Below are 109,387 nucleotides of genomic sequence, written 5' to 3'. Positions count from 1 at the left end.
AAACCGGAGCACCCGGAGGAAACCCACGCAGACACGGGGAGAATGTGCAAACTCCACACAATCAAGTCGCCTGAGGCAGGAATTGAACCCAGGTCTCTGGCGCTGTGAGGCAGCAGTGCTAACCACTGTGCCACCGTGCCGCCCACAAGAACTGTTGCTCAACCAGTTCTTTATCCACCGAGCTAGAACACCCTGCACACCATATGATTTCACTTTCTCTATTAATTTACCATGGGGAACCTTATCAAATGCCTTACTAAAGTCCATGTATATGACATCAACAGCCCTTCCTTCATCTATCAACTTGGTCACTTCCTCAAAGAACTCTATTAAGTTGGTAAAGCATGATCTCCCCTGCACAAAACCATGTTGCCTATCACTGATAAGCCCATTCTATTCTAAATATAAATGGATCCTATCCCTCAGTACCTTTTCCAGTAACTTTCCCACCACTGACGTCAGACTCACTGGTCTAAAGTTACCCGGAATATCCCTGCTACCCTTCTTGTACAGGGGTTCAATATGAGCAACCTTCCAGTCCTTCAGCACCTCACCTGTTTTTAAGGATGCCACAAAGATATCTGTCAGGGCCCCAGCTATTTCCTCTCTCGCCTCCCTCAGCAACCTGGGATAGATCCCATCCGGTGCTGGGAATTGTCCACCCTAATAACCTCTAGCATACCCAATACTTCTTCCCTACTTATGTCAATGTGATCCAGACTAATCAAACTTCTATCTCTAATTTCAACATTCATCATGTTCCTCTCCTCAGTGAACACTGATGCAAAGTAATCATTCAGAATCTCACCCATTCTCTCAGGCTTGACACACAGCCTTCCTTTATTATTCTTTAGTGGACCAATCCTATCTCTAGTTACCCACTTGCTTCTTATATAAGAATAAAATGCTTTGGGATTCTCCTTAATTCTACTCGCTAAAGCTATTTCATGACCCCTTTTCGAAAAGATTTACAAGAATGTTGCCAGGGTTGGAGGGTTTGAGCTACCTGTGGTGTCTGAATAGACTTGTGCATCAGAGACTGAGGAGTAACATTATAGAGGTTTATAAAATCATGAGGGGAAGTCATGTACATCATTCTAACTCAGAAGTATAGCTCCTGAATGATTTGGCCTGTGGGGAGAAATTTGGATGAATTGTATCAGAATTCCAGAAAGACCTTTCTCAATGTCAGGAGCAACATTTTTCTAAAACAATTCCACAGTTCAAGACAAGATCCTTGCTTGTGAGATTACTATTAATAGGGATTATTGCTCATCATCACCCTCAATATTATCTAATATCACAATATTAATACAAAGGATTATTCTCCCAGATGTCAAATAGAAACTAGACACCAAGAATTCCCAAGATATAAACAAAAGCAGGTGCTTGGCATTTCCAGCTCACCATTTGCTCTTCCAGATTTCTGGCACCAATGAATTCAGGCACACGACACGGGCAGTGGCCGTACACCCATGTTGTCAACTCCTTTGATCTTCAGGAAAGCCTTAGACACAGTGGAATGAGGGAACTAGTGATGGTTATATTAATCCAGGGTTAATTGAATATGAATTGATTGATTACTAGCTTCCCATAATGATACAATGTGTTTGAGCTTTATGGAGTATGGCTAACTGAAGTAAAGCTCTCACTAAAAGTATGGATTTGGACTCAGTTGACATGTGATTATCTCCTACTATATAACACATGTCCATGGACGTGGTATCCAATATCTACAGCTTCTCTGCAATACCATAGTACATCCCTGATCCACTTACAATGTGCTTCTATATTGCCACGCTGCATTTTGGGAGTGCATTGGTAACAATCATTGGAATGCGGGTGCAGGAACACTATCTACGCTTAGAAAGACACTCAGCTCACAGATTGGACCAGGCTGCATCTTAGCACTGATCATTTGCTATCTTAGTGACCACTCAATAAGTGCTCACAGCATCACTGCCTTGCTTTTTTGCCACCTTGACCAGAGCTAAGAGGCACATAGAATTTATGCCTTAAATGTGCTTTTCTCAAGAAGTTATTATGGCAGGAAGCTTGCCATGGCTGTCAACAGTCATTCATCAAGATGTTGGGAAATGTTGCTATAAGGCACCATGTTATGTCTATGTCACACTGCAAACACACGGCATGTGTTTCAAGCAAAAGCCATGCCCAAAGTATAAGGGGAGTAGTCTTTGTTTGAGTCAAAGGAGATACCAATCAGTTAGGGGATCCCAGCATAGTAGTACGTATCGCCTCCATTATCAGGCAAGAGGCTTGGTCATTGTCATTTGGCTGCATGGGGTAGTCAGAGTCAGGATACCCTCCTTTTAGGGAGTTACAAGTTGAATGTCAGGCACCCTCCTCACTCCAAACCACCTGTCTCAGCTATCTCGATCATATTGTGGTCTGTTTTCTCCTGGAATGGGAGAAAGGGATAGATCAACTGAGATCAAAGTGAGTGGCAGTTGTTAGTGCTAGTGTAAGTGGCAAATAGCTGGTGAGATGTCCAGAAAGAGAAAGTAGGCAGTGCACAGGCCGTGGAGTCTTAGAGATGGAACTCCCTCCCTAAGAGAACTGTGGGTGTACTCACACTGTCATAATAACAGCAGCTCAAGAAGATAGCTCACCACCACCTTCTCAAGGATAGTTAGAGATGGAAAATAAATGCTAGCCTAACTAGTGATGTCCAATTCCTATGGACAAATAAAAAGAACTGAGATACAGATGCCATTTAGTAAGCTTGGCTAGCATCTTAATTTTCCACTCCATTGTACCTTTTCAGTCATCATATGATGTTTCTCACCTCTCCACGTTTTGTTATGATCCCAGTTGATGGCAATACAGAGCAGGTCAGATCCCAGAGTGACACTCAGCTTGACAGACTGCAAGTTTTATTTTTGTAATTTGTTTACCATGGTGATTTCTCACAGAACATAATCAAAGAGACTGTCAATGTGCTTTTAACAAATGAATATTAAATTTTATTACACACAAAAGGGAAAAGAATCACAACTTATTTTGTATTGCATAAGAATTATTTGAAATTGCCTTGTTGCAAATATCAAAAAGAAAGATTCAACACTTTCACCCTCAACAGCAACCTGACAGATACACAAATTTCATGAAGGGTTCCACTTTAAAGTTCCTTTGGCATGATGTACTTAGTTTCTTTCTGGTAAAGTACTGCATTCATTTGATGCCATCTTACAGGGGTAGAGAGTTGTACATTACAGAAACAATCCCTTCAATCCAACTTGTCCATGCCAAGCAGATATCCTAAGCAATCTAGTCCCATTTGCCAGCATTTGGCCTATATCCCTCTAAACCTTTTCTATTCAAGTACCCATCTAGATGCCTTTTAAATATTGTAATTGTACCCAACTCCTCTGGCAGCTCATTCTACTAAACTGCACTGTTGATTTCACAGGCCTATTCTCTCTGAATGACCTGCTTCACTCTGAAAGAGACCTGTCTACTCACTGACCTTATGGATGGTTCTGTCTTAAAATATCTTACTGTTAGGCAACAGCCTTAATGATTCCCATTTTGATTCTTTGAATTCTATAACACAAAACTATTCAATTCAGCAGTTATGTTTAAAGCCTAATTTAAATGCATGAAAACCATTTCCAGACAACCTACCACTCACGTAACTCAACTAGGAAACTAAATCTATGTTCTTCCTTTCTTAACACACACAATATTGAAAGACAATCAAACTTAAGACTTGGTCTCTCTGTTTTAGAACCTAAGTTTCCAAATATTCATGATATGTCATGAACCTTCGTTACTGCTGCCCCACCCAGTGCATATTAAGTGCATACTCTGGAATATTTTTGATAGTGCTGGTGCTGACAAACCTTAGTGATGGGCATAGAGTACAATTTATGTTGTCCTAGCTACTGGAAATGATGACAGACTTTCCTTTTAACATCAGCAACAACAAACTGCACTGTACAGCATCCCAAACGGAACAAAACATCTCTTAATGCTTAACTGAAATGCAAGGAGATGATAATGAATATTGGACATCAGGGCTTTGAAGATAGCTAACTAAAGACTTCAAAAGTAGCTTTTAATGGGGATCTTGAAAGAGGAGGGGTACAAAGGGAATTCCAGACCATGAGGTCAAGGTGACTGAAGCCACATCATTCAGAGAAGTGAGAAAATATTAGAATCCGACAGCAGTGATTTTGTGTTAAACCAAGCATGCATGAGTGAGTACTCCATGCACTGTTTGCGTTGTTGCAGGTTTGCGTTGTGAAAATGAGAAAAGAAATAAAATCTTTCAGCAGATACTACTAGTCCTGTGCTTGGGAGCTCCATATGCCTGCATCCTGGGATGGCTAGAGTAACCTCATCTGCAAAAAACAATGAGGTCGCAATCCCTGGACCTTTTCCCTGCCGTTCAGGCCTATTGTTAAATGTTAGCATTATAGTCATAATCTTAAAAAAACTGGCTGAAGGAACAAATTCATGATGACAGATTTGTCCGACCTACAGACTGTCTGATGTTTCAGTTTTCTGTTGTACCTTTTGTGGTATGGGTATGCATAAGCTATACTGAAGATTGTCAGATGCCTTGGTTACTGGAGAACAGGGTGACAGGCTAAACTTTATTGCATGTAATCGGGGAGTGTTCAACAGCTCATAGCACAGCTGAGTGATCCGACTCTTCCAGACTTCTGAATTGTGCCTACCCCATCTGCATCTACAGAGAATGTATAGAATGGTAAAACTGCCAGCCACACTTGCCTGAAAATGTGTAGTAGTATGATGCACATCAATGTTCCTTGCACCTATCTTGAGTAGCAGCATGTTCATTTCACAAGCTATCAGCAACATCAACAGAAACAATTTGAATTTATATAGCACCTTCAACACAGTAAAATATTCCAGAGGACTTCACAGAAAAATTAGCAAACAAACGAAGTATTATGACATTTAGGATCAAAGGTTTGGTTAAAGATCTATATTTTAAGGAGCACTGTAAAAGAAAGAGGCTAAGAGGTGCACAGCTTTGGGTGGCAATTCCAGATCCTGGATTTAGTCAGTCAAAGATTAGGTAAACAATTCCTAAGGAATTGAGAAAGAAGATCACAAATAAGCAAGAAACCAGAAATGGGTGAGCAAGGAGATCTTGGAAGATTACAGGTTACAGAAAGACAAATTTAACCTAATCTTCTGTTTTCTCTTCCCTATTACTTGGAGAAAGTGAGAACTGCAGATGCTGGAGAGTCACAGTCACCCCATTCCAGATCCAACCCTCCAACTTGGCACCACCCTCTGACCTGTCCTACCTGTCCATTCTCCTTCTCACCTATCCACTCCACCCTCCCCACCGACCTATCACAATAACTCTCCACCTGCATCCACCTATCATCTTCCCAGCTATCATGCCCCCAGCCCCACACCCACCCTCCTATTTATCCCTCAGACCCCTTCCTCCTCCACATGAAGGGCTTATGCCTGAAACGTCGACTCTCCTGCTCCTCGGATGCTGCCTGACCTGATGTGTTTTTCCAGTGCCACACGTTTCGACTCTTCCCTATAACTTGTCTACTGACTGTTTTAAGACTCTGCACTGTATTTGTCTTTCCTTCCATTCTCCTAGTTACTGACATAAGCTCTTTGTTAAAAAAGAGGTCTCAGAATTAACACCCTTTGTAAAGGCTGGTAGAATGTTACCCCAAATGTAGCTACTTATTTTTGATTGGCTACATCTCTTTCCAGAATTTCTCCGTACCCCTTCAGCAAACTCCTGACAGCAAAGCACATTTTGAGGAGGCTTTTCTCGTGAAAGGTGCAAACTGTGGATGTCATGCTAATAACATGCTTATTTGGATACCTGGTTTTAACAAAATTTTGGTTCTAATTGCTGACTGATTTTACATTTGCCTGGAGTTATAAAACATTCACCTGCAGGGTTAGCACTAAGTGCTGTTCAGAAGCAAGATTTGCATGGTGATCAATGTAACTTCCACACACCCAGTTGCATTGATGTCTGCATGCCACTTGTCACACATGGAAACACTTCAGGATGGCTCAGAGACTGAGGGGAGAAGGCACCATGGCCTTCAAGCATGGAGCTCCTCATGAAGAAGGTCCTTAGGAGGAGGGATGTCCTGTGCCCCTAGTGGGAGCAGCAGATCAGTTCATCCCTCTATGCTGCAACACCTCATGTCTTCCTCCAGATCAAGGTAAAGTTCTACTTGTCTAAGCACTCTCTTTCTCCTAGGCAGAAGTGGGTACTGCAGATACTGGAGAATAGAGTCAAGATTATAGTGGTGCTGGAAAAGCACAGCAGGTCAGGCAGCATGTAAGGAGCAGGAAAATCGACGTTTTGGCCAAAAGCCCCGACTAAGGGCTTTTGCCTGAAATGTCGATTTTCTTGCTCCTCGGATGCTGCCTGACCTGCTGTGCTTTTCCAGCACCACTATAATCTTGACCCTCTTTCCCCTGCTGACGTATACCACGTCTCCAAGAAGATAGAGTAGCTACAGAACACACTCTCCTTAGGGGAAGTACTCAGAGAATGTACAGGAAAATTGTTGGTAGAAAATGGAGTTTAGACAAAGAAAGCCTCCCAAAGTGTTTAAATGTCCTCTTCAAGCTCTGCTGACAACAGAAGGTGAACAGTGGAAGCTGGGAATGCCTTTATGTAGCACTGAACCGTCAGCAATGGCTTGTTAACTGCTGCTCAGCAGGTTGCTATTAGGAAAGGTCATTAAATGAAACATCAATCACCACAATGACTTCTTCAATGTGTGCTAGCAGGCAATGTGTTTGCAATCAAAGCACTTGTGATCTTCAGGATAGCGATTCTGAGCACAAACTTCATTCTATTACCATTACCAAGGTGGTAGCCTGCACTGAAGGCAGACTCTATGGACCTTGCTGCTCAAGACCCTTTTGTCGACCAACTTAAATGCTCAGGTACCTAGATGCGTGAAGTCTCACGAGGCCACCATGCCAAAACAAAGGTCTGAGCTCATCTTGGATTGAAAAGATCAAATTTATGTGGAGCAACAAAGCTGAAAGTTTCCCTAAGCTTTCGCTAAGGGGAAATGTGTCCAGGCAATTTTGCACCATGAAAAACAGATTTGGAGTTAAAAGTTTCTGGTTCAGAAACAGAAAACAGCAGAATTGAATTGAATTGAATTAGCTTTATAGTCACATGCAACCAAATGTGTGCCATGAAAGGTTTACAATGTCACCATTTATGGCACCATCTTAGGAACAAGGTACCTCAGTACAGATACTTAAGTATGTGGTATAAAATAGAAAAAAAAGTTCAGCATAAGCATAAAAAAGGAAAAAAAAGAAGTGCTCAATTTATAGACCTTCCAAGTCCCAAGTCACCAGACTTGAAAATGTTTGGGAGTTTAGAATCATGTTAGGTAAATCAAGTGTATGTTTAAAGGACTGTGTAATCTATACCTTTGAATTGTGATGTTTCAGGAGGGCTAAAAACAAAAAGAGATATTCTATTCCAAAGTTTAAGGTATAGGTTGCTTACGAAGATGGTATTTGTTTAGTCAAGCATGCAGTCTTTTGCTGCAAGATCAGATTGTTATTCTTTCAACTCTTAGCTGAAAATTCAAACTTCTTTTTAAAAGTTATCAGTCTATACAGGGATTGCAATAAAATAAGATGTCTCATAGGTATTTATTGATCACTAACTATTTTGTGAACTGTCAGTCTGTAATAATGTTTGCAGGATGGCCCTGGCATTGTCAAGTCTTCCTGGCTTCACCATCACTCATTCATCCATTCTCCACATTAAAAAGTTTAGATCAAAACTGTATTGTCCATTATCTCAATAACTAAGCAATGGTGTTGACTGTTCATTAGAAAATGAATGGAATAATTTCACGTGGGCTGATGAATAATGTATCACAGATTTTGCAAAGGGTTTCATTGTTACAGCAAGCTTTGGCCCACATAAAATTTCACCCACTTTTCCCCATTTCTAATCCCACTTAATGGAATTAAGAAGATTTTATTTGCTTCTTCTTTTTGACAAAGCCTGGTACAAAACAAAACTTCACATCAGAGCTGAGTTAATTGGTGATACTTACAATTATATGATTCAATTTTAGACTTTCGATTTTTAAAACTGAGGTGTTGCATTGCATCGATTCAGTCAAAGCTTGAACTGTAGGCTTAAGGAGATAGATGGCTCAATAAATGTCAAGCCATCACATGGTGATAGGCACAGAGAATGACCTCGCACATCGAACTATTGCTCACGTAAACAACCGAAATTGGATTTTTATTGGATAACTCTTCTGTATAAACAAAACCTCTTCGCCAGTACTGTGTACATTTCATAGGCACTGCTCATCTTCAAGTATTTTGTACAATAGTAGTTTTACTGTGAACCTGAACAGTAAGTTTTGGCAAACAATTTAGTCATAAACGCCAAATAGCTGAACCCAATCTCATTCTTCCTGGGTATCCACACAATTCACTATGAGAACTCGTGAGATCAGGACCTCGGACTGAATTTCTGTCCTCTTTCCTAATCGGGGATGTGTGGACCATGTTCAGAATTTCCAACTCCTCCCCAACTCAGTCAGCATGGCCAGGGTTTATACCCAGAACTGTGTAACATAATTCCCACCAGATTTATCAACCAAGCCATCAAGAGGTTACATTGATGTAGTTGTAAATCCTGAATGGAAGCTTGCACCCATGTGCCCCCTGCAACCTCTCCCACTTCCCTCCATGCACCCACACACCCCCAAGAATCACGATAGAATCACCTTTGTCTTTAGTTTACACTCCACCAGCCATTACATTCAATATTGTTCTCCTTCAATTCTCTCATCTCTAGTAGTATCCTCTTCAAAGCACGTCTACCTTCCCCTTCCCATTCAGCATTCCAAAGAGGCCATTCTCCCTGCTATACCCTGGTCTGCCCCTCAGTAATTCTCAGCATACCTCCCTTCCCAGCATATAAAATGTCCTTGCAAGTCCCATGATGGAACATTTGTCCCTTTACCCCTTATCTTTACCATTCTTTCCAAACACTCCAAGTGAAATAGAGATGTATTTGTGTTTTTGCTAATTTAATATATTGTCTTCATAGCCCATAATGTAGTCTCCTCGAGATTAAGGTAATGAAATGCTTTTGGTGCATTATTTTGCAGACCACCTCTGTTGAGTTGACAAGCTTGATTTCTTCTAGTTGTCTATCACTTTAATTCTCCACTGTAGTCCCATCTGATCTCTTTGTCCTACTATACTGTTCCAATGAATCTCAATGTAAGCTTAAGGAACAACCTCACAGCTTTCATTTGGACACTTTACGGCCTTCTGCAGCAACTTTGAGTTGAACATTTCAGATCATGATTTCTAGCCTCTATTTCATTCAGATGACAATTCTTGTTGTTCATTCACTTCCCCCCCATTAATGCATCCTCTAGATTCTTTAATTCTCCTATTACCAAGTACTTTAGTGCTGTACCAGCATGCCTTTTAGCATTTAATCTCATCACAAATATTCCATTTTATTTTCTGCTCACTACCCCCTACATTGTCCCTTCCCAAAAAATCCCACTTTTGAATTTGTTTAAAACATGTCACAATTCTAGCCTTTCCAGTTCTGAAGAGACATTGACCTGAAATGTTAACTCGATTGCTTCTCCCCAGATGCTGCTTATCATGCTTTCCGGTATTTTCTGTTTTTAGGCATAATCTTTGTTAAAATTTTGAATAAAAAGACAGAAATTCATTGTGTAGAAATCAGAACAAAGTTCTTCAGGTGTCACTCTCCTATGTTTATCCTTTCCAATGTAAACATGGTCATAATTCTGCCTGTGTGTGCATGAAGATAAGTATCTCAACTCTTGAACTTCAGCTTTGAAATCCAACAAATCTAATTATGCAGTCTCATCCACCTCTGAACATACTTACAGTATCACACTGCTAGGAGGTTCAATGAAACTTATTCAAATATTTAGTGACATATAAGGGACAATGTTCCCACAACTAAATGTATTTTCCCATCAATAAATCTGACATACCATATGCTGCTAGTAATAAAAAGCATATGGAAGCATTAAATCAAATGCCAAACGTATTTATTAAACAAGCAATGACTTCAGAACCACACATCTTGGATTGTTCAGATCACAATTAGATATTCTGAATGCTGGCCCTTTATTCATCTTGCCACACATCTGTTCCAGATTTTTGATGCAGAACTATTTTATTGGGCCAGGTACCTCTGAGAGCTATTGTGTGAATCACTGCCCACCTTTGTTTGATGTCCTCACAAAGTGTCCCACTCTCAACTGCATCCAAATCTTTCATACATCTCTAATGATGTTTCTATGTAATTATAGTTATCATTCCTCTGTACTCTCTCAGTATACCATTTCACATGCCCCTCTTGTGTCCTGCTTTCTTACTTTGTTGAATATCAATATATTTTAAATCGGCTAATAATTATTCAGACAATTACAAGCAGTTCTAAAGTGGTGTGTAAACATATGCATTCTTATGACAGTGCCACAAAATACAAGCATTTGTGCACTTGACATGTCAAGAGAAATTCCTCTCTCCATTGTGGTTGTGGAGCCTTCGCCACACTCCAAATAATTGGCTTACAGCTACACTAAATAATGGAGTGAGAAATTTCAGATAAATGTATTAAGTATGTGTATGCTGATATATTATCTCACTGGGTAATTTCAGGGCCAAGGGGCTAACAGGCTGCTCTACCACAGTTACAATCATAATTCCCCAATTGTCCTCAGTGGCTAATTAAGTAAGGTGACATATCTCTGATATTTTCCATTGTGGTGACTCTTTCCATATCCAGTTCCTGTCAGTGTTGTATTATGGCATAGATTCCAGATCATACAACTACGTGCCAAGTTACACAAATGTTCTGGGATAAAAGTACCCAATTTTCCTTCAGTTGAGTAATGGAGTCAGTGTAATCAGTTATTGATTTGCATAATGTAAAGTAAAATAAGCAAGTGTAGAACCCAGATTATGTTTGTAGATCTATAACACAGCTTTGTAAATGTTGTAGATATATAAATACATTTCAAGATATCTGACTCAGTAGAATCTGAATATCTGTAGTATATGGTATGTAGGCTGAGATATGTAGAGTAAACCACAAATGGCATCATGGTGGCAGTAAGAGGCATGGAAAACTAGTTGTGACTGCTAGTTGGTGGCAATAAGTGAACACAAAAGACTGAAAAGATGAACACAGCATGGCAGCTATGAAAACTCTTTGTCCAGTCGACATCTATCAATCTTTTGAATTCAAAGTTGAAGTTATAACTATAACCAAAATTAAAGTACTGGGATCAAAACTAAAGTGTACAAACTTGTGCTTAAGTGTATGTTGAAGCACAGTGAGTACTCAACTTCTCTCTCACAAGAAAGAAAAATGATAGATTACAAAAAGAGTTTTCATTGGTCCTGAATGAAGTCACCAAACTGTCCCTGAAAAAAAAGCTCAGAATTGCTGGAAAAAAACTTTCTAAAATAAAGAGGCCTTACTTGTGTCCAGATGTTAATTGATTCCACCATTTCTGTTTTCTAATCAGCACAAAAGTAAAAACTGATGTGTAACATCACCACTCCTTTTTGGTGCAAATGCAACCTACAGGCAAAAACCTGCTACTATAAGCCTGCAATTTTTAAAGAGGCAGCAATATACAATTTTTAACAAAACTGCAAAGGCAGCAAGAGCACAGAAAAGCACCACACTGCAATATAGATTCTTACATTTACATTTAAAGGAGTAACAATGATGGAAAGCAAATATATGACCATGGATTTGCATTCCATTTCTTCAGGACTACAGTTATTTTAAGTAAAGCCTCAATGTTTATTTTATGCTGACAAAGAACAATAGGCAATCAAATGTATTCTCATTTTGGACACTGAGCTGAAAATTTGTTGCTGGAAAAGCGCAGCAGGTCAGGCAGCATCCAAGGAGCAGGAGAATCGACGTTTCGAGCATGAGCCCTTCTTTTCGACACTGACAATTATGTATATATGTCCTTGTCAGTAAAGTGTTCCCATTGTTTAAAGGGGAAAAGGCAGCAGGTCACATAAGCAGCAAACATATAAGATAGTTCAATGACTTCATGACATGTGATTTCCAAGTATAAAGATATCCATATCACCTTCAGTTACACACTACGCAGAGTGAAATAAGTGTACATAGAACATAGAATATTACATCGCAATAGAGGCCCTTCGGCCCTGGATGTTGTGCCAATCTGTGGAACCAATCTGAAGCCTATCTAACCTACACTATTCATTTTCATCCATATGTTTATCCAATGACCATTTAAATGCCCTTAAAGTTGGTGAGTCTACTACTGTTGCAGGCAGGCTGTTCCATGCCCATTCTACTCTCTGAGTAAAGAATCTACTTCTGACATTTGTCCTATATCTATCACCACTCAATTTAAAGCTATGTCCCCTTATGCTCTACACTATTCATTTTCATCCATATGTTTATCCAATGACCATTTAAATGCCCTTAAAGTTGGTGAGTCTACTACTGTTGCAGGCAGGCTGTTCCATGCCCCTTCTACTCTCTGAGTAAAGAATCTACTTCTGACATTTGTCCTATATCTATCACACTCAATTTAAAGCTATGTCCCCTTATGCTAGCCATCACCATCTGAGGAAAAAGGCTCTCACTATCCACCCTACTGAACCCTCTGATTATCTTATATGTCTCAATTAAGTAACCTCTCAACCTTCTTCTCTCTGATGAAAACAGCCTGAAGTCCCTCAGCCTTTCCTCATAAGACCTTCTCTCCATACCAGACAACATCCTAGTGAATTGCCTCAGAGCCCTTTCCAATGCTTCCACATCCTTTCTATAATGTGGTGACCAGAACTGTATTCAATACTTCAAATGCAGCTGCACCAGAGCTATGTACAGCTACAACACGGCCTGGTGGTTCCGAAACTCAATCCCTCTACCAATAAAAGCTAACACACAGTGTTCCTTCTTAACAACCCTATAGGTGACAATGTTCAGGAATCTATGTACATGGATACCAAGATCTCTCTGCTTATCTACATTGCCAAGAATCTTACCATTAGCCCAGTAGTCTGCATTCCTGTTGTTCCTTCCAAAGCGAATCATCTCACACCTATCCACATTAAATTCCATTTGCCATCTCTCAGCCCAGCTCTGCAGCTTATCTGTGTCCCTCTGTAACCTGCAACATTCTTCTGCACTATCCACAACTCCGCTAACCCTAGTATCATCTGCAAATTTACTAACCCATCCTTCTACTCCCTCATCCAGGTCATTTATAAAAATGACAAACAGCTGTGGACCCAACACAGATCCTTGTGGTACACCACTGGTAACTGAACTCCAGGATGAACATTTCCCATCAACCACCATCCTCATCTTCTTCCAGCTAGCCAATTTCTGATCCAAACTGCTAAATCACCTTCAATCCCATGCCTCTGTATTTTGTGCAATAGCCTAAGTGGGGAATCTTATCAAACGCTTTACTGAAATCCATATACACCACATCAACTGCTTTGCCCTCATCCACCTTTTTGGTCACCTTCTCAAAGAACTCAATAAGGTTTGTGAGGCACAACCTACCCTTCACAAAACCATGTTGACTATCTCTAATCAACTTATTCCTTTCTAAATGATTACAAATCCTATCTCTTATAACTATATCTTATCTCTTAAGTGTAGTTGATGCCTGTGTAATTCACAGTAGCTTCAGAAAGCACAGAGCCCAGTCTCCATGTATAAATGTGACATTGTAGCCTTGTAAATAGTTAGTGTTGTAAACAAATTTTAAGATATTTAACTCAACAGTTCAGTCATATATGTTATATGGGCTAACACATGCAGTAAAACACAAACAGCATCAACCAGTCCTTGGTTAGAATTGGTGGCATGACATGTGATTTAGTGGACGATCATTTATTCCAAGACTCGACAGAACTAATTTCTGATCTCAGACAACCTGAAGATAAAGAAATCTAATCCACCTTGCCAGTCAGACCACATGAAAATAATGAAAGAAGACCAATTAATGCTCATGAAACAAAAACAAAAATTACTGTGAATCTCAGCAGGTCTGGCAGCATCTTCAGAGAGAAGGCAGAATTAACATTTCATATCTAATGACCCTTCTTCAGAACTGGACCTGAAATGTTGACTGTTTTCTCTCCACAGATTCTGCTGAGGTTCTTCAGAAATGTCTATTTATGTATAAAATTTCCAACACCTGCAGCTCTTTGCGTGTTTTTCTGATCATTGCTCAATCAGTGCAACCCCATTCACCCAATCATGAATAACACCAACTCCTGGGCAAATCATACTAACAGAAGGCTGTGGCCAATTTCAGGAAAATTCTGACAATTTCAGCTCATTGGAGACATACTCAGGGCAAGTTTAGGAAGCCAACTGAGATTTTTGGTTGGCTTCCAGTTTCCCAGTGCGTCAGATATGGGTGGACAGCAGGGGCAGAAAAACAACCTGGTGGTAGGCCAGTGTGTTCGTGCTACAGACCAGAACACTTTGCCTTCCTGGGTTAAGGTACAGCGAATGACAATAGACGGCTGCTCTCCATCCATTTCTCACCTATCACCCAAGCACCACCAACACAAGGAGCCTGCCTGTTTCTTCAGGACATTATTCTCAGAAAGGTCTTAGGGAAAGCTGTCTTTATGCTGAGGTTACCTTCCAGTTACTTACCTTTTATGGCAGCCAGGTTCTTCTTTGAAGCTGGATGGCCTCAGATGTTCCTGCTAACTTGACAAGCCCGCCATTACCTCTAGCTGGACAGGAAACTTGATTCTGTGCTAAAAATAAGCTCACCCTCTACAAAATTATAACTGATTAATTCTCCGTCAGAGGAGAGTTTCTAACCTGAAAACAAACCCTGGTCTGATTTCTTCCAACCTGTATGGTGAAAGTTCAACCCCATGATTACTCATCAATCTAGATACTTAAACAAAAACAGAAATTGCTGGCAAAGCTCTTGAGGCGGGTCACTGGCCTGGTCCTTTGGCAGGACACAGGGCGGGTCACTGGGTGGGTCACGGGGTAGGTCATGGGGCGGGTCACTGGGTGAGTCACAGGGTAAGTCACAGGGTGGGTCATGGGGCGGGTCATGGGGCTGGTCCTTTGGCAGGTCACAGGGCGGGTCACTGGGTGGGTCACTGGGTGGGTCACAGGGTGGGTCACAAGGTGGGTCACTGAGTGGGTCACAGGGTGGGTCATGGGGCGAGACACTGGGTGGATCACAGGGCGGGTCACTGGGCAGGTCACGGGGTGGGTCACAGGGTGGGTCACTGGGCGGGTCACGGGGTGGGTCACTAGGTGGGTCATTGGGCGAGTCACTGGGCAAGTCACTGGGCGGGTCACAGGGCGGGTCACAGGGCAGGTCACAGGGCAGGTCACTGGGTAGGTCACTGGGCAAGTCGCAGGGCAGGTCACCAGACTTAACATAGAATATAGAACATCACAGCACCGTACAGGCCCTTCGGCCCTTGATGTTGTGCCAACCTGTGGAACCAATCTGAAGCCTATCTATCCTACACTATTCCATTTTTATCCACATGTTTATCCAATGACCATTTAAATACCCTTAAAGTTGGGGAGTCTACTACTGTTGCAGGCAGTGCATTCCATGCCCCTACTACTCTCTGAGTAAAGGAATTACCTCTGACATCTGTCCTATATCTATCATCCTCAACTTAAAGCTATGTCCCCTTGTGCTGGCCATCACCATCCAAGGAAAAAGGCTCTCACTGTCCACCTTATCTAACCCACTTCCAACATTACTTCTGCTTTCTCTCCACAGATGCTACCACATCTGCTGAGATTCTTAAGTAATTTCTGTTTTCCTTCAGATTTCCAGTATCTTTATTTTATTTCAAAATAGATACTTAACTAATTAATCATTTCTAATCTCCAACATGAGCCAGTAAGGAACACAGCACACCCCTACCTCGAGGTGGAATTTATCCAGCGTTTCAGAAAATTTCACTCAAAGACCTTTTTGGTACACAGTAGTGTACGATAAAAAGACTAAAGGAGGCAAGAAAATAATTAGCAAAATGGAAGGGCAAAATTAAAATAAAATAAAAATGTTAACTTCAATAACAACATTTATAAATCATCACAAGTGTTTAATCGGTCAAAGTGCTCAGTTTCCAATCTTAATAATCCTGAGAGCAGACAAGTAAATATATATTCCCTAGTGATGGGAGGACTGATAAATTGCTGGAACAGTTGATGAATAATAATGTCTGAAACTGAAAGAACAAGAATCCTATCTGGAGCTGCTCCCAATAGAATCTGACCTGACATCACAGGACAATTTTACATTTTAAAGAAATGCCTGTGCTCTTTTTGCCTCCCTGAAGCTGTGTGATTTATATTTAGAGCCTTTTCCCTCTGATTGTGAAGTTGGTTCAAAGTGTGAGCTAGAAGCTTCTGCCTCACATATCATACCTCATAGTGCATCCTAATTGGAAAAAGCAGGAAAAATGTGAATATTTCAAACATTTGTATGGAATGTAAGGCCTGCAAAACTGTCTGCACAGCCAAAGTACAATGCAGCTCAAATCCCTTTATCTCATTTTTCAGTGGTGAACGTTTGAGAATAACCGTTGGGAATTATTATTTGTTGGTTATTTTCAGTGAATGAACTATGCCAACTACCAAATTTCCATTTTCTTCCAGACAGTATTCCACACTCTCAAACCTATGAATTGATACCTCTTTTACGTTTGATTGCTTTAATTGGATCTACAGGTCGTGAATTGATTTTCCATCGCGCACTTCTTCCTGTGGAGTTTGCTTTGCCTTCACTTGGTTAAACCTCAATAAGATACTATTGATAATCAGAAGCTCACCAAGCTGAGAGCTGCAGGTATTGATTCAATTTGATGTTCCTTGGGATAGTTCCTTGCATCATTCCTGAGAATGGTCCTTGAACTGAACATGATTAGAATTATGGCTCTTGATTAACTAAATATCTATTTCTTGTCAACATGAAGGTACAGTTATATATTTTATTTCCACTGAACTTCCACAAACAGAAGTAGAAATCAGTCAGCGTAAATGTGTATAATATTGACATGGTCTTGTCACATGTCTCAGGATCAAGCAACCCATACTCCTGTAGGGGGAACAACAGTTTAGGGCTATAACGGTATAGAATGAGCATTTACAAATGTTCCCTTCCCTTCAGAAATGTCAATATTTTATCTCAGGTTGGGCATGTAAAATTAGACACACTCCCAAAACAATCAGCACTTTGTGAGGTTTCAAGTGAATTGCCACTCGCACTAGAGTTATGATCGTTGTGTTCAGAGACTAAGTTGAAGACTGCTGTTGTGTATATTTTTGTTTTAAATTTTAATAAAGTTATTCAGTTAACGTCGCCGAGAAAGAGTGGAGGTGCCGAAGGAGGAAAGAAAAAAGTAAAAATAAATCTCATGCTTCTATATGGCAAAGACTGTTCTTGAAATTAATCTGAAATTGAACATTGTCAGTTTCATTCTATTAATCTAACAGTTCGCTGAATTGAATTGAATTTATTTTCACTGAGGCACAGTGAAAAGCTTTGTCTTGCAAGCAATACAGGCAGATCACATATAGTTAAATAGCATGGATAGTAAATAATAGGTAAACAGCGGCAAAAATAAAAACATAAATGCAGGTAAATGTTAAGAGTTTGTGAGTCCATTCAGTATTCTAACAACAGTAGGGTAGAAACTGTTTTGAAACTAACTGGTGCGTGTGTTCAGGCTTCTGTACCTTCTCCCCGATGGTAGAGGTTGTAGAAAAACATTGCCAGGGTGGGATGGATATTTGAGAATGCTGGTGGCCTTTCCTTGACAGCAGGCCTGATAGATGGATTATATAGATGGGAGGTTGGCCTTTGTGATTGTTCAGGTCAAGTTCACCACTCTCTGTAACCGTCTCTGATCTTGAATGGTCCAGTTGCCACACCAGGTAGTGATACATCCAGACAGAATGCTTTCGAAGGCACACCTATAAAAGTTGGCAAGAGTATTCACCATCTTTCCAAATTTCCTCAGCTGCCTGAGGAAGAAGAGACGTTGTTGGACCTTTGTAACCAGTGCGTCCACATGAGGAGTTCAAGAAAGCTTGTTGTGGATTACCACTCCCAGGAACTTGACACTCTCCACTCATTCCATCTCTGTGCTGTTAATGTGTAGGGGGGGCATGAGTACCCGCTGAAAGTCAATAACGACTTCCTTGGTTTTGCCGGCATTGAGAGCTAGGTTGTTCTCAGTGCACCACTTTTCCAGTTCTTCCACCTCCCGTCTGTAGTCTGTTTCGTCACCATCTGAAATTCGACAGACTATGGTGGTGTCAACAGACAACTTGTAAATGGCATTAGTCTGGTATTTGTCAACGCAGTCATGGATACACAGTGAGTACAGAAGAGGGCTGAATATGCACCCCTGGGGTGCTCCAGTGTTGAGTGTTAGTGAGGATGAAATATTGTCCCCAGTCTTCACTAATTGTGGCTGGTGGGTCAGGAAACTGAGGATCCAGTTGCAGAGATTGGAGCTTAGTCTGAGATCACTAAGTTTAGTAATCAGTCTCGAGGGGATAATACTGTTGAAGGCTGAACTGTAGTTGATGAGAAGGATTCTTACGTAGCTGTTCTTGGCATCAAGATGTTCTAGGGAGGAGTGAAGAGCAAGTGATATGGCATCTGACATGGATCTGTTAGTCTGATAGGCAAATTGGATGGGTCAAGAGTAGTGGGGAGGCTGTAGTCGATTAATGCCATGACCAGCCTTTCGAAGCACTTCTTGACCACCGAAGTTAGGGCCACTGGGCGGTAGTCATTGAGACATGCTGCATGAGCCTCCTTAGACACAGGGATGATGTTGGCCCTCTTGGAACAGGCAGGGACAGTGGTCTGCTGCAGGGAGAGGTTGAAGATGTCCGAGAAGACCTCTGTCAGTTGATCTGCCCGTGCTCTGAGTGCACGGCCTGATACTCCATCTAGTCCCATCACTTTCCTTGGATTCACATGAAGGAAAACTGATCTGACCTCTGATGCAGTGACTCTTGGGATAGGTTCGTCAGGACTTGTTGGAATAGGTGTTACCTCTCTGCCAAGATTCCGCTAAAAGTGAGCACAAAAGTCATTGAGATGATCTGGGAGGGATATGTCATTGCCTGTTATCTTGCACTGTCTCTTTTTAGAACCTGTGATGTCATTCAGTCTTTGCCATCGTCGCCGGGTGTCTGTCTGGGTCTCTGGTTTGAATCAGTATTGGTCCTTGGCTGTCTTAATGGCTCTGTGAAGGTCATACTTGGATTCCTTATATTTGAGTGGGTCTCCTGATCTGAAGGTCTCACGCCTGGTGTTTAGGCAGGTTCTATATGTCCTGATCCATCCAGGGTTTCCTGTTGGGGAACACCTGGATTGACTTCCTCAGTATGCAGTCCTCCACACACTTGCTGATAAAGTCTGTGACGGTGGTGGCGTACCCGTCCAAGGTACCTGTGGACTGTTTGAACACGGCCCAATCAGCCAATTCCAGACAGCACCAGAGTTGATCCTCTGCCCCCTCCGACCAGCACTGGACCTGTAACTACGAGGGGGTCTCCCTTTTGAGCTTTTGCCTGTAAGCCGAGCAAAGAAACACGGCATTGTGGTCGGAGTTCCCGAAATGAGGATGGGGAATGGAGTGGTAGGCACTGCATTACTGTTCATTTGATTCCTGTTGCAACAATGATAGTAACACAAAGACAGATCATCTAGTCCAATAGCTTATTAGTAAGTCTTTTCAGGATCCACTTAAAACAAACTTACAACGTGTTATTTCACTGTTCTCTCTGTACAGGCACACACTAATATACGTTGGATAATTCACTTTTACCTGCAGTGCCCTAGAATGATATCAGCCTCTCAATACTGGAAAATAAAACAGGCACTTCTGTCTAACGTGTAATATCCTGCATCTGTCATTCCCCAATTCTGACTGTTTGCAGCTATGTGATAGAAGAGCCTAGTGCTTGTAGAACAGATGCAACTCAATTTCTCTGCAATACTTTTGAGAATTGAATCCAATTTGAAACTTAATTCTCATGAGCAATGACCAGAACTATGATTTTTGTCTTTACAAAATGAATGCAATTTGATGTAAAAACTTTTCGCACCACTCTATAACATGTACAATGGTTGGAAGTTATTAAGCCTTTGTCGAACTTGGAACAAAAAGGAATTGAACAACTCCTACCCTAATAAATGAGAGAACATGGAGATAAACAGACTACTGTGACAGGTCACTTTGATTTCTTTCTCTTGAAAAGGAACAATTATGTGAGTTGGACAGAAAACAGGAAAGTATAGTAAACCTCTAACAGAAGTCACTTTTTTTTTGAATTCCTATCTTCTGGTGGTGAAGGATATAATTGAAGCCTTTATAAACTTACATGCTTTCATTTAAAGATATACACTGAGTATCATGCAGCTCTAAACTAACAACAGTTTATAATTCTATATTCATTTTAAATTAACCTGTTCAGACAAATTATGGCACACGTGGAGCAAGTGGGAGTTGAACCTGGATCTCCTGGCTCAGAGATAGGGACACAACATCACAAGAGCCCCTTGCCTATTCCGAGACCTACTCCTTTTTTCTTTTTTGACATAATCCTTTTAAGCAAATGAAACTAATTAAACTAAATTAAGAGGTGACAGCCCTTAAAGGGACAATGTAACAAAAATCAAATCTTCTGAGATCCCAATCAATGCCCACTGTCTGAATACAGTTAAACACCCAATTAATATGCAATTAACATTGCTGACCCACAATCAGAATGTCCTACATTATGTGTCATATGACAAGATTTGTGATTCCTATCATTCGGCTTAGCAAAAAAGTGGCTTGTGATAATGTATTCCTGATAATGTATTCATTCTTGACAGAGGGACAATTACTGATTATCCTTCACAGAATAGGTACACAGAACAGCAATACTGACAAGAGCATGTTTCAGTCAAAAGCACAGGACCAATACTTTCCAAGGTCTGGAACAGTGGCATTAACAATGTCACAATCTAAATTGCGATGAATAATCATGTTATTAGCTACAAGTACTGTGTTGCTTATTCTTGTTTGGATGAAGGGTGAAGGCTCAAGGATCATGTGAGGGAATTGTGAGGGTCGTTAAGGTCATTCTTGAATTAGTGCCATTTAAAAAGCATTTAGACACTAGAAGGGGAAGATTTAAGAATTCCACAGTGTTTAGGTTCCGGGAAATAATGAGCTAAACTTGGGCATGATGTGAGAAGTCTTGATTTTGACACAGTGAGAATGCAGAGATAAAGTAAAGCATGTAAACGAGCTAATTTCAGGAACAAGTCAGGAGGAACATTTTACCGTGCAAAAATTCATTAAAATGGCATTGTGTCTTGGAACAATATCCTAGGAAAGAGAAGAGATATGAGAGTGGGACTTCTACTTAAACAATTAGGACTTGATGTGGAAATTAAGGTGAAAGATATACTGGTTCCAAATTATTTCTATTTGTGAACTTACTCTCTATTATTCTGTTATCACCATCTATGTCTGTCATTGAGTGATTTTTGAGATATGGTTGATACAAACTGCAGGAGACCCAATTATTTGTAAACATTGTCTTTTATTGAATACTGTCTTCTAACTATGTATTGCACCAGCCATCTCACAAAGCTTTTAGATAGAACCATCTCCCAGTAGGTCTGGAAGTCATGTGATCTTATATGATTGATGATGCAGACGATCTTATTTAGTTATTAACTTTAACTTTACATCATCCCCTGAATCCCTGACTCTATGTTATACATGCCCTGGTTGGTTTGTTCTTCTTAGCCATCCCAAAAAAATGCATGGATTGGCCACTCAGAGATTCCATGGAGAAGGCTAATTAGGGAGCATGGGAATGAACTGGAGGCCAGTGAGGGAAAATAAGAGTGAATAAGAGTCTAGTGAGCGAGAGTCGGGGCAAGCTGGAGGTTAGTGACGGAGAGTGGAAGTGAACCAGAGGCTAGTGAAGGAGACCACCTGCCGGTGTACACAAAACAAAGTAACTCACCCACTAATAGAAAGACTGCAAATGATTTCAAACACCATCTCTCATTGGTGCAATGAATATATATGTACAAAGAGCACAAGGAGTCCTGGGTTTGTGTCCCAGATATTTCAGAAGTACCTGAACAGGTTGATTAAAAGTATCTAGACTCACAACCTCCATCAGGTTCCACTTTCACCCTACAGTATGTCTTAAAAAATAGCGTAAGGAGGATGCCAATGACATTCAGAGGCAAAAAAAAATATATTGATTGTAATAAATATTCCAAACATAATGGGAAACCGACAATAATTATTGCTGCTAGGATTTGTTTGCCAAGTTTTATTTTTCAGTAGCATCCGGGAAATTAATTCCTGAAAAAATGTGGAAGATTAATAAACCTAAATGTTAGCAAAAAAAGCAGCAGAGCAGTGGGTATTTACAAAGGCTGTGCAGTGAGATATTGATTTAAATGGTCAGCAAAGATGAAAACTTGTGGCGAAACCAAGTGACGAAAGGGAATAAAATAAACAGCACAAGGGCCCAACCAGCACTTCCACATGGACTGATCAACATGAGGAGCTGGGAACATGACAGGAAGTGGTCGCAGCAAAACAGGGGAATGGTTATCGCTTCTAAAAAGAAATGATTGTGAAATAAAGGTGGGCAGTCTGCACATGCAATGGCATGGACTTTGCTCAGCCCAGAACGTTGTGATATCATAGATACATGCATGGATGCATCCTAAAGCAGATCGTGGCCAGCCGACTTCATTGGTCTGATCTATACTTACGCAGGGCCCAGCAGACATTTTGGTGTTTGGAGTAATTAGTCATGAATAAATGGAGGGTCAGCTCAGCAGCACTTTAAAAAGGAGGGTCATATCATCAATGGTAGCACCAACAACATGGTGCTTAGGACTGGTCTCACTCAACTGAACAAAGTGGCTCAATGAGAAGTTCATCAAATTCAACAGTTGACCACTATTTGACCAAATTAGCCAGAAGCAATTTATTTTACCAATTTGATACACACAACAGATATTGATGTAGACTCCGATACTAACATGATCTGGAGGTGCCGTTGTTGGACTGGGGTGTGCAAAGTTAAAAATAAATCACGCAACACCAGGTTATAGTCCAACAGGTTTATTTGAAAGGGCAAAAGTGAGTACTGCAGATGCTGAAGATTAAGAGTCGAGAGTGTGTTGCTGGAAAAGCTCAGCAGGTCTGGCAGCATCTGAGGAGCAGGAAAATCGACGTTTCGGGCAAAAGCCCTTCATCAGGAATTAGGCTGGAAGCCTCCGGGGTGGAGAGATAAATGGGAGAGGGGTGGGGCTGGGGGGAAGGTAGCTGAGAGTGCAATAGGTGGATGGAAGTGGTGATGAAGGTGATAGGTTGGAGGGGATAGGTGGGACAGTGGATGGACAGATAGGAGAGGTCATGAGGGTGGTGCTGAGCTGGAAGATTGGAACTGCGGTAAGGTGGGGGAGGGGAAATAAGGAAACTGGTGAAATCCACATTGATGCCATGGAGTTGGAGAGTCCCGAGGCGGAAGATGAGGCATTCTTCCTCCAGGCATTGGGAGTGGTGATGGAGGAGGCCCAGGACCTGCATGTCCTCAGCAGAGTGGGAGGGGAAGTTGAAGTGTTAAAATATTGAGACACCAATTGCGAAGTGGTGCGCTGAATGCATACTTTTAAAAAGCGTTCTGGGCTTAGCAAAATCCATGTTACTTATTTCATACTCATTACTTTTTAAAAACGACAACCATCCCCCCTTTTTGCTGCTCCTTCATCATGTGGCCAGTGCTGCGGAAGCTAGTGCTTTCAAACAAACCTGTTGGACTATAACCGGGTGTTGTGTGATTTTTAACCTAAGAGTCAGGTTTGTGAATTGCATTCAGCACACCACTTCACTATTGGTGTCTCGACCTTTTACCTTTCGGACTGACCGGAAAGCTTTTTGAAAAGCAATGCCAAGGATTCTTGAAGGCAAATAAGACACCACTTGTCACATGGGTGATATCCTAGTACACAGACGAAAAAGTCATAGAATTTTAAGAACCGTATGAAGTGCAGACATTATAATCAATGCAAAATGCCAATTTCCAAAGCCACTTTTTGGCACACGGAACACAAGAGCAAGGTATCATGGTCAATCAAAGAAAAAATAAAAGCTATAAGTGAACTTCCACAAGCAAAATGTGTACATACCGTACTTTGCTTCTTAGGAACAGTGAACCTAGTAGAAAGCATTCATTCCTAAACCAGCCAGTCTTACTCAACATGTAAAAGCACTTTTGAAGAATGGTGCTCTCATCCTCCAGATTACAACTCTTCAGAAGATTAAGGAGAAGATACTCTCCTTATATCTCCTCACAACTGTCAAGATTTATTTATCGTAGGTGCCCTGGGTTCATTGCCCACAGTACTAGATGCAGTTTTCATTTAGGTCCAGAATGATGGAAAACAGGATGCCTGTATGTTTTACATCACGAACACTGACAGAAACTGAACAGGGATATGTACAATTGAAACATTGGCTATTAAATGGGATATAAAAGGTTTGCAGATTATCTCAAGGGATTGAGATTCTAGGTTGAAACAGATCATATGCCATTACCCACACTACTTGTAACAAAGGAATTTGCAAAAATGCCATGTGAATGCAAAGATTCAAGCTCAGGCTCATGAAAATAATTACATTTTGTCTGTGTCCCAGGCAAGACACAGATAATACTGATACACTATCTAGGCCAATGGTGGATCAGGCTGGCAAAGAAACCTTTCTCCTCATCAAAGAAGTAAAATCATATTCTTCTGTGTTACCAGTACACTCCTAATCACCGAGGAGAAGCTCAGAGGAATCTGTGTTGCTTAAAAAGAAGATTTGGAGTGCACAGAGGTCAGATAAGGTGAGAAGAGCAGTCTAGATACGATCCAGCAGATCAGGTTTTTAAGAGGTATCAAAATCAGAAACAATGTTTAATAGTGTAGAAGACCAATTAGTACACGATCACAGGTCAGTTATACAGAAATTCCTGAGGCAAAAATCCTAAAAATGACTGAATAGCAGACAATTGGGATTCACAAAATGTAGAGCTGGAGCTTACCAGTCAGTATAGCAAAAGTAAAATACTGCAGATGCTGGAAATCTGAAACTAAAAAAAATTAAGTGTAGGAGATCTCAACAAGTCTGGCAGCACCTCTGGAGATAGAGAAACCATTTTAATATCTTGGGTCTGATATGAGTTTTCTTCAGAACAGTCAGTATGGTGACCTGGCATTTCAGTGGGAATAGAAAATTTTATCTTGTTGCGTCACACATGTACCATCAACAATCAGGTGTTGACAGAGCCATTAATGCCTTCAAAATTTCCAGAAAAGCCATGGGAAGAGGCTAGCAATAAATGTATTCAACTTCAAAAGGAAGACATATTTAGTCTAAATAGATTTGTCTTCAATAAAAATCAAATTTTCAAAAGTGCATATGACCACAGTGAAGTCAATGATCAGAGTGCTGATGTGAGTTTTTCAAACATGTGGTTTACCAAAAGAAATAATTTAAGAAAACAGACTTCAGTTTCTGAATGCAGAATTCAGGAAGTTCACAACAGAGATAAATATGAACCAGACAAGTTCTCCACTACATCTTCAGTCAAATAGTGAAGCAGAGAGGACTATTAAAACCATAGAGCTATTCATGTCTGAGAATGCAGACTGAGAATTTCCATCATTCAGCTACAGATCAACACCATTTGGGTATTTATCAGCAGAATCGCACATTAGAAAAAGATTAAAAACAGAAACGGACTTGAGGTGCAATCCCAGGCTGAACATCATTTCTGAGGACCATGAAAAGACCAAGTAGATAGAAAAACATCACAGAAGAAAACAGCAGAAGTGGTATGACTTGAGACACAAGGCCAAAACATTATCGACTTTGACACCAAGTCAAAAAGTCTGGATAAGGGAGAGACAAGCAGAGAAAACAGCTCTGGAGGAACTGATCAACTGAGATTATAGACAGAAGTATATCTGAAGGAATATTCAGGAGAAAAAGAAGAGATAGAGATTATGATTGTTATAGAATGTGGTGCAACTGTACATACTACATAAGCAGAATAATCCCTAGGTATGGTGAAAGTTAACAATAATAATAACAATGCAAATAACTAAATACAAATTGCTAGAATTACGAAAAAGAGGAAATTGCAAGGAGGTATGGTATAATAGAATATAGAAATAATGATGATGTAACTGATGATGTATCTCTGACATCAACAAGAGCAGAGAAAAAGAGGAGATCAGACCAGAGAGAAGCATGTCATACAGGGAGCTAGACACAACATTAGAAAGCTGTACTTAGTAAAGTGTAAATATATCAGCAAAGAGTGTTATAGCGGTGAAGAGAATGAAAGAGCAAGTCTAGAGTCAGAACTAACTAGAGATACTAAAGGCCAAGAAAAGTAGCAAACAAGCAAAATACATGCAGCCTCAAAGAGTATATGTATAGATACCTAAGCTTTAGAGATACAAGGTAGCACATATCAAATTAGGTATGACTTCAAACAGTGGAGCGCTCTCCCCCTGATTCTCACTGACTTCAATTTTTCTGGGGTTCTTTAATGTCTCACTTGGTCAAATACCACTTTGATATCAAGGCCAGTCACTCTCACCTCACCAACTTGAGTTAGGTCAAAACTGCCAAAAGACTGAGTCAGCGATGCGATTTGGGTTTGCAATGTAAGGAGGATTGGCTTGGTCTGGCTGCCAGTGATTCAAGTTGGGTTGGTGTGACAGTCAAAATCATATCCATTATTAAGGTTTTTAAAATTAGGTCATACAGGCAGTGAAACACACATACCATAATTGGCCAGCCAACCCATTTCTATTGTGTAATTCTGTACAATACTAGCAGGAGCTGGATTGAGACAAATTTGCCAGTTGGAGTTAGGTAAGTAAGGCATTTCCAACTACTAAGTTTGTCACTGAATATCTTTCAACAACAAACCCCAGATACCTTAAAGTTTTCATTTGAATGACCAATTCTTGAACTATCTCCAAACTCATCCTCTGTTTCACATCCATCTGTACATGATTTTACAAATAACAACCATAATAAATTGTCATAATCATTAACAAGGTATTGAAAATGGTCCTTTTGGTGCAGTAGTAGTGTACTTACTCTGAGCCAGAAGTCCTGGGTTCACATTCTACCTTCTCCAGAGGAGTATCATAACATCTCTGAGCAGGTTGAATGAAGAAAAGGAGAGCAAGGAGGGTTAATTCCAACCTGCACCAGGGATTATAATATCATCTCCAAGTAGACCAATTAGGAAAATATTTCTTAAATAGCCAGTCTTACTGTTTATTTTTCTAATTGCTTTTCAGCCAGTTTACAGTAGGGGACATACATTTTGGTCAAGTTTCACTTTTATCCCCCAGACTTGTCCACCTTTTTCTACTCATGTCCATTTTTTGGTGATGGTATACAGCCAGATGGTATATGTCTCATTCTTTGATGCTTACATAAATTGTTCAAAGAACCTTGGATCATTTATTTGCCCGTACAACTGAAATATTCGAGACAAAAAAAAATCTTTTCAATGTGGAAATCATTCAACAAACAACCAGGCTACATAAGTGATGAGGATCCAAATGGGTTGTGACAGTTGGGTCACGGTTTGAATACTTTTAATGTTTATTGAGTAAGTTGTTTATGTCACAAAAGTGGCAGTGGATGTCAACAGTGGTGTTCACTTTCAAACATCTTCAAGTTTTACGTGTATTATTTTTAAAAGTAGTGGGATTTGAGCTCCCTTGATGGCTTAATAGATAAATGCATTGGATTGTGTAGTGTTAAGATACACAAAGCAGAAAAGCTCTGGTTCTTTCCCTGGTTTATTCTGATCTCAGCCAGTCCATTACAATTGGACCCTGTATCTTGCAGAGAAAATTTGGTCAGGATTTCTATTACAGGTTGCTGCCCACCTGGAGTCAATTTTGGACAAGCCAGAAGAGTATTTTATAAGTAGCCTTATTATTGACTTATAGGTGGAGATGAAACAGTACGTTATTAGCTCCATTCCAGAAGAACAAAGAAAATCACCTCCATCGGGGGCCTTTTTGACATGGCTGGATTTGAACTCAGTTGACAGTTAAAGACACGGTTGAAGGTACTAACCTGACAGGGTCACCAAATAAGGGAAAGATGTCAAACTGTGATTTTTTGAAAATAACATGGAATGAAATTTGATCTATACCAATTGAATGAACATTTAACATACTTGGGAAATATTCACCTGTACACTACTTTAAAAGTGGTTATAAAATTCCTACAGTGTAGAAGCAAGCCATTCAACCCTTCAGGTCCACACCAACTCTCTGAAGAGTATCCCAACCAGACCCATCCCATCCCATCCCTGTAACCCTGCATTTCCCATGGGCTTCTCCACCTAGACGACACATCCTTGGACACTGTGGGCAATTTAGCATGACCAATCTGCCTAACCTAGACATCTTTGGACTGTAGCAGGAAACCAGAGCAGCTGGAGGAAACCCACGCAGACACAGGGAGAATGTGCAAATTCCACACAAACAGTCACCCGAGGCTGGAATTGAATTCAGGTCCCTGGTACTGTGAGGCAGCACATTTTTAAACATTGAGCCACCATAATGGCGTTATTCCATTTCTTCAAAATGTGCTAACATCTGCGATAAAGCAAGAGAGTGACAAAAAAGCATTAAATGTTAATGATCTAACATCACCATGAATATTGTTTACATTTGTTTTCTCCACAACTGACTCAAACAGTTGATCTGACTCAAACATAAGTTAAGTTCAACATAAACCAGTAACTCCAGCTACAGTATTGACAATTAGTCCTTACCCAAAAAAGGTGTAAAGATTGACAGAAATTAATGAATGTTACTATTAAATTATAAACCTGTGTAATTATCTGATTTTTGAAAGCAAGATCCCATTGTATTTAAATTGCTTTAAATCCCTTGCAGTTGTGTTTCAAGTTGAGTAACGGAATATTGTCTGGTATTCTTGAGTTCTGTATTATTCAACAGGTAGTGTTCCATGGTTCCCGGAGCTTCTGTCTACCCTCTTACCACAGATAGCCGTTCCCTGGCAGCTTAGTTGATTTTACTTTGAGCCTTTGACATTGCCACCCAATGAATTTCCGAAGGAAGGTTAAGAACGTCTTTAGAGATAGGGATGGTATTGGTTAATTTTGAAATACTAGGTGTATAGAAAGTAGAATATGTTTAAATTCTTACTTATTTAAAAAAAGAAGGGAAATAAGAAAGGGAATTGTCAAATGCTATTTACTTTCCTGCATAAAATGTTGCCTAGAGCCCAGAGGAATGTCAGGACATTTCAGTTCTGTCAACCCACACGCTCATTACAGTGAAACCTAAGGTTGTAGGCCCTTTGAGAACTGGTCATGAGGGAACAAAAATACAGGTTCCTATGACGACAACTTGGTGGATTATGTTGCTGCCCTGGGCTGTGCTTTTGGAACTCAAAGATCAAACGGTAAGGGCAAGTGCTGCTGCAAACAGAGGCAGCTGTTAAGACGTCTTTTTTTAATGAGGTGAATTTGTATGATCAGGGTGGTGAACTGAAGCAACAGCAAGGGAAACGGAAAGGATGAATTTCAGCCCTGTCAGCTCCAAACAACACCATGTGTCTGTGCAAACAGATGGCACCCCAGAGCCCTGACTCGCACTTTAGCCAAGAAAATATTAATCATAAAAAGATATTTGTGTCCAAGTTCTAAGAAAGGTGTTTGATTAAGTTGTTTGTAACAAGGAGCACATCTTGTCAAATGTCTTCTTCTACAGAAGCGGCCTATGAGATAACTTATTTTAGTTTCATTTTGCTGCCGAATAGTTGAATATCATGTTTTGAATATGTTGGGGCCACAGGCAATTTCAGCAGGATACCATTTTATAGACATAGGAAGAACTCTGTCAATCATCAATATCATATGATAGGATAGAAACAGAAAATATGAGTATAAATAGGCCATTTAACCCTTTAAGCCTGCTCTGCAATTCAAAGTGATCATGGTTGATCATCCAACTCAGTAATCTCTTCATGCTTTCTCTTTGATGTCTTTTGTTCTAAGAACTGTATCTAACTCCTTCTTGAAAACAATCAATGTTTTGTCCTCAAGCACTTTCTGTGGCAGAGAATTTCGCAGGCTCACCACTCATCTCAGCCCGAAGTCATAGAATCCATTGAATCCCTACAGTGTGGAAACACACCATTCAGCCCTTTGAGTCTGCACCAGCCTTCCAAAGTGCATCCCACCCAGACCCACACCCATACTCTTGCCCTGTAGCTCTCCATTTCCCATGGCTAATCCATCTAGCCTGCACATCCCTGGATGCAATGGACAATTCAGCATGGCCAACATCCTTAAACTGTAACCCCTGTTTCTGGACTCCCCATTCATTGGAAACATCCTTCCTGCATTTACATGGTCTGAATCTGTTAGAACTTTATAGGTTTTAATGAGATTCCTTCTCATTATTCCAAACTTCAGTGAATATAATCATAACCGATCCAATGTCCTCACCCATCAATGCTGCCATCCCAGCGATTAGTCTGGTAAATCTTTGTTGCAGTCCCTTCATAGACAGAACATCCTTCCACAGATAAGGAGACCAGAAATGCACATAATATTCCAGGTGTTGTCTCACGAAGACCCTGTACAATTGCAGTAAGACATCCCAGTTTTGGCACTCTAACCCTCCCACTATGAAGCTTATAATACCACTTACATGCTGCTACTGTAAAAAAAAGCACCACATGAATTTCTTAATTTTGTAATAATCACTCAAACTGTTACCCAAACACCTAGTCTCTCAAGGCAACCCACGTTGTGATGAAAATATAAACATGTGACCTACTCGCAGGTGTTTTCAACACTTTTATAAATGGTTGCCAATAGGCTGTGTGACAGAAGCCTCAAGACCTTCTTGTCTTTGATTCTTTTCTGTTTCATGCACAATGGCCAGTACTTTTTTCTCTTTTAATAGCTGCGAAGATCGAAAGTACATCCCCCTGTATGGAGGTGGACTGAGGCATCTCACACGATTATATTTGTCACAGGTAATCACTTCCACAGACACAGGTAAAACTCTTGATCTTATGGACAGAAAACTGAAGTCCCCTGTAGGACCTTCCAGCCTCCAACATCAGGGCATCATATCTAAAAGCCATCGGACAGGCCTTCACTCTCTTTAACCCAGGAGCTTCATTCAACGTCTGCTTATCACCCCACCAAACCCTGGAGATGTCAGAGACCTCAGCAAACAATGTCAGTGACACCTCCAGAGGTGTTGTCTTGAAGGCTGTTCAGGAGAGATGGATTATCTTTGTTCAGGATAGCAACAGGATGCTATCCCGGCTGACAAGGGCATCTTGCACAGAGGTGGCTGCAGGACTCAATGTTGACAGTCAATTCAACAGAATCTGGCTCCAGTGAAGTAAGCGGATGAATGACCTTCTGCATTCTGCCAGAGTATATACTACTCAATGCTTCACACCCCTCATTGTGAGATAGCGTTATAAGGTTGCATCTGCAAAGAGATGTCACGCAGGAGATTGGGTGCCACGTATCTCTGTCAGAAACCTCACATGCAATCATAGAGTCATAGAGATGTACAGCATGGAAACAGACCCTTCAGTCCAACCCATCCATGCATTGTCATTTCTTTGCAGCTACACTGTGTGTATTGGCACCACAGTGGTACTGCTTCTGACACATCTGCCAGGGTTCACATTTAAAACAGAAACACGTGCTATAAGACTCTGCAGCTCACACACCGTCAGCTCAGTAACCTGTCTTCACAACTTATAGCTCTTCATCAAATGTTTGCATAGGACAAGAACACAGCCACAAAAGATAGCTTCAGAATGAATACTTCACAAGTATCTCAAGCACACACATTCATATCATGCTTTTTCATTGTGCATCAACTGTAGCTCTTTGACCAACTGAGTCAACTTTTATTGAGAAATGTTTAACACCTGACTTCCCAACATTATATTCTTCTTAATAGTAAAACAAGAAGGCAATCACAGCTCTGGAGGTTGACAAAGTGCTCATAAGCACTTGTTAATGTGGCTTAATGCTTCTCTCCTTCTACAGGACAAGAATATTCACAACAAGCACAGATCTGGCCAGATGACTGGGGGGGGGGGTTGCACGAGGTGATGTTGGGTGAGGGATGATGCCTGACATGAGACTCCAGAACCCCTTTGAGTAGAAGGCTTGAAGGAAAGCAAAAGGGAGATCGCATATCTATAACCATAAACTCAGAGATTCACACAGCACGGAAAGACATCCTTCGGTCAAACTGGTCCACACTGAACATGTTCCCAAATTAAACCATCTGCCTGTACTTGGCTTATATCGCTCCAAACCTTTTCTATTCATGTACTTACCGAATATCTTTTAAACATTGTAACTGTACTTGCATCCTCCCTTTCTTCTGGTTCACACACTAACCGTTCTCTGTAAAAAAAGAGTTGCCCTTCATGCCGTTTTTACATCTTTCTCCATTTTATGAGACAGGCTCCAATCTGCTATTCCCACCATCCCAATAAACAGCAACATCTGAATGAAACCTTGCATAAAGGAGCATGTTCATGGTGACTCAGTGGTTAGCACGGTTGTCTGATAGTGCCAGGGGCCCAGGTTCAATTCTAGTCTTCGACAGTTGTCTGTGTGGAGTTTGTATATTGTCCCTCTGTCTGCATGGACTTCCTTTATGCTCTGGTTTCCTCCCTCAGTCCAAAGTTGTGCACGTTAGATGAATTGGCCATGCTAAATTGTCCAGGGATATGCAGGCTAGCTGGATTAACCATGGGAAATGTATGGGTGGGATGCTTTTTGGAGGGTTCGTGTGGACTCAATAGGCCAAATGGCCTGTTTTCATACTGTGGGGATTCTAGGGCACTAACAAATCCTGATATTTTTCCACGAAGCCTCCAGATCCCACACTGCAGACAGGACCAAATGAAGAAGAGTCCCAGACTCCAGGCCCATTTCCCACCAGCATATCACATTGTGATTGTCAGATGAAACACATTCAAGGCCTTCCTCCCCACCTTCCAGCAACACAGAAACATTCACCTCAGTGGATATCGAGAGTTGGCTCAGGGCCATATTCTGGTGAGCACAGAATTGGCACAGACCCAGAGCTAGAGTAGGAATGTTGGAGAACATTGAGCCCAGTACAAGTAATGAGTCTTTGGACTTCAGCTGACAGAAATTGATTGATTGTTGTCACATGTACTGAGTTACAGCGGAAAGTGTTGTTTTGTGTGCTATACAGGCAGATCGAGCAAAGTGCATCAGGGTAACAGAATAGTATGCGGATTACAATGTTGCAGTCGCAGAGAAGGTGCAGAGAGAGAGAAACCTGAATTAACATTTAAGAGGTCCGTTCCAAAATCTGATAACAGCGGGGAAGAAGCTGTTCATGAGTGTATTCAAGCTTTCATATTGACTGTCCAATGGAAGAGGGTAGAAAAAAGTATAACTGGGGGTGGTGGTGGGGGACGAAGGGGCCTTCGATTATGGTGGTTGCTTTCCTGAGGCAGTAGGAAGTATAGATGGGGTCAGTGATGGGTGGCTGTTTTGCGTGGTGGACTAAGCTGTGCTTATGTAATTTCTCGCAGTTGCCGTACCATGTTGTGATGCATCCAGATAGGATGCTTTCTGTGGTGCATCTATTAAAGTTGGTAAGAGTCCTTGTGAACATGCTGAATTTCATTAGCCTCCTGAGGAAGTAGAGATGTTGTTGTGCTTTCTTGATCATCACATCGACATGAGTGGACCAGGACACGTTGTTGGTGATCATCATTCCCAGAAACTTGACACTGTCAAATATCTCCACTTCAGCATCATTGATGTAGAGAGGAGCATGTCCTCCACTCTGCTTCCTGAAGTCAATGATCAGGTCCTTCAGTTTGCTAACGTTGATGGAGAAATTGGTGTCTTTACATCATTTTGCTAAGCACTCTATCTCTTTCCTGTATTCTGTCTTGCCATTGTTTGACATCAGCCAATTAAGGTGGTGTCGTCAGAAACTTGTCATTGGAGTTGAGGTGGAATTTGGTCATACATTTGTGAGTGGCAGATAAGCAGGGCAACATCTGGCAGAGGTCATGACCAGACTAGAGCAAAGGGCAGAGGAGTCTGCCCAAGTTCTGGCTAATTGCAGTTCTGGCATGTGAATAAATGGTTGCTTCCATGAACTGGATGGTGACCGCCTGACAACTACAAGCAAGACCCATTATGAGTAAGACTTCCTATTAAGTGGTGATATAGGCAAGTTTATTTTGTGTCTCACAGCTAGAATGCTGGAATACATCTTATAATATGAACACCTAATCATAATATGTGACCTGAGGGTATAAAGGTCTCAGACTTCATCTTAACTCAGCTCACTTGAAGCATGAACTGTGATAACTCTTTGTAACTGAATTACCTAATATTTGGCCAGACACTCGTGTGTCAATGAATCTAATTATGTAATGTTTGTACATACTAGTGAAATATAACAAAGGTTCTGTCAGATTCTTTAATACAATGTCATCCACATAAGGTTTTTAGTGTTCTGAGGGAAAACAGAAGCTTTGCCACATTAGGTAAAGATGCTGTGCTGACGTTGTAAGTGTCTACACAAAGAAACTGCTTGATAATGAAGGAGTCAAGTTACTAAAGAAGTCTGTATGAATTTGTGGTTGGAGGAAGAAATCTACCATGACAGGAACAGACCTCAGATTTATGGTTGGCTCTGTGGACAAATATGTTTGTTGTTTTTATCTAACCAGAGTACTCCCATTAACAAAATTCCAGTGGACTGGATTGTTAATAAGTATCCATGGTATATGAATGAATGGAAAATAGGTGAAATGTTCTGAGGGTTTGATAGCAAAACCTTAACCCAACATCAGGAAACTGAATTTTTTGTCTCATGTAAAGTTAACTTCCCTTGAGAATGTAACTTTTAAAGAAGTTTTGCGATTTACATATGAAAGAACTGAAACCAACATGTTCATTCTAAAAGACGACAGACTTAACAAACAATTCTTTTTCAATTGATAATTCCAGTTACATCACACTGTAAACTTTTGCTATAAATTCTGTGTCTTACGATCTTATACTCCACAACCACCTGATGAAGGAGCAGCGCTCTGAAAGCTAGTGCTTCCAAATAAACCTGTTGGACTATAACCTGGTGTTGTGTGATTTTTAACTTTATACACCCCAGTCCAACACCTGCGTGTCCAAATCATCCCTTTCCCACCCTTCTGAAGTTCCAGCATGGGCCTGACAGATTTCACCCAATCCTATCTGTAAATCACAGCATGATGAAAATCTCAGCTGTCAGCTTGTTGGATGAGGAATACACCCAGTGACCTTTGAGACTCAGCAAGCGAGTTGCTCTATCAAGGAGCAGAGGAAATGAAAAATAAATTGATAGTGAAGAACAAAGAAAAAGTGAACATGGAGGATGAAAAGGGGAAAAAGAAACAAGTGCATGTAATGTCCTCCTTGGGGCTGGGAAACAGAAGCCATGTGGCTTTCTGGATCCCAAACCCACCCTTTGGGTGGGGAAGGAAGAAACAGGCAGTGACCTGAGATTTTGTGTAATGTGGGCCATGGCAAGACTTATGGCAGAATCAGACAAGAAGCCATATTTTATGCTTTCGACAGTGAGTGTGACAAGTTTCTTGCTAGGCAGCAGCATGTTGCCAATTAATGGAGATTATTGCTTGTTAAAAGGCTTGTTGATGACCCAAATCATACCATTAATATTCAGCTTCCTACCTTATCAAATGTAGCAAACAAGCCAGATATCACGAAATATCATCAACCAAACCACAGCGAGTACCTGGTGAAGTCAGAGTGCACCAGCAACTAGAATTGAGAGGCTGCAGTAGGAATGAACAGACACCCAGCTCAAATATTGGACCACAGAGCTGCGTGCTTGGTCTCTTAGCATTTGCACACATTGTGAGGTGCAACTCTGTGACATCATCACAAGGTTACTCCAGTGTCCTAAAGCCCTTACACAACACACAGGAGTATTCTTCAGAGTAAAAATGCATCAAGCAATATGTACAGAACTTCTGTCAGATATGCCAAGCATTTTCTTCATTTGTTCACAATCACATGCCTGCAGAGGTTACTTCTTGCCCCAACTGGTCTACTTAGAAAGCAGCAAAACAACATGCAGAACAAGATATTTGTGAATCAGTCCCCTTTATAGACAATGGGTATAATCTGCTTTATTGTTTTATGTTTTACAGGTAGAAGTATTTTTAATTAAGCCCCAATCCCTCTATGAACACCTAGGCTGAGCATGTTCTTCTGTACAGTGCTGGAGCCTTGCACTGTCAGAGAGACTATCAATTTCAGGATATCCCAGTGAGATTTCCAAGTGTAGCAAATAGTGGAATAGGGTTAGAACCAGAAAGGAAGAGTGCCATAGGGCTGGGGCAGGTTGTTACTGAGTCAAGTTTTGTAAGATGTGGTGAGAAATTTCTCTTGGGCTTATTAAGAGAAACTTTCCATGAAACTCAGTAAATCTGACATTTAGCCAAAAACACATAAGATTCAACCCACGCTGTTTCTTTTTCCCAGCTGAATCTCTGGAGCTGCAAGGCCTCTGATCTTAGTCCAGGAACCTGTCCATCACTCTGAACTGAATAGGGCATCTGCTTCCATGACAAAGGTTTGACCCCATTAGAATCCCAATGAATGATTGCTTCGTCACCAGGTTGAGTTCAGGGACTGGAAACAGTCTCGGTTTCCAAATCCTGTGCTCCCAAAACTAAAATTCAGCCCACCTTCTTTCTGATAAGGCACTAAATTAGTAAATGATTTTCTTACATTTCCAAGATCCCATGGTATTATTCAGAGAAGAGCAAGTACTGTGTCCTGAATTAACACCACCAGAGTCTGGTTAATCGGTCATTTATCTAATTTGCAATGTGTAATATTATAAATGCACCTACGTAATAACAAACAGTTTACACTTGCAGATTCAAGATAAAATGCTTATGGATAGTGGGAACATAAGGAGGTGCTCCCTAAATGTAAGTTACTTCAAATATTTCCTCAAGTCCATTCATCTAATATCCTGATGGAAACCTCTGAATAAATAATCCCTGTTCCCCAAAGATATTTTACCATAAATCTTGCAATTTTTAATAAATTTAAATATCGCAAAAATCAAATAGTTTTCTTCTTATAAATTAAATTACCAATAAGCTTATTATGTAAACAGGTATCTAAGTATTAAAACTGTCAGATACCACTTTCAACAAATGAGCAATAAGTTAGATTCTGAGTTGAGCTTCTTATATTTGTTCTCTGTATATTAAAAGCTCAGTGCAGAGCATGAGGCAGGGGATAGGGTAATAAGAAGCCTGACACTGCACATAATTCCTTTCCTCTTAATTTTATTGTCCCAAGTGTCTTTATGCCTTGTATTAGCTAATGCCATTGAGAATGCTGAATGATGCAGTGATACACTATATGGCAGTCTTCCTTTGTGCCGCTGATATTTCCCTCTTCACCTTGCCCCAAATGTTTCAATTATCGTAAGGAAACCTCGAGGTCAGCTCCTTGTGTTTGGTGTTTTGTGAATGTTGCTCAGGGAATCATTCTCCAGGAGAGATGGACACAATGCACAGAAGTGCCAACTCATCTCACACATGTCACCGCAATGCTGACTCGTTACTTAAACCCTCACACACTTGTCAGAAATATTCTAGTCCACCTGGCCAGCTCCTGTTGTTCTTCCAAAACTCTAAAATTGTATGGACAATGCATCCATTGTTAAATCCCCAATTTTAAATCCTCAGCTTTTGTGTCGTCAAACACAATTACAAATTAATAATATGAATTGAAGATTTGTCCCGAAGCCACTAGGTTTATTCCGTCGACACCAGTTACTCTCCAGAACATAAAACACCAGGTGGCATGGTGGCTCAGTGGTTAGCACTGCTACCTCACAGTGCCAGAGACCTGGGTTCAATTCCAGCCTTGGGTGACTGTCTGTGTGGAGTTTGTACATTCTCCCTGTGTCTGTGTGGGTTTCCTCCCACAGTCCAAAGATGTGCATTTTAGACGAATTGGACATGTTAAATTACCCATAGAGTTAGGTGTATTAATCAGGGGGAATGGGTCTGGGTGGGTTGCTCTTCAGAGGATTGGTGTGGACTGGTTGGGCCAAATGGCCTGTTTCCACGCTGTAGGGAATCTGATCTCAAAATAGACCATCCTTGATGTGAGTCTATTTTGGCACATTGTTAACCTCCAATCAAATCTTGCTCTCACGTGGTGACCCTCCTTAGTTTAGTGGTTATGAAACTAACTGCTTGTCAAGATTAATACCAGCAACAACTAAAGCACCAATAACATAGGAAGAAACATTCTGAACCAATTGATAGAGGCATGAGGAGAATGAATGGGGGACAACAGGAGAAATTGTGAGGGGTATTCCAAGGTTGGCTGAAGAGATGTGTTGTAAGGAGAAGAGCTACTGAGATGTAGAGATGAAAGGGTTAGGGAGAGAATTCTAGGTTTGGAACATAGTCAGGCAAATGTAATGAGGGGGATGCACGGATGTTTAGGATGAGACAAAGTGAATTGCACAAGTCAGCTCACCAAACACTACAAAATGAGTCTCAGGTTTTCCTGATCTGAGATTTAGTATCAGATGGAACATGTTATGATGATGAATCACAGACCTGAAGTAATTTTAATTCCAAAATGTGTTGTTTTTTAAAAGGAGGACTGCTACAGAAAATTTGTGGATCTCACTTCAGTAAATGTCTGACAAAGTTCTGTGTCAAGCCAATGGAATATTGCATTTTAAGTTATTGAGGGAATTTCAAACAAGGGCAGACTTAACAAGAGGGTATAACCGGATGCTGGAGTTGGGGTGGTTACCATCTTTCCCCTTCCTGCAGAAAACCATCTGCTGCAGACATGTCTGTTTTATCCTGCAGGAATACATAAGACTAAGAATTTAAAATTCTATTTTTATCTCTACTGGAGTGGGCTAATGGGACTGAATGCTCTCATATGTACCAGCCTAGGTTAGAGCATTACCATATTGTGACAATCACTGTCACAGGAACATCCCTTAGTTTTCCATACGTTGGAGATAATGACCCTAGTTAACTCGGTGTGCTGCAAACCAGTTAAAGGGGCAACAAGACAACAAAGGGCTCTCACCCTGAATGCTGGTATTCAAACAGATTAGACGAACAGACCTGGGACTCGTCAAACCATTGGCAGCATCTCAATTTCAGAATGTTGTCTGCTGAGCATTGCAAGCTTCTGCTGTGGATCTTTGTATGACCGACCAGGTCGATTCCGGAGCAGGTGAACCTTGAACACTTTCAGCAGAATGTCCCGCAAGGCAGTGGGATGGGGAGAGGAATCACTTCCTTTTCTTCCCTATCACGCCCTGCTGCACCAGGAAGGCTTTTGGACTCAAACCACAACGCATCTTGATAGGCCAGTTGCTGTCATTGTGAACGATTGGTGACAAACTGCTCCCAATTCACTCATGCCAGTACTACCCGACTTCAAGGAAAACTTCCAAATTGTCTTTGACCCATTTTCATTGTCCTTATCTGGAATGGTGGATGTTTAAGAGTCGAGACAACACACCCTGGTGAGGGAAATGGTCTTTTGGCTGTCAGTCACAGTGTCCAGTTGATCACAGTTGATTTTGTGGGTGCTTTGCTTGAGTGGCTGTGGAATTGGCTTCAAGAAGGATATTTGCATTTGTTCAGACGTCTTCCCACTTTAATTCGGAGGTTCCAGACGTTAACTATGTCGCTGATGCTTAGTCCAGGTCTCACTGCTTTACAGGACAATGGTGATAATGACTGCTTTGTACTTTAGGAGTTTTAGTTGTGTTGGTTGTCAAACACTTGCTGCTATAATCTATAGAAGGATTGAGTGGGCATAGCAGATCAGCAAGTGTTTGACAACCAACACAACAAAAACTCCTAAAGTACAAAGCAGTCATTATCACCATTGGTCTTCCTCATCAGAGGTGTAGCAGTAGTTCAACATCTTCCAGATTCTCTCTTTACACGATGTAGAGGCTGGAATATTGGCCTGTTGGTGGATACAAGTTTCTCTTGGCAATATTCAAGCACAGAATTGCTACAACCTGAGCCAAGCTTGGGAGAGCTTGCAGATCCCATTATAGATTTTTAAGGATTTTAATGCAGCATTCACAGTTTTTCTGGAGGAAATAATTAGATTAGATTAGATTACCTACAGTGTGGAAACAGGCCCTTCGGCCCAACAAGTCCACACCGACCACCAAAGCACAACCCACCCAGACCCATTTACCCCTTTACCTAACACTATGGGCAACTCACCTAACCTGCACAATTTTTGACTGTGGGAGGAAACCGGAGCACCCGAAGGAAACCCACGCAGACACGAGGAGAATGTGCAAAATGAGATCTTTTAAGTTTAGCCAATAGGGCAAAGAGGCACTGTTTAATTGTCAAATCAGAAATAAAACTCTTCTAACTATGTAGCATTCTCAGTTTGAAAACACATCTACTGCAGAGAAGTGCTATCCACAGAACTACATCAAACACATAAAGTTTATATTTTTAAATTATCTTAAACATGAAGCATGAAGTGTATTGAGACAAAATCCAGCTCTCTATTTATCTGTTTGCTTCTACAGCTCGATTGAAATTGAACGGCAAATATATTGGTTTTGAGAGCACTGGATGCAAAAGCAGGTGCTGTTTCACAGCACTGTCAGTCTCACACCTGCTCCATGTGCCAGCAGCTTACGTGGCAAACACACTGCATGTGTAGCAAGCAACAAGCCATCTCTCCAAGTCATTAGGGCATAGTTCTCCCTAGATCACGGAGGCACCCGGCAATTGAGGGTCCTGGCAGTAAGTCCAGGGAATTGACCACAATCGGGATTCAGAGTGCTCTCTGTCAGGGAGTACCTCCCTCTGTAGTCCAGTGAATGGGACATGGTCAGTCCTATAACTCCATAGCGACCAGACTAAGATAACGTGGTCTGGAAGATGTACAGCCATCAGTCAGGGGACTGGACGCTTCTCATCTGAGGCTGTCGATTAAATCACACAATGAGGTAGATGATGGTCAATCCATCAGGTCCATCCAGAGAAATGACCAAGAAAGGGAGTGAGGTGGGATTGTGGGGTGGGATCGTGGGGTGTGCGTTGTGTGGTTCTTGCTGCAGGAGGAATATTGAGGCTGAGGTGAAGGAGAGATGAACTGTATTTGTAAGGGGAAATATATTTGTGGGGCAATGTGTGAGGGGAGCTCTTCATCTACAGTCAGGAGCAGCCAGGTATGAATGCAGGGGATGGGAAGGAGAGCTGGGTGGGTGCAGATTCATCCGAGAAGGGCAGGAGAGGGTGGGGGAGGGTGTAGGGAGTTGGGGAGGTGAGAAGCTTGTGGAGCTTATGGAAGGATTATCAGGCCTCATCAAAACGGTACGAGAAAGCAGCTCTCCAGCATGTTCTCAAGGGTAACTAGTGATGGACAATAAATACTGGGGTAGCCAGTGACACCCACTCCCGTGAATACATTAAAAGAAACAATGCCACAGGAAAGGGCAGTTACATTACACACAGACCTAATCCCTGGCAAACTAAACCCGTTGACTCCTTTTGTGCTGTGCCCCTTTCTGTCCCAGACATTGCTAACCACTTCATGAACACCATCACTTTTGCACACAGAGACCAAGAAACAATGGGGATGTTCGACCAACAGTAGCAATGGTGTCAGCAGAACCCATTGCCCTGTACACTCCTTGTTCGCCTTGCTTCCATATGCTGCAGCAGACTCTCAACATAGTCATCGATCCATGGTATATCCTGAATGGACAAGAACATGACATCATGCTAGCAAGTTACAATCAGAGCTAAACAGAGACCAAAGAAAACAGATGTAGTGTACAATCAGTTACGTTTTTGAGAACATGTTCATGTCTTTATGTACAGTGTACTGTCACTCTAAAGTGCTGTCAAGAAGTTTATTTTATTTTTCCCTCCCCTTATGTCTCACTGTTGCCCCAGGTTGCAGCTGCGGTGGAAGGAGCCAGTCGGCAATCAAGCCTGTTGACCCTGAAGGTGTGGTTGGATGAACTTGGACTGTCCTGATACGCTGCATAAAATAAACAGATAATATTACCAAGAAGGTAACCAAATCTTTCAATTAAATGTAATAACTTGCAATGATGAAAACTGACAGCAGCAACTACAGTTCTCCTGAATCAGGTCATTTTAAATTGAGCAGCTAACTTAGGCCAAATGATGTTACTCATTCCCATCTCTCGTGACGCCATGAATTGACACACTATACAAGTTATGCATGATTCTGAACAATGCACAATAGAAAGCTTCAGGGTAACTACACTCACTGACAATGCAGGATGCAATATACTAATGATGGAAATGCTTATGGGAATCTTCTGTTGGGGGTAGAACATTCGGAAAGCATGTTGTCTGAACCTGCTATGGTTGAGACTGAGCAGAGTAATATATCACTACGTGGGAAAGGGAGGTTTCAAATGTAAATATTGGAGCTCAGACCCATACTATGCACCATGGCCTCTGATAATGGCTTTTACAGTCTTTTGCTGTCACTTGTCAAGTCTGAAAGGTTATTCTTAAGATGATGCAGAGCCCAGATGGGGTCCAGTTTTCTGCAAACGTTTTATTTGTTACTGGCATTCAGACTGTAAATTACACTGAGAAAAACGTGAACCATGGCCAGCTGCAATGTAACTGTAAATTTTAAAATTTCACTAGAGTAAAATCCTCATCAGAAACATAATTCCAAATGCTGGAGGTCTGAAACAGTAAAAGGAAAAGATTTGAATTTGCAAAGCAGGTTCAATAGTATCTGAATATGAAAGAAAAACTGGAACTAGTTTTTTGGTCATTTTCAGTTTTTACATGGTATTACACTGTGTTCGTTTCCAGCAATGTTTACATCCAATGCAAAATCTCAAATGAAGGAACTCATTCCCCTGAAGAAAGTTCATCCAGGGATGATTTGCCTTTATATGGGAATTAGCTCAGTTGGCTGGACAGCTGGTCTGTAATACAGAGTGATAACAACAGAATAGGTTCAATTTCTACACCAGCTGGTATTACCACAAAGGATTATCCTTCTCAACATTTTCTTTCACTTGAGGCATGGTGACCCTCAGTTAAACTACTGCAAATTGTCTCTCTCTAATGAGAGAATAGACTATGATGACTACTTTTGTCCATACATGTGTGAACACTGAGCAATGGCAGGTGGGATATCATCCAAAATACCCATCTTATTAACATTGGTATACCATATTAATACTGACCGACCAGAATCAAACACCATGAAAGAGAAGAAAGAAAAACTTTGCATTTGTATAGCACCATTCACAACCTCTAGCCATCCCAAAGCACATAGTTATTAAAGTTCTTTTTTGGAGTCTAGTCACTTCTATAATGGAGGGAACATCACAGCCAATCTGTATATGCCAAGCTCCAGCATTCATCAAGGTAACTAAATTAGATAATTTCTTTTAGACTCAATTGGAAAGAATATGCCAATAATCAAGCCCCACTCCGGCACAAACCTTTCCAAATGTATAACTACTCGATTAAATCACCAAGATGATAATTTTTCTGACTGACTGCTACTCAGGTTCAAAGTAACTCCCGCCAAGTTTTGTCATTAACAAGAAAATAATACTGTTTATTGTGAACAAACCTACTCTCTAACAAATGGCAAACAAACTTTGATTATGCATCATTAATAAACTCTACTTCTTTAAAGCTCCAAAAACACACACATTCATTCACAGACAAAAACAGATGGTTCGACACAAAAATTATCATAGGAACATGTGTTTTTTAGTGATGGTGACACAAGATTGTCTGGAGAGCAGTGGTCAATCTTCAATTCAATAACTTTTCAGTTAACTTGGTCTTTTCTTGTATTAGAATGTTTTATTTAAAGTCTCACGGATTGTTACATTTTCACTTACAGAAAGAAATGGCATGAGATGTTCTGCATGTCTCAGGGTGCATTGCAGTTACTTTAACCATCTGACTGCATCCTTTATGACACACTTCGAGGACAGATGAGACTTGAACCCTGTTCTTCTAGCTCAGAGGTAGGGACTCTTCCACTCGAGCCCAAAATACACTATACCAACAGGTTTGTGATCAACTGCAGCCGGATCAATCTGAAGCCTGTCATTAAGTAGTTTTTCCTTAACACAAAAATCCAGGCACCATGCTCATAAAAACCTACCTCACTGTTCTGAAAGTAACAGGGGTGAAATCTTATCAGACTCTGAGCAGCGTGGCGATGGCAAGATGAATCGTAGAATTGAAGGATGAGGCCGATAGCAATGTTAAGACCATCTCACCCTATCTTGTTCACTTTTCTCAAGTAGTGTGGCAAGATTCTCACTAGGCAATGATGAGGTCCCAAACTGGCCTAGGAGGGCAGATTGGCAACCACCAACATACAGCTGCACTAGGTATAGGTCCAACACAGAAGGGCTGTGTTCCTGAAGAAAGGCTTATGCCCGAAACATCGATTCTCCTGCTCCTTTGATGCTGCCTGACCTGCGTTTTTCCAGCAACACATTTTTAAGCTCATAGGTCCAACACAGGCCAAGGAACTCATTGCATGGCATGGTCCAGGCTGCCTACTGGGTTGTGGCCTTTCTCTCTCAGACACATTCACCAGGCATGCCCACAATATACCTGTCTTGCCTTGCTCTCTCATGCCTTGCACTGGCAATTAGTGCTGTCAAAAAACCAGTTAGATGGCTATGCTGTGCAGCTGATTCAGTCAAGGATGTACATATCTTGCCTTACATCACTACAAGCCACGTGGCCTCTGGTCACATCAAACACATGGTATCTGCAGTGAGCAGTACAATGTATCTGAAAGTCTAAGGGAAACAATCCACAACAATGTCCATGGGGACACCGATCAGTTGTGAAGGGGTTCCCAGCATAGTTGGCCACGGGCAGCCTTCTATGCCAGTCTGGGCTTCAGCCATAGTTAGGTTGGGGTGGCTTTGCACAGGGGACCATGCCCCGTGCTCCAGTCAGTGCCATGATTACTTCTTTACCTTCAGAGGGGTCAGTCCCAGTGGGAGGACTGTCGCAATTCAGAACATGCATAGAAACCAGCCAGGGGTCTGGGCAGAAGAGAATTGGCACTGGCAGGTCAGGGTGCTCCAGGAGTAGAGATTGTGGAGAAGCCTGTGTGAGGTTTCTCCTTTGACTGGGTACCTCCTGGCAATGCCTTGTCTCCCTGTGAGGGGGTGAGTGCTCATGGACTGAAGTAAAAGTTCCCAATGCCACTCTCATTCTGCATTCAGCCCTGAGGGTCAATGCCTGAAGCAATGAACTGCAAGCATTATTAACTCCCCAGCAACCCCTGTCCATCCAAACAGATGAATGGATGCAAGACTGGCTGCACTGCTGCAGAGTCAGGTGATAACAGGTAGTGTGTTGATGAACTGGCTGTATTTCTCTGCTATGCGAGCCAGTGCCTCCTGTACATTTGTCTCCAACTACTGTTCCTCTCTGTGCAGCTGTACAATGTCCCTCATCATCAAGGCCAGAGTGTTATCTCCGGACAAGCACTCAGCAGGTGCCTGTCTTCTCCCACTGGGGTAGGAATCCTTTCCTCAGAGAGGGTGAGGACATAGATGTCCAACATCCCCATCCAGCATTCGGCACATGGCTGTTACAGTCAAAACAATTAGGGAAAGGTGTAGAGGTGCTCCAAGGGAGCGAAGAGGAAAAGTGTAGGCATGTGTTATTTATGGGGGTTAATGAGAGTGAATGAGGGAAGCTGTTGCATGGTTTTTAGAACAAGCATTGGTGGGAGGTGGGTGTGGTGACACAGATAAGTGTGAGATAGCAGAGTATCACACTTAGACTGGCATAGCAGAGAGAAATATTGATCTTTTCCTGAACTGCTGTCCACCTCTGCAATCTTCGATCATGGCATGATGGACTGGCATCCTCTGCCAATCCTCCTGGAAGAGGAGTCCTCCTCTCCACCACCCCATCCTTGAGGACCTCCAGGTCCCTCTCAAAGAAATCTGTTTCCAATTTCTCTTTCTCTGCCATCTTTCCTCACTCCTTCCATAGCCGAGCAGCACTGATGGCAGCTCTCCACAACTGCAGGGGATGCTGATCTTAGGGAGGACCTCCACTGAGAGGGGAGTTGCTCCAGGAACGGCAGAAGTCAGATGTGATTCTTGCTGCAAACGCTCAAATGTCAATCCTTGCTGTGAATTTGATAAGATATAAAGAGAACGTGTGCAGCCTTGCAGTGAGAACCACTCCACACAACACACTATGACTCACACTTTGCCAAAAAGCCATAAGATTCATCCCATGGTCTTATATATCCAAAGTGTATCCCACTTTATCTTCATGTTGCTGGAAAGGAAGTCTCCTTATGCTTTAGCTACATAGCCATGTCCAACTTTCATTTTCCAGTTTATAGTCGAAAAGGAAAAATGAATGGTCCCTTACATGAGTGATACTCATTGGCAAGTATGTTGTGAATAAATCAGAAAATAAAAATTACTATTCTTCAAAATGAAGGGCAGCTGATATCTGGATCTGTACCTCCAGATGGGGAGGGAAGAAAATGAAATAAAAAAGTGGAAATTTTGTCTGATATTTGAATTATATTTTACAATATTCCCTCAACCATGTTAAGCTTTATACATGAAGACCATATATCAGGAGCCTAGAGTGTACATTGGTGAATGGGATTTGAAGGGAATGAAAAGAGATAAAATCCACCCTATTCTGTACAAGCAATAATAAAAGAGTGTTTCAGCCATTATAAGACACTGTACCCTTCACAACACATTGTGAGCAATGCTAGATAACTATCACCAGTTGCTGTTAAAATTTCCACAGCAACTGACTGAGAAAAATATCCTTTCTGGATTTTTTTATAAGGGAAATTGAGGCTATTTAATAAGGACTGGAGAGTCAATAGGATCGACTGCTTGAAAAAAATCAATGGCCAAGTGAAATACACGTTTCAAATTTGTCAGTTGCTCTATATAAAAATCCATTAAACTAACCGAGAGTGACAGATGGATGAGCCACATAGGCTTCATCAACAGACTGGGATAAACCATAGTAGATATATTGGTGATATGTCATTAAGCCAGAAAATGGTAAAGAAAGGTTTCTAAATATAAGCGTAACAGAAATAGCAAGGTGTTCCCAAAGTGAATGGAAATTTGCTCAGAAGATAAGGATAACAGCCAGACATTTGAATGTACTCTTCTTTCCTAGTAAACTCATAATTTTAACCACTTTGTGCTTTTATAATAAGCTTGTTCTGTCAATACTCATTTAACCTATTAAAGATGTGGATTCTCTGCTGGGACAAGGTTCCAAGAACACAGTTTGCAGTAGGGTATGTTCCCTCGGTTCTCATGTGAGCCAAGTAAAACCTACAGATTATATGATCATGGAGAGAGGAAGATAACAGAAAATAGTGAAATAATACTTTTTTTTCCTCTTACATGCTGCATTCTCCTCCAATAAAGAGGGAAATGTGAAAGTGAGTCTTATTCAATATGTTTGAGTCATTTGGCTGTCATCTGAATGTACAAAGTAAGGTGCAGGAACAGATTGTTTGACCGCTGTGGCCTGCTCTGTCGTTCAGTTAGATCATATATTGCTGCCATATTGGGCAAGCTGTGATATATGAACATGAGGCTTGCCACATTGTTACATTTGTGAGTGTGTAATACGCCACATAAATTAAAACAAAGGACTGTGGATTCTGGAAATCTGAAACAAAAACAGAAATTCCAGAAAAAACTCAGCAGGTCTGGTAGTATCTGTGGAGAGAAAGCAATGTTAACATTTAAGAACAGGGTCTTCTAAAAACTCAATGTTAACTCTGCTTTCTCTCCACTCCTCATAAATTGTTGGGCCGAGTACAGATTATTAGAAATTTCTGAAAGTGATGATGATTTAGTGAATTAAGCAATGACAAGTCTAGAGGTATAGTTGGTTGGAATTTCCATTGGAAGATTAAGTTCGCTCATTTGACAGCTTGTATCAGATAATTAAACTTCTTCCTGCATTGCATCTATGTTGCAGGCACTACTCTTCTGCCAATGATTTTTATCTCCCTCACAGTATCTCCTGAGCAAACGTCTTTGTGTTCCCCTGATGCAGATGCATAATATGTCTCCTCACTGTCTTGTATCCCGAACCTCAGTACATTATTGTAAAGTCTTGGGTGCCCACACTCTCATAAGTACAACCCTCTTTCAATCTTACATTGCACAAGTTCAATTTACAAAGAAAACCCACTAATATTTCTAGCTACAAAGTACCTCCCCTTTAAGGGTTGCAGGCTTGCCTGAAATACCATGAGCCATCTGCAACATTGAGCCTGTTAGTGCATTCAAGCAATGAATAGCATGGGCAATACTATCTGCACAGAGGAATCACGTAAGACAGCAGACAGCACCAACTTATGCTGTATACTGTGTGCAACACTTATTTATATATCTTGATCCCTACATGAATCAGAGATATGATGTGGAAGTGCTGGTGTTGGACTGGGTGGACAAGGTCAGAAATCACACGACACCAGATTATTCTTCCTCTGGACTCATGGCAAAGAGTCACTGATTACACAACGATATCAATAGATTTCATCCCACTATCTGACTTACCAATGGACTACGCTTCAGAATTTCATTCTTGGATACACGCATCTCCAACAATGATGGATACCTCAGTACCCCACTCTACCACAAGCCCACAAATAACCTCATAATGCTCTACTTCTCCAGCTTCTCCCCAAAATATGTTAAAGAAGCCATCCCCTACGGAGAAGCCCTGCATATATACAGGTTCTGCTGGGAGGAAGAGAAACGCAATGGACACCTAAAGATGCTGAAAGATACCCTCATAAGATCAGATACAATGCTGAACTCATTGATCTCCAGTTCCAAAGTGCCACAGCAAACAAAACCACAACAACCTTCTCAGAAGACAGGATAAGACCGATAGAATACCCTTCATTGTCCAGTACTTTCTGGAGCAGAGAAACTATGCCATGATCATTGCAACCTTCAACATGTCATTGATGATGATGAACATCTCATCAAGATCATCGCTATACCCCCACTTCTCACCTTCAAACAACTGCCAAACAGACCATCATTCACAGCAAACTGCCCAGCCTTCAGGACAACATCAACCACAACACCACACAATCCTGCCATGGCAACCTGTGCAACACATGTCAGATCATCACACATGGGAACACTGCCCACTACATACACGGACATGGCAGATACTCATGTGATTTGGCCAATATTGTCTACCTCAGATGCTGCAGGTGAGGATGCCCTGAGGCATTGTGTATTGGTGAGACCATGCAGATGCTATGGCAACAGATGTTGGACATCTCAAGCTTTCTGGTTAAACCAGGCAAACCTAGCAGATGTAATCTATCTATACTTCCAAAAGGCCTTTGATAAGGTGCCTCACAGAGGCTGCTGAGTATGGTGAGGGCCCATGGTGTTCGAGATGAGCTACTGGCATGGATTGAGAATTGGCTGTCTGACAGAAGGTAGAGAGTTGGGATAAAAGGTTATTTTTTGGAATAGCAGCTGATGACAAGTTGTGTTCCGCAGGGTTCAGTGTTGGGGCCACAGCTGTTCACTTTAAATATTAATGATCTGGATGAAAGGACTGGGGACATTCTGGTGAAGTTCGCCAATGATATGAAGTTAGGTAGACAGGCAGGTAGTTCTGAGCAGGTGGGGAGGCTGTAGAAAGATTTAAACAGTTCAGGAGAGTAGTCCAAGAAATGGCTGATGAAATCCAACATGAGAAAATGTGAGGTCTTGCATTTTGGAAAAAAGAATACAGGCATGGACTATTTTTTTAAATGGTGAGAAAATTCATAAAGCCAAAGTACAAAGTGATTTGGGAGTGCTAGTACAGGATTCTCTAAAGGTTGACTTGCAGGTTGCGTCTGTGGTTAAGAAAGCAAATGTAATGTTCATTTATCTCAAGAGGGTTGGAATATAAAAGCAGCGGTGTGCTACTGAGACTATATAAAGCTCTAGTTAGGCCCCATTAAGAATAATGTGTCCAGTTTTGGGCCCCACACCTCAGGGAAGGACATACTGGCACTGTAGCATGTCCAGCAGAAATTCACATGGATGATCCCTGGAATAGTAGGGCTAACATATGATGAACAGCTGAGGATCCTGGGATTGCATTCATTAGAGAGGAGATCTAACTTACAGGATAATGCATGGCTTAGAAAGGGTGGACGCTGGGAATTTGTTTCCATTAGATGGGGAGACTAGGACCCATGAGCACAGCCTTAGAATTAGAGGGGCTCAATTTAGAACAGAAATAAGGAGACATTTCTTCAGTCAGAGAGAGGTGGGCCTGTGGAATTCATTGCCACGGAGCGCAGTGGAGGCTGGGACGCTAAATGTCTTCAAGGGAGAGGTTGATAAATTCTTGATCTCGCCAATCAGCCATGATTGAATGGTGGAGTGGCATCAATGGGCCAAATGGCCTTACTTCCACTCCTATGTCTTATGATCATATGATCTTATAGAGGACCATGTTGCTGATTAAAACAGCACTACATGGAAAGGTGCCAAGAGAGACAGGTTTCATTATCAGGTCCCATCTAAGTGACCAGCTCAAAAGCAATGCTGTCAGATCCTGAGAGAAGGCTGCTGTACCCCACCAATAGCTGCCTCCCCAGGAAAATCAACAGACAGAAACAATGCAGGAGATTTCAGAACACAGTTTAAAACACATGTAGATTTCCTCTGTGCAGTGGGATGTTGAGAATTTATCTAGCTATTTCTTTATGAACGTGTTTAAGATCTGTCAAGTTTTTTCATAGCTCCCTTCCCCTATTATGAACATGTTGTGCTTAAATTCATTGACCATGAGTGAATTCAAGTAGGGAGATGATTGCATTGTCGAAGGGGAAGAAATTATCTTTTTGAGAAGTTCATTAATTATATTTAAGTAGATTGATTTTATTTTTTGTGATTGCTTTTCCATTTATTCTCTTCTTTCTGTAATTTGTCCTTCTTCTAAACTTCTATTGTATAATTATGATATTAAAATTTCATTGCTCCTTCTATGCAAATACATAAACACATTTATGAAGATTTCCACTGTTGGGAAGTTTATGTGAAATCCTAAATGCATTAATTGAGGTATAACCTGGTAGCCTGATGTCTGCAGCTTATATTAGGAGACAGAACAGGTACAAGACTCTCTCATTCGGAAAATAAAGTGTAGAAATACCGCTTGTTGTGTTTAAAATAAAGGCCCCTCAGCTTGCATTGAATCACAATAGTTCCAAATGCTCAAACCTCATATTTAGTTCTCTCAGTGAGAGAATTGACACTGTCCAGATCTCCCACTTGAAATGCACCTCCCAACTAGTGAATAGGAAAGCCCATAGATCAGTCCACTGCCTGGGTCTTTTGGCTGGTCAATGTAATGTAATGCATGTGCAATCTATAGAGGCAGGGCACTGGGAGAAAATATAAGTTTTAGACAAAGAAATGCTGTTGAATATAATAGTAGATGCATAAATAAATCAAAATGGCATATAAATTGTCTTTGCTTGCTCAAGTATCCACATTAATATAGGATAACAGTCAAAATTACCATAGAGTCATACTTCACAGAAACTGTTCCAACATCTCTGCACCGACCAGACATCCCAATCTGACCTATTCCCATTTGCCAGCATCTGGTCTATTTCCCTCTAAATTCTTCCTGTTCATACACTCATCCAGACACCTTTTAAATGTTATAATTGTACCAGCCTCTACCACCCACCCTGGCAGCTCGTTCTATACCCGCTTCAGCCTCTGCGTGAGAAAGTTATCCCATAGGTCTTTTTTACATCTTTCCCCTCTCTTCTTAAACCTACGGCCTCTGGTGTTGGATCCCCTACCCCAGGAAAAAGGCCTTGTCCATTCACCTTATTTATGCCCCTCATGATTTTATAAACCTCTATGAGGTCACCCCTCAGCCTCTGACACTCCAGGGAAAAAAGCCTGAACCTATTCTTCATCTTCCTTGTAAATCGTTTTTAAGTCCTCTCAAGTTTAACAGCATCCTTCCTATAGAACGATGAACAGAAATTATGCAGCATTCTAAAAGTGGCCCCATTAACCTCCTGTACAGTTGCAACATGATGTCCCAACTCCTATACTTGCCAAATGCTTTCTTCACCTCCCTGTTTACCTGTGATTCTGATTCTACCACAATTTAGAAGAGATGCACACAGTTTACTTAGATTTAACTACTTTACAAGTAAGGTGCTAAATGCATGGAACAGAATCCCCAAGGAGGGAGCTTTTACACAAATCTTGAAATGAAACACGATAAATGCCTGAGGGAAATTGAAGAATAATCATTTTTGTGACAAATTCAGTTTACTGAAGTTTTTTAGTTGGTCATCTATTTTTCAAAGTTAAATGTAGGTAGTTTTTGGACAACCCATTGGTTGAAACCCATTTGCATCCATTGACACCAATTTCAATTAACTCATCATTTTGAACAAAAGCAGAGTTCCATATATGGTCTTATGAAGATCAGGCCACCAAAATGACTCTTGGCCAAAATTATTGTTAGAGTCTCTAGCAAGAACTAAATTCCCATTCTGGCAACATTTATAACTGATGTAAAAATCAGACAACACCAGGTTATAGTCCAACAGGTTTAATTGGAAGCATTAGCTTTCAGAGCGTCGCTCCTTCATCAGGTGGTTGACTGATGCTGATGTAGTTACCAGTAAATCACACTATGAGCTATAACTTAGTTATTGAAATCATTCTTGCTTTCACACTTGTGTTTTGTGCAATTTTCAGAAGTAACATTGCATCAACATATTTTCCCGTTGTTTTCTTACATTTCATGCTAACAGAAACAACAAACATTGAAAGGGATAAAGAAAACTTAGAACCAAAGGGAAGGCATATGTGGAATCACTCCAGGGTAAATGGATATTAAATATGTCAATTTTGACATTTACTCATAAAGTTGTATAGCTTAGAAACAGACCCTTCAGTCCAACTTGTCCATGCCAACCAGATATCCTCAATTAATCTAGTCCCTTTTGCCAGCATTTAGCCCATATCTCTCTTTTCTATTTTCCTATTCATGTACTCATGCAGATGCCTTTTGAATGTTGTAATTGTATAAGCCTCCACTACTTCCTCTGGCAGCTCATTCCATACACACAGCTCCCTCGATGTGAAAAGGCTCCCCCTTGGGCCCCTTCTATATCTTTGCCCTCTACCTTAAAACCATGCTGTCTAGTTTTGAATTCTCCTACCCTGATAGATAGACCTTGATTATTCACCCTATCCATGTCCCTCATGACTTTATAAACCCATTCAAGGTCGACCCTCAGCCTGCGACGCTCTCAGGGAAAATAACTCCAGCCTACTCTACCGCTCCCCATTGATCAGCTGCTCCAAACCAGGCAACATGCTTGCAAGTTGTTGCTGCACCATTTCAAGCTTCACAACATCTTTCTAATAGCAGAAAGACCAGAACTGAATGCAGTATTCCAGAAGTGGCCTAACCAAGCATAGTTTGATTGGAGATAATCAGCATGTCTTTGTGGAGGGCAGGTCATACCTCACAAGCCTTATTGATTTCTTTGTGGATGTGACAAAACATGTCAATGGAAATTTAAGGACCCAAGTCCCAGGTTTGATTTCTGATCTGTGCCCAGTTTGCTGACCATTAGTCAGGGAATATTAGTTGGGAGTTCTACAGTTAAGTATGCCAGTCAAAGAAAAAAATCGATCACTGTATAAGATCCCTTAATGAGTACCCTAAGTGTGGACCTTGTCCTGTCATGACAACGGATCAGAACCCTGAAATAAGATGGGTGTTTTTAATTTGTCATTCAGATCTTTTAAAAAAGGGAGGAGAAAATTCCTGCAGATGCTGGAATCTGTACTGAAAACAAAAAGTGCTGGCAATCACAGCAGGTCAAGCAGCATCCATGGAGAGAGAGCAACCTAATGTTTCTAGTCTAGATACTCTTCATTAGAGCTGACACGAACTGTGAAGGAGGCAGCATTTATACAATAGTGTTGGGAGGGGTCAGTGGTGGGGGGTGGAGAGAGTGGAGTGCTGGGGGAGAAAGGATGTTGGTAGTTCAGATTAAGTAATGGGAATGTGAGAATGGCAGAACAATGGTGTGTCTAACTGCCAGACTGGAAAGAACAGACAGTCCCACTGGGGTGGGGTGGAGGGACAGAGGACATGGTGACAGAGAATGGAACAAGTAAAGCTAAAAGAAAGGGGAGGATTCGAGATTCCAGCATCTGCAGTACTTAGCTCCTCCATTATGCCATGGAGGTTGCAGTCAAAGAACTCACCCCTAGATCCCATACACTGCAGGCAGTAGGGATTCCTCTCACTGAGTGCTAGACGCAGCCATCTAGCAAGCCATACAATATGGAGCAAGGCAACAGAAGGACTCTCTCACACCTTGAATGCTGGAATTCCATCATGGTTGAAAGAAATTGGAACAACAGAATCTCAATTACCCTGCAAAATAAAGAACTTTGAAATCATCTGTTTTAACTATCAGTGTCAACACAACTGGTAACCTCCACTTTGACAGACATAACATTATCCATTGCGTTATACTTAGAGACTGAGCAATCTGTCTTATCCTTTTTGACTTACGTCTTGTTTCTAAATTATGTGTAAGCCTACTTGCATTCAGTAATTGATAACTCACTCTTTGTTATCTCACAAAAGACTGGTTAAATTGGTTCCTTTTAAAAATGTAAGTTAATTTGATCTGGGAGAAAGGTATTCACAAGGGAAGGGATCCTTTTAATCAGCTGAGTGGGGAAGGTGAAAAGAGGGGAGCAAATTAATCGCTCCTCAGCCAGGAGCTTCACAATTTTGGGATATCTCGCTTGGAAATGTAATAAATTGGGGAACCTCGCCTGGGGTCTAGACATCACCCACCCCTCCTATCCCCCACCAAACTATCACTGAAATTAAATGGCTACCTGTCATTTATAATCTGGGCTCATTATTGATAGATGAACACTTAGATTAGGTTTTGTAAGACTGACCGTTCTTGCTGAATAAAAAAAAGCAAACTTCCACAACTTTGAGATAAGCAAGAGTAACAGAAGAAAACAAACATAACCAATACATTATGACACATTTCAAATCTATGGTATCAGCAAAGATCAACCTTAAAGACTGCCCTGATTCACAAAATCCACTTTTCATTTGAATCCCACACACTTCTAAACAAGGAAGGATTTCAATTCCTAAAGCAGGAGCCAGTGGCTGAATTCTTAAACCTCCACTTTCTATGGTCACCTGTGCAATAATATTTCTTTCCTGTTCAGTCTGGTTATGCATTGAAGCGTGTTATGTTGATTACCTGTGTAGCAAATAGATAGGAAGCAATGATTCCAGAACATTCCTAAAACAGCATTACTAACATTCTGGGCATGACAAGCACAGCTGTGTTATTATTAAAAATACAGTTGAGAGGGAACAGCTGAAATATCGAGTTGTTCAGAATTCTATTTGTATCAAACAGTGAATGGTACTTGTGAATGGAAGGGATGGTTTGAAATGTTCAGCCAGACTGAAATTTGCTGCACTATGCATTGGATTTTATTTTGTCAATAAACCAGGGTTCATATTGCTTGTCTGTCAATTTAAATACAATTTCCTTTCTTTTTTTGTTGCCAATTTCATCCAAGCTGAAACTTTGCAGATTTAGATATGCAAAATAAAAATGGAGAATTATGCCAACCCAAAGTAAAATAACAAAGCTGGAAATATGTTTTGGGGCAATCAGCAGCTGAGGGAGTGGGTGATATTTGATACAAACGTTTTTCAGGATTGCAATTTAATTTGGAAAAGCCTCTACATAGGTTATATCAAAAGTATGGGAAAACAAAGAGGGAAAAATGGTAGAGGTCAAATTTGAACAGACAGATTGCTAATAGTTGTGTTACATTCACCTACTAAGTTATTCAGAATTATAATATTTGTCAACATGTTCTGCTGTGGTTAGGATTGTCAATTGTGACTGGTATGTTCAAAGAACAAAGAACAGTCCAGCACAGGAACAGGCCTTTCAGCCCACCAAGGCTGTGCTGACACATGATGCCTTTCTAAAATAAAAACCTTTTGCCTCCACTCGGTACATATCCCTCTATTCTCTGCTTAATCGTACTTCCACGCAGTACATATCACCTCCACTCTCTACCTGTCAAGACTAATTGTTTTACCACCTAACCGCTACGATTTTTTGCTCCAGCCAAACAGCTGCTCCTGACACTTCCTTTCATATTTTATATATTCATATAAAATGATGAGTTTTGGTGGGTGTGCTAGCATTTATTGCCCATCCCCAGTTCCCCTACCATAGGGGAGAAGGTACAGAGGCCTGAGCACACCCACCAGCTGGTTTCGAAACAGTTTCTGTTATTAGAATACTGAATGGACTCACAAACTCTTAACATTCGCCTGTTCCTGTGTTTTTGTTTTTGCCACTGTTTACTTATTATTTACTTATCTATGCTATTTAGTTATGTAATATGCCTGTATTGCTCACAAGACAAAGCTTCTCACTCTGCCTTGGTACATGTGACAATAAATTCAATTCTATTCAATTGAAAAGGTGGTGGTGAGTTGCCTTCTTGAACTTCACCAGTTCATTTGGTATAGGTACATCCACAATGATATAGGGAGGAGTTCCAGGATTTTGATCTAATACCTCCTTGTTACTCCAAACACCCCCAAGATCCTGCCTTTCATTGCTCAACACCCTCACCGCATCCCATCTTCCTGTAGCCAATCGTAGATCAAATGTTCTTTTCATTACTATACAGGATGACTATCAACGATCAGTCAAACTTCTTGTTTCCCTATTTCCAGCTTGTTTTTTGTAACTAAGAAATAAGAATGCAAAAGAAAATTAACATGCATTTTTAATAAATTCCCCAATGGCTGTTAGCAATGGAGTCCTGGATATGTATTTTCAATTCCAGGTGTCTCCAAGACAATCTGAATAGTTAACAACCCCACCAATGTCCCTTGTTAACCAGTGTAAAGGAGAGTGCAGAAAATAGCAAAAGAATATCCTTGAACAAAGGAAACCTGCCATTCTTACCCAGTCTGGCTGAGATGTGACTCCGGAACATCAGCAATGCAGTCAACCCTTAGCTGCCCTCTGGGCAATTAGGGGTGGAGATAAATGCTGACCCAGCCAGCAACACCCACATCCTGCAAAGGAATAAACAAATAAAGGTCAAAAGACAAGGCCTTGTTCAATTGTAGCACAAATATAATCAGTTGAAAAACACTGGTAATGGCTCTAATTCATCTTGCAATGGGCACTAAGTAGGCAGAGAGTTCTAGTGAGCCCATCTGCTCATAACATCTTAAAAACCAAAGGCAGTGGGAAGGTTGAATTATAAATTATGATGTGTGCCACTTCTGGAGAAGAGTTTGGTAAAGTTTGGTAGATGAGGAAACATTCAAAACGTTTTGTGAAGGAAGAGAGGTGACAGGTTGTAGTTTCTAACTTTCATCACTCTTACCAATCATAACTAATTGGACTCAGTTGTATCTCCCTTCCCATGTTTGAAGCATTGTCCTGAAGGAGTTTTGCTTCACACTTTTGTTTGTTATTTATTTCAATAATTTGCATGGGAATATAGGAGGCATGGTTAGTAAGTTTGCAGATGACACTAAAACTGTGGTATAGTGGACAGTGAAGAAGGTTATCTAAGATTACAAAGAGATCTTGATGAATTGGATTAATGGACTAAGCAGTGACAAACAGAGTTTAGTTTGGATAAAGGTGAGGCATTGCATTTTTGTAATACAAACAAGGACAGGACATATACAATTAATCAGGACATATACAATTAATTGTAGGACCCTAGGTAGTTAGATTAGATTACTTACAGTGTGGAAACAGGCCCAACAAGTCCACACCAACCCTCCGAAGAGCAACCCAACCAGACCCATTCCCCCACATTTACCCCTGTGAGATATAGATGAATTAATGTTATTTCTGCAACTATAAATTCTGATACAGAACAAGAATGAGGAAATATATATATTCAGCTAAAAAAATGATATGTTAGCATGAGACATGATTATAGAACAATGGTAGATGTATGGGCAAACAGGAAAAACATCTGTTTCCCACTTGTACAGAGACACAGGAACAAACCCCAATTAAAAGGGCTTAGTGATAAGATGCTGTGAGGGGCAGCGCAGATGGAGGGAGTAGATAATGGTAAGCAAAGGATGGGATGACGTCAAACAACCTTGTGGGGGGCCAGAGATAGGCATTTGTCATGGACAAGGCCGGATAAACAGAAGTTGTGGGATCAGTCTTAAGGAAATGAGTGATGTAAGTGGAGGATGACAGCAAACAATGAAATAAGAAAAAAAATATGGGGATTCAAACTGTATAAATTTCTAGAGTTTGTTGGATTTGATGTGTATTTGTCATTGCCTTACCTGGCATTAGACATTGCACCCACTTGCAAGTGTACAAATAAACGACACTGTTTCAGATTTTTGGTCTCGGACTGAAATTATTGAAGTGGGTGAGCTTTTGTTTCTCACACCCCTTCACCTAACACATGGCCAATTCACCTAATCCACACATTTTTGGACTGTGGGAGGAAACCAGACGAAACCCATGCAGACACAGGGTGAATGTGCAAACTCCACACAGTCGCCTGAGGTGGGAATTGAACCCGGGTCGCTGGTGCTGTGAGGCAGCAGTGCTAACCACTGTGCCACCGTGCCACCCATAGTGTCGTAAAACAGAGAGACCTAGTGGTTCAGGTACATAATTCTTTGAAATTTGAATCACAGGTAGTCAGAATGGTTGAGCATTTAGCATGCTTGTCTTCATTGCTCAGACCTTTAAGTGTAAGAGTTGGCACATCATGTTAAGATTGTACAGAATGGTGGTGAGGCCTCTTCTGGAGTATTGTGTGCAGTTCTGGTCGCCCTGTTATAAGAATGATACTATTAATGTAGAGAGAGTTCAGAAAAAATTTAGCAATCTTGATGGAATGGAGGGTTTTAGATATAAAAACAGGCTGAAAAAAGTAGGACTTTTTCACAGGAGCATAGGAGGTTGAGGGATGGCCTTATTGAGGTTTATAAAATCATGAGGGTCATAGATAAGGTGAATGACCTAGGTGAATGTCTTTTCCCTAGAATGGGCAAGTTCAAAACCAGAGGACATATTTTTAAAGTGAGAGGAAAAAGATTTAAAAAAAAGATGAGGGGCAACTTTGCTTACGCAGAGAGTGTTTCAGGTGGGGAATGTACAATGCGAGGAAGTGATGGATGCAGCTACAGTTACAACATTTACAAAACATTTAGATAAGGTCATGAATAGGAAAGGTTTGGAGGGATATGGACCAAGTACAGGCAGATGGAACTAGTTTAGTTTGGGAACATGGTCGATGTGGACTAGTTGGACTAAAAGACCTGTTTCCATGCTGTGTAACTATAACTCTATAACTCTCAGCTGGGAGATATACATAGCACAGATGTGGGTCTTTGCAATGGGAAATCTTCTTGGTATATTTATGATGTTCCTAACTCAGAAAGACCTGACAAAATCCTCCTCTAGGATTCAAAGACCTAAAATTTTAAAATATGAAACTAATTTCTGACTACTAAATGGAGACTAGCAAAAGAAATCCTACTAAAATGGGAAGTAATGTCTTGTTTTATGAGCAACACATCTGCCATCCAGAGCTTGACTGGTCTCATAATGCAAAGGATCTTGCACCTAAAAGATACCTCGTCAGAAAAAAAGGAATAGATTTATTTTTTAGCACAGCGTCATGCACCCCAAACATCACAAAATGCGTCACAAATTTAGTCAAATGCACATGTAGATGTGTAGATGTACATTATGAGCAATTAACCAGAGTTAGTTAGTTGATTGGTGCATGTTGATAAGGACACTGGGATGGTTCTGTTTCGCTTCATGTTTTTGCCACAGGATTTGTTTTAGACCTACCTGACAGGCAAACCTCAATTTAAAGACCACCCTTCCAAAAATGCAGCACCTCTTTAATTCTGGACTGAAGTGGGCAATCTAAGTGAAATACTCAAATCCCGGCTTTTATCAATTCTTGATTATAGTCCAAATGTGCAATGTGACATTTATAGTTTGAACAAAGTTAAATTAGAATTAAGAGTTGTAAACCTGTTCTTTCTCTTTAAAGGCTTCTTCAAAGAAAGAATTGGATTTATATCACACCTTTCATGGTTACCAGAATTCTTAAAGCACTTTACCCCCCGCACCCCCCAATGAAGTACTTTAGAACAGTGATCACTATTACAGACCACGTGTTCCAGGACAAAGAAACCAGGAGTGCCTCAGTTTTGATCACCACTGCAGTAGCTCTTTCTCATCCCAGGAATTACAGGACACCACAATTTGCTACTGCCCTCCCAGGTTTGTAAGACGGGAATTGGGGACGTGTGGTACTTGAGTGTTGGAGAAACAATGGGGATTGGTCTACCTGATTGATCACCAACCAACTGTCCCGGGAATTATGTTTATATAGAGTAGAAGACTGGGTCTATACATGTTGCCTCCCATTGTTGCACACATTAAAGCTTATCATCAAGGGTCACACAAAGAAAGTTGTGACTTAAATGTTTGACAGAGGGCCTCTTGTATTCTTGAAAATAGCATGACTTAGTGACATCAGGACAGATGGAGGCTGTTCTTAAAATTTTCAAATCATGAAATATATTACAAAGTTCTGGTCAAATGAATCATGGTTGCTTTCTGCCATATTAGCTTGATCTGAGCATAGGTTATATTTGACAATAACCCAAGTTCCAAACAAAACCCTGTCCTACATTACCGTTTACCACAAGCGATAGTTGTACTTAGTGTGGTTTTCCATTCAGAAATTGCAGTGCCATAAATGTGAATACAACTTTCAGAAAATTGTGTTTTTTATTTCATAACTGTGTTATAGTTTTGATTTATCTATTTTACACAACGCTGTTGAAATAATAGAACAAACTGACTAAAGAAGACATTGAAGTGATATCATCAGCCAACTCAGTAAGTAGATATTTCACAAAAAAAAACAATTGAAAAGAATGGAACAGCATCTAGAGAATATTGCTTTGAACAACTCTGGAAATTATTTGAGGAGCATCAAGAGAGATTGGAACCTGGGAGATAGGAAAAGAAAGGAGCCTGATAAAGAGAAGAGGTTAACGTAAAATATTTCTTCAAGTTAAACACACAATAGGATAATGTGGGGAAATAAAGCTTAAATTAATAATGAACAAGCATTTATAATGAACCCTTCAGTATGTCCCAAAGCTTTTCACATCCAGGGCATTTTTTGAGTTGCAGTCACTGTTGGAAAATGTGTCAGACAATTTCACATGGAGTAACATCCCATAAACAGCAACTGAGGAAATTACCAGTTAATCCATTTTGGTAATGTTGGTTGAATAGTACTTCTTGGTCAGGACACCTGAAGTGCCAAATAATGCCATGGAATCTTTCATTTGAAGGAAGTTAAAAATCACACAACACCAAATTATAGTCCAACAGTTAAAAATCACACAACACCAGGTTATAGTCCAACAGGTTTAATTGGAAGCACACTAGCTTTTAGAGCAGTGCTTCTTCATCAGGGTCAACCACCTGATGAAGGAGCAGCATTCCAAAAGCTCGGGCTTCCAAATAAACCTGTTGGACTATAACCTGGTGTTGTGTGATTTTTAACTTTGTACACCTCAGTCCAAGACCGGCACTTCCAAGTCATCTGAAGGAAAGCAGCTCCAGTAATACAGCACTCTGTCAGGACTGTATTGAAGTGTCAGCCTAGTTTTAGAACAGATGGAATACTAACAGAGAACAACAAAGACTTGCACTTTGGTTAGATGACTTATGGTAATGAAAATAGCCTTCCTCATCTAAAACCTCTTGTAGCTCAATTGAACTTGCTCACAATCGTGAGAATTTTCTCAGTCATGTTAGCTGTTAGTTAACAGCTTCAACATTTGGCATTTCCTGTTGTTTAGTTTGAACCTGAGATGTTTTTCTTAAAATTTGTTTTAAGAACACAGCACTGAATGACAATAGCAAGCAGCCCAAATACCAATTCAAGAAAGAGAAAAAGAAAACAAAACGAGGGATGAAAATTCTTTTTGTCGTTATTCACAGAATAACTCATTATCCTTGCAACAACATTCTTTTCTCTGTGTTTCAAAAGCCTCTGTGTACATCTGTTGACAGGACAGGCAGTTTGTCCACCTTTCATGAAAGGTGGAATACTAAGCAGCTCAGTGCTGCCAGTCTGAGAGACAATGTGGTGTCAACCAGTATGAAGAAGGTGTGAAAGGCATCCACGCGCACAAAAATACAACTCAGAGATCACTTCTCCCCTGAGGCAAGCTTGGTAAGATTGAGTGGCTAAGCTTGTCTACCATTGGGCTGTTTCCTGCTGTAACCACAGGACTATAAATTGCTTTTTGAGAATTTGGTTGCATTATTTCACTGACAAATAGACATGCTGTATCTATTCAAGATGACTTGTCAGAAAAGCCTGAGGGTTCATTATTGAAAATGTCATGACTGAACTGGGAAAAGTGAGCCAATAATTGTGCCCCACTGTTCCACAAAGTGTCACTGAATACATAAATGTACAAAATCACAGTGAGACCACCAAAATCATCAAGTTGCCTGACTGGACTGGACTCAAGACAAAAGCAATTAACTCCAGGTTTCCTTAGTAACAGTAAAAAGGATCTCTATTTATTGTAGCACATTTAACTTTAACAACTTCAGTGAAAAGAAAGGATTTCTCATTTACGAAACTTATGCTACACACATTCGAAACCCCAAATATCATGGAAGGTTCACTAAGCTGATGTCAGGGATAGAGAGAATGAAAACAGGAATTGCTGGAAAAACTCAGCAGGTCTGGCAGCAGCCATTAATTCTGATTTCTCTCCCCAGATGCTGCCAGACCTGCTGAACTTTTACAGCAATTTCTGTTTTTGTTTCTAATTTCCAGCATCCATAGTTCTTTCAGTTTTTATTAGGTATGAAGTGACTGTTTTATGAGGAGAGGTTGAGTATGTTGGGCCTGTACATTTCTTATTGGAATTTAGAAAAATGAGAGGCAACCTTATTAAGACAGACAAGATTCTTAGGGGACTTGACAGGGTCGATGCAGACAGGTTATTTGTCAGTGAGTCGAGGAGCTGGAGACATAATCTCAAAATAAAGGGTCACAGATTTAAGACAGAGATGAGGACAAATTACTTCCCTCAGAGCAAACCTGTGGAATTTTTACTGCTGAGTTGTTAAGGCTGTTTGGGTAATCATATTCAAGACAGAGATTAACAAATGTTTAATTGGTAAGAGAATCGACGGTTAAAGGGAAAAGGCAGGAAAGTGGAGGAACAAAATAAGGTCAGAAGTCCAAACTATAATGTGAAAATTATTTTTCTCCCATTCCTTTTGATTTTGAAATGTGATCAGCCATTGTCTGCACAGTGGGTCATCCTATGATTCAATAGCTTGGTTAGGCCACTGTTGGAATATTGTGTGCAATTCTGGTCTCTTTCCTATCGGAAAGATGTTGTGAAACTTGAAAGGGTCCAGAAAAACTTACAAGAATGTTGCCAGGGTTGGAGGATTTGAGCTATGGGAGAGGCTGAACAGGCTGGGGTTGTTTTCCCTGGAGTGTCGGAGGCTATGGGGTGACCTTATAGAGATTTACAAAATTATGAGGATCATGGATAGGGTAAATAGGCAAAGTCTTTTCCCTGGGGTCGGGGAGTCCAGAACTAGAGAGCATAGGTTTAGGGTGAGAGGGGAAAGATATAAAAGGGAACTGAGGGGCAACGTTTTGACGCAGAGGGTTGTACGTTTATGGAATGAGCTGCCAGAGGAAGTGGTGGAGGCTGGTACAATTGCAACATTTAAAAGGCACTTGGATGGGTATATGAATAAGAAGGATTTGGAGGGATATGGGCTGGGTGCTGGCAGGTGGGACTAGTTTGGGTTGGGCTATCTGGCTGGCATGGACGGGTTGGACTGAAGGGTCTGTTTCCATGCTGTACGTCTCTATGACTCTATGTGAACCGAGGTGTTTTCTGACATGAATGCTTTATTTCAAGCTTTCTTCACTTTCCTGCCATTTCCCTGCACACAGAGGTAGAGATGGATGCCTTCTGTCTACAGGCTGTGGATGTTTCTTCCACTCTGTTGCTCTTAGTATTTGCAGCTTTTTAAATGCACCGCAGTTCAACCAATCAGAGAGCTGTTTTTGGGCAGAATTTCCTTAACTTGAAAGATTTTTGGTGCCCATCACTTTCAAATTCTTCTTCTTCCAAAAAACATCATTGTATTGCACAGCTCAACAATATGCAACACTTCATTTTCAGACTGCAAGAATGTTTTTCCTGTTATAGGAATCCAACTCCCATTTCAGTTTATATTTCCAAACAAAATATAAAATATGCGACCTTGGACTAAAATAAGCTTAAGGTTTCACACAAGCAGTGACATATCTATACATCAGAAAGGATTGATGATCTAACAAGATACTTCCCTAGTGATTCAAATGAATGGATACACTGCCCAGTTCAAAACTAAGGCATGCAGGTCAGCAGGATCGCAGTTCCCAGATTCAATTCATGGTTTGTACTGAACTGATGTCACATGTGAGACAAGCTACAGCACTTGGCAACATATAATATTCACAGCACAAAAATCTATGATTCATCCAACCCAACTCTGATAATTCACGGATGCAAACAGCTCCAATCCCTCTAATTATTTGCACTATTCCCTTTTCCACCTCCAACAACCGTCTTTCTTCAGTTTGAAGAAGCTTGAATTGTCATTCCTAAGAACTGTCCAATGGCTCCAAAGGGCAGGTGTATAAACATGTCAACATCAGGAGGGAGCAGGATCAAGTGCAATTGTGATGCTCCCAGTTGTATTTAGTTGTTCCGTGTTTGATTATGTGAGTCTTGTAACTGGTCTCTGTTTAATGTGTGTGATTTGTTAAATCTGTGCGTTGACTCAGAGCAAAGTAAACAAAGCTGCACAATGGCCTCTTTCCACACTTTAGGGATTCTATGATTTTATTCTAAATTTATAGAGATTAAGTGATCAGTGAGAAGGATGGTATTGAGATCACACAGAAAATGGGTAAAAGTCTAAGATAAGGACAGTTGCAAACAGTTAATGATTTTGTTATTGGATAGAATAGAACATTTTTAAGCTCAGTTCACATTTGAAAGCTTGCCAAGATTTTACATTGTCTAAACAAATGGTGAGGAAGAGGAATGGAATTATTAAAAATGGAGTGGAAATAGCTGTGAGCCTGAAAATATAGCATCAATCTTCCAAGTGCCCAATTGGAGATGATATTTTATTGAGATATTAGACGTCTCACCCAGATTACCTTTATGGCGAAGGCCGACAGCATCTAACTCTCAGACAGTAAAGTGACCAGCAGCATGCTTTCCACAGGATTAAGGATTCTGGAAATGAAATCTACCACAGTCTGCCCTTGAACCATCAACTGATCAGCAGCTGGCAGCCATCAGTTGTCACCAGGAAAGCAATGCAACCACCAGTGACCCCAGAACAGTGAGAGATCCAGGCCACAGGTGAGTGAAGCCAGAATAGGGAAGTTACAGAGTGAAGGTCACATGAAAGGGGTAGTGAGATTGAGAGCAAGATCAGTGGGAGGCTATTAGCGACTATCTCTTCCCTATGCCAGCTCCTGTGCCTTTGAACTTTCCCTGTGAGTGCACAAACCCAGCCCCTACAGTGTATGCTCCACAGCTTTCCCTTGTGGTGACTGTCTCACCTGCCATCAGTTGAATACCAGCAACATCAGAATGAAACCCCAAAGGCATTCATTACCCACTTAAGTGTTTCAGTTGCAATCAGAGTGGAAAGACTCAATGAGGGCCAACCAGGACTGTGATTGGTCCCCACCTGATTAAATGCACATCAGCCTCCAAATTCATCTCAGTGCAAAGCATTAAATTGTGGTGATTCTGGTAGGTTTGAGAAAAGCTATGGTGAGGTCTCAAAGGCCTGTCATGTCATGATTAGTCTCATCAAGAAGAAGTAAACTATCCAACGCATCTTTCAACAGCAAAGAATGACTTCACTTGAAGTAAAAGTCCAGAAATGATTGATGACAAGGGGACCCATTCTAAACTACTATTGTTTTTACTTTGTAATTCAATTTGATACCCCCTCTCAACCACCAACCTATCACCTCAAACATAAGGAGCCACATTTCACAAGGAAATCAAACTCTTTCACCGTTGAGTAGGCCAATGCTTGTGTTGGACCCAAAACAGTCAAACGAAATTTGGGATTGGCTCAGGTTTCTGGCTCCAAATTCGACTTATTTAGCCTGTATAAACTATCTGTCCCTACTATTGTAAACTTGCAACCCTTTCATTTTTCAAATAAAAGAACAATAAACTGATTTATGATCAGATTAACAAGGGTTGTGAATTGGCTCAGAAAGCAATGTGCTGTTTGTTTATAGAGGTCCTGTGTGCATATGCTTAAGGCTGTAATTTGCTTGGTACTTATTGGTTACATGGAACGGTGCTCTCAGAAAGGCGATATTTGATCCTTTACATCATTTCATAATTACACTTTTCCTTTTACATACTCTGAATGTTTGCTTCATTGCATCTATTCAAACCAGCAAATTAACAGCATGGAACCTTTATTTATTTCTTGTGGAAATAATTAAGTTGAGAGCTAACATTATTAAGATGTGACTTTGGAATTTTGCTACAGGAGAACAAAAAAAACCCAAATTGTTTATTTGAATTGCAACCAGGAGCCAATCTAAGCAACAAAATAAATATTTAACAGGCTCTCTTTTTCAGTAATAAATGTGAAGTATTAATTTTCCATTCATTTTACAACAATTTAATGAACATATGTTCAGATATAGTTAATTCACATTTTTGGAGCTGAGTTACAGATGGAAATAATAACTACAGGGCAATCTAGATTAAAGAGTAGGTATTACTTTAAAAAAAAGCAAGAATGATTTTGATTATCTCAGCATAAGCTTGTAAAAGTAAATGAATGACACAGCCTGTACTTTATTTGTAAATATTATTGTCTTTTTTGATCTACTGTGTTCCATCTTTAATTCTCTCTTATCCCTATCTTAGATTCCATGTGCAGTGCATAGCCTACCATACTTCACTCAGATGCATGCATGTGCTTCAACGCTGAGCGCTGGCTAGCTGTTAGCTGCACTTGGACATAACCTCAACGACAATTTATATGTGAGTCCTTTCAATGTCGGAACTTCAGTGGTCCAGAATTGGAACAATGGCTGTTTTATCTTCTCTACCCACTGTGGCACGCTTAGAACCATGGAAATAATATAGTGCATTTGGCCCATCTTGGTCATGTCAACCTAAAACACCAAGGTGTCCTTTCAAATCCCATCTTCTTGCACACGGCCCATAACCTTACAGCTTACAACACTTATGTACTTTTTAAAAGAGAAGGGCTTATGCCCCAAATTTCAACTCTCCTGCCCCTTCGATGTTGCCTGACCTGCTGTGCTTTTCCAGCTCCACATTTTCGACTCTGATTTCTCCAGCATCTGCAGTCCTCACTTTCTCCAACATCTCCATCACCAGTTCAGGCAGCGAATTCCAAACACCCACCATCCTTTGTATGAAAAGGTTTTCCTCATGTCCCTTTAAACTGTCTGCCACTTATCTTGAATCTATGACCCTGGGTGATGAGCTGGTGAGGTCATCACCGTCCCCATGACCTGTCCTAACTGCCTATCTTCCATTCCACCTATCCACTCCACCCGTCTCTCTGACCTATCACCTTCATCCCCACCCCCATTCACCCATTTTACTCTTTGCTACCTTCTCCCACACTCCCCCCTGACCTATCACCTCCATCCCCATTCCCATTCATGTATTGTACTCTATGCTACTTTCTCCCCACCCCACTCTCCTCTCATTTATCTCTCCACTCTGCAGGCACTCTGCCTCTATTCCTGATGAAGGGCTTTTGCCCGAAACGTCGATTCTCCTGCTCCTTGGATGCTGCCTGACCTGCTGTGCTTTTCCAGCAACACATTTTCAGCTCTGATCTCCAGCATCTGCAGTCCTCACTTTCTCCTACTGAAGTAAGTTAACCTGTCCTTCAAAGATGTCTCACCCCTCTCCTTTAACCATCAACCTCAGTAGTAGTGACTGCTTGCAATGGCATTCTAAAAGCAGCTGAGAAGCTATTCCTCTGTTTTGGGTCTGTTGTTCACTGCTCTGTTCCATATAATCATAACCCTACAGTATGGAATGAGGCTATTCGGCCCATTAAGTCTGCACCCACCCTCCGAACAGCATCCCACCTATACCCAGACCCCACCCTAATCCCATAACCCCACATTTCCCATGGTTAATCCAATTAGCATGCACATCCCTGGATACCGCAGCATAATTTGCTGTGGCCAATCCACCTAACCTGCACATCTTTGGATTGTAAGCGGGACTGGATTACCCAGCAGAAACCCACACAGACACAGGGAGAATTTGCAAACTCCACACCCAAGACTGAAATCAATCACAGGTCCCTGGTGCTGTGAGGCAGCAGTGCTAACCACAGAGCCACAGCGTCACCTCAGTATTCCTGTAAAGTGTTTATGTCTTTACATATTTATACAATTATTTTTCAATAGTCACACTTGAATCTACCTTCAGTCCAGATTACAAAACTCACAACATAAAACAGATATCCTCACATTGCCCCTATGTCTTACTCCAAGCCCCTTAAATCCATGTTCTTTACTGACTGACCCATGTGGCACTGGAACCAGTGTCTCTTTCCTTGCGCTATCAAAACCTTTCATGATTTTGAACACCTCTACAATCTCCTCTTTGCCTTCCCTGTTTGAAGAAGAACAAACTCAGCTTCCCCAGTATCTGATATATCTGGAGTTCATAGAACATAGACCATCAAAAAGTATAGCACAGAACAGGCCCTTAGGCCCACCACAATGTTGTGCTGAGACTTAGTCCTAATGTAAAATACAGTAACAACCTACACACCCCTCAACTTACTGCTATCCATGTGCATATCCAGCAGTCACTTAAATGTCCCCAATGACTTTGCTTCCACCACCACAGCTGGCAACGTAATCCATGCATTCATCATCCTTGATGTTATTCCAGGAAATCATTTCTACACGTTCACCAAACTTGATAGATATTTTGTAATCAGCCTGTTCAGAGATGTTATGACACTTTTCAGGGACAGGAGGGACTTGAACTTGGACATCACCACTGCCACTAGCACCCTCTCCAACCTTACTATCTTTCCTGATGTGTAGTTCCCATAACTGGGTACAATATTTTCAATTTATCTGAACTAGTGACTTTTCAATATTTAGTAGAACTTCCTTGCTTTTGTACTTTACATCTCTACTTACAAAGCCAAGGATTTGATTTTTTTAATACTGTATGATGAGACAATATATTGATGTAAGTTATTTTCTTCCTTAATATTAACATCAGCTGCAGTGTACAGCTTTTAATGTAGCTCTGGACAAGCTGTTCAATAAAGGAATGGAACTTGTTTATTGTTCAGAAATAAAAGAGAGAAAAAGGAAAGGTGTTTAATTAAAGCTTGGGAGTGTTTATTAGTGAAGAAACACCACAGTAACACAGGTTATTACTGTTACCCTACAGGGAAGTTAAAAATATAACATTGGTTGAGCCAAAAATTATGAGTTGACTTGTTAGAGCATTGTCTGTTGTCTAGGTTCTGGAGCACTATCATGTTATTTGTCTGATTAACTGGGCTGTCCCTTTCAGATAACTAGGAGAAAGTGAGGACTGTAGATGCTGGAGATCAGAGCTGAAAATGTGTTGCTGGAAAAGCGCAGCAGGTCAGGCAGCGTCCAAGGAGCAGGAGAATCGATGTTTCGGGCATGAGCCCTTCTTCAGGATTCCTGAAGAAGGGCTCATGCCCGAAACGTCGACTCTCCTGCTCCTTGGATGCTTTCAGATAACTAGCCAAGTACTTCCTGTGGAATTCAGGACACCACTGCTGCTGGTGAGTCCATTAGGCAAAGTGCCACTGGGTGGCACAGTGGCTCAGTGGATAGCACTGCTACCTCACAGTACCAGGGTCCCAGGTTCAATTCCAGCCTCTGGCAACTGTCTGTGTGGAGTTTGCATATTCTCCCCATGTCTGTGTGGGTTTGCTCTGGTTTCCTCTCACAGACCAAAGATGTGCAGGTTAGGTGAATTGGCTATGCTAAATTGTCCATAGTGTGAGGTTCATTAGTCAGAGGTGGGTTTCTCTTCGGAGGGTGTGTGTGGACTGGTTGGACTGAAGGGCCTGTTTCCACACTGTAGGGAATCTCATCAAAGTAGTTAGCAGCAACGTACTGTTAATTTCAGAATCCAGATTGCAAGTACCCATGACAAAATGTTTTGTGTTCTAAATTTTCAAAATACTATTTTGCATTTGCAGTACACTCTGTATCATTAGTACAAGAAGCAATGGGCAAGAAGACAGTGCTAAAATGTCACCAGAAAATGGGGTTTGTAAGTACAATGATGTCTCCCTCAGCCCCAACTATATGAGGTCAAATAAAATTTCAAGATTGATCGATAAGAGCATGAAGGGATAGGGATCAAAGGAGAGTAAATGATTTTGAGATATAAAGCAGCATGATTTAATTGAATAAGGAAGTAGGTTGGAGAGATTAAATGTTCTGCATTTTTGTTCTTGTGAATTTATTAGTACTGGGCATTCCCCCTTTGCTAGCTGGTATATTCCAGGCCTGCCCTGGCAGTACCTAAAGACTGGTTGGAAAATCCTTAGTATAACACTTAAAGGTGGGATTAAATCAAAGTACTGCAGACAGCAGAAATGCATCTGTGGAGAGAGAAACAGAGTTAAGATTTGATATGAATTTTCTTGGCTGCATATCAAGCTACTTCCTGCCCACCATAGGTTAATACCAACGATGACAGGATGAGACCCTTGAGAATACATTAAGGGTTTTAAACGGTTATGAATGGGAATGGATCCATGGGTCTATCCTCTACAACTTAGCTGCCTTGGAGGGAGGAAGGTGGAGGGGCAGAGTCCTTATTTAAACACCTCCATCACTAAACTCACCGTGGCAGGTACCATGGCAGAATGTATGTTTCCATTCATAGGCAGAATAGGGATTTACAAGTAGAAACAAAAAATTGTGTTACCTTCAAAAGAAAATATTACCGAGCTTATTGTAGGAATCAAATCTAGTAAAGGGCTACAAGTTTCTAATAACAGTCCTGATCAATTAATGCATGGTTGCTGAGTGGACCCAGTCTTTACTAATATGACTTAGATTGTCACACTAGAATGTAGATTTCTGAAATTACTGATGTCAACCCAAAGAGTTATCAACTGCAATTCCATTGCTCTTGGTACTGCCATAGCCATGAAGAAGGAACAAAAATCAGCCAAGGTTTTGCTTCCAGATTGAAAAGCAGTGTCTCTCACTGAAGAGTGTGCATGCAGACATCAGGTGAAAAGATGTGGCAATGATGTTCTGCACAGTTCTGGCCATGCTGTGGGGCTGATAAACCATACTTTAACCTACCTGGAGAACTATGAATTTGGTTAGGACCCACACCAAGGGAGTCCTGGCCTTTCCCAGCAGATGATGTACTGCCTTATTTGGAGTACAGTCCCCCTCTGTACAACATGGATTCTGTGTCAAAGGATATGCTGTATATTGCACTGAGGAAAATTCACCATGTGGATTCAGTGTGAGTAGCTATTACCGAATTAACTTGATTCAAACCACCCTAACAGGGAGGGAAACAGCAAGGGAAATGAAACAACTAGCTCAAATCTTGCAATGTACTGCATTGGATTGCCAGGCCAGTTCCTTAGCCATTTCTGGTTTGGCATGGATTGCGTACCATAATGATTGTAGATGAACCAGTCAACAGGCCAACGTAAGCAATACCCATATGAGACCCAGACCTAAGGGGAGGGAACCCACTCCGTCTCCACAGAACGGCATCTTGCAGCACTCATTACAGCCTCCCCTTATTGATATGGAAACAATATATTCCCCGATTGACTCTGCATGACTTTGCAAACTTTGGCAAGGTTAATACCAGAGCACACTAATGGCACATCACACCATTTGGCTCCTTGGTGGACAGATCACAGGGTTTCAGGCCCTTGCTGTCTAGGCCCAGGAATGAAGAATGCCAGTTCGAGTGGCATGCTCCAGAATGAACAAGTATATAACAAGTATTCACCTGAGAAGGGAAAAGAGTGGTATGCATCTGCATTGAAAGAGACTAATATGTTCTTCAGTTTTACACAATAAAGCCCCTCAGACATTTTTGTAAGGAATTCCTGGTAGAGAAGTTTTTCGCAAAGTGTCTGCTCACAACAGCGTTCTGAATTTTGCAGCAGTTATTTTAGGCAGAGTCTTCTCTCACTAACAGAAGGTATATTCTCTTCAACTTTCTCTCCTTCTCACCAGAAGGTGCTAGTTAAGGTCGGTTTCACAGACCTTCACTGTTGTGTTATTGCTGTAAGAGTTCTGTTGTTTTAAGAGATTGATGTGCTAATGATCCAAGAACCAAGACATAAACCACATAACTAACTGCCATGTGCAGTCCAGAAAACGGCATGTTCATAGGAATTTGCATGTATAATTATGTGTAACATCACATAGTAATTTGACCTATTAATAAACCGTTTTGAGCTTTTCAAGAAAACTCAATGAGCCCTACTCAATGTGTGTTGGTTACCAGTAACACAAGAAAACACAATATTAACAATCTTCTGCTAAGGCATGCAAGAGTTCCTGAGCCTTGGAAGGATGTCAGATAAGGATAGATTGGAAATGAGACACAATTTATCCATTCCCCTCCCCCTGCAGCCATCATAGCTAAATAACCAATTGCACCATTTAGGTTGTCACTTCTGGCTACTAGAAGACAGATAGTAGTATAAATCTAATGATCAACGATAGAGATGGGAGACTTGTATTTATATAGCACCTTATCGCTTCCTTTAGATATGCCAAAGCACATTCTAACCAATGGATTACTTTGAAATACAGTCACTTTAAAAAAACAGCCAATTTACACACTACAAAGTCCCACAAACAACAAATAAATTCTTGTTTCTCTTTCAGCAGTTGATTGTTGGATTGGAGTTGGTCAGAATTTGTGAATTTCTGGCTGTTCATCAGATCTTTTATGTTCCCCTTGAGCAACTAAGGCCTTGGTTTAATATCACCCATAAGGTAACCTCCAGCAAGGCGGTGTTCCGCAGTCCATCACTGAAATTATGATGTGGGCATTGAATCCTCAACAATCTGAATTAGAGGCAGAAATGTTCCCAACTGAATAAAAATATCAAATTTTGCTTTAAAGGTGATGTATGGTAGAAAACAAACACTCATAATTGGAAAGATTACCAATACACAATAGGTATCAGCTAATCATTTGGTTAACACTGGGCTGTTCTGACTCCAAGTTCAGAGGCTTAGCTGTTACTTTACACTCCACTGTCAGGAAGGACCGAATTATAAAACAGCCCAGATTTGCTAACAAATTCCAAGGTTGTTATCTTGTCAATTTCTTGGTTACAATAATGAAGGAGTTGTGGGAGGCTCAATATTTTAAAACACATTCATGCTTTATAGTGTTGGGTAAAAAAATTGGCAAGAACTGATGAGACATTTGAACTTATTAGATGTGTCCCCTATGACCTCATTAGTTTAATTATATGCATTTTTGAGTTGATCAGACTCTTGCTTACTGAGAAAGTACTGGTATAAAGAAAATTTGGATTAGCCAGGTATCGCTGTGGGTTTTGTCAAAGTGTTTGCTATTAACTTGTTAAGGACTAACTCAAAGCACTGATTTAGCAGAGGCTCTTTTTTAAAAAAAAACTCAAAGCTTTAAAATAAGTGGATTTTGAATGATTTTTTCAAATCAAAACTAAAGGGATTATGAAAAAACATGAAAGCTTATGAAATTGATGATAATGCATTTGATGTGAAATGATAATTGGGTGGAAGCAATGCTCTCTGTAAGCTGCAAGGCCGTACAATAAAATGAATGGCTCTATACAAAGTGCGGTCTAGTGAGTCCCGTTAAATTACTTGGAATGCACAGACATGCAATAAAGTTTAAAGGGGTCACACACTTAATCACCTTCTGTCACAAGTTTTGTTCCCCAGGGATCAGTACTGGTGCCTCAGCTTTTCATTTTTGAATGAACTAAGAGTGTGCTGTGTGTGCAAGTTTCCGAATGTCACAAATTTAGACGGCATGATAAGTGTGCAGATTAGAGCAAGACGTTACAAAATGACATAGACAGATTAAGTGCATGGGCAAAACTATGGCAGGTGGAGTTCTATATTCCACTTTGGATCCAACATGAGACCAAGAGCTTTGGAGAAGCAAAGAGATTTAGGTGTCTATATAAAAAAAATCACTAAAGGCTAGTTCCATATACAAAGAAAATAATTAAAAAGGCAAATACAAGGTTGGCTTTTATCTCAAGGCAATTGAAATATAAAAGTGAGAAGTTAGTTTTTAAGGTCAGACTTGATCAGAGTACTTGCTTAGTACTGAATAGTAACTCAATAAAGCTATGTCGGACTTGGAAAGATGTTACGCAGATTTATTGAATGATAATTGGGTTTGCATTAAATTATGAGGACAGGTTGCAGGAGCTCAAGAAGGCAGCTAATCAAGGATAATTAGGGATGAGTGATAAGTGCTAGCTTTAGCAGCAATGCTTACATCTGAACCATAGAATCATACAGTTGAGAAGAGACCCTTTGGCCCATCCAGCCTGTACCACCAAAAATACAATACTACCTACACTAGTCCCTCTTTCCCACACTCAGCCCACAGTCTTGAATGTTGTGATGCTACAAATTGTAATCTAAGCACTTTTTAAAGGCTGTGAGGCTACCCACCTCAACTACCCTCTGAGTCAATGCCTCCCAGACCCCCATGACTCTGTGTGTGAAAGCAACCTTGTTCTTAATTCTTCAACTAAGGGGAAAAGTTGTCTCTATTCACCCTGTCCTTGCCCCTCATAATCTTATACAGCACTACCACACTCCCCCCACCACCACCCCCAACCTTCGCTGCGACAAAGAACATTTGTTCAATATATTGTTTTAGTTGCATGACACTGAGATCTTTTGTGATAAATGGTAGAAAACAAACACTCATAATTGAAAAGATTACCAATACACAATAGGTATCAGCTAATCATTTGTTCTGACTCCAAGTTCAGAGGCTTCAACTTTACACTCCACTGTCAGGAAGGACCAAATTATAAAACAGCCCAGATTTGCTGACAAATTCCAAGGTTGTTATCTTGTCAATTTCTTGGTTACAATAATGAAGTAGTTGTGGGAGGCTCAATATTTTAAACACATTCATGCTTTATAGTGTTGGGTAAAAAAAAAGGCAAGAACTGATGAGACATTTGAACTTATTAGATGTGTCCCCTATGACCTCATTAGTTTAATTATATGCATTTTCTGAGTTTTATGATTCTGTTCCACAGCTACCTGCTGAAGGAGCAGCACTCCGAAAGCTAGTGCTTCCAAATAAACCAGTTGGACTATAACCTGGTGTTGTGTGATTTTTAACTTTGACTGACAGAGGCAAGCATCTTGTATGCCTCCTTAAGTACCCTGAGGAGGAAGTTTGTTTTTAAATGTTTGTATTCCTTTGAGTTTTGAAGGTTAGGGGTATTCTAATCAATGTTTGAAATGATAAAGTGATCCAATAGTTTTGATACAATGAAATTATTTTCTCTCGTGATGTAATCCAGATTGGAGATAAGAATGTGAATATAAACCCTAAGGTAGCTAAAATCTTGAAGTCTCTACCATAAAAGGCTGGATCAATTGAAACTCTTAAGACTGATATAAACAGATGTTTGTTAAATAGGATTATCAGGGGATATGGAGAAAGAGCCAGAATATCGAGTTAAGACATTGATCACCAATTATCAAATTGGGTGGCAGAATAGGCTCCAGGGCTCAGTACCTACTCATGTTCCTATGCTTCTAAATGTTAGATTCTCTATACAATGAATCTCTCACTATCTTGGACTGAACATTGCTTAAGTGAGCAGGAGAGTTTTAATTCAGTTAGTGTGAACAGTTCAATGTTAATCCCTACTTACTTCTTGCCACATGGTGTATGCTCAAAGTGACAGCTACTCGCGTGACTGCCTCAGCTAATTGTGCACATACTGGGACTGTAATCTGATGCTTTGTTCTCCGGTCAGGTCTCGTTTGGCCCACTGTGATTCCAATTGGATCTGATCACTCGTCTGCACAGGAGGCTCTAAAAACAACTCACTGCAGATGTGGATACATGGGAAATATCACATACACTTTGAGAATTCTTTAAAGTATCCACTTTATCAAGAGAATAAAGAGTAGGAAATGTTTCTCAGAACATCAGTCATGCAGAAGTACCTTTGCAGTGTTAATGTTAATCCTTGGGACCTGCAGGTTTTTCTCCATGTCACACGCTATCATAACTTGGAACTATTCCATTGCCATTCCTTTTTTGTCACTGGGTAAAAATCCTGGAACTCCCTCCTTTATACCATTAGGAGGTGCCTACTTCAGATAAGCTGCAGTGATTCAAGAAAGCAGCTGACCACTATCAATTCATCAAGGGTAATTAGGGATATGTAACAAACACTGGCTTTATCAATGATGTCCATATCGCATGAATGAACTTTAAAAAGCTTCTTCTGTATCAGGTGTTTCCCAGTTTCTACCTCACTTCTGAAGGTGCTGACTTGTGCTAATTCACAGCCATCAGCGTGTTAATAATCCTCCTGTGCCTTACCAGTATGCAAGGGTGGAGGAAGCCTCAGCTACGTCCAACCCTGTTCTATCCATGATTTAATAATCCACATCTAATTTAGTTGCAGAACACGTTCAAAGTGCTAAACCACTAGTTCCCATTCCAAAGTTCTTTTTTACTTCCAAGAACAACCTAAAGAAATGTATTGTGTGTCTCATATTAGTTGTCTATTCCATTCCTTCTGCAAAGATACCTGGTAATTCACCTTCACCAATGTTATGGTGCCTCTAGTCAGGAGTGGAACATTGTGTCTCAAAAATGGTCCTTTTTTGCACATATGCCAGCCATAAAAAGACTGAACAGGAAACTATTTGCAAACCCACACTTAGAGTCAGTGTAATATTGGTAATAATAATGTAGTCAGATGACCATTTTAAATTGAAACATCCTTTAAAGATCTTCTAGTACTCTGCATGTAAAATTGGAATTTGCTAAATTCTTTTCCCGACGCATACAATTAAAACTGGGAGGTCATACATTTTTCAGAATCACCATTACAAGAGAGCTTCATATGGTCAACTCCTGCTCCAAATGATTGTGTCCTTATTCCAGGAGTAGTTTCTCGTCATTCCTAATATTTAACACGAAGTGTGCGAATTATGCAGACACGGTTATAGAGCTTCTAATGCAATCTAATATGCCCAGAGTGCTGGTTTAATGACTACTCTGATAGCACTGCACATTCCACACATTCAGGCAAACTATATCACTATGGGATCCTATGTACCAGCCTCATGAAGGTCTTGATTTTTATGCTAATTATGGTATCCCCTCTGAGTGGTGATCCAAACACTGAGCCCATTTGAAAACAGTATTATGTTCAAAAGTAATGCTTATTTCCTGAGTGGCATTTCACTTCTTTGAGGCATGAAAGTAATCATTGTGCCCCAAACCATTGCGATTTAAAAAAGAAATATCGAGGCTATCAGCAGCCCTCCAATACCTGCAAGTGATCCAAACCTGTGTCAATTGAGTCTAGCTTCATGAGAACAGGATGCACACAAGACACAAGGACCCCTGGCTCAAGCTGTGCTGTGCTGACTACATTTTGTTTGCCTTGTTTAGTAAAATTTCTCAAATAATGCTTGCTTCTTTCTGCAAAATATTTGAGGCAATTTACTTCATCTTCACATTTTCAAAATAGTGAACATTATTTATCGTCCTCTGTATTGTGGGAAAAGTTCCAAATAGCTTACATGGGCTTTGGAAATCCTTCCAGGGATTTTGTTGATTAAAATTGGAGGTGTGGTGGTATGAAAGTGCAAGGAATAGGCAATGACTAAAATAATGGATTGTTCAAAATTAAAATGAGACATTGTGGAGATCTGGATGACAACTAAAATATCAGATATAGAGACATGAAGGTGATGAAAATTATTTTGGGCATTGATTGTCATTGGCCATTGATCAACAATTTCTGGGATGTCGGTCAGATATTATATGAGCTGAAGGCATTCTGTTTTGGCATTCAGACCCCAGTTACTTATTTATTTAGCATTGCGTGGTCTCATATGTTTTGATGTGGAGGTGCTGGTGCTGAACTGGGGTAGACAAAATCAGAAGTCACACAACACCAGGTTATAGTCCAATAGGTTTATTCATCAGGTGAAATGAGGAGTAGCACTCCGAAAGCTAGTGATTTCAAATATACCTTTTGGACTGTAAGCTGGGGTCATGTGACTTTTGATTTCATAAGTTTTGAGAAGTAATGGAATAATTATGCCTCGTCTGAAACAAACATTTGAAGAGGTAGGGAAAAAGCTTGGATAAACTGGTTGAAAATATGGATATCTGAAATAATTATTTTTAAAAATCCAAGAACATCACTAAAAAAATTTCCTTTATGGTGACTTTTCTACTGGGGAATGGGCTCCCTTCAGGGCAAATGTTAGGAAATTATAATGTAGGCTTTTTCCAAATCAAAAATCTTTATCAACATCTCAATTTGCCTTTCTACCATTTTATAAAAACGTGCACCAATGTTTTTGGAGTTTAATTTTCACAATGAAATGCTGTTGATTCTGCAATCCCACACATTTTTTAGCAGGCAATTGTTCTCAGAGTCAATCCAACTCAGTGCCTGAGTGATGGTGTTGTAGTCCTATATCTCCAGATGATGCTGCCTGTGACAAACATGGTCATTGTGTGCACTACAGTTTGTAGATTAATTTCAGCATAAAAACATAACAAAGGAGTATGCTAAGCCTTTATATGCAAAGTTAATCAATTAGCATAACATCATAAGTCCTTAAGAAATTGGAACAGGAGTATGCTATTACGTACCTCAAGTTGGCTCCGCTAATCAATAGGATAATGGCCGATCCGTTACTCCTCACATCCACTTTCCTGCCTTTTCCCATAACCCTTGTTACCCCTAATAATTAACATTCTTAAATATACATGAGGACTGTACCCATACAACTTTTTGTTTCAAAGAATCACAACCCTCTGAGGGATGAAATTCCTCCTCATCTCAATCTTAAATAGGTGTCCCTTTATTTTGAGATTATGCCCTCTGGTCCTACAGTCTCCCATGAGGAGAAACATCCTCTCAGCATTTACCCTGTCAAGCCCCTTAAGAATCTTAAATGTTTCAATGAGATCATCGCTCATGCTTCTAAACCTCAGTTAAAGTCAAAACCTTAGTTTATCAGACATGCCTCCATACCAGGGATCACCCTAGTGAACCTTCTCTGAACTGCCTCCAATGAAATTATATCTTTCTTTAAATAAGGGGACTAAAACTGCTTACAGTACTCCAGATGTGGTCTCACCAGCACCTTGTACAGTTGCATATAAAGGGGACCCTTTTTCAGGATAGCGACCTGTGACCAGTGAAGTTCCACAGGGATCAGTACTGGGGCTACAACTGTTATAAAATATATTCATGACTTGGAGGAAGGAAGTGAATGGACTGTAGCCAAATTTGCAGGACGACACATAAATAGGCGAAAAGGCAGGTAGCGAGAGGGATACAAACAGTTTACAGAGATATAGTAATATGTTAAATAAGTGGGCAAAAAGTTGGCAATGGAGTATAATGTGAGAAAATGGAAGTTGTTTATTTTGTAAGAGAGGACAAAAGGACCAATATTATTTAAATGGAGAAAAACTGCAAAAAGCTGCAAACACAAAGGGACTGGGGAAGCTTGTAACTGACACACAAAAAGCCAGCACACAGATACAGAAGGCAATAAGGTGAAAGTGAGGACTGCAGATGCAAAAAGTTGGCAATGGAGTATAATGTGAGAAAATGGAAGTTGTTTATTTTGTAAGAGAGGACAAAAGGACCAAATATTATTTAAATGGAGAAAAACTGCAAAAAGCTGCAAACACAAAGGGACTGGGGAAGCTTGTAACTGACACACAAAAAGCCAGCACACAGATACAGAAGGCAATAAGGTGAAAGTGAGGACTGCAGATGCTAGAGAATAGAGTTGAGAGTGTGGTGCTGGAAAAGCACAGCAGGTCAGGCAGCATTCGAGGAACAGGAGAGTTGACGTTTCAGGCAAAAGCCCTAATGGCAGTAATCTGGGGCAGCCCAGTGGCTCAGTGGTTAGCACTGCTGCCTCACAGCACCAGGGACCCGAGTTTGATTCCGGCCTCGAGTCACTGTCTGTGTGGAGCTTGCACATTCTCCCTATGTCTGCGTGGGTTTCCTCCTGGTGCTCTGGTTTCCTCCCACACTCCAAACGATGTGCAGGTCAGGTGAACTGGCCATGCTAAATTGCTCATAGTATTAGGTGCATTAATCAGGTGTAAATGCCAGGAAATGAGTCTGGGTGGGTTACTCTTGGGAGAGTTCATGTGGACTTGTTGGGCCAAAGGGCCTGTTTCTATACTGTAGGGAACCTAATCTAAGGAAAGCTAATGGATGTTGACCACTTTTTTGAGGAAGTTGGAGTATAAGAGTAGGAAAGGTTTGCTGCAGCTGCATGAGGTGCTGGTGTCACATCTGGAGTACTGTAGCTTTTCCTTACCACCTTTCTGAAATGATAGCACTACATTAGCAAACGTCCAGTCTTCCAGTACCTCACCCATGGCTATCGATGGTACAACTATCTCAGCAAGGGGCCCAGAAATCTCTTCCCTAAGTTCCCACAAAGTTCTGGGATACACCTGATCAGGTCCTGGGGATTTATCTACCTTTATGCATTTTAAGGCCTCCAGTCCCTCCTCTTCTGTGATATGAGCTAATTTCAAGACATCACTATTTATTTCCCCAAGCTTCCATGTCATTTTCCACAGTAAGTACTAACGCAAATATTTTTTTGGTATCTCACCCATCTCCTGTGGTTCCATACATAGACAGCCACATTGATCTTTAAGGGCACTATTCCCTCCCTGGTCACTCTTTTGCCCTTAATGTACATACAGAATTGCTTTGGATTCTCCTTAGAATTACTTGCCAAAGCTTTCTCATGTCCCCTTTTTGTCCTCCAGATTTCCCTCTTAAGAATACTCCTACTGCCCTAATATTCCTCTTGGGATTTGCTCAATCCAGCTACCTATACCAGACATATGCTTCCTTCTTTTATTTGACCAGAGCCTCAATTTCTCTCGTCATCCAGCATTCCCTACATCTACCAGCTTGTTCTAATATTGAATTTCATTACACTTCTTTGGTTCCTAGGTACAATATGACATTCACATTCTCCATTCCTTTTATTTTCTGGTAACCATCAGTCCCATCATTCTCATTAAATCTGACCTTTTCCTTTAACTTTGGTTTTATAATTTTCCATGCAACTGAACCAATCCTCCTTTCTATTTAGTCTAAAGCCCTAATTATGGAATAATTTTTGCCTTTATTCATTCATGGGATATGGGCATTACTGACCAGGCAGCATTTATTGCCCATCCTTAATTGCCCAGAGGACAGTTAAGAGTCCACCCATTGCTGTGGGTCTGGAGTCACATGGAGGCCAGACCAGGTAAGGACAGCAGTTTCCTTCCCTAAAGGATGGATTCTTTCGACAGTCAACAATGGATTCATGGTCATCATTAGTTTCTTATTTCCAGATATTTGTTGAATTCAAGTTCCATCATCTGCCGTGGTGGGATTCAAACCTGGGCCCCCAGAACAGTATCTGGGTCTCTGGGTTACAGACAGCAATAATACCACTTGGTCATCGCATCCCCAAGCCACCTTCCCTAATTCACCTGGAGTCTGATCCCAATATGATTCAGGTGGAGCAGTTTCTTTCTAAAGTATATATTTACTTTTATTATCTTTTGGCGATGTAGAAAGATCTTTCAATGTTTGGTTGCAGGCTCATCAGTGTGGAAATATTGACAGAAGTGACAGCTCTTACTTTTGACTTGTACAGGGCAGACTGCGTGACACAACAATGCAGGAGAATGAGGAGACAGCCAGGTAATTGGTGTCAAGTACAACCATCTACATGGCATACAAAGTCACCTCTTAGAAACTGCCTGTGTTTTTCTGGTTGACATGCACTGTCACATGAACCCCTTTTTGTTGAACAAGGAACTTGCTGTTATTACTGTTGCTTTGTCTTAATAACTCATGCAGCAGAAAGCTCTCTTCTGACCCCCTGTGTTGAACCGACCACATTTAAAATTGTTTTGATATTAGGTCACATTCATAGCAGTCTGTAGTATAAACTTGACTTTTTTTTTAAAACCAGAAAGCATTTCTGTTTCTGAAGCATGCATCTGAAATCTAATTGTTTCCTTGTCCCTCCATCCTATCTTGACATTACACTTTCCCAAAGAAAGGATGTGAAAACTACAATAATAATTGGTTCCTTCCTAAAGTATTTCTCATTTGTTTGTGGGAGTACTCAAATTCGACTCCAATTATTTTCACCTTATTTAGACAGCTGTGGTTGGGGGTCTTGTGCAATGGTATTGTCACTATCTCTGGGTTCAAATCCCACCTGCTCCAGAGGTGTGTAGTAGAATCTCTGAACAAGCTATTTTGAAAATAAACAAAAGCAGAAATTACTGAAGAAACTCAGCAGGTCTGGCAGCATGTGTGAAGAGAAAACAGAGTTCATGTTTCAAATCCAATGACCCCTCTTCAGAATTCTGCTTTCTCTTCACAGATGCTGTCAGATCCACTGAGTTTCTCCAGCAATTTCTGTTTTTGTTTGTTTCAGATCTCCAGCAATGTAGTTCTTTTGTTTTATTTTTGAGTAGAAAATATCCATCCCTACCTCTGGGTTCAAAACCCACCTGCTCCAGAGATGTGCAATAACACCTCTGAACAAGTTGGTTAGAAAATATCTACGTAAGTGTTGTGAATGGTGGAAATGTCAACTCTAGGTTGCATAAAGATAGTGCATGCTCTGGGAGGCACTGGAAAATGATAGAAACTTTTATAACGATTGAAATAAGTGAAGATTCAATACGTTAACGAGATCAGGGGAGTGAAAGTCTGACCAGTAAGAAGCTGAGAAATAAAATAAAAGCTAGAGGCGCTGTGCGGGGATGGTTTCACCCAGTGCATGGCACAGCTCATGTTGCAGATTGAGGTCTTTCCAAACCATCACTGCCCCATTGCCAGCAACCCAATGAATCTGCATCAACAAGTGCCAAAAGGGAACAAAATAGATGGTGCAAGATACTGACCAGGACATTGATCCTTGCCCCAGTCTGAATCTTTCAAAATCCTGGACTGAACTGAATTAGCGTGAACCAAAATAAACAAAAACAGAAGTTGTACTGTGAAGTAGATTTGTTTCACCATCTTCTTTTCCCACTGGGATCTCCAGGGGCAGTAACCGCAAGCTAATGTTTCTCAGGACACCTTGATGGCACGGCTGATATTTCATTGCCCATACAACTGCACATTTCTACATCCATGCCAACCAAGTTTTCCAAACTAAAATTTGGCTCATATTCTCCTAAAGCTTTCCTATTCCTGTACCTGTCCAAATGTCTTTTAAATGTCATAACTGTACCTTCAGCTAACACAGTTTATTCCACATAACCAAGTCACACAGTTCCTCAACCACCATCCTTAACCACCTCTCATCATACAATCCTAACTCAATGTCTAAGTCAATGCTACTCTTTTCCTAATGCCCAGTGTAGCCCATCATCTTATCACTTTTACAGTGTGGGATAATCATATATAGTAAAGTCTTCAAAGATTCACTTTTATTCACCAACAACAATAGCAAGCAAAAAACAAACCAAAAGAGGCAGTATTTGCTTCTTGGAACAGAAAATGACTGGTTGCCTTTTCAGCACTCACAAATTTACATTCAATGAATGATCACCGCACTCAGCTCTTGTTAACTGGAACACGGTGTCATTTAAGTCCATGTGGCTTGTTGTGTCTGATGCTGCAGCGCTCTGTTGTTCTGAAGGTCATGTTAGAACTTAAAACATAGAACAGTAGAGCACAGGAACAAGGCCTTCAGCCCACCATGTCTGTGTCAACAATATGCCAGTCGAAATTAATCCCATCTATTTCCTGCTTGTTCATGTGTCTGTCTAAATGCCTCTTAAACGTTGCTATCATATCTGCTTCTAACACTTCCCCTAGCAGCACCTGGTTCTTCCTCCAGCTCAGAAGACTACACTAGCTCTCCCAGTTCATCAGCATCCATCACTCCTCTTTGCCTGCTTATGTTGCGTAGCGCACAGCATGTTAGGATTAGACAACTCACTTTGTCCGTGATGTGTTGCTGGCACACCCCCAAATTGATCCAAGCATCAGAGTCTCACCTTCAGGTCCATCGACTGCTCCACTATGCCTCTGGTGGAAGAATGGGCTGCATTGTTTCTTCACTTGGCCTCTTTCAGAGAGCTTCATAATGGAGTCATCAGCCATGGATGCAGAAGGTAGCCTTCATCTCTCGGGAACCAACCTTCTAATGTTCTTGAAATGCTGACCATGAGAATTCTGAAGGATATAAACATGTGGGTAGCCCCTGAGGAACCTGGTGCAGACTTCTTGGACATGGTACAAATTATCACAGATGACTAGCTCATTGATGGAAAGACACCTTTTTCTATTGATGACCACTGGGATAGGATGGCTACTTGCTCCTTCAGGCTGTGGGTCTCACTCCTGCAGTTAGCACAGCTCAGTGACAGTATCCTGGGACAGTGTGTGGTGATACAGTGCCTCGCTTACTTGGAGGAAACAGCATCAACAGTAATAATCTCTGATCCTCCTGCACATCCTGAGGAGACCTTCAATGGTAACCTCATCATATTGAGGCTGTCCAGCACCTGATGGAGGTTGCTGCTAGTCCTGGGCTTGCTGTCACTTCTGTACCTGCTCCATTTGTCTGCATTTTGTAGCATCATAACAACAGCGAATCATAACCCTTTCTGTGGCAGGATCCATCAGTCACCTGTGTGGAGAACATAGGAAACAGAACAGGTCCTCAATAATGTGAGCAGTCAGCATGCGCAACACTCATAATTGACAGTTTCGCATAACCCTCCAAACAGTGGAACACAACGCACTCTGACAACGTGGACTGTGGAATGCCTCTACATAGTACTTTGACATAGGACCCTACTCCAATGAATGCAGTAACAGCCATATCACAAGGACTATGTAAATACTGCATGAGTACTGAGACCTTGCCTCCAAACCACCAGGACAGACTTAGGATATCTTGGGACACTATCACAGAACCATCACCCAAGAAAGGCATTGTTGCATGTAAGAGCATGGTGGCGAATACTTGCAGTCAAGGTGAGAGGGGATCAATCTTTGTGAATACTGGCCCATAGGAGTCATTTTTACAGTCACCCAGGATCACTTCCGCTTCACAGAGATGACTATCTTCAAGCTGCAATAACCAATGATACTGCTTGTGAACCAGCAGTTGCAGCCCACATAGTTGGACGCTACTTATGTCTCTCACACACACAATGCAAAGATTTTAGATGACTTTAACCTGAACTGTGAAAATGCCTGATTAATGCAACTCTCACATTGCTCACCTACGGGGGCTATATGCTCAGAACAAACCTCTATATCTGCCCTGTCTGGCTGTGGTCATAGCCTCTTTCCATTTCCATCACATTCTTACGATTTGGCTAAGTGTGGAAAACAGCACAGGTCGTGCTGAGCCCCAGGCTGAGTTAGATAATCAAGCCTCCCTTGAATAAACTCCATCCTGCAGTTTCCCACATCCTTCAATGCTCCATCCTCTTCACCACCCACCCCCCCCCCCATGTGTCAAATTCCCGCATTCACTATTCTTGACCCCACTGTGTTCCAGGTTTCTGTCTTCAATCCCCCACACTGATTCCCCAACTTCCCTAGCACAGTAGTATCCCCTGATAATCCCCTCTCCATGGATTCTTTCAAATAATCCTTGGACAAACGGACCTGATGGGTGACTGAACAGACCTTTCACTGATTTGTGTGTAACTTCCCAACTGACTGACTGTGAATCCACTGGCTGTTTGCACTGGACCTGTAGGACTGTCTGTGGCTCATTTCCTGCACTGACGGAATTCACAATCCCTTACTGTGTTTACCTCAAGCAATTGACTGACCATTTCCAAGCCTCTGGACTGAGATCCGATTATGCTTATAGCACATTGTACTGGTAGCCCCTAATTGCTGGCAACAGATCTTGATTTGACTGAGGTCTACTCCACTCTGACATTGAAACATGGCCATTTAGTCGAAGCACATCCATTGTGTTTCCTCTATATGTTGCTGGAGCTTGGTGTAGGTGTGAGATTGACATAGTACTATACCATACAGCAACTTGTACACCCCCTTCACTGATCACAGCTGACAACCATGTCCATGGCTTTATGTCTGTGCTAAAGGCAAGATAAGACAGTGAGCTTTTAAGCTCTGGCTGAGTGGACAAAGAACTAAAAGGCAAGGATGCTGTGAGCATCAAAGTAGTCTTAAAGTGAGTGAATGCAAAGAGAATGAGAAAGCAGCCCTGAAATGCAGGCAAATCCATGAGCTGGTGCCTGTCCTTGTGGGCAAAGTCTCCTTGCAGCAATGAAAGCTGCTGGTGGTCCAAAATGCAACCTTAAAATGAAGAATTGTACCATAAGTGGATTGGTGATGTGCCAAAGTAGTGCTAAGCACAGTGGATAGGGTGTGCCCTGAGATTTTGGTGCCTGGTGTCCAAAATGGAGGTGCAAAGGTACAAGTAATGAGCTGGAGTTGCCAGGTCTGACTTGCCTGTTGGAAATTGTGGCTGTCCCTTTTATTATCTGGCGTTTGGGAGAATGCATATTAGTGAGATGAGGTTAGGTAACAATAAGGATATCAATGCATGCTAACAGGCCTCTCACCACTTTCTAGTGAGAATCTCATCTCACTATTCAACACTTGTTTGGAAAATGTAATTTATGCTTTCATCTCAAGAAACTCCTAACTTTTTTTACTCATTCAGGGGATGTGGGCATCACAGGCAAGGCCAGCATTTATTGTTTATTCCTAATAACCCAGGGGCAATTAAGAGTCATGTGTAGGCCAGACCAGGGACATTAGTAAACCAGGTGAGTTTTCCAAAGCGTCATTTGATTCTTAATTCCAGATTTTGTTAATATACTGAATTCAAATTCCACCATCTGCCACGGCAGGAGTTGAACCTAAATTCCTAGGGCATTATCCGGGTATCTGGATTAACAATCCCAATGATAATACCACTTGACCACCACCTCCCCAACTGCCCTTCTCATACTATTTACCCAACTTTCTTGCCATTAGCCATGTCCCTCAGGGACTGAGAAGATTCTGCCTCTAGTCAGAGAGACTATGAGAAGGACGTGAATGTAGATCTTACTCCATTGGTATCCTAAGCTGTTCTTGTTACTAACCAATATAACATCATCACCATTCTTGGTGCTCCAGCACGCCATGGAATTAACCCTTTCAGACCCTTACACCCTTGCTTCAGAGTAACTGAGAATGGGTGACAGTTTCATTCTTGGCAAAAATATTAAAACATTCTCAGATGCCAAACAAAAACAGAAATTGCTGGCGAAACTCAGCATGTCTGGCAGCATCTATTGAGAGAAAGCAGAGTTAATGTTTCAAGTCCGGCAGCTCATTATTTGGTGCTGGCATTGGTGTGAGTTACTTAATGGCAGCAAATATAAAGCTAATGCTGTTCCCTGTCTAGGATTAAAACTTCTGACAATTGGAACTGCAACAATTTTTTCAACAACACAGGACACCATTTTTACAAAAGAGAAATGACCTTGCATGCTGCTGCCATCCAGTGGCCAAGCAATTGTAATGCATACACCTATTTTACAGCTAAACATTACCTTGTACTGAAACCACACAGGGAGGGGATGTTCTTGTACATGGAGCTGCAATCAATCACTTTCAAGGGAATGGGGCATTTCCAACAATTTGCAGCGAACAGGGATCTTTAAGACTCCCTATAGGTTGACATTTGGAGTAAATTCTTACTCATGATATCTAAATCCTGGCATCAGATTTTCACCAGCAGTAGAGGGCTTTTTTTGTGCTTTTCATATTTTAACTGGTACTGACTTGGTTGAAGCATTAGTGTAAAATCAAAAGGATGGTTTCCTTATTCAACATGTGTGGCGAGGATAAGGGATTACTGCACAGTCATTATGTGATAAAAATGACCCAGGTAGACCCTAAGTGTCCAGGGTTAGTCTGGCCTAATCGCATTCTTGCCTGCTTATGATTCCATGTCACTTACATCACAATGAATACATGTTTTTCACAAATAATAGAACAAATGACATTGACTGTCAAAAGAAAGTAGCTGCAATATCTGGGTTTTACCTTCCCGCGGTTTGCTCTGTGTACTTACCTTTATGCTAAAAGCTTCTGTCAGTAAAAAAATTGACATGAGTGTCATGGTAACCATGGTACAATGGGGGCTCAGTGTCATAGATCAAGCATTGAAGTAAGTTTGTTGTTCAATGCCACTACTTTTAATGTCAGGTCTCAGGGATAGCTTTAATACTGTCTTGAAATTGTTTTCTCCAGACTCAACAATTTCAAACCTCTTCCTATCTTCCACCTGGACAGACTTGGAGAATCCAAATGTCTGTTGTCCATGCCCAAGCTCACATAAGCCCTATTTACCCATGCCCCTGTGCACATTGACCTACAATGGTTACCTCAATTTTGTGCTGCAATAACACCTCAATTTTAAACATTTTATGCTTATTTTCAAATTCTTGCACAGCTACTCATTACAGTAACCACCTCCCTCCACTTCCCTGACCACTGTATTCTTCTAGAACCCTGTACCCTTTGAGAGGTTTAGGTTCCTCCTGAATCCTAATGAAGGGCTTATGACTGAAATGTCGATTCCTCTGCTCCTCGGATGCTGTATGCCCTGCTGTGCTTTTCCACCACTACATTCTCGACTCATTCCTCCTATCCTTTCTAATTATATCTCCTTAATTTTTTTGCCCCAATTTTGATAGCCCTGTCTTCAATTATCCATACTCTGATCTCCAGAATTCTCTCCCTTAACCTCCCTTAACTAGAGCGGCACAGTTGCCCTGAGGTTAACCCTGCTACCTCACAGCACCAGAGACCTTGGTTCGATCCCACCCTCAGGCAGCTGTCTGTGTGGAGTTTGTGTGTTCCCTCCATTTCTGCTGGATGCTTCAGTTTCCTCCCACAGTCCAAAGATGTGCAGGTTAGGTGGATTGCCCATGCTAAGTTGCCATAGTGTGCAGGCTAGGTGGGTTAGCTATTAGAAATGCAGGGATAAGGAGGTGGACTTGATGGGCTGAATGGCCTTTCCACACTGTAGGGATTCTATGAACCTCATTACTTCACTATACTGCTCAAAGAGTGTCCTTGAAGACTACCTCTGCATATATTTATCTATCTCCTCTTATTTGATTATTCGATAAAGTATACAATATTTTCTCTCAACAATTCCAATTGTCTATTTGGAAAGTGAGATAGAGACTGAAAAACTTGCATCTGTTTGGACTAAAATTGGTTTAAAGGTTTTGGTTAATTAATCAATTGGCTGAAGTTTGAAAAATGCCGTACTCATGTAAGGGAGATGATCAGGTCAATTTACAATGTGTATTTGTGTTTATTTGTGCTGCAAAAGTTGGGATTGATGGCACTTCCTGCACATGCTTATTTACACAACTTGAGCATTAAACAAATAAGTTGGCTTGACATAGACTAGCAGTGAAGTTGAAGTTACCCAGTTTTAGGTCTAGCTAACAGCCCAGCTGGAGTCCATCTATCATTTCCCTCTGAGTAACTGATATTTCAGTAATAATAAAAATATCATCAAGGAGTTACAGTGAATGAGGTTCTCAACTTCCAATGTAGAGACATTATTATAACATTTAGTTTATGGTCTCTGTTTGGTAAAAAGAAACCAATACAAAAGTATCTGCACTACAATATTTGAGAAAAATATTTATGACTCAAATTGGGACTCAAAACAATGACATTGGGATTATGAATCATATTATCCATCAAATGAGCTATCTGGGTTGTGCTGAAACTCACTGCACAAAGCCTGAACACATTGGATCAAGTTTAAGGAGACAGCAAAGTCTCATTGACATTATGGTCCCATCACACACTGGGAAATGTGATGAAATGTCTGCAAATTTTGATTGTTTTGTGTGCTATAGAGCTACACTGAAATGTTACTGTCGAATTCCCACTGCAATGCCATTTGGCAACATTACTGACAACATACACACATATAAGTATTGATTTTTTAACATTGGAATGCCCATTGGAAATTCTTACATTGCGGGTTCCAATGCAGTGTGAGTTAACATTTGTACTTCTTTTTGATGGATCCAAACTCCTGCTGCCGACCTGAAAAATGTCAGGAACAAGTGTGCAGCTGACAGCAGCAAAGCAGGCCAAGTGGGCATGTGCAACCCTTCTTGACATCCTTCTACTCAGGGAACACAGTGTTAAAAGTATCATCTATCATACAGATGAATACTATCACAGAATGAGCTATTGTGTTCACGCACAGAAACAGGCCATTCATCCCTGCCTATCCATGTTGGCATATATGTTCCATTCAAGCCTTTTCACAACTTGCCTCATCAAAATCTACCATCATAACCTTTTATTATCCGCTCCTTCATGTACTTGTCTTGCTCCTTTATAAATGCATCAAGACTATTCACTTCAATTTCCTATGACGGAGAGTTCTAAACTCTCACCATTCTTTGGTAAAAGAAATTCCTCTTAATACCTATTAGATTTCTTAGTTAGTATCCTAACAGTTTCTTGTTAAGCTCTTTCCCGCAAGAGGAAAGGCTCCCTGTATCCACTCGTCAAAACGCTTCAAAATTTTAAAGATTTTTATTAGGCCACCTCTCAACCTACATTTTAAAATAGAGGAGAGCCAGCATATCAATCCCTATTTGACACATGTTATCCACACATTTCTGGTAAAATCATTGCAAATCATCTTTGTACCTTCTCCAGTTTTTTTGATATGCTTTTTATAACATAGTGTATGGTATCTAAAACATGATTTGCAACTTGGAAGCTGAACATACAATCCATTCAGTCTGTGCTGCTGCTGAAATTAATGCAAAGTTCAGTTTGTTGTATGCAATCCCTCATAGCCCATTCTTAAGTTCTCTGGTGTGCATAGTTTTCTTATCCGACTCCATTTGTCATTCACCTTATGTCTAATCTATCATCATGTGGGTGAAGCAGCAGGAAACAGGAAGCAAAGCACTGTGGTAGTTTCATTATGAGAGCCGTGCCTTAGATGCACAGTAACTATGTTATGAAATTATATGTGGAAGTCTGAAATGGTGTCAAACTAACAATAACTATTCATGATATCAGCAGGAAGAGTACTTATGCAGACAGAACAAGGACAAGGTGAATCTTACAACTGATGTTCTAAGTGCCCTCTGAGAGAAATGATTGAGGACACAGAGTTATATCAGAAATAACAAGCAAAGAAAAAAAAACAGCTCTATTTTTATGGGAAAATGAAAACTGTTGTAAAAGATTTAAGAACTTTTTGTGGACATATAACACCTAAAGAAAATTGGAACAATTGTAACTAACAACATCCTCAGAGTATAGAGGAGAAAAATGCCTATGAAATATCCATTATAATGCTGCATAGTGAAAAAAGTTCCAGAAAATAAGTCAGGTTTAGAGCTGTGCTGGGAACTTGTAAGCATGTCTTCGAATTGATTTGAATAGACGTTGAAGAAACATGGGAATTTAACTGCGGAGTGGACATGTGCTTCATAATGAAAGCCTCTTGATTTAGTCATACGTGGATTTCAGGAGGGAATCAATGTAATAGATTAGACTCATCTAATACATGATGGAGCTTCTCAAGAATATGATAAACCACGCATGACTGTGACAATACCCAAAGGACTGACAGAAAAAGTATTGCAAAGTTTGGCTGATGCAAATGTATTCTCCCAGCTGCCACCACTCCGTCTTCCAACCCACACAACAGCACTGAATTCTGCAGTTTAACCTTTACCCCAGTGTGTGTACCACACTACACAGCACACAGTGAAAGTCCTCATAAATGGCGAAAGAGACAGCTTCTACTCTTTTATAATTTTGACTTAACACAGATCTGATGGCTTAAAACACCAGATTATATGTCAATAGATCAACAAAACAGAAAAGAAGATACTAGTTCCGAGATTCAGGAAACGTGTCTTTGAGTTTACAGAAAGGTCAATGGACATGAGCTTCAAGCAGATGCTCAGATTTCATATCAAGCCTGCACATATCGCCAGCAAGAATGGTGGAACTCGCTTTTCAGAGTTGGTGTGTGGTTGGGAATTGCCAAATGCACTATCCAAATGAGCATGGGAGACAGTCTCCTATGGTGTGGGACCAATCAGAAGTCTGACAGCTATGGGGTATACCTGCAGAAGTAGGTGCTGCTGACGATGCTCCAGGTTTGAGAGCGCTGCTCGGTATGCCTCATCATAATGTAGCATTTCACAGGCTCTGACCAAGCAGGTCACTCAGAACACCTCCAGATGGTTCACTGGGTCAGTGAGATCTGCCTTACATACCTGCAGCCTCCAACTGTAACAGCACCCTCCATTGGCAAAAAGGAAAACATGAGTCTAGATTAGAGTGGTGCTGGAAAAGCGCAGCAGGTCAGGCAGCATCCGAGCGACAGGAAAATCGACGTTTCGGGCAAAAGCCCTTCGAATCCCCCATTCCTGATGAACGGCTTTCGCTAAAACGTCGATCTTCCTGCTCCTCGGATGCTGCCTGACCTGCTGTGCTTTTCCAGCACCACACTAATCTAGATGCTGGTTTCCAGCATCTGCAGTCCTCACTTTTGCCAAAAAGGAAAACATGACGGCCAGAATAACTAAATTTACTAAATGATTCCCAAACATATCAACAGAATTGCACTTTTTGTGGTTTTTACTTAATTAGAACAAATGAAAATTATATAAATTAACAGGCAAAATGATACCTCAAATAAAAAGGTAAATTTCTTTCCTTTACATTTATTTTAAATTTGTGTTTACTTTAAGTAGTCAACAAAGATACATCTTACGCAATTAAGTATTCACAGCACTTCTGCACAAAGATGAAACCAGATAGCTACACAGTTCCACAATATTCTGTTCTCTTTCCATGCAGGTAAGGTCAGGGGTCTGATCTGACTACTTTCACATTGAGTTTCACGGCAGCAATTCTCATCAGTAAGGTGCACTTCTATGAAAGCTCTCTCCCTCAAGTCATGATAGTCCTTAGGGAGTAATATAGTTTGGTCGCCTCTAGGAAAACATGGAACTCTTTAGAGTCTGAGTCATTCACAGGGATTTCCAGGCTTTTTAACCTTATAACCAGCTCCGTTCTTCTGCCAAACTGAAAAAGTGGCATCTTCCTGACAGCCTTTTCCTTCTCCTTCTCACAAGAATTCTCTATGTTCCTCTATCAATCTTGTTTACTTTTGAGTTGTCTCTGCATCTATACACTATTGCCTTCCTTGTACAGCACCTCTGTTGTAGCTCTCCTTTGTGCCTCTAGCTCTCTGTTTTTCATTACATTAGTAGTTTATTTTTGCATGCCTTCTCTGTTTCTGTCCACATGGCTTTTCATCTTAATTTACCATTGGCTTTTCCTCCGGGTCAAAGGTAGCCAGGTCACATGGACTAGTATTTCTTGTGCTTCAAGAAAATGACAATTAATCCCTTTATATTTGGTGCAAACTCTTAAAAGCCCTCCTCAAACATTCAAAGTATTATAAATTTCAGAGAACTTTCAAATAAATTACAAAAGTTCCCAAATGCACTACTTCAGTGTCAAAGGTCACAGAATATAAAAAAGCAAAAAGCAATAATTCAGTCATTAAGCCCACACATTCTGAGACCATGCATTAGCTCCCCCAACAGTTCTCAAACTTTAATGTTTGCAGGACTCCTTCTCAAATGGATATAATCACAGCCATCATATCTATATGATGATACTCCTTAATACTCAAAATATGGAAGTGTTGGCTGTAAGGAGTGCTTTGATAATGCTTTTAAGAAAGCAGGCACTTACTCAGAGTTATTATTGAAATGGGTGTTTTGCTTCTCAAGGCAGAGAATGTTAACCATTGATGGGGCACGAAGAGAGCAGGAGTAAAATGAAGTTGAACATGGGAGAGAATGAAGAAAGCACGAGAAAAGCAGGAGTGTGGAAAGGGCAGGAGGAGGGATGTGAGAAAGAACCACAGGAGTACGGCAAGTGATAATGAGTAAGTACAGCATGCCACCAGCTACCTCCCATTCACTTCCTCCTCACCGTGGCATTTTCCAGCTATTTTGTAGGCTCATTGGGAAAGCTGAATTGAGAAATACTGATGTATCCTACTACTCACTAATTTAGTTCTGTGAGGAAAAAAACACATATTGATCATCACTTTATGACTCAGAAATATCTTAAGGCTCTGCACATGCAATTAATTATTTGAAAATAAAGTAACAATGATATGTGAGCCAGTTTAGCAGCCATTTTTTACTGCTATGAGTTAAATTGAATGGGCAGGTGGTGTTGGTTAAGAGAGAAAAATTGTTCCTAATAACAGGAAAACTGACTGTCCTTTTCTGAACGCTTACAAAGAATCTTTACTGGTCCAACAGGCGGCCTTCAGTCTGTTCCAATGTATATATGGAGAGTCCCCTTAATATAAGTGCTGTCCAGAGTGTACACTGAAATTTTGACTTACGTCCTGAACTTGTAACCTTCGCTTCTGTGTAGAACAACTACCACACAACGGAAAAGTCCAAAATCATTTCTCTCTGATACTCCCTATCCTGAAAACTTGCAGAATATTTAACCATTTAACACCAAGTGCTTGGATGATAGCTCTGTGGTATGAGAAAAATATATTGCAAGATATAAAATATTTGATCATTTCAGTTCAGTTATAGCACTGTACAAGGCAAAACCAGACCAGAAACATACCTTTTCTCTTGAAGGAATGAATTAACATGTGACAAATGCTGCTTCAGGGTGTCTGTTCCTGACATTTACGTCTCAGTGGAGGATACATTTGACTGAAGTTGGAAATGATTTTGTGTTAAATGGGTCAATGCCTTTGCTACAGTCGCGGACAAGCGATTATTATTCAAATGCATCAGGCATTCTTTTATTACTATTACCAATAATTTTTAGACTTTAACATACATTTCACAGGAGTTCTGTACATACCTAGTACAGTTCATTTCAGATTAGTCTTAATAGCTCTCCAGTTCCAAACTACAGCTGCCGGCTGCGTCTTGAATTTAGCAGAAGAGTTTTTTTGCTAAATTTACCCTCTATTCCACCTTGGTCAGACTTTGAATATCTGTGTAAAACTCAAACAGTCCTCTGGCATAAAACGCCTCTAGGATTGCAGAATATTAATCTCTAACTCCTTGAATGTAAAATGTTATTGGCAAACATTCTACATGATGCCTGTTAGCCCTCCCCCATCACAAAGATCACCCCGAGGTAGAAAATGTCCCATGAATACAAATTTACAAGTTGGCAACGGTACAGAGAAAGACTTGTATCTCTCTGTACAATTTAGAGATGCAGAGGATGCTAACCAATCCAATGGGGGGAATGTCACATGCTGTTGACACAACTCTTCAAGTGTCTTTGTTGCCAAGCAACTGTAAAGCCTGCTGGGTCAAGTGCATCAGAATCACTTGGGGTGCAGATGTAAACAGGTCTGTAGGCGTAGACTAAAAACTGAAGACAGACCTGAAAGGAGACATTCTGAGGCAAGGTCAAGTTTTTCACTTTGAAGACACAGAACACAATGAATAAACATGAGTGGGGATACACCAGACTGCTCGATAAATGCCTATCAATAACGTTCTTAACTAAGAACATCTGAACTAAGTCAGAAATGACAACGACTGCAGAATTCCCTAACTAGCTACAAATTCCAAGCCAGCATAATTAGTATTTCCCAAAACTAAGGCTGAAAAATATACCGACAAGGCTCAGTATTTGAATTGAACTCAAGAGACCCTAAAGTAAGCTAATGGTCGAGTGAAAACAAGGGCAATATTTAAAAAACACACAATAAACAATAAATAAATTTAAGGAAGTATTACCTGTTCCCACCAAGGATAATTTTTTAAGGAGGATTATGGTATTCAAATGCCATTTTTATCACAATATTCCACATCATTTAGTGCATTTTAGCCTAAAGCACCAGTGTTTTTCCAACTTTTCTTATTCAACTGATTATATTTCATAAGAGCTAATCCTCAATATGTTTGTCTTTGTTTTAATTTTAATGGATTTGTATGTGGGGTTAGGTACAGCACCCATTTGTGGATGTTAACTCAAATGTACACAGAAAGATATTTAGAAATGACTTTAATAGCAAGATAAACGTACTATTAGAATGAAAAGACTTTAGAAACAAACAGAGTGCTGAGACTTGTTGTCAACCAGAGGTAAACAACTCAAACTGACCATAATCTACAACAACTCAAACTGACCATAATCTAACAACGTAGTCCTCCATCGACACTGAACATTTTGTATCATTTTGGACACCAAGATCAAAAAGTGAAAAATTCAAATATTGAAGGGGATTAAGAGTGTCATAAAGTTCAATCAAGATTATCATGGAGAACAAACAGTCCTGGTGTAGGGGGTAGCATATTGGCATGGAGGAATACAGAAAGTAAATGAGTAATTTTCTGGTTGGCAAGTTATAATGAGTGGTGTGCCACAGGGACCAGAGCTGGAGCTTCAAATTTTAACAGTTTATATAAATGACTTGGATGAAGAAACTGAAGGTACGGTTGCCAAATTTGCTGATGACACAAAGATAGGAAGGATAGTAATTTTTGAACAGACATAAAGAGATTACAGAAGAATATGTACTGGTTAAATAGGTGAGCAAAGATCTGGCAAATGAACCATAATGTTGGAAAATAAGCAATTATCTACTTTGCCAGGAAAGATTATAAAAAGAATTATCTAAAAGGTGAGAGATTGCAGAGCTATGAGATGCAGAGCAATCAAGATAACTTAGTGAAGTTATCACAGAAAGGATAGGTACAACAAGTAATGTGAATAGTTAATAAAATATTGGTGAGATCACCTCTTAAGTTTTGTGAACAACAATTGGCCTCCTTATTTAAGGTAAATCTGTCCTTTATCCCAACTGTATGAAACCAGCTAACTTTAACTCACAGATAGCACTGAAAGACCCTTTTACTACATTGACTGACCTACAGAAAACCTAACTACAACCTTGGCCTTGTTCCTTGGGAGAATGCAATGTAGCACCTTTTGGAAACACCCTGTGCCAGCTAATTAACTCCACAGCTGCCAGCTTCAAGCACACAGAGCAAAGACTGATTTATCACTAAACTGTGAGGATGCTGTCACTTTAAGAGGTTATTTTATCCATTTTTTTTAAAGAGAGGTTGTAAGGCAGAGGTGCAAATCTAAATATTTAAGACCACTTGTGTAAACAGCTTGGAAAGCCTTGGATTTTTTTTTAATGCAGCCTGAATGGATGTGGCCAGCTCTCACAGATCAGGAGATTTCTGAGTAGTATCAGAAGCTATTGGGGTCTCAAAAGAGTTGGAAGCTTCAGTGAATGTCTCCTGGCAACTACTCTCTCAGAATTTTCTCTGGACGTGTTCCTTCTGAATTGAAGAGCTGCATATGAGAATCTGTCTGAATTTTCCTTTTTTGCCAACGGTTGTGTTAATGCATTGTCACTATACTGGAACAGTTGATTAGTAATAGTTACTGCATCTATTATTCTGTTATGTTTTCCAATGGAGGTAAGTTATTCTAAATTCCTCTTTCTTTGGTTGCATCTTAACTACAGTGGTTAAATAAATTGTGTTTTCCTTCACATCAAGTAGTTTGACCAGTTGCATTGCATTGGGAACATACACTTTACATTTGCTTTTACACCTTCCTAAACTATTTTGAGGTGGTCTGGTCTGGTCCATAACAATACTAAATATCAGGATCACACTTGTAGCTAAATGGATCGAATACCAGAAAGTTGGTGTTATTTGTGGACCTGAACACCAGCCTGAATGATACAGCAACTATAGACTGGAAGAACAAGAAAATAGGGTGAGCAAGTTGTAAATTTTGAGGTAATTGTTTAGATTATTTGTTAAGTTACAAGATGGAAGAAAGAGAAACACTGAAAGACAGCAGAAACATCTGAATGGCACGAATGCAGAGTAGCATTTGTTTTATATAACATTGAGGAAAGTGAATGAATTTACTCTGAGAGTGTGCCAATGTTTATTGTTCAAGATAATTAATTTAGTAAAACATCATTGTTGAAGATGACAGACAATACTTTAAACAAACTATTAAATTCATAAGCTATTGCAACAAAATTGCTTTTTTTGAAGCTTTAGTATGTTTATCACAGCACACAGTTTGCTTTTAGAATGAGATAAGATTATTTGGTTGAACTTTTCCTACCTCTTTAGCAATTCGACCAATAGTACTGGGAAAGGCCATTAACACCTAACTGCAATTCAAACTGGCTACACCTGTTTATATGGGATATAAGAGCTGAATTTTCAATTTCATCTGGTTAGCCTCACCTGCCTGTCTGCCAATTTCTATAGACCAAGAAAACTCATGCATGTAATTAATAAGTGAACAAAGCCCAGGGCATCAGTATAAACTTAGAAAGTTGGCCCAAAAATGTCAGAAAGGCCTCAACAGAATCAGAGGACATGTTAAATTTATTTTTATCCACAAGATGGAAATGTAGGCACAGGTTTGTTTTTTGTTTTAATCTGAGAAATTATTACACTAAGTGGGATCTAAAATAATAAACAATATTCACCAAGAATGCTGTTACCCTGAACTTCCAAATATTACACTTCACAGATCAATTGATTCTGAAGTGTTTCACTTATAAACCAGGGAATAACTCAGACTATATTGCTTATACATTTTTGAGACTATTTCACTTAGATATAAAATTAACTTCTTATTTATATAAACGGATAAACATAGTACCATTATGAAGTTTGAGTAAATTCAATTTAGATGTGTTAATATCACCAGAACATTCAGTCTGAAACTACACTACCACTTTCTGTAGTTTCTGATGCACAAGAGCATTAGAGTAACTATAGGGGTCGGACTGCAGATCCAGATCTGACTCCCCACTGAAATGGAGAGCTGGTGGATCATGGCTAGTTTACTATCATAATTATCTGTTCCCATAAAAGTACAGTGGTGAAATTTCCCAAGACTACACACTACCATCAAGGTGTCAATAAACATTGGACATCCTTACTGTAACATCTTCTATTCCACTTGCTCATTGGCTTCTCTGTGTTTAAGAGGTTATCTGTCTATTAGACCAGGTAATGCAGGATTGTATGTTCCCAGTCAAGCAACTGGGTGCCTTAGTCATCTGAAACATATTTGAATCACTGAACATGAACTGAGTTAAGAGACATTTCAAACATTGCAGTCCACATTCTCTGGCCCAATGCTGGATATAGAATTAGTCTTTTTGTTCAATAAAAGTGGATGTGAGGAGTGTTGGATTAGCTATGAATCTATTGAATGGCAGAGCAAGCTCAAGGGGCTGAATTGCCTACTCCTGTTCCAGTTTCTAATGGTCTATGTTCTCCACCTGTTATATTCTCTTCCTCTTCCCACAATTTGCAAATACTCTTCTGTTGCATTGATCTGGTATACTATTCAAAGTTCAATAAAAGTTACACTTTTTCCGTGATCTTGTAATGTATGCTGCCTGTGGAACCTGCTTAAAGAAACAGATATAGGATTTTCCTGATAAGCAATGCCATGACACTTTCTATCCATACTACCTTACCTTACTTAGTGATTTGTTAATAAGATCTTTAAAAATCTCCCCATACCAATCAAATCTTTAAAGTTCAAATTAAATTTGTTAAACTTATTCCACCTATAATTATGGTATGGATTAATTGAAGTCCTAAACTAGAGTCTTTCTTTGTTAATTGTCCTCTTCCTTTGATGGATTGAAGTAGATCTGGAGAGTACTGAGCTCTCTTCATGTTGGAACTGCAGACATCCAGGTAAACGGAGACAATGCAATCACACTAACGTGTCTTTGAGAGATGTAGAAGCTATGAGAGTCCAGTTAGCCAGTTGCTGTAAAAAATCAAGCCTCATCAAGCATTATGTTTATCTGGTTGGTTCTAGTCAGTTTCTGGTCAATAGCAACTTCTAGGATTATGATAATGTGGGACACCATGACGATAATGGCATTTGAATGTCAAATGAAGGTAGTTATGTTCTCTTTTCAGAGTTGGCCATTGCCTGACACTTGCCTAGCATGGATAGCACATATTGTTTTTCATTCTAAGCCTAGATGTTGTCCAGAGTTGAGAGCATGGTGCTGGAAAAGCACAGCAAGTTGGGCAGCATCCAAGGAGGAGGAGAATCAATGTTTCAAGCATAGGCCCTTCATCAGGAATGAAACAGGAAAAGGCTTATGGCCAAAATGTTGATTCTCTTGTTCCTCGGAGGCTGCCTGACCTGCTGTGCTTTTCCAGCACCATACTCTCTATTCTGATCTCCAGCATCTGCAGTCCTCACTTTCTCCTAGATGTTGTCCAGGACTGCTGCACAGGAGCATGGACTGTTTCTTAAGAACTGTAAATGGAGTTGTAGTCAGTGAACAGCCCAATTTATAACCTGCAAGGAAGACTGATGTAGTAGTAATAATTGTCAACCCTAGAACGTTAATCAAAGGGAAAACAGCAAAGTTCTGGGCTGAAATGGCCCCAATTTGCATATTAACCTTTGCTCAATCATCATTAATTTTACTTTCATTAAGGCCCCTTGTTGCCAAACTCAGTGAAATATTGCCTGGATGTAAGGGAGGGAATCATTCTCACCTCAGCCCCAGAGTTCATTCTGTGTCTGTGTTTGGATCAAAGCTGAAATGACAATTGGAACTGTATATAAAAAAATTCAGCAGGTCTGGCATCAACTGTGGGAAGAGATCTGGCAGATCCTACAGGTCAGAATTTGAGCTGTTCACCAATGATTGCATACAGTTCAGCTCCATTTATAGTTCTCAAGATTAAAATAAAATCCATGCTCGGTGCAGCCAGACTTGGACAACATCCAGACTTGGAATGAAAAATGATAATTACTACCCTAAATACTACTATAAATTATAGACATGTATCAGGCAATGGCCAACTCCAATAAGAGAACATAACTACCTTCATTTGACATTCAATGCCATTAGCATCTCCTGCTGTTATTGATGCCAAGCTTGTAGGTGGGAAGGGCATTTAATTAGACAAGGTGGGGTCATGCCTGAACTCACAATTATGTTCTGGCTGGGAAAAGCAAAAGGTCGATCTTCCATTCTGTTGCAATTGAGGTCCTTAATTGGCCAATTAATAACTTCTTATAGGCCTTATCTCACGCTGCTGAATTAACCCAGCAGCAGCCATGCATGGTCTGCACAACTGCTGTAACTGTGTGGCCAGTTTGTCACATTCGGCCCAGCATGGAGGGAGGGATCAGAGTGGTGGTGTCTCTTGATCAAAGACACTCAGTGCCAGGCACAAATATCAGGAAATGGACCCCACTAAGGGCTACTCTGTCCTGCCCCTGCCCTTATTTGTGAAGCCCCACTCTGTGAACTCCACCCAACCACACACATAAACTACCTATTGCCTGGGTCGTTCTATCATTCTGAAACCCTGAGCCTGTCCTTCCACTAGTAGTCATGGTCACTCCAGTGTCACTATTGTGCACAGGAACTGCCACCACTGATTTGCTAGAAGTGCTTGGATAAATAATCGTCACCAGAGACCTAGAGGACCATAGGGCTCATCTCGCATTACAGAGATTGAGTTTAACCTGAGGATCACCATCCCTCAGGCAAAGAGAGGTTGAGAAGGCAAGACATTCTTGGTGACATCAGCCAGTGCAGGAATTGAATCCATGCTGTTGGTGTCACTCTATATCACAAGCCATCCAGCTAACCATGCAGGGATTATCAGTAGGCAAGACATCACATTCCTGATGAAGGGCTTTCGTCCAAAATGTCGATTTTCCTGCTCCTCGGATGCTGTCTGACCTGCTGTGCTTTTACAGCACCACTCTAATCTAGACTCTCATCTCCAGCATCTGCAGTCCTCACATGCCTAAGACATCACACTTGGTATTTTGATTTCAGGGGAAAACCATCTGTGACTTCACCACGTACTGATTGGCTTGTAACTTGGTCACTTTGGGAAAAAGAATACAAGCATGGACTACTTTCTAAACGGTGAGAAAATTCGTAAAGCCAAAGTACAAAGGGATCTGGGAGTGCTAGTCGAGGATTCTCTAAAGGTAAACATGCAGATTGAATCCGTGATTAAGAAAGCGAATGCAATGTTGTCACTTATCTCAAGAGGGTTGGAATATAAAAGCACCGTTGTGCTACTGAGACTTTATAAAGCTCTGGTTAGGCTCCATTTGGAGTACTGTGTCCAGTTTTGGTCCCCACACCTCAGGAAGGACATGCTGGCACTGGAGCGTGTCAGAGGAGATTCACACGGATGGTCCCTGGAATGGTAGGTCTAACGTACGAGGAACGGCTGATGATCCTGGGATTGTATTCATTGGGGTTTAGAAGATTAAGGGGAGATCTAATAGAAACTTACAAGGTAATAAATGGCTTGGAAAGGGTGGATGCTAGGAAATTGTTTCCGTTAGGCGAGGAGACTAGGACCCGTGGACACAGCCTTAGAATTAGAGGGGGTCAATTCAGAACAGAAATGCGGAGACATTTCTTCAGCCAGAGAGTGGTGGGCCTTTGGAAGTCATTGCCGCAGAGTGCAGTGGAGGCCGGGACGCTAAATGTCTTCAAGGCAGAGATTGATAAATTCTTGATATCACAAGGAATTAAGGGCTACGGGGAGAATGAGGGTAAGTGGAGTTGAAACGCCCATCAGCCATGATTGAATGGCAGAGTGGACTCGATGGGCCGAATGGCCTTACTTCCACTCCTATGTCTTATGGTCTTATAGATCTTTTTAAAAAGAGGCAGTCCAAGTCTCCTGACACTAAAATAATTGGCAAGGCACATATTTGAGAGGAACACAAACAATTTACAGAGATATTGATAGGTTAAGGAAGTGGGCAACAAGTTGGAGCATAATAGAGTATAATGTGGGAAATTGCAAAGTTGTTCATTTTGGAAGGGACAACAAAAGAACAGAATAGAGTCATAAGGGTATACAGAAGAAACAGGTCCTCAGCCAAACTCATTCCTGCTGACCAAGTTTCCTAAACTAAGCCAGTCCCTTTTGCCAGCGTTTGGCACATATCCCTCTAAACCTTTATTATTTAAATATTACTTAGAAAGACTGCAGAAAGCTGCAACACAAAGGGATCTGTACATGAGACACAGAAAGCTAGCACACGGGCACAGCAAGTTATCAGGAAGGCTAATGGAATGTTGGTCCTTATTTCAAGGAAGTTGTATATAAGTGTAGACAAGTCTTACTGTGTCTGTACAGGATGCTGATGAGACCACATCTGGACTACTCTGAACAGTTTTGGTCCCCTTATTTAAGGAAAGATATCATTTCATCGGAGGCAGTTCAGAGAAAGTCCATAGGATGATCACTAGGCATGGAGAGGTTGTTTTATGAGCAAAGAGACTCTACTCATTGGAGTTTAGAAGAAAGAGAGGTGATCTCATTGAAATATTTTGGATATTTAAAGGGCTTGACAGGGTAAATGCTAAGAGAATGTTTCACCTCATGGGAGAGTGTAGGACCAGAAGGCATAATCTCAGAATAAAGGGGCATCAATTTAAGACTGAGAGGATGAAGAATTTATTTTCTTAGAGGTTGTAATCCTTTGGAACTCCTTGCCACAGAGAGCTGTGAGGGCATAGTCTTTGTATATATTTAAGACTGAGATCGCTAAATTCTTGATTAGTAGGGGAATCAAGAGTGATGGGAAAAGGCCAGGAAAGTGGATATGAGGAAAGTCAGATCAGCCATAATCATGTTGAATGGCAGAACAGGTGCGAGAGGCTGAATGGCCTACACTTATTCCAATTTTTTTATGGTCTTATGGTCTTAAGCAAGACACCTGATGCCATAACAAAATTCTGCCCAATCCTTTGGGTTAATAAATGTTTCCAGCGTTTCATATTTTTGTTTTGGATTTCCAGTGTCTGCAGTATTTCGCTTTCATTTTGGAGCTGGCGGAACCCAAACCAAGCATCATGAGCAGGTTGTTAATGAGTATGCACCTTGATAGCACTACTGATGACTCCTATTATTTTGCTGACAAGTGAGACAGGCTTCTGAGGTGATAGTTGGCTTAGATTTACCCTGATAAGCTTGATGTGAAAGACCCAATGGCATTGGAGGTCGACTAGCTTGATGGTCATCATTAATTCCTTAACCAAAATAAATGAGCTATTGATCAACCTGCTGCTTGTGGCACAAATTGTCTCTGCAACAAATGTGACAACACTTCAAAATTATCCACTGATAGTGAAGTGCTTTGGAATGTCCCAAAGTATTAATTCAGTTTTTCAGTTTGAATTTTGGAATTGCTTTGTTTGCAATTCAACTAGGACATTGTACACACAGTACCTTGTACGTTGCACAAACTGGTTTGCTTTTCTGTATGGTCAATTACTTTAATAGAAGTAAGATTACAAATGTAACAGGTAAACTCAAAGCAGTAGTCTCTGAGTCATCTTAAAGTAAAGAAAATGTTGGCAACTAGAACTTCCATTTCTTTCTTTCTTCCATCTGTTTTTAATTCAAATATGGAGGAATACTATGGAAAACTATGAAGTTCTTTCTCTTGTTCAAACTAATCTTATCTCACCTGGCATATCTATTCTGCAACTACATTACAAATCAATTTCTCCATACCTTGCACTGAAAGGCTTTCAAATAGTTCCATGCTGATTCATTCAGGTGCCCTGTCACCTTCCCTTGTATTCTGAGTTGGTGTAACCTCATCAAAAATATTGAGCTTTCCCTCTTTTGGCGAATGAGATTGCACATGTGAAACTTCCACTCATGAATATATTAATTTGGCTTCAACATATCAAACGCATAGTGGCACTTCTTTTTACATACAACCGGCATTGAGAATTACCCATTCTTTATACACTCACAAATTACAACAAGAGTGAATATATATCACAAATTAAATAACTTTTTTTTTGCTGGGAACACAAAGTGATAAACAAGAAATCATTTACTGAGAAATCTCAGGTATCTCTAAGCTTTGCCCCTCCTGAGGGAACAAGACAACAGCTAGCCCATTGAGACTCAGCTTTCACTCTCATAGCTCAAGGACTTTAAAAGGTGTAAATATCAACTGCCTATACCTTCCAATCTGTACAGACACTTTCCCCTTGTTACCCATGTTGTGTGACTGTAAAATGTTGCAATTTCCTTTTTTTTAGTTTAATAATGAATACAGCTGTCATCCCTTTCACTAACAGAATATTTACTTGATCAAAAGGGGGTTAAAAAAAAAAGAGGGGAGCCGATCATCCCTCCTCACCTGGTCGTAACAATGGCTAAACATTTTTCAAGAACAACTTTGACCAAAATCCTGGGTTATTTTCAACGAAGTTATTCATAAAACAACATGCACCACTTCTATCTTCCTTGATAACGGCAAGGCAATGGTTTAGTAGTATTATTGCTGGGCTATTAATCCAGAGTCTCTGATAATGATCTGGAGACCTAAGTTTGAATCCTGATGGCAGATGGTGGAATTTTGATTCAATTGAAGATCTGGAATTTAGAGTATAATGATAATCATGAAACCAGTGTTGATTATGAGGAAAAACGCATTTGGTCCACTAATTTTCTTTAGGGAAAGTAATCTGCCATTTTTACCCTGTCTGGCCCACACGTGACTTCAGATCCACTGCAATGTGGTCGACTCTTAACCGTTCTCTCGGCTGTTAGTGATAGAAAATAATTGCTGGCCTAACCAGTGATGCCCGCATCCTGTAAATGAATAAAAATAAATAAGCCAGGTAGCACCCACCACCAGAAAAGAGAGCTATAGTCAAAAGAAAGGTTGCAATTCTGAGAATAGTGGACACCTGTCTTCAATCCCAAATTCAGGTGTGAAAGCTGAGAGGATCTGTCAGTTGAACTCAGCTGCTTTAAGTTATTGTTCTGACTCTGTCATGAAGAACATAACTACACTGTGAGCCCAATGTGTCAGATGATAACACACTCTAATCAATGATACTATACCTTCTGCAGTACCATCATTTGGCATCAGACATAAATTAGTTTGTTCACAGAATATATAATAATTGGACATGGAATTATTTTATTACCATTATTACACAAGTTTGTTAGGTCTAACAACTAACCTAACATGCAAACTATGCATTTACTGACAGAGTGCAGTGCAGTTTTTTAACTCAACGTTTTGATCTGCACTGCAAGAGAAAGCCAAAAGGAATCAATAATTTCATCCAGAGAATTAGTGTTGTTTTTTTCTAAATTACAAACTCCAGGCCCTTAAGATTATGCTCAATTCTACTTACTGCTTGTTGAAATTCCTTCTTTTCCTATTTTGATGAAGGAGTTACCTCAATTAAAATGAGCATTAAATAATCTGTCCTTTAGCATCGTTATAGTGCCCTGTAAACGTAACTTGTATATTATATATAATTGTGTAGGACCAGAACAATAAAGAACAGCATTCAGCAGATGATATGACCACATAGTGCAGAATCACTAAATCCAAAAATGGGAGAGATTAGCAGGGGGAAACTCTGGATCTTATGGCAGTCAGGCACCAACAGGCAAGTCATGGAGATTGGGAACTTGATTGAGAAAAGGATTACTCACCAACTGATGCTGGCTGATCAAACACTGGCAGCTCTAGCACTTGGCTAAAAAGAAAGTAGGAAGGCATTATTTTGCAAAACTGATCAAAGAAAGAGGACCATGAACTAAGAAAGCCATGAGTTAAATAACATCTTAGTATTTTTCTCTCCTCTTTAAACTTATGAACAAAACAAAATAAATGACTCCTCAGTCCAATAATATCAAAGCATTACTAAAAACATGACTCCAATGCTGTACACATACGTGTTTTTTCTGTTTACAGAGGAAAGGGCTCTGTGTATTCTATATTAAGACATGTAGCTTCCAATACAGAAATGTATGTCACATTGCGAGCCCAAACGACAATTCTAAATTAGTTGTCAACCTATTTCAACTCAACAGAATGGATGACATCCATTTGCTGGATTATCTCTTGGGGCAATGCCTTGACCAATCTATGTCAACTTGTCCAGTTTAAAATTTAAACAAATTCTGGCAGTTAACTGTCAATCAGCATTAATGGTGCATTTTCAGTGACAATGCCTTTACCTATCAGCCTCTCTTGTTCATCATTCAGTGCACTCCGCTCAAGCAGTGTAAATGTTTTTTCCTTTGAATTGGTATTCTTGAGAAGGTCAAACAGAAAGTCTTGGCCAATACAATACACCCAGATTCCTAATGGATGACTGACCAAGAAATAGGAGAGTGTGTTGGATATGGAGAGGGGAACTTGTAAGGTCATGATCGTGGGGATAAAAGGTGAGGTTTATAAGCAAGGGCAGTGGGGCAGTTCTCTGGTTATTGAAAAGTAAGTGAAATATATTCTAGCCCTCTGCAAACATTATGGATGACATGGTGGATCAATTGGCAGCACAGTAGCTTTATGGGCAGCATTGTGGCTCAGTGGTTAGCACTGCTACCTCACAGACCAGGAACCTGGGCTCAGTTCCAGCCTCAGGTAACTGTCTGTGGAATTTGCACAGTCTCCCCGTGTAAGTTTCCTCTGGATGCTCTGGTTTTGTCTCTCAATCCAAAAATGTGCAGGTTAGGGAGATTAGCCATGCTAAACTGTACATAGTGTACAGGGATGTGTAGGTTAGGTGGATTCACCATGTTAGGTGCCGGTTTACAGGGATAGGGTAGGGAGCTGGATCTGGGTAAGGTGCACTTTGTAAGGTTAGTGTCGACTTGATGAGTTGAATAGCCTAATTCCACACTCTAGGATTCTATGTGATTCACGGAATTATGTGACTAAATGGCTAAAGTAACAATAGTTAATGCCACAATCCTGTTGATGGAAATACAAGTCAAAACAGTGAATATGTTTGCTTAAAAAAAACAAAGATTGCAAATATTGGAAACCAGACACAAAATCAGAAATTGCTGGAAAAACCCAGCAGAGTTTTTGGTTCTGAAGAAGGGTCACTGGACCTGAAACATTAACTCTGCTTTCCTCCATGGATGCTGCCACACCTGCTGAACTTTTCCACCAATTTCTGAATATATTTTACTGTCTGTCTGTTATCTTGAAAACTGATTTGAAACATACTTACGATTTAAAATCAGATAAGGTATCGTAGAGACGTATTTTACTGGACAAGTAAACCACAAAGCTGGCATAATAATCTGGATGGCAGTTTTGTTACGACCATGGTAATTTGAGATTTGAAGTACACAGTTGGTATGAGTAAAAGTCACCACATGGCTGTTACTTTATCATTAGATTAGTTCACTATTGCCTTCAGGAAAGGAACCTATCACTATCCAAAATAGTCCCATAAAAATATCATTGAACATCAGCTGCCGACTGCAGCAGCTAAGATGGGGCAGCACGGTGGTTGGG

At 40.6% G+C, this 109,387-nt stretch overlaps 1 long non-coding RNA gene across 1 annotated transcript; it reads left to right on the top strand.

Annotated features, from left to right (window-relative positions):
- The first annotated feature begins 42,266 nt into the window (after positions 1 to 42,266).
- LOC122565406 lies at positions 42,267 to 103,002 on the top strand. The gene is made up of 6 exons (XR_006316160.1): positions 42,267 to 42,368; positions 44,210 to 44,336; positions 60,534 to 60,766; positions 67,525 to 67,641; positions 94,789 to 94,946; positions 102,894 to 103,002. It is a non-coding gene; the product is annotated as an uncharacterized LOC122565406 (long non-coding RNA).
- Positions 103,003 to 109,387: the final 6,385 nt, after the last annotated feature.

The sequence above is a fragment of the Chiloscyllium plagiosum genome, chromosome 31 (assembly GCF_004010195.1).
Source record: "Chiloscyllium plagiosum isolate BGI_BamShark_2017 chromosome 31, ASM401019v2, whole genome shotgun sequence".
Classification (NCBI taxonomy): domain Eukaryota; kingdom Metazoa; phylum Chordata; class Chondrichthyes; order Orectolobiformes; family Hemiscylliidae; genus Chiloscyllium; species Chiloscyllium plagiosum.
This window is presented reverse-complemented; position numbering and strand designations above follow the sequence as displayed.